This window comes from Podarcis vaucheri (genome assembly GCF_965113315.1).
Source record: "Podarcis vaucheri genome assembly, chromosome: 5".
Lineage (NCBI taxonomy): Eukaryota > Metazoa > Chordata > Lepidosauria > Squamata > Lacertidae > Podarcis > Podarcis vaucheri.
In genome coordinates, this window is record NC_138763.1 from 50,274,322 (window position 1) to 50,418,500 (window position 144,179).

Here is a 144,179-nt window from a genome sequence, read left to right on the forward strand (position 1 = left end):
ACTGTATACTTTTCGTGCTTGGATTTCAGGCAGGCAGAGTGGGCGATGCCCCGCTCCCTTACTTTTCGTGACACCCCGTTCCCGTTTTGAGGAGACCACAGGGAGAACTTATTTGGCCCAAAACTGGGAGACTGCAGGGCCACCACTGCACAATTCTCTTTGATTTAAACATGGACCTCCTTTGCTTCTCTCCCCTGCCCCCCAGTTAACAAAATGCATGCATGCACAAGGAAGCTTCCTATGTGTTTTGGTGTCAAATCCCCACTTTTGCCTGTAAAAAAAAAAAAGTTCTCCAGGACCTATGGCTATTCTATAGGGTGGCAATGAATTCCTGACGTTGATGACACGCTAAAATGGGTGTCGGCGGGAAGACGGAATCCTGACTTGGAATTCAATCCGCAAGGGAGCTTTATTTCCTTATTTGTTTTCCCCATTATCCGCCGCGATTAAAACCCATTAAGAGCCAGGCCGGCTGATCTCAGCCCCGTCCGCGCGCTCGGCCTCGCCCAGGGGTCTCTCGCGAGCGCGCAACCGGGCGAACGGCAGCGGCGACGTCCTCGCCCTTTTGTGCGGCAAACGGACAGCCATGCCTCTTGGTACGAGGGGGAGGAGAGGGCGGCATTTTTACCCTCAGCGCGGCTGCCTACCTAGCGAGGGCAGCGGGTGCTTTATTCTGTGTCACGTTTAATAAAACCAACTTCGTTTGTTAGACTTTGGAGTCCTAACGAAAGACTTTAGTTATATATGTACACGCCTCACGGCGTTTGCCCCGGTATCCCCTCCGCCATTAATGCCTTGAGTCGTGCTCGTCCGTTGCCCATAGCAACGAAAACTCCCCCCCCTCTCCACCTCACTCTCCCTGCCTCCGGTTAACATGGCGGCGTCCGGGCGCTGAAGCCGGCGCGCCGCTCCACCTGCCACTTTCTCTCTCTCTATGGTTACCGTGGAGGTCTGTGGGCGGGGAGTCCCGTGACGGGCCGCTCGGTGCGCGGTGACGGCGGCAGGCAGGCGGGCGGGTGAGGCGGACGGTGGAAGCGGCTGTGAGGAGGGGATGGCGGAGGAGCCTCCACGGTAAGGAAAGCCCGGGGGGCAAGAAGGCCTGAGGGCGGGGGGTGGCAGCTATGGGGCGGCGGCAGGGGCAGCTAGGGGGCTGCAGCTGGAATGTGGAGGGAGGGGAGGGAAGTGGGAAGGGCGGGCGTCTTGTAGGGGTAAGGGCAGCCGGGAGGGAGGGAGGGAGGGAGGGAGGGAGGCGGGCGGCTCGAGCGGGGTATCGGGAGCTTGGGAAGGGAGGCGGGAGCCTTCGCTGGAGGGCGGGGTGGGGGAGGCGGAGGAATGCGGGAGGTCGGCGGGGCTGCAACCGAGGCGGGGGTGGGGGGCTGTCGTTGGCAGCTGGGAAAGGGGAGGCGGCGGGAGGGAGGGCGAAGGGGACTCTGCGCAAAGGTGAGCGCGGAGGGGGAGGAAATGGGGCTCCGGATCGGGCAGGGGGCGCGTCTGTGGGGGGGGGGGCGCACACGAACCCGCCTTTTCAAGGGGGAAAATGGATGGGGAGGGGAAGGTTGGGCTGCAGGGGAAGGAAGGAGAGCAGCTGAAAAGGGGGAGGTTCCGAAGGCAAGGCGTGCGTGGAGAAAGGGGGCGATGGGTGCCAAGGGGGGAGAAGGAGGAGGAGGGGACGCAGTGGCAAGCGAAGGCCCCTCCTGCCTCCCTCCCAAGCAGGGGGTGTTGTTGTTGTTTGCACCTGTGCAATGGAAGCCCTTGTTTAGGGAGGCAGCCCCAGCCGGTGGTGGTGTTGGGGAAGGCTGCTGTGGCCCAGGGAGAAGGGCGAGGCTGCAAGGGGGACCCCTCCGGGTCGACCTCGGGCAGTGGGTGGAGTATGCAGGGGAAAGGGCTCGGGAGGTGGTTGGCGAAAGGGCGCGCGTGTGCCTGAGCCTGTGCGCGTGTGCGCCGCTGCTTTGCTGGCTGCTGCTGCTGCTGCAGCAAGGGTGTAGGTGGAGAAGCCTCTGATCCAAGGCTTGTCTAGGGCTGCTGCTTGTGCTGCTGACAGGAGGCAGGGGTTTGGGCCTAAGAGGCCACAAGGCAGAAGGAGAAACGGCGGCAGCAGCAGCAGAAGGTAGTCGCGAGAAGAAGCAGGAAGCCCTGAACGCACAAAGCACTGACGCTCTTTCCCAGCAGGTATAGCCAGTGTCCTCAGATGGGTGAGAGTTGGATTATTTGCTCTAAGATAAAATGTCTGGTGTCAAGAGAAAGTGTGTATATACTGTGGAGGAGTGATGTCAAATACAGAAGCAGAGATGGGCAGCTTGTCTTTCACCAAGCATGAAGATCAAGGGGAAAAGTTGTTTCAGGGATTTTGACTGTAATCAGCACCACTGTTGTATTTCCATTTTTAACACTGGATGTTGATTCTGAAAAGCCCTGCTTTCCTTTCTAAAGGACATGTATGTAATTCTTTTCCTATTTCATTGCGATTATATTTCAGTTTTCTGTATATGATTCTACTGTCTTTAATCATCTGGCTATCAAATTTAAAGGATTTGATTTTAGTGATTGCCATTTAATAAACACTAAAGTAGTTTGAAATCTGTTTCCATTTATTACGTTGAACAAATGTGTGTGTGTGTTTGCTAACTGTATAAATACAGTTTTATTTAATGCAGCATGAGATTTCAATGTTGGGTGTTTTGATTTTTTCAAGACTATTTTAAAATATTTTAAAATGCATTTTTTAAAAGACAAACTTTAATTCAGCATTTTCAGTGCAACATTTCAAAATGTAGCTTAAACTGGTATGTAAAATCATTCATTTTTAGTAACTGCATATGCGCATGAAGAAATATGTTTTCACAGGCAAATAGCAATTATGGCTGAGTTTTAATTGTATATCATAGCCTGCCTTTTGGAACTATAAAATTGCTCAAACATAAGTTAAAAGAGCATTTCCCACAATTGACGCAGATTCTTAGTCATTTTCAACAGAGGTTTTTTTTTTTAAAAAAAACACACGATTGTAGCCTTAAGTTTAAAATGGGATTAAAAAATAAGGGGAAATACAATCAGCAATCATATGGGGGTGCGTCCTATTGAACCCAGTGAAGTTACCGTACTTCTGAGTAGACTTGTGTAGGATTGCACTGTAAGGCATGCTTGGCATTCTTAGAAGTTACACAATATATGCAGTCATGCTTTAAGCATAAATACTTTCTTGATCTCTGGAGTTCTACCTAGTTCTTATCAATACATTTATTCTGTTTAGTGTCGTATTTTAGATAAGCTGATTTTTCAGACTCCATTACTGTTGACATGGGTTTAAATATTTAGATTGTCTCAGTGATTTATCCCAAGAGCTCTTAGCAAGTAAGATTTCCCAATAGATGGCAGCTGGATTCATTTTAGTTTGTGATAATCATCACATGTAAATTGGTTTGTTGAGCTTTGGAGTTTCTGTAGATGTAGCAAGTGAAATTAACAGGCCATGGTTATTTACATATGAGTTGGGGAAGCAGCAGGGTTTTTTTTTTTTGGGGGGGAAGCTACTTTGTACTTGGAGCTCCGCTTGCAATAGCTTTAAAATGTAGAAACATGGCTGGAATTACATGAAAGTCTGCAGGCTCCCATGCTCCCAGTAGTTTATAGATGTAGAAAGTGATTTCCTTATCTGTGCTATGGATTATGATAGAAGTAAGGTTTGTAAACAGTGCTGTCACTGTGTGTAGAGCTGCTGCTAGTTAGTTTTTCCAGTGTTTGCAGATGTCATAGAGGGCAGGGAGAGGCTTGCACATATATTATCTTGATAGTTACAGTATACTATCATGCTGGTTCTTGTTTTAATTGGGTGAGATGGTCAAATTTTCATTGCACAAGTGTATAATTTCTGCAACAGTTTCTGGGTATCCTGATTTATGGATGTGTTCATATTTTCTGTGTGCACTCCTTCAGTTTCATTTGATGATTCTTCTAGTGAGCTCATCCATGGCAGCAGTTTCATTTTGACATATTAATTTTGTGAGGGAATAAATTCAATATGTGCGGTGGTATTTATTTGTTTTATTAAAACAGTAATATCTTGTCCACCAAGGGTGGCTTACAGCATATATAGCATTACAGTTCCATAAAACAATATCAAGAAGAAACAGGATCAGCTGTCAAAAATTCATATACATTATCATGTTTCAGTTCTAAGAAATATGTCCAAGGACTGATATGGATAAACATTCTAGATTGGATCAAAATTAATAAAGGCTTTTGTAAAATAACTGTCATGAGAAGACAATTTTGCAAGAAGAATTTAAGAATTTAATTTTTGAATACTGTAAACACTGTAATGTGCTGTGTAAGCATTGGACACAGATTAAAGGTTCAGGGCAGCTCATATATTATTTGCTGGTTTTGCCCAAGCTGTTTGTGGTAAAGTTGATCAGATAATTCTTTTCGGATGAAAGGCAATGGCAAATAGAGGTTTTCATTTATCTTCACCTATAGCTTTCATGGCTCACTGGTGTTCATTTATGTATCTTTCCCCATCAAAACTTGTTCCCTGCTACTTTTATTTCCTTCTGTGTTGATTAATGTATGACAAGCCAAGCTTGTGCAAGTTTTTCCTCTGTCACGGCCATACAACGCCTTTGTGCAGTATGAATTTTGGTGCAACCCCATCCAGGATAGCCAACTGACTAATTTATTGGACACAGGAACCCCTCCCCCCCTACAGTGTCTCTATCTTGCCAGGGTTCAAGCTGATCTTGTTCTTCCTCAATTCATCCAGGCATTGGTCCAGGGACTGCACAGCATCTCCTGATTCAGATGTTATGGAGAAATAGGGTTGAGTGTCATCAGAATACTGATGGGACCTTGCCCCAGATCTCCTGGGGTCTCATCTAGATATTAAATAGCATTGGAAATAGTACCTTGTGGCAACCCATAACACAGCTGCCGGGGGCTACAAAGCACTCTGCTAATCCAGCTCTCTGGACTTGGCCCTGGAGGTAGGATTGGAATCACTGTAACACAGTGCCCCCAATTCCTGTTCCCCAGAGCAGGTCCAGGGGGATACCATGGTCAGTGTCATCAAAAGCCGAGGACAGATCACGAGGCAAGGTCAAACTTCCCTTGCTCTGCTCTTTGCAAAGGTTATCCATCAGGGAACCCATGGGCAGGCCTGAACCCAGATTGGAATGGTTCTAAATAACCTGTGTCATGCCCCACCACCATCCTCATCACCACCTTCTCCCCGAAAGGTGTGTTTTTCATTGGTAGTTCTAGTCTAAGAAATCTAGGAGTGCTGCACCACTGTTTTCTTTCAAGGCAGGATCCCTCATGCAGTGCAGTGTTTTTCATGCTCTGGACCCAACCAGTCAGACCACCTCTGCTAGATTTAATGAGCCAGGAGGGACAGGGGTCAAGGGGGCATGTGATTGGATATATTGCCGCCAGTACCTTGCCCACATCAGCTGATTGCATAAGCTGAAACTGATTGCACTCAATTCTGGGACTGGGTACTTCAACTATTTAAACAGAATAAGGGACCAGAGAGGAAAAAGGAGAATGAAAGTTTGTGTGTATGAAGAAGTAGATTGTTGCCGACCAGGAGCCCTCGAGATGTTTTTGGTGGGGCTAATAGTCCAGAACATAGGGAGGGCATCAAGTTAGCAAAGGCTGACATGGAGGAATAAATGACAAACCCTCTTCAGTGTGTCAGGACCCAAACACTTGTCTCTGTGTTAGAATTGCTGTGGCTGATAGCTATATTATTATTTCTGTTTTAAAATTCCATTTTGTTGATACGGTAAGTGTCTATGAGTTGATAACATTGTTTCATTTACCTGCACTGCCTAGAGCTCATTTTCCATTAGACACGCCTAAAGTACTCAATCTGGCTTCAAGCAGAAGTATTTTCCAGCATAACATTCTTTTCAGCGTAATATCATTGCTATGTGTTTTTCCAGTCATTATCTCATGAAGCAACTGTACTGATTTTAGGCAGTTCTGTGTTAATTGTGTAGACCTGATGTGAGGGACCGGATCTGGGGTGGGGGTGGGGGCACTTACCTGTCAGATCACTGTGAAAAGGGAGCGAATTTTATGTACATTTCTGATTCTTTCCTTTCTTCCTTTGGTCTCCCAAGATGGAACTCAAGATGGGCTGTAAAGGAAGTTGCCTTTACTTATGTTAGTTAACAGTCACATTATTTTTAAAGGCAGTGCCAAACATGATACAGTGGTACCTCAGGTTACATACGCTTCAGGTTACAGACTCTGCTAACCCAGAAATACTACCTCGGGTTAAGTACTTTGCTTCAGGACGAGAACAAAAACCGTGCTCCGGCGGCGCGGCAGCAGCAGGAGGCCCCATTAGCTAAAGTGGTGCTCCAGGTTAAGAACAGTTTCAGGTTAAGTATGGACCTCTGGAATGAATTAAGTACTTAACCTGAGGTACCACTGTAATTGCTTTTATCATTATCATGTTGCTGTTGTTTTTTATAATGTGCTTTCCCCCTCAGATTGGCATTATCTCTGAAGACAATGTGTCCATAGCCTTGTGAATATGTGTGTCCTTTCTGATGCTTGTGCAAATGACCAGTTGCCGTTTCCCAGCATACGTGTGTTCAGTGGGGTAGATGATATGCATGCAACTTGCACACTTTCATAAATGGAACTGGCTTCTATGTGGGAAGTTTGTGCAGTTTGAGGCAGCTAAGTCCATCTCCTTTCTAACCTCATGTGGATGTCAAGAGAGACCAAAAGAGAAGGGCGTGGCAGAAAGAGAAATGGGGGGTGCCCTGCCCACTTTTGGCTCTGGCCACACCCACCACTGTCCCTACCTCCACCAAACACCAGCATGCAACCCCTGACTACTTTGAGGGAATGCAGCCCTTGAGAGAAAAAGGATTTCCTACCCCTGCTATAAAGGAGCAATGCCTTTTACATGATGCAAGTAAATTTTGAAATACCTTCTGCATTTGTACTCTCATGACTTACGAAATATTGCTTGCTGCACGGCTGAGTTCATGCTTGCTGTCTAACTGTTGATGCTAAAATATACAGTATTATGTTTATGGAGATTTGCTCAGAGCTGGCAGTGTGCTTTATTAAAAGAGGATTGTGCAGGATGTTACTGATAATAGGCAAGGTTGCTGACAGTTAGGGAGTACAGTTTCTCTTCCATATATTCCTAATCTATGGACTAGAAAGGATGGTTGGTACCATCTGGAAGAATTAAATGAAATGACCTTTTTTGATAGTCCATGACCCTAATAACATTATTATCCACAGTGGCCATCAATGTGAGTAGCTTCCACCAACCCTGCCCTCCCTTAATTGTGTTTTCTAAAAAGACAATAATACACAATTTGTTTCATACTTTAAGAGAGCTCAAACTGACTGGAAAGATCAATAATTATTGAAATAATTGGTGGTGGTAGTGGTGGTGTGAGTTACTGAAAAGATACAGAATTCTGTAAATTATGCTTAGATCTCTCTCCCTCTCATTTGTCCTCATTTAGCATGCTGATACTGATCAGTGATCAATCATATCTCTATTGAGGTAACATTCTTTGTGTAAAACAATATTCTCCTCTTCCTCTAGCAGCACAGTTCCTTCCAAATCAACGTGTCTTTAAATTGAGTGGTTAATACCAACTAGGTACTATTTTCTTTCCTTTTTTGTGATAGCCTGTGCTCCTATTGTCCATGCTGGCAATCTGTAGCCTCCACTGAACCCTTCCCCCCTTAATTGTATATATAAAAAAGGGGATGAAAACATGTAGTACACAGATTTAAATGCAAGGTGACGAAACTAGGCAAACTGCGATTAGGCACAGCTCAAAGTGATTTCAAAATTATTTTGCGATCTAGAAGTGAATATTCGTCACTGGTTTCTGCAATTCAGTATTTCTAAGACTGTTTAGGGTTTAGTAAAAATCCTGATCATGTGAAAAAATTGGTGTGTTTATTCAGTTTCTTTCAGAAATTATGATGGTTGTAAAACACAGAATTTATTCATGCTGAACAAGCTTAGTTTGGGAGCAGTGGAAGAAACTCATGCTTTCATAAGCAAAGAATTTGTCACTGATGACATGTCATGAAGTTTCTTCTTTTGTTTACATGGCTATTTAAAGTTGGGCCAATCACTGAAATTGCTCCTCTTGAGAATGCAGCATTAATGTTAGTTGGACTTGTACCAGCTTGCTGTTTTAAACACAAGTCTGTTGTGCTATGCCCTTTGCAATGAATGCTTGCGGAGAAATTAAAAATAACTTTGAGACTGAAAGTACTAGAAGATACATTCAGGCGACTTAAAAACAAATTTATGCAATGAAAATCATCCTGATTTGGTGATGAGAGAGCGCTAAAGCCAATTTTAGAGAGCTTTCTCTCCAGATAACTTCTTTCATATTTAGACACAGGTTATCGGTGTTCTCTTTATTTCTGATGCAAGTCTTCACATGCTCGTGCAAAGGTAGACAGAAATGCACCACCCACAAGAATGAGGTATCAGGAGGCTCAGGATAACAGGAGTATAAAAACTTCAGGGAAATATCCCATGGTGGTTTCTCCTCTGCCCCTACCCCCCCCAATGTGGCCACACATTGCTGACTAACATAGTCTGGAAAAAACAGAAAACGGAGTGGGAGGATGATCGAATGGGGCAACTGGAAAAGGAAGCCTGAGGAAGAGGCACATAGAGATAAAAAGGGAAGAGAGAACTGTCTCATTATCTTGATATATTCTAGTTCACATGATGAATCTGTTTTAAGTGTCCCTAGGGACCGAAGTGAGAATCGCTGATAGGGATCCATGAATCTGAGCATGCTCAATGGGCACAGAATGCTACCTTGGTTGAGGGTAGGGGTGGGGTGGGGAGATGAAATGAGTGGCTGCAACCTTGGTCAGAAGTGTTCTGCATTGCAACATTTTGTTGCAGAGCCCTGCTGGTAGTAATATCAAAAGTGCTTTTAGGAATGGTTCATGCATTTAAACGAAAGCTTGAATTCTTGGTATATAGAATCTCCTTAGATAGTACACTCTTGGAGGATATATATTATGCAAGCATAATGATTCTGGAAAAAACTGGAGACCCCCGTTCATAAACTGAGTACTGTCTAAGGCATGTCATGTTGAAAATCTCTTCCCTCAAAGTTGTCTCAGTCATTATTGTTACATATTCTGTCTATGGGGTTTGTCTGGCAATATAGCTCCAGCATTTATCTTAAAATATTTATATGCTTTCTGTCATGTAAAACATGCAAGTGGTGTACAATACAGTCAAGCACATGTATACAATATACTAAAAACAGCAACACAACGCAAGCAGTAGTGAGTATTAAAATTATAGTGGCTGGCATTATGAACCATCAGATGCTGATGCAAAAAAGAACATTTTCAGCATGTGCCTATGGTTCAACAAAGTCAAGGCATACTTTATTTTAGGGGGAAGCTATTACATGGTAAGGCTGCCATCACAGAAGAGGTCCTCTTCTTGGCTTTTGCCAGCTGTTGCCAGATGAGGTTGGTTACACCAGGAGGGTCTCTGATGATGACCACAGTAGCTGGACTGGTCAGTATTGCAGAAGGCATTCACATGAATAGCCCAGCCTAAAGTTGTTTAGGCTTTGTAGGTTAATACCTGGTCTGGTAGCAAATCAGCAGCCAGTGCAGTTCTATCATTCTGCATTATCTACAGCTTCCAGACCATACATCAAGGTGTCTAGGAATAGCCATTGCTGATGTACTGGCCAAAGCTGTTTAAAGAAACTCCTTGCTCCAGCTGTTGGGGTTCCAATAGCAGTAAATGGCTCTAAGATGGGTGGCTAACTACTGATGCTCATTCTCCCTTCCAAGAGCAGTGCTAGAAACTGGGATAGAAAAGCTATTCACCACATGGTTGCTGCCTATGTAAATTGTGTGGCCAATGTGTGTGCCTATAGAGGAAAGTTTTTGCAAGCAATCATTGATTCAATTCCTCAATAGTTTAGAGTTTACTAAAGATTCCTTAGCATGATGGTTAAAATGACTCTTACATCCTGTATACAATTTACACCCTTGGTACATAGGTTAGTTTTAGGGTCTATCAAAGTTACCACTTTTATTGCTTTTTTTGTGTGTGCTATGAATGAAGCTCTTATGACCAAAAAGGCGATAAAAGTGATAACTTTGATATTGAATGCTTAAAGCTCCAGTGATGTAATGGTGGGCTGTGTGTGTTGGTGTTCGGGAGACTTGTGAAACTACATTGTAGCTTCTCCCAGTTATTAATAATTAAAGCAATACAAGAAGTTCACTTTACAAACTAGGTTGATGTGCCTTGACACAGTGGGTGGCAAGGAAGCAGAAGCCAAAATGTATGGCATTGCATAAATTGGAGGGCAGCTACGTGTCTACTGGAAGGTCTGCCACTACATGAACACTGGAAAAAGCGGTGAATCAAGTTTTGCAGGCTGCAAGATGAATTGGTATGAGGCAGCTGACAAGTCTAATGGTTCAAGTCCCTCAGTATATGACTCTTGCTGAAATAATAGATATCCACATGCCTCAAAACATTATTTTGGATGTCTGCTATTGTTTGTGTGAAAAATTCTCTTTAAGTACGTAGCAATCTGCTGCACCCAACACTTTCCTTACTCCTGCATATTGCAGCTCAGGTTATCCTGAAGGAACCAGTAAAAGTTTTTAGAACACATATTCTGGTGTTTTGGAGCCTGGTGAAATAAACAATATTCTCAGATATCATTTATGCTAAATAGTGGAGGTAAGGCTGTCTGGTTCTAGCATGAAGTCAGACCTGCACTCCTGCCTAATTCTCTGTGGCATTGCTGCTTGCTCCTCTGCTTAGAAGTCATTTTGGCATTAAGGTGTGTGTGTGTGTGTGTGTGTGTGTGTACCTACCTACCTACGTGTATTCATATGTGTCTATTTTGTGTGTGTATTAAATATAACACATCAGCTTCTGTATCCCTTCCTGTATCTTAATGTTGTACTGGAATGCAGTTGGGGATTGCCCTAGCTTTGTGTTGTATTTCCAATAATTCCTCCTAAAGGATAATAATAATAATAATAATAATAATAATAAAATTTATTATTTATACCCCGCCCATCTGGCTGAGTTTCCCCAACCACTCTGGGCAGCTCCCAATCGAGTGTTAAAAACAATACAGCATTAAATATTAAAAATTTCCCTAAACAGGGCTGCCTTCAGATGTCTTTTAAAGATAAGATAGCTGCTTATTTCCTTGACACCTGATGGGAGGGCGTTCCACAGGGCGGGCACCACTACCAAGAAGGCCCTTGGCGTGGGATCTCAGTGTCCCGGCAGAACGATGGGGGTGGACACGCTCCTTCAGATAATTGAGCAACATTTGTATATTAAGTGTCACTAATGTTATAGTTCATACTGCTGCCTCCTCCCATTCCGCACTTTCAAACATCCCTCTAATTTGTATGGGGTGGAGGGAAAAGGAAGTTTCAGAAATATGTTGCCCTTCCTTTAGAACCCTGAAGGCGCTTTCAGGAGGGGAGGTACTGTTGTCTCCCATGGGCTGCTTTCCAGTACTGGTATTGCCAGCCACTGTTGGGGTTAATTATGGCTGTGTGTGATATTATCCCCAGGTGTAACTCTTTGTTTTCTCTCATAGGAACGAATAGGATTTTTCCCCCCATTCCTATATGGAAAAGTACAGTTATACCTCGAGTTGAATGTGCTTTGGGTTGAGCGCGTTCGAGTTGTGCTCCGCGGCAACCCGGAAGTAACGGAGCGTGTTACTTCTGGGTTTCGCCGCTCGCGCATGCGCAGACGCTCAAAATGACGTCACACACATGCACGGAAGCAGCAAAACGTGACTTGCACACGCGCAGACGTGCCGTTGCGTCTTGCGTTTCGTTCGGGATGAGAACAGGGCTCTGGAACGTATCCCGTTCGCATCCTGAGGTACCACTGTAAAGGCATGCACACCATTGAGGAGGGGGCTAAACTTGCTCTTGGCAATTCTAGTGCTTGGAGCAAGAAGCTGATTTTGCCCCCTCTAGAGTGAGTTTGTTAGGAATTGGCACGATACTTTACCTCATATGTGAAATAATATACAGAAATATGGAAAGAATAGTTGTCAGTTTTATGTTTGCAGTTGCGATTGAGTTCTGCTTTGGGTGAGTGTACTTGATCAGAACAAATCTATTAGCATGAAGCCAAAAACAGAAACCGGAACCAAGAAGTTAAAAGCTCTTACTGCAAAGTAAGGGAAGCAAATTGTAATTGCAGCAGATGGTATTTTTCAACCCACGCTAGCAATACACTATTTCACTATCGGTTTTTCTTTTGCTTTATCACAATCGGTCTAAACAAGCGCTGTCTGCTTTTTCTCACATAAGTCTAAATTAAAGTTTATTCTTTAATTTAAAAAAAGTTAACAGTGAACACAATGTTTCAAGGTATATTTGGAGTACAGTAAACCTCAAATTCATAGCTTGGACAGTAAAAGTTTGTTTGAAGTGTAAATACTTGCAGATTCAAAGAGAAAAACCTTAACCGAGATATAATATTGCAGTTAAAAATTAATTCTGCAAATGATTTTACATTATTAACCTTATTGCCTGGGCTCTTTTGCCTGATCTATAAGTCATGCACAGCAGAATTTCTCCTTATTCCATGTGTGTGCACATGTGTGTTTTCACACGTGTGTTGGGAGATGTTTAAATGAGATGCTGGAAACTTTATGAAAACAATAGTCCAAAAAACACGAGTCAGCCAAATTTTCCATTTAAAAACATCAGGATCAGTTTCAGGTATTCTTATAATAAAATAATGTTATTACTTTCCCACATTTGTAATGATGTTTCATTTGGCCTCCAGTTGAGGCATGTTCCATCTTAGTTTTAGAACTGTTTGTTATCCTAATAAATCTGATTTACACTGTCCTTTTATGTGATAACATTATTTATTTAAAATGGCCAACATGTTTCCCAGAGGCCAAGATCCATCAAAGTCAGTTAGTCTAGATCAGGGGTCTGCAACCCACGGCTCCGGAGCCGCATGTGGCTCTTTTACACCTTTGCTGCGGCTCCGGGGCGGATACTAGCGAGAGGAGGAGGCGCATTGTGCGCCCCGACACTCCCCACTGTGGCAGGCGCTGTACTGGCTGTGACGTCGCATGGGGGCGGTGCGTGCGTTAGTCACGCACCATCCCGATGTCACCTTCCCGCCCGCCCACTACATTGTAAGGGGCATGTACGCTGGTCACTGCATTGAAAGGGGGCATGTACGTTGGTCACTGTTTTGAAGGGGAGTGAAGAACACACACACACACAAAGGTAACTTGTTAATTTAACGTTTATTTCTATGAGGAGGAGTAATTCTGAGGGGTCAAACAAAGAAATAATAAAAAAGTGACAAAAAAGTTATTTTTATAATGACGAGTTTTGCGGCTCCCAGATTTTTTTTCTTCGGAAATGGGTCCAAGTGGCTCTTTTTGTCTTAAAGGTTGCAGACCCCTGGTCTAGATGATCCTAACTCGACAATTCTATGATCTCAGTCTAGAATATGTTCTTCTCTAGCATGTAATTCCAGTCAAGGTGCTGGTGGAGGGGAGTTCTTAGTATGGAATAAACTATCAAGGGAATTCTGCTGTGGTTTTGTTGGAATGGAATTGCTCTGGTTGAATTGGAAGTTGTTCTTTTAACCAGCAAAAGCATTCCTATTAGCACAATGTTTATCTTCTAAAATTATAGTGGGAACAGAGGAGAGAGTGCAAAGGTCTCCATGGCGATAAGCATCTCTGTTCACTTGGTGACGTAGCTATGTCTGTGCTAAGCTAGTTGTTTTCTGAGTTCTTAATGGATAATTGAGCTTGGGAGACATGGGTGCGGGTGCTGTGGACTGCTTTTGCAAAATGTGGAATCAGGATTTTTGTGTGAGAGAGATGGGGTTGGGGGAATGTTAGAAAGAGAAACATGAATTGTGATAGGAACATAATATGCGAAGCAGAAAGAAGAAGGTGTGTGTGTTGTTGTTGTTGTTGTTGTTGTTGTTGTTGTTGTTGTTGTTGTTTTGCAAGAGTTTGGCTTTAGAAGTTGTGAATGCTGCAGTTCCCACCTGGCATGTACTTCAGTTGTGATGTTTTTGCACAAGGAGAAAGTTTGTGTTGCATAAGCACGGTGAGGGGAGTCAGAAATTCTCAGTTCTAAGTTCAAATATGTTAGGAAAGCCATTATATTTGAGTTAGCCCCCTGTCAGTGGTATGGGGATAATACTTTTGCAGGACTTAGAAGCCAGACATTATTTACAATCACTGCTAACACTTTCTTTCCCCCTACCCTCACACTGGGTCCTCATTTTAACTGGTTTTGGAGAAGGCCAGGAACAGCACAGGTCTTCCTCAGTGCTTCTAGCTTTCCTGGCATGTCTTATGCAAAGTGAGACACGAGAGCCTGCGTTTTCCCCAAGTTCTCTGCATGCATGCATGTGAGGGTAGGTGTGGGCTGTGCTGCCTCTTGCTCCCAGAATAAACTGAGAGGGTTGGATCCAGACTAAGTTGAAATGAACAGAACAATTATTACTATTGTTATGTATTACATTTCTATACCACCGTTCCTCTGAAGATCACATGGTGGTTCACAGCATAAAAACACAATAAATACATACCATAATAACAAACAAAAGCAATAACCCCCACCAACAATTTAAAAGACCATAGATTGTTAAACATGCCTCCTGTTGATTTCAATAGGAATTCAGTTCAAGTAATTTAGGATAGGCTGTATTCAATACAGCGTTAGGCATATTGCTCCATCAGCACACATGTTTCTCCTGCCGAAACATTTTCTCCTTCTCCCTCCTCTGCACCCCTAAACCTGTTCTGGGGTTTTACCCAACCCTCTGGAGCAGATTTGGGGTATGTGCAGGGGCAGGAAAGGGGGGAATCCCATTGTGGCAAGTTATAATTCTTGTGCTAGCACAACTATTCAGTAGAATACTGCTCACTGTCTCCAACCCAGTGCTTTCTGCTAGGCTTTGAGGGCTCTGTTTCTGCCTCTTGATGCTGTGGATGGTGCAATGTGATAGCCAGAGTTAAATGTAACATCACTACTGGTGATCATATTTGTGGTCCTCTCATACTGACCTGTCTTACAGGTCTGCTGTGGGCATTATTGAAAACTTGTCTTAAGGCATTTTTGAATACTGAAAACTGCTGTCTAAATGTTGAATTACATTAAGGCTAAAACTTTGTTTAAGAGATTCTGCCTGTTGTTACAGGGTTACTTTGCACTCCCTCTGGAAATTCTTATTGCTGAGTGGAAAAGTTCAATATATGCAGTTTTAACTTCCCTGGTTTTGGAGCATCTGATGTAATAATCATGCTAGCAATGTTTAGCATTGAGTTATAATATGCATTTTGTGCTGGTCATGGACCAAAATACATTTCTGATTAGATATGAGTCTTATCTCATATTTTCCCAGAAAATATGTTGAGATAACAGAAAAGCAGTATTTTGCCAGAGTGTTTTTTAATCCCACCATGAAGATTTATAAATTCCAGATATACATTTATGAAAGAGAGAGTGCAAAAAATTGAAAATACCTATTAATGACCAAATAGGTATATATGTGTGTTTAATACAAATGGCATTGATCTGTTTAACAATAAACTGCTTGTGGCTTTTTAATAGTCAATATGTGCTTCCCTTCCTTTCTAATTTGAAAATATGGAGATCTAAAGCACTTTTATTCATGACACACAAAAACAGATCGGTATTAAATCTTGGCTTAATTTGTTTTCTGTGGGGAATTTTGGTAATTCACATGTATAAAGCATTTATACACTCTTGCAGCTTAAATGTTCTGAAGACTATAGCATCTAACTAGCATATGGTGAGAGTCTGATTTCCAGCCCCCACCCCCCACAGTAGAAATGTCATTGAGTGCATGTGTTTAAAAACGTGATACATCATTTAAACAGACTTTGTAGAATCTGTTTGGAAAATACCTCCCCACTTCTCCCCTCTTGCAGGGATAAGATCTTCTGAAGCTGCTCAGTTTTTCATGAGATGATTTATTTATTTTTGTCACCTTTTGAGGCTGAAGGTGACACACCTCAGCTCAAATAGCAGATCAAAATAGAATATAAAAATACACTTGGAGATAAAACAGCAGCCCAAGCAAAAATAATAATAATGTCGGCTCTGTTCACAAAGAAGGTAGCAGCACCAAAGGCCAAATGAAGAGGATGCACCCCTTATTTTCATGTTCTGAGCTGCCTTGAGCATGGTTTGAGCTGTGGGAAGGCGGCACACAAATGTATCTGAAACAATTCCGTTACAATTTATATTGCACCTGAGAGGTCCTTTGACTTCAGAATGCTGTTACAGTGATTCTTTCTCCTTCAATATGTTACATTTCATTCTGAGCAACGGTGCTTGACATTAGCAAGTATCACTGTTATGAAACTGGCCACAGAAACACACACAGCATTTCTCTTCTCATATTCTACAGAGTTGGCAGCAGGGACAGTTGCTGTTAAGTCAGGGAGGCTGGAAGATCTGAGTTTGTGGGCAGCCTCCATATTATTACTATAAGAGAACTATTCATGGGGGTGCATGAATGATGTTACATCTCGTTTGGCCTAAGGAAGAACTATTTTCTACCTGTATGCTAGTATTTGCCTCTTCCTGTCTGGATCTGTGCTGTCTTGCATTGGAATACAGAGATGTTGAACACTTTTAACCTGTTAAAAGATATGTATTGTTGTCTTAGAAGTTTCCTTATGAACTGGTGATTAAGAGTTCCTGGTTGTTGTTTTTTTGCTGACCATGCCTTGTGGTGTAACACTGTGACCGTTTTTGTGGTCTTTGATGTGTCCTCTAGTAAAGTGATGTAATTAACTTTACGGAAGAGTCCCAGTACTCTTGTCAGTTGGAGAGCTTCCAAGATGGCGATGAAGGTAGTCACCAAGTAAGTTCGCTTACCCTTGTCAGTTGCAGCATAATTTATTTTTTTAAAAAAGTGATCCTGGGATTTTATATACCATCGTAGTTAGCAATTGGTGTAGCTGTTTATCATTGTTGCTGTGCATCAGCTTTAAAAGTTTGCTTTTGCTATAAATATATTTTCATATTTAAATTGTATGCACATTTTTCTGCGAGAGCAAACATTCGTATTTATAGCCTATTTTATCAGCAAAGTTGCCAAAGCGCAGACTCTGCCGTATGTAAGTCTATGCTTGCAAATTGCTGATAGCACCAGAAATGCAGCGCTCCTGGTATCACAGAAATTTCCAAAACATCTTTGTTGTTTTCTTCCTTGCCCACAGATTTTGGTTTGGGTAAGCCTCCCTTCCAATATACTTGGTAATTGGGTTAGAGAACATTGCTCCACTCTTAATCTACTATAGTGTGGTAGCTTGAGCATAATTAAAACAGGATTACAGTCCTTTTCATTCTTATGTTTACAGCTCTTCATCACAGATGTAGCCTGGGTTTGTTCACCATTTGTCTTTTCCTCACCCATGTTCACATCTCTTAACATTTCCTCCCTTTCCTTGCAAGAGCAAGTGATCTGCAGCATAGGCCCTTCTTCCATTGCAGAGCTGTTTCACTCTTCACATTGCAGTCCTGTTTGCCCAGGCTGTGCTACTGATTGTTGCAGTAAACACATACTGAGGAAGGAAGACATGTATATATGTGTACACACACACACACACACACACACACACACGGGAGTTGCAAGTTGCCATAGTTCCCCTGGCACCAATCCACTGCATGAGTCCTTTCACAGTGTGGGCTGTATTCAGTAGTTGTGCAAATGGAAAGCTGCTTATGCAATCAATTTTCTTTTCCTCTCCTCCTCCCCTAAGACCAACTTCAGAGGTTTGGGGAGCCCTCCTGAACAGTGGCAGCTGTTTCGTATGGGTTGAAATGTGAAGGGGAAACCACCCAGATCAGGATAAAATAGATATCGTGGCCATTGGAGCATTATCCCCACACCCAATGGTGCTTTCCCCCTATCATTGCAGTCTTGTGCAACACAGTTCCACTGTTAATGAGGGTCACTAAACCACAGAAGCTGCCTTCTGCTCATCAAACCACTGGATGGAAGGTTCCATGAGTGAGATTCAACATTGCAGCAGGACTTCCCTTGCTCTCTTCCTGCCTGCAACACCCACACCCTCCCAATTGGCTCTGGAGAGTCTGCTAACCCTCTGGAGCAGAGTTTGAGGGAACGTAGGGGGCTGCATGGTGGAAGAGAGACAGCGTAAATCTCTTAAACTGTTGGGATGCCGTGGTTGGATATCATCCTGTGTACTTAGTGCAGCAAACCCGGCTGTAGTAGCAAGTGAATTGCCTCTTTAGAAATGACATGGCGTTCTTGGGATTGGTGACAATTCTGATTATGGAACTCAGCTTTGGCCTTTCAAAAATGATTTCCACATAGCCACAAAAGGAAGGACGTTAGAAGTTTTGCACAGAAGATGCATTTGTGTAACATGGATGTGCTCCCAGTGTGCAAAATGGAAAATAAAATACAGTGGTGCCCCGCAAGACGAATGCCTCGCAAGACGGAAAACCCGCTAGACGAAAGGGTTTTCCGTTTTTTGATGTGCTTCGCAAGACGATTTTCCCTATGGGCTTGCTTTGCAAGACAAAAATGTCTTGCGAGTGTTCCGATTTCCCCCCGCTTTCCCCCCTTTTTCTAAGCCGCTAATAGCCTTTTAGCCACTAATCCGCTAAGCCTTTTATAGCCGCTAAGCCTTTAATAGCCGCTAATAGCGCTAATCCGCTAATCCGCTAATAGGGTTGCTTCGCAAGACGAAAAAACCGCTAGACGAAGAGACTCGCGGAACGGATTGATTCCGTCTTACGAGGCACCACTGTATTGTTGAACTGCGTATTGACTGTTGCATTCATGTAAGTAAAACCCCAACTACTGAAAATCAGTCAGTAATAAAATGCCACCTACTCTATTTGTAGCAGAGAAGATGGGAAGGCAGAGGAATAGTGGTTGTTAACCCAGTAAGTGTACTTAATTTCCTGGTAGACTTTTGTGATTCTGTGTCCTTGTGAAGCCATGGGGATGAAGAACAGCATTCTGTTTAATTCTATGCAGTCTGTGGTATTTAAACAGCTCTTCCCTAATAAGCCTTGAGTGTACCAAAATTGACAAAATATCATGAAACATTTTTTCTGTCTTTTGTGCTTAAGACATTACATTCACAATGCTGTTGTGACAGTAGCTTCAGGGGTGGTGGGTGAAACGCTCTCAACTACAAGAGCAGCCACGATGCATACTCACAAAAACTGTAATAACCTTGCACAGTTGATTGGTGATAAGTTTCTGGAGGCCATTGCTTTTTCTTTGCCGACCATTGGCTGTGCTGGGTGAGGGGGTGGGGTGGGAATTGGGAGTCGAGCAACATTTGGAGGGTCAGGTTGGTCTGCTCTGCCCCGTAGGAACAGGAAGCAAGTTAAAAGTAAAAAGTTATCATGAACAGATCCATATTTTTTCTAGAATTGAGTTTCTGCTTGTCCCCATGTTACAATTCCAGAGTCCATTAGTTACCCATGAAGCACCTCAAAATATTGACAGTTACCTGTAGAAATATACCCATCATACTTACTACTTTGTTTACATAAAAAGCAAGGGTAGCCATGCTGGTCCATAAGGAGAAAAAAACACTGCAAACCCCCCACAACTGGGCAATGAGTTTATTTGGTCCTAATGAAGTTATTGCCCTGTTAGGGATTTTGTAATTTTTGTGTTTTCCTTTCGTCCCATTCTCTCACCCTCCCAGCACCCTCATTCTCCAGTTCTGTTATTCTAAGAATATATTTTGTATTGTGATGGTACACATGTTCTCCTTATCAACATTCCAATAATGAAACATTTGGGAGTGGGTCCAAAAACTTGCTGAGATCCTGTGGAGTAATGCCAGTGGAAAATTCTTCTTGTGATCGTGTACAGGATAAGGGAGAAACTCCTTTGGATTGTGTCAGTTTTCTCTTAGTTTTGCTCACCATACTCTTTAGCACATATTTAACTTAAACTAGTGTAACTTAGTTTCCAAAGCCATTCAACATTTGCGTATACTCCCATTTATCAACAAACATGTCAGTAGTGCTAGCTAGCATTTTTGTAACGTGGGTGTTATCAGATGGAGCTAAGACCATCACTCAGAGCAATTTATGGCTTTCAAGATTTTACAGATTATGCAAAATTGCAATACACCACAAATTGCCATGACAACAGTGATAAAGAACTAAAAAATGTACGTGCTGAGGAACCACATGGGCTGGTGTACAAACTGTTTCCAATCACCAGAGGTGAGATAATGCAGAATAAAAGGATTGCTATCTGAACACTGCTTCACAGAGTATTTGCTAAAGTCTAAAGTGGACATACTGACAAAGTTTATTGTGAATGTCCTGATAAATCCTGACTGTTTTCACTTACAACTGCAGTTAAGCAGTCTCTGCTGTAATAAATTTGCTGCCACTGGCAGGTAAAATTACTTGTGTTCCGCATAACTTGGGACTTGTAAATTTGGAGGCAGAAACTGAAGTGTAACATCATCAACATCATCATCATCATCATCATCATCATCATCATCTTCAATTGAATTTATATACCGCCCTATACTCGGAGGTCCCAGGACGATTCACAGAACAAAATCAAAATATAAAAACACTAAATATATAATTAAAATAAATACAACAATCCAGTAACCCCTCTCCCCCCCCCAACCCCACATTTTAAAAGGGCATAGGATGTCAATCAAATCAACCAAAGGCCTGGTTAAAAAGGAACATTTTTGCCTGGTGCCTAAAAGTGAATAATGAAGGCGACAGGTGAAGTTCCCTGGGGAGAGCATTCCACAGACAGGGAGACGCTGCAGAGAAGGCCCGTTTCCGTGTTGCCACCCTCTGGACCTCTCGAGAAGGCATCTTTGTGTGTTAATATCCTGGGGACATAATGATATGGAGACGTTGTTTGGAAGGATACACATGGCCTGATTATGGCTTAGTAGAAAAGTAGGCAGGAAAACCCCCCAGAAATATCATTGGTTAGAATTGCCTATGTATCCTTTTAAAATGGAGCAAGATTTTAGTTTTATCCAGACTATTACTTTCTGTGTACCATCCCTCCAACATTTCTTGAAATATCAGGTGGGAGGAAGGAACAGACAGACAGGAGCAGTGAGTAGAAACAACAACAACAAAGTAGGACATGGTTTTTCTCGTGTTCTCTCCTTCCTTTCCCAGATATATAATTTATTTGTTTGGTTTTCTTTCTCTGCTGTCTGAAATGTTTGCTCCATATGTGTAATAGATATTTACATGTTTGGTTTGAAATTGAACGATGGAGATATATACACTTACATACATGTTGGCCATGTGGAATGTCTGTGAAGGTTATATATTTGCTCTTTTTCTGTATATAGTGAGAGGGTGGGGAGGGGTATTACTCAGAAGGGTGGTGGGAATGGGTGATTGCATATTCGGTAGGATAAGTGGATTGTAGAGGGTTCTTAATTCTAAGACCCTTAGGTATAATGTCCAGGTCCTTGCATTTAGTCAGAAAGAAGATGTCAGTCTGTACCTGTGCAAGTTTCTTGGTGAGGTTGATGGACTTCCATTTCATGCGGCTCAATGTGGTGCCTTCCATAGTTCTAGTTACAGGTAGGTAGCCGTGTTGGTCTGCCGTAGTCGAAACAAAATAAAAAAAAATCCTTCCAGTAGCACCTTAGAGACCAACTAAGTTTGTTATTGGTATGAGCTTTCGTGTGCATGCAGTGTATTTGAAGAAGTGTGCATGCACACGGAAGCTCATACCAATAACAAACTTAGATGGTCTCTAAGGTGCTACTGGAAGGATTTTTTTTATTTTGTTTCGACTACGGCAGACCAACACGGCTACCTACCTGTATCTAGAATTTTTACTAAGAGTATAAAAAATGGCTTCCATTATTTGTTCCTAGTGTTTGGTACTTGGGTGGAGATACACTGCCCCTTAGCATGCATGTAGCAGAGAGTTTTTAAGAGTATTTAAGGAAGCAAACCTGTTTCCTAAGCATCGTAGATAAGCATATTGGTGATAAGGCATAGCAGAAGAAAGTGGTGATAAATTCTGTTGTCAAAAGAATGAAATTTGGTGTTTATACTGAGAGGCACAAAGTGCTGTTTAACATTTCCCACATTCTTTTTCTTCCATAACATCAACAAATAGTATTCTTCAACATAGCCTTTATGTAATTTGATTTACAAATTTATAAGAACATTTGAAATAGGTGGTTAGGTAGCTTTTGCTTGGGGAATAAATATTTGTTTTTTTAATCTAACTTTAGTTGCATAACATCTTAGGCATCCCAAATATATCTGCAGTTGCCTTTTCAGATGTTTACATTTTTAAAGGTAGTACACCAAGCTGACTCTCAGAGCACTGTGGTATACTGTAACAGTAGGAAAGATCAGCTCAGAAAAAGGCAGGGGAACCTCCTTGGCATTCTAGTTGATAAATCAGCTTAAGAACTGTAGATATTCGGTATTTTTCTTTGCGTTTTACACCTTCGGGAAATATATTAAACCTTCTTTGCCTTTAGAATGTTTCCAAACCAATCCAATCCAAATCTTTATTATGGTCATAGATCAGCATAAGATAAAAGCACCTCCATAAATAAATGAAACCTGCTAGATAGGCAATAGGACAACTGCAGAAGTACACATACTCATACTCTCATTTACAGTAGACCAGTTTGAAAAAGTTGGTAATGGGGTATTATTTCATGTCTCTCATTTTTTTTGTAATTCTCAACATATTACCTACCCTTTCTACCTTTTTGTTTTGCAGAGCTTCTAATGAAGATCCTATGATTATCTGAGCTCTAATAACTGGATCCTCGGATATCAAAGCTGGGAGAAAGTACTTCTGAAACCAACATGTAGCAGATAGCTACTGTTCCGTCAGATTTGCTGCTTTTGGCCAAGGTGTTTGTCTTCTAGACTTCCCTGTGCTTTCAGCAGTGAAAGAATCATTCTAGGGATTCTTATTTCTTGGGTGGTGAATGAGTTTCGTTGACAGAAACTGAAATTGGATTTCACGTGGTTTTTTGTTAAACTGAGGAACCATGAGTAGTAATCTTGGGAAAGAAAAAGATTGTAAGGAGAAGGACCCAAAAGGGTCTTCAGCAAAGGAAAGGGAGAAAGAGGCCAAGACTTCTGGTGGATTTGGGAAAGAAAGCAAAGAGAGAGAGCTTAAGACCAAAGGGAAAGAAGCCAAAGATGGGAAGAAGGACTCCAGCAGTGCACAGCCGGGTGTGGCTTTTTCAGTGGACAATACAATAAAACGACCTAATCCAGCTCCAGGTGCTCGCAAGAAGTCCAGCAATGCCGAGGTGATCAAAGAGCTAAACAAATGTCGGGAAGAAAATTCAGTACGCTTGGACTTGGCCAAGAGGTCGATACACATACTCCCACCATCTGTCAAAGAGTTAACACAGTTGACGGAACTTTATTTATATGGAAACAAACTGCAGTCACTACCATCTGAGGTGGGCTGTCTTGTGAATCTGGTGACACTGGCCCTGAACGAGAACTCACTTACCAGCCTCCCTGACTCTCTTGATAACTTGAAGCAGCTTCGCATGGTTGATTTACGACACAACAAACTGAGAGAAATTCCCCCAGTGGTGTACAGGCTAAGGTCTCTCACCACACTTTATCTACGCTTTAATCGTATCACAGCTGTGGAAAAGGATATAAAAAACTTGTCGATACTCATCATGCTCAGCATACGGGAGAACAAAATCAAGCAACTACCTGAAGAAATTGGTAAGAGTGATTTTTAAAACCCTGTATTAAATCTTATTATGTAACAGTGGATTGAATTGCTATCCATGGGCAAGAGCCACCATTGCAGAAATGAACTCCTGCTCCCTAGGACCCCCATATCTGCTCTCTAGTGTCCGCTAATGCTCAATCTGCTGTGCAAGTAATGTCCATTCTGCTGGTGGATTGGCTTCACCAAATTAATGCATGCCATGTGGCCATTAGATTCCTAAAGCACTGAACCATACTTCATATATTTCTCTGGTTTTCAGCTACTGTCCCTCAAATTTTATTCCTTCATATTGGACTCCTTGAAACAGGCTTAGTTCTTGAGGAAAGAATACACCCATTTATTGGCTCCCAGATACACTGTTAGATATTAAGGATTGTGTATCTGTGCTGCCCAAGACACAAGTAGTAGTATTTTGGGGGGTAAAGTAGAGAAAGTTAGAAATACCTTCTTAAGAATTGGGGTACAAACAACACTTTAGGAGAAAGCAGTTTTGGTGCTATCTAATTACTGATCAGTAGGCCTGCAATTAATCTTTTCATAAATGTAACATTGAATCATGAATTCACATTTCTTTCAGGAGTGGAAACTTGCTTAAGTTGCAAAAATGGCACGGCTAGTATTTTAACTAAGAATCTGAGTAAATTTAATATTTTTAAAATAGGTCAAGAGATTCCATTATGAATTGCCTATAGAAATTCAATAACTTTCCAACTCCTTTCCTATAAGCCGTAATACTGAAAAGGCTATGATCATTTGACAGTACTATTAGGAGGGATGAGGTTTAGGGAATATGTTGGCTGGTCTCTTGAATTAAGACCATATGGAGATAGCATAAAGACCTGAAGAAGTATCATGCAGAGCAAAAATTTCCACATTTAAACTATGTACATCTTAAACAGTTCCTAAATAACTACGTAACTATATACAAATGTATGCACCAGGATATATGTGTGATCACCTACTTTGCTTTGTTGCTGTAATTATTCCACTTTTATTTACTTATCACTGGGGTTTTTTTTGTCTCTTGTTTCCCTCTAACCTCACTCCCCTCCATTTCCACTTGCTGATGTGTATATGTGCCTGCCACTTTCGGATTGCAGTTTATTTATTTGTTAGTCTTAAAGTGTTTCAAGATACTTCTATTTTATTTTGTTCAAGAAATTCAGCTTTCTTTCAGCTGGCTTCTTTCATTAAAATTCTTTTATTCATTCTATTATTATTTTTTTGGTAATAAGTAAACTGGTGGTTCTGATTTAAGACAATGTTACGACACTTAATTTTAATTTTAATCCACACGGGCAAGATGCATCCATGCACTCTATCCTGATACTTTGACCAAGCAAAGCAGCGTATGCAAACAGGATACACTCCTATGGGATTTCTATTATTGAAGTCACTCAAAAAAATGCCTGTTCATGCAGTGTACGCTTCTATACAGTTCTTGTACTTGGAAACAGTTGGAGAGGAATTATGAAGGCTGTTTATTGCTGTAGACTCTTCCTTAGGGCAAGTTACTCTCTAAAAACTCATAGAAACCTCGGGGGGTGGGGGCTCCATTTTTGTGGCTGAAGTGAACTTAATATATTCACTTGTTTAGTATAGTTTTGAAACAAGTATTAGTTTTGCCAACCTTTGCCCACTGCAGCTTCTTTAAGTAAATACAGTGTGATATTTTTTTGCTGCTGAAGGGCATAAGGTTCACATCTAGTGCAAAATTAACTAAAAATGGTTAGGCGTTAGGGGATGTTTGATGTGGCAGCAGCATAACTCAGCTTAGGTCAGGTTGAATTTGTATAAAGTGTGTGAACTGATCTGTGGACAATTTAAAGAACAGTAGAAACAAGCAACAACTTGATTCTCATAAATGGCTCCTGTTTACTTTAGCTGTTAATCTCTGCCTTTGCGCAGTGATATCAGACTAATCCTTACCACTTTTAATGGTAGCTGCTTATATTTGTCTTGCTTTTGGAACAAGACTTATTGCTGCTGCCCTTTTGACTTGTGTGGTACCTTTGAGGAAAGCAATTGGAAATACTGTTCTCTGCTGTGTCTGTTGGGAGAAGGACTACACAGTGCTTGTGTATTTTTGTATATCCACTGTGGCTCCAGAGAAACCACCAAAGGAGGTTTATTTTTCTCTTCTCTGAACTGTTTAGTCTGAGGTGTTGCACTGTATTAAATATGCAAAGTCCTGCCAACAGCTAATGCTAAGAATTATGCATTCCTGAAGAAAACATTGGGGATCCCCTATTGCCCAAGGTAGATCTAGCTTATTTTCCATATCTCTCTAGGAAATCCTACATTCCATTGAAGCAAGGGTGAAGAGTGGGATAAAATTCAAAATTATAGTGAGTCACAGAAGAAGCATGAGAAATATGAAGAAACAAATGGGAGTGTCTCTGACTGAATCCAGTGCATTCTTGTAATCTTAGGTTTATCTTATGCATTCTTTTATAGCTAGTTTGTTGTACATGTTCATTTCTAGAGGCATGTCATACAATTAGTTTTATTTTTACACAAAATAGCTTTATTATTCAATGCATGCATTCTCTAATAAAACTACTGACTGAAATGGTGACAGGTTTCTCTATTTTTCACAGATATGCACATGTAAGTAGCAAAGTAGGTGAAAGCAGATGCTTCTAAAATAATTCAGTTTGGGGTGGTTTGGGAAAATTGCAGTAAAGGCTGACCTACATATTTTGAGCATCCCTGTTGGACAGGTTTTTCAAGTAAAGGGTGGATGGTGTGTAATGGGAGTTGTTGGTTGCCATGCCCAAGAGATGTAAAGCTTATTTAATTTAATTAAAAGAAATTGTTTTCCGCTGTTCTATAAAGTGAGCGTAACCTGTGCTACCTTCTGAGTTTTTCACAAGACAGCAATAGAATTGTAGATATGAGATATGATTGATGGGCAGTGCTCGAGGTAAACCCAGAGCCAGTAAGACAGCTTGCTGTTGTATATGTTTAAACGAGAATGGATTTCTAAGAGCTTAGTGGACTCCTGATCAGAATTCATAAGATAATTGTTCTTACATGGGTAGCTGGCAGGAAAAGAAAAATGATGGCTCATTGTTTTTGGTATACAGTGGTACCTCGGGTTACATATGCTTCAGGTTACATATGCTTCAGGTTACAGACTCCGCTAACCAGAAATAGTACCTCTGGTTAAGAACTTTGCTTCACGATGAGAACAGAAATCGTGTGACGGCAGCGTGGCAGCAGCAGGAGGCCCCATTAGCTAAAGTGGTGCTTCAGGTTAAAAACAGTTTCAGGTTAAGAACAGACCTCCAGAACAAATTAAGTTCTTAACCCCAGGTACCACTGTACTGGCACTTTAAAAATCAATCAGGGAATAGAAATTCCAGTACAGTACTTACTATAAGCTTAGTAATATTTTTCAGTGTCAGAATTTTTAAAAAATACTTCAAGTTTTTAAATTCTTAGGTGTTATAACAATATAATTTAGGTTACCTTTTTATGTAGGTAGAGTCTGGAAGAGGATTAATAAACACTGTTGCTAGCAGACATACACTTATGTCATTGACTGCTCTGTACTGACTTAGTTTGACTCATCTGCTTGTTACTAAAATTTTATTTAATGCAATCAGTATGCTGGATAATGTGTTCAGGTCTCATAATACTCCTCAGTGGGCTAGCACAGCTTAAGAAAAATTGAGGGGAGAGAAGAGGTCAGAAGACAAATGCTAATTGAAGCAAAAATCTAGAATTGCTAATATTCCTAAGTTCATTTTCCTTATGTGCCCAGGGAAAGCTCTCTATCCATTCCCTCTGCTGCAGGATTTATCATGATGTAAAGGGTTTTAGAATTTTCAATCTGCTTACGGAGAGAGCTAGAGTGTGCAGCCGGTCAGGAGAGTTGCATATCATCCTTGCAGTCTCAAATATTTTCCACCAAGTTAATTGTGGCAGGAAGAATACATCTGTATATACATACATACATACATACATACATACATGGTTCACAAAAAGTGAAGGTAGCCATGATGGCTGTAAGAAAAATTATAAAATCTGCATCATGGCAACACCTTTACTAGGCCAACCAAAGTGTCTCAAATAATAATAATAATAATAATAATAATAATAATAATAATAATAATTTGTACCCCGCCCATCTGGCTGGGTTTCCCCAGCCACTCTGGGCGGCTTCCATAGAAACAAAAAATACACTAAAATATCACACATTAAAAACTTCCCTGAACAGGGCTGCCTTAAGATGTCTTCTGAATGTCAGGTAGTTGTTTATCGCTTTGACATCTGATGGGAGAGCGTTCCACAGGGCGGGCGCCACTACCAAGAAGGCCTTCTGCCTGGTTCCCTGTAGCTTTGCTTCTCGCAATGAGGGAACCGCCAGAAGTCCCTCGGCGCTGGACCTCAGCTTCCGGGCAGAACGATGGGGGTTGAGACGCTCCTTCAGGTATAGTGAGCCGAGGCCGTTTAGGGCTTAAAAGGTCAACACCAGCACTTTGAATTGTGCTTGGAAACGTACTGGGAGCCAATGTAGGTCTTTCAAGACCGGTGTTATGTGGTCTCGGCGGCTGCCCCCAGTCACCAGTCTAGCTGCTGCATTCTGGATTAGTTGTAGTTTCTGAGTCACCCTCAAAGGTAGCCCCACGTAGAGCGCATTGCAGTAGTCCAAGCGGGAGATAACTAGAGCATGCACCACTCTGGCGAGGCAGTCCGCGGGCAGGTAGGGTCTCAGCCTGCGTACCAGGTGGAGTTGGTAGACAGCTGCCCTGGATACAGAACTGACCTGCGCCTCCATGGACAGCTGTGAGTCCAAAATGACTCCCAGGCTGCGCACCTGGTGCTTCAGGGGCACAGTTACCCCATTCAGGACCAGGGAATCCTCCACACCTGCCCACCTCCTGTCCCCCAGAAACAGTACTTTTGTCTTGTCAGGATTCAACTTCAATCCATTAGTTGTTTTATCAGAAGTAATTAGGTTCATGGGACTTACTTCCAGGTAAGTAAGCAAAGAATTCCAGCCTTGAATTCCTGCCTTAAATTAGAATTAATCAGTTCTTGCCAGGTTTTTAATTTAGGGAAAACTGTCCTTAGAAATACCATGTCAGCAAGATAATTTTAGTGCTGTGAAAAGTACTAGGTATAAGAGCAGCCACATTGGTGCAAAACAGAAAGAAGAAATTTAAAATGCAGATTCTTCTATTGGGAAGAATACCAGCACTATACAATTACTATTCTTATTCGTACTTTACTACATTACATTGAGAAGAGAAATTGTGAAATTGTGTGGGTTGGGATTAGAGGTTGAAACTTGACAATGCCATGCATGCCTTAAAGGTGGCTTTTTGCGTCTGCACTGTTTAGTCCTGGGTAGAACAATGACTTATTCATACATGTATCTTTGTGCACTTTCAGGTGAGTTGTTTAACCTCATAACACTGGATGTAGCACACAATCAGCTTGAGCATCTTCCAAAGGAGATTGGAAATTGTACACAGATCACCAAACTTGACCTACAGCACAACGAGCTCCTGGACCTTCCAGATACCATAGGTATGTAAATATCTTTATTTTTTGGCTTCCCGTTTTGGGGAGCGTGACTAGTCCAGGGTAATCCAATGCAGGCATTTGGACTTATCCCTTGCCATTCTGTGCCCAAATCTCTAGCCACATTTGCTGAGAATCATTATTGAAGGCAGGGAAATATAGAAGCTAATTAGTCTAAAGATGACCAGCAGTAATTATCGTTGCTTAAATACATGCTTTTAATGTAACTTTTAAAAATTAAATTTGATTTGACAAGATTTGTGATTATCTCATTCAGTGACTGCTAAAATTTACTCACTTTGAACTTTATAAAGTTTATTTTTTTGTAAAAAATCTGGCTGTATTTCTGAAAAACCTTTTGCTACCACCTAAATGGAAATACTGTTTGTAAACTTCAACATGAATGGAATGAATATTCTTTCTAAACTGCTTTAATAACTCCATGTTACCACATGTCTGCCTGTGTAGTGAATTACAGTTATTTAGTTAATTTGTGCCATTTATTGATTTAGTACAAATTATTTCCTGTGAGTGGAAATTTATATTTCCCCAAAGGACATTTGCTCATTGCTCAAACTTGTATGTAGACAACACGAATAACAAATCCCAAAGCTTAATGGGTGTCATTACCCATGAACAGTATTTTGCCCTTATGGGAAAAAACCCATGTCCTAGAATCCTGATCCATCTCCTGGTTTTCCAGAGCCCTAGAAGGACTGTTTTTAACTGTTTTTCAAAGCTCCCTCAAGCACTAATTTTGATGAAGTCCAGCAAAGAGACTTGAGCCTAGCAACTCCAGATACCATATCCAGAAGCCTTGCATCAGCTCTAATTATATTGAGATCTTTGACATTGTTTTTTCTGCCAAGGCTTTGGACTGCTTAATCTGAGTTTTAAATAGGTTGGGGATAACCTGCAGGAGGCTGATGTCTTATTCAGCTGAATATACATGAACAATATATATATATATTTAAAGAGCTCAACCCAGGTTGTTACATACCTCCCCCACATCCATGGTTTTGCATCCCCTGCTCCATCTACTTTGTAGAGTAAGGGGTGGTTGACATGGTTTTGTCTCAAGAGCCACATTCACCCTTGACCAGCTCTTCAGAGGCTACATGCCAGTGGTGGGTGTGCCCACCCCACGCTCATCCATGTAGGCTCTTGCAAGCATGAACACACACCATGTATACACAAACATATACACACAGACACATGTGTGTTTGGACATGGTACAAGTACACAGCTCCCGTTCCCCCAACTCAGCTGATCCAAACAGATCAGTTGAGGAAGGGAGTGATCGACTTACTCCCTTGTGACTTTAAGGTTAGTCTAAGAACTTTTGCTTGGCATTAGCTTTTGCAGGCAAGATTCTGCCTGTCAGATTCAGATCGCAGCCCACACAAGGATTTTGAATAGTGAAATTGCTAATAGGTTTTGCCATTGCAGATGATTACCGTAACTTAGATATTGACACCATCATATGCGTGTTCAGGCATCATTCCAGGTACTATTGATGTCCCATCATTAAGGTTCAACACGCCTTCCCAGAGACTCCTGTAAAGATAATAAAGGGTGTGTGTGTGTGTGTGTGTGTGTGTGTGTGTGTGTGTGTGAGAGAGAGAGAGAGAGAGAGAGAGAAAACTGGCAACAGTTTTCCTTACAACATCCAGCACTTGGCTCCAGTGGATCATAGATGTGCATTGGATGCATGAAAATATAATTGTTAGCAGCATGAAACATTTGCCTGAAAGTCAGGGCATAAATCTTGAAATTAACAAACACAACAGAGTAGATGGGCTGGTGGTCCTAAAGTATGCCTGTCTGTCTTTAACTTCAGTCTTCAGCAGCATTATTGTTTCATTTCAATTAGAGATTAAATGTAATCATCTTCAAGCAGATTGTAGCAGTCACTCACCTCTTAGTTATATCAAGAACTACACACCAACCTCTGAACTCAACCGACTGTGCTTTTTCTCCCCCTTTGTACCTTTTGGGAATGGTTTGCTATAGATAAGTATAGGTTTTTAATTATTGAAACAGGTTTTTGTCTTTAGATTTAAATTTCTGTCCTCCCTCTTTTTCTTCTTCTTCATTGTTCTTCAGAGGCACAGTTCACCAGAAATTTCCATACATGGAAGGACACTCAGTTCCATTTAAGAGAGCTGCTATGTTCCTGCCCAGCTATCTGCAGGAAAAATATTTCACCACCTTTCCAGGCCTAACTTGCTGCAACCCTGGAGAGGCTGGTGAATGCTAAATAAATATAAATTCAGAGATGAAGCATCACATAGTTATCATTTATTAAAACAATTAACGAGGCACTAATATAGAAAAGGCACATGCAGATAACATAAAAATCAATTCAAATGCATAAATGCCACAAAACCAGTGAATGATTTAAAACCAAAAACACTAGCGATTTTCCTTCCTTGGTAGTGGCCTTCCAAAAGCTTTGTATATTGTAAGCCAAATCTTAGGGCCAAACTACAAGTGACACAAGTCATATATTTAAACAAGTGTGCTTAGCATGGCCTCTTTTTTATTTTGGAGAAAAAGCATCCTGATTTGCAGCATGTGCCTGGCTTAGATCCACACTGGTTTCTGCTGAATGTCACTCCTTATCTGGGTGCTGTCTCCCACCCCAGTTGTTGTTTGCAGCAAACAACACTTTGGGGTCAAATCAGCCAGAAGTGTGTTATTTTCAGGACAAAAATGTTGTGGCCCCCGAATTTGGACCCAGGTGCATGTTCCAGATTGGGTTGTTTTCTAGTCCAAAATAAAAGGAGCCTGGCTAAGTACCCTTGTTTAAATATGTGACCAATGTTGTTTATTGTTTGGCCCTTAATCTCAAATTAGCACTTCTTCATTTTTTAAAAGGCATTGTTTATTTTTAAATTCAAATTAGATCTGAACATGTGGCAGCTCTTGATATTCCCGAATTACTACTTTACATGCAGCCTGCTTTATTTTTGATTCCTGTGTACAGTCATACCTCGGGTTACAGCCGCTTCAGGTTGTGTTTTTTTCGGGTTACGGATTGCCGAAACCCGGAAGTACCAGAACGGGTTACTTCCAGGTTTTGGCAGTCGCGCATGCGCAGAAGCACTAAATTGTGCTTTGCACATGCACAGAAGCGCCAAATTGCAACCCGCGCAGACGTGGGTTGTGAACGCTGCGGGTTGCGAACGTGCATCCCGCACGGATCACGTTCGCTACCCGAGCATCAACTGTATTGGGGCAGCTCTCAGAGGTTGTTCTGAGGTTTGGGAGGAGATGTAACCTTCTGTGCTTCTTTTCACGTGACAGGTCTTGCCCAATGTATCATCATAGTGGAAATCAAGCTGACGGAAGCTGAGCTCTTACATAGAATTACTGTTTGTAAAGGGGCATATTTGGTGGTGGTTCCCTTTAGAGGATCCCTGTGTCTAAGGATGTGAACAAGTTGTTTGGAGAGCTTCAGTTTATTTGTTAGCTCATTATATTTTTATTTTTTAAATCTTAAGTATTTATGTTCTGCATTCCCAAGCAAATAACCTTTACAAAGTGACTAACGAACTAACCAAATAGTATAAATGCTTTTAAAAACTATCACAATTGCCACCCATATTTCCCTTAATATAATTTAATTTGCTGAATTAATATCCCACCCAAATTACCCCAGATCAGTTCCTCATCAATTTATTTTCCTTCAGTTAATTTCACTCCCAGATTCTGCTTAAAATCATTCCCTCCATAATTAATAACCTCAAATTACATCCTGATAAGCCCTACTTAGTTCCCCATACCCTACCCAGATAATCCCAAATTGATCTCTCCCCGAAGTCATTACCAACCCAGATACTGTTCTAAATTTGTTTCATTTAAATTAACCATCAATCCTTATCTTTACTGGAGAGGTGGTTGCCTATTGCTGCAAGTCCTTCTGCATTAAAAGAGACACTTGCCCAAGTCCTGCCTCTCTAGTTCTTGTAAATAACCTGTATGAAAGCAAACATTAGAAAACATTATTTTCCTGGTTTATTATATATATCTCCAACTAATCAAAAAGGTATGTAAATTAAAGGTTGTAGCCCATCTTTTAAAAAAGAGAAACGCTTCTAGGAAGAGTTTCCTATAATTAAATAGCTTGTACTGTGTGTAGACTTGCTCCTTGCAAAAAAGCATTACACTCTTCAGGATAGCCTGGTACCTTGCTAATGCTGGAGACTCCATCATCCCTATGGCACTTATTGTGGATGATTTAAGATGGTGGCTGCTTGATGAAGATGAGAGTCAAGTAGCTCTCATATGAACTTATCACTGCTGTTCACTAGGGTAAACAGAGAGTTAAGGACTTCAATGGTAGGTGGAGCCCAAGCCCTGCAATATGAAATCTGGCCCACTGTATTTGGATACATATGCTTTAACTTGAATAATTTTCAAAAGCTTTTCATAGGCCTTTTTCTGTAACCTTCACCATTTTGATCCATTGCTAGCAGGGATTCCTAAGAAGAGCTATCTTGGCAGTTTGCAAATATTAAAGAGGCTTGAGAAAACAATTGCTTACTCTTCCTACTGAGATCCACTGAGGTTACAGGAAAATAGATTTTGCTACAGACTTAATGTATCTGTTGTGCTCTATACCCTGGCCTCTTCTTGCATTCTGGGCTACTTAATATCCTCATAGGACTTCTCTAAATGCTTTGACTATCAGCATTATTTTTGAAAGGTCAAGTGTCACCCCCAAACTGCCTATTAAAATAGTCATTTAGCTGAATGGAGTTAAAGTTGTAGGTCCAACTTTTTAATCTTGCCATTGTGTGTTTGTTAGACCTCATTGACGGTGTAAGCAGTGATAATCTTCATCATTCTGGTCTTTATTAATTCAAAATTTAAGTTATGAATAGCTTACTTAGAAAAAGAAGGAGTGTTGAGCCGCTAATTCTGTGGGAAGCTTTGTGTAACAAGGAAAATGCAGATGTTAAAGTCCTGTACTTTGGAAACAAATCCAGGCAAGTTCAATACAAGCATCTTCTAAATGCCTATGAGCAAAAAATTGTTATGGGCAAAGGTTACAAGCATCACTGTAATTTGGTACCTCATCTATTTCTGTATTACTCATGCTGTGCTAGGTGGCTAAGCATCAATTTGTATGAAGCTTTTAGGTCCTTTTTGGGATAAGCAGCTCCTGTTTAGCTTGTTCTGACCCATGATGCCAGCTTCAAGATCCACTTGGTTTCCCCCCTAGATTATAAAATCCAGGACGATGCACTTGATCATGGGGCCATACCAAAAGCTCTGAGGGGAGCAGGGGTCTCCTAACAACTCTCAGCACTCTTAACAAACTACAGCTCCCAGAATTCTTTGGGAGAAGCTATGGCTGTTCAAAGTGGCATCATAGTGCTTTAAATGTATGGTGTGAATTTGGCCACCTTCAAAATATTATTGCAGCCTTCTTAATAAAAAGAGATATCACAGAAGTAAAACAGATTCTCCATGCCCCCTTTCTGTTCCTCGCAGCCATTGATTTACAGTGGTACCTCTGGTTAAGGACTTAATTCGTTCTGGAGGTCTGTTCTTAACCTGAAACTGTTCTTAACCTGAGGTACCACTTTAGCTAATGGGGCCTCCTACTGTCGCCGCCGCGCAATTTCTGTTCTCACCCTGAAGCAAAGTTCTTAACCCGACGTACTATTTCTGGATTAGCAGAGTCTGTAACCTGAAGCGTCTGTAACCCGAGGTACCACTGTAATGTTCTCTCTCTCTCTCTCTCTCTCTCTCTCTCTCTCACACACACACACACACACACACACACACACACACACTACAAAAACATAAATGCCATGTTGCTTTCTCATTGTTACTTAAGGCTTGTATTTAAATCAACCTGGTACCCATAAGCCAGCCTTTCTCAACCTGTGGGTCCCCAGATGTTGTTGAACTACAACTCTCATCACCCCTAGCTAGCAAGGCCAGAGCGTCTACATTCTTCCTTGTGTCTCTCTACTTTGTTTCCATTGTGGCTACAGAAAAAAGGAAATCTGTCTATTGGTCCTGTTTTTTCACCACCAGCCTGTTTGGCAGAAGGCAGTTGTTTTAACTCACCTGCTAAGAGGCTAGTATCCTACATTTCAGGGCTGGAATAGGGGAGAATTTCCTCCCCACTGCAGGCAGCATGTAAACCTAGGCTACTAGCCTCTTAGCAAGCTACTCAAAAAATGTGCAAGCTACTAACTTTTGTAGGGACGCGGGTGGCGCTGTGGGTTAAGCCACAGAGCCTAGGACTTGCTGATCAGAAGGCCGGCGGTTTGAATCCCCGCGACGGGGTGAGCTTCCGTTGCTTGATCCCAGCTCCTTCCAACCCAGCAGTTTGAAAGCATGTCAAAGAGCAAGTAGATAAATAGGTACTGCTCCGGTGGGAAGGTAAACGGCGTTTCCGTGTGCTGCTCTGGTTCACCAGAAGTGACTTAGTCATGCTGGCCACATGACCCGGAAGCTGTACGCCGGCTCCCTCGGCCAGTAAAGCGAGATGAGCGCAGCAACCCCTGAGTCGGTCACGACTGGACCTAATGGTCAGGGGTCCCTTTACCTTATTTACTAACTTTTGTGAGTTTATTTACAAGACTGTGATACTTGATAGATTAAAAAATGTCTGTGTTTGCGTAGCAGACAAAAATTGTCTGCATAGCAGAGTACAGAGCACATAAGATTAGTGTCATCTAGTTTTTCATTGGCAAAATAGGTAGCCACCCCTTGCTTATGTCTGTTTGCAAACTTCCCTAGAATCGTGATTAGTATGTTTTATGAGTGCGAAGCTTATGTTCCCAGGAAAAGGGAGGGATGTCATTCTGCTCAAAGGTGCTGCAGAGTGTGATGGTGGCTTGCAAATTTACACTTAAAGCTTCTGTGCCAATCATTCTTCTTATTGCTCTGAGAAATAGCTAAGGTTGGTAATAAAAATGGATATGTACAAAGGTGTCATAAAAAGCCAGTATTAAATTTTTTTGTAATCATGACTATAAATATATTTCCGCAGTAACAAAGTTTTTTATTCTTCACCAGTGAATTCTGTTTAAACTGCCAATCCTAAGAAATTTATCTCCCACACCTAATAAGAGCACCTTGTAGCAAAAAACATTTAACTGTAATTTTGCATCTCATGAAGTTTTATAGACTGACAAGTGTTGGGGCTTTCTGTTGACGAAATGGATAGCTTGCCCTGGCAATATTGATCTTATGCTCAGTGTTGCACCAAGAGAGATGTATCAATTTGCAATATAGTCTCATGGGTTAAGTTCAGAAAGCATTAGGAGATGGCAGCAGGTTTTTCATTAATTATCCGCTGGCACATGCAGCTCACATGCAAGGTTTTTATGTCCTTAATTGTATTGCTTTTGACATCTGCTAATTTCCCCTTCCTCTGTTCTTGCAAAAATGCTTACCCTTGTAATCTGAAATGTGTAAAGTGGTCTAAAGTACTAGAGTGATGAGTGGCCAGTAATGTTTAAAAAGAAACAAACAAAAAAAACTTAGATGTATGCTTTGAGAGAATTGCTGGGCAGCTAGAGATGAAAGCAAAGCTGAGTAGTGTAAATTGATTACACCAAAATGGGACATAGCTGAAAGTCTGAATCCTTCACCAGTGTTTGAACCTATACTTGGGAAATCCTTTGAAAATATGCTGCTGCTCAAAATATGCAGAGATATTATTGTGGAAAGAATGTGTTTGCTGAAAAATAAAAACTCTAGGAATTCGTTCTTTTCCAAGAAAATGCAGCCAGTGGGAGTCCCCTTCTCCCAGCTTCTAAAGCAAATCTCTCTTAACCCTCTTTTGCTTTTAGGAAACCTGTCCAGTCTGAAAAGCCTTGGGCTGAGGTATAACCGGCTCTCAGCAATACCCAGGTCTCTAGCACAGTGCAGTAAACTTGATGAACTGAATTTGGAGAACAACATGATTTCTGCTTTACCAGAGGTGAGGCACTCTACAGTTTTTGTATGATTGCAGCTTAATGTTGTTTAAATGTTGCTCTAAAGCCCTGGAACCGGCATTAGTTTTATTGAAGACAAATGCTCTGGAAATGGAAGGCTGCTGAAATTTGCCAAATTGGATGTAAACTATTAGCATTAGCACTAATTGAATGGGAATGAATGGATATTGCTTGAAGAAGTTGCTGCTGTGAGAAAGTTGCCTGGAAGCTTTTAAGAACAAAGCTGAATTGCCCCTCCCAAGCGCATTATGAAAGTTACTCAAGTGTAATTAAATATACAAAGGAGACTGACAGCTAAACAGATTGCTTTATCATAAGATAAGTTTGGCTCCCAATCCAAAAACTCTTTTAACAAATAAAAAATGCTTTATTCAGAAGTGCTAGTCTGTGTATAAATTGTAATTGTTGCTGAAAAGAGCCACTTGCATGTTAGTGTAGTGGGGTAATCCATTAAAGCAAGTCTCTTTGGCAGCAGAAGAAAGAAAACATTTGTAAAGAAAACTGCAGAATTGCAAAATATACCAAGCTCATGATGATGCAATGCCTAATAAACATTAGATCTTAAAAGACTAGTTTGGGAGAGGCAGCTGTCCAACAGTATTCATAAATAGTAAGTACTTTGTTTCTTTTCGAAGCAGTACTTTCATTATCCAGCCTCTTCTCTGATCCCTAAAAAAATAATAATCAGTGTGTTTGAAAATGGCTAAAAAATGTAATATCTATGTGGCTGAGTTTATATGACAGCCTTCAGCATCAAGCTTTTGCGGATTTCAATATTCTTTGAAAAGTCATAGAATCATAGAATCATAGAGTTGGAAGAGACCACAAGGGCCATCGAGTCCAACCCCCTGCCAAGCAGGAAACACCATCAGAGCACTCCTGACATATGGTTGTCAAGCCTCTGCTTAAAGACCTTCAAAGAAGGAGACTCCACCACACTCCTTGGCAGTGTTAAAAACTCCATTGCAATCTTTGGCATGAAGGACTCTCTTAAATATGATTAATATGAAATAACTTATGAGTTTAGGGCAACATGCAGGCTTTTGCTCACTCTCTGTGCTCTCCCCAAGTCTGCTCTGGAGATACCCCAGCACTCTGGAGCAGATTTTGGGAGGGTGGGCTTGGGGCTGCAGGAGAAAGAAGAAGAAGGGAAAGTCCTGTTGCACCAGTAAAAATATGTTCTGCTGGAGGGTGGTTACTGCTGGATATTTTGAGAGTTTACTGATGGAAATTCCTATAACTAGTACTTGAGAGCACCTTGCAGTATTGCTGTAAGTTTTAAAATGATTAATCTTGTGCAAGTTTACCAGTATTCCATCATTACAGGCACCATGATGCAATATTAATTGCATCAGAAAGAAGGTTTGGCATAAGAAACCAGAAGAAGAAACTTTCAGTGATATCCCATGGTGCTACTCTGTTGATGGAAGGCATCCCTTAGTGGAAGAGGGGAAGAGGGGAAGAGGCAATGTTCTGCATTCCCCCCCCCTTGCAGCCACCCATGCCTCCCCATTTTGTTTTGTTGGGTTTCCATCCTGCATAAAATTGGGCCCAGCGGGCTGAGCTTGTGTCAAATTTCCAAAAAATGGTCTCCCTTCCCCAACCTATTAATGGATATTTTCCATCAATCAATCTCTTTATTATGGCCAATAACCAGTAATTTCCTTTCATTGGTGGAACATTACTGTTCGATACTACTCTTTGTAATTTCCGAATTACAAAGTAGGAATATGACACCATTTTAGTAAATAAAGAAAACCAATCCAGTCTTCAGGTGCTTTTCTTTTTCATATATAACAGCTTGCCTGGTGAATGATATAATCTGTTTGAATCTGTTTTGTGTTTGTTTCAATCGTTACTTACAGTTATTTGTCAGAAGCTTAAACTTAAAAAAATATTGAGGGTGCATTTAAAAGCCCCAAACTTGTTAATCCTAAAGGTTATGTCAGTATACGTACGTACCTTATCTGAGCGCATAGTGTCTTGGAACTTGAGTTAATGGAACAAAAATTCACAGTTGCCTTGTTCTCCCTGCAACATCTGATGTCCCCCAAAAGTCTTCTTTGGGTGACGCAGGCAGGTTCCTGAATACTGTGGCCTGGAGGGTGTGTGTGGAGAGGATGGGAAACTATGTTTTCATGAACTTGCTTAAGCTAACTCCCCTTAAATCCAGCCCAATTTGGAGCAATTCCTGTGTACCTCAGCTGTTCCCCATCCCACATTGTTCAGGGTATCTTTGGGCACAAATGGCTGCAGGGCGTGAAGAGATAGGAAGCGTTCTTTCCGTGAAATTCCTTTTTAAGGATCCAAGCTGTTATCTTTAAAGTAAGGCTGTCACCCAGTTAAAGATAGTTTAGTCTATTGCTTCGGCATAAATTTACATTTAAATAAAGAAATAATTCCTAAGAAGCATGCATGCTTCTATTTCATGTATGGGCATGTTACAGTGGACACCATCTTAGAACTTCCAAGATGGTGCCTGCTGCCACAGTTGTGGTAAGTTCTTACATTAAAAGTATTAGCAGTTTGCTTAAATCTTACCAATTCAATTGGGGAAAGGGTTCTTTCTTAGTTAACTGAAAGTTTTTCATCTATTAATCTAACAGATTACTTGACTAAAAGTTGCAACCCCACTTTAAAGTACTCTAGTTTTAGACAGCAATGGATGCAGCACCAGCTATTTGGATGGAGAATTGATTGTGCCTATCAAATGAAACCATAGCACAGGTGTTATGGAAGCACTGGTTTCCACAAAAATGAGATAAGCCATGCTGTGTTATATAATGCCTGTTACGTGAGGATGCAACAATAAATGGTAAGGTGACTATAAGTTAAATCTCTGGCATAACCTCAGCCATGAATTACATGTCTCTCCCTTTCCATAGGCTGAGCTTGTTACAAAGTGCGAAAGTACTATAATTGGCTGAGCGATCTAGACATTACCTCACTACTTGGAATTAATTCTCAGCTTTTCATGTTGCCCAGAGTTTATTTTCAGCCATTACTTTGGGGAAATAATTTACCGGTGTAATGAGTGGGGGTTTTTTAATGACATGCTTATCTTTTTTAAACACATGTGAATCAGCAATTACAGCACTGTATGTACAAGTTTTGTGCAAGCAGATACTTCCCATCAGTTCTGGTGACAGTTCTGCATGCACACTCCCACTGTGCACATGAAACTGTTCCCTGGTACTGAAGTATACATGGAATCTCTTGTGAACATTTCCATGTGCTTTGGTTCAGACTACTGGTATTTGTTTTTTTGAAAGTGTGAAGTTAACATTTTGGCAAAAACAACAGAAACCCATATGTTGTCACACTAAGATGGAGATTAGGTGGCATGCAAGAGAAAAGAAAAACATATATTCAAGTATGTTGGTGTTCAGAGTTCATGCAAGTTTGTATTTAGACCTGTGTGCTTCTATTTCACTTCCCCAGGGTCTCTTATCCAGTCTTGTGAATCTGACTAGCCTCACTCTGGCAAGGAACTGTTTCCAGTCATATCCAGTGGGTGGCCCCTCACAGTTCTCTACCATCTACGCTCTCAATATGGAGCATAACCGCATCAATAAAATCCCTTTTGGAATTTTCTCCAGAGCAAAAGTGTTAAGTAAGCTGAACATGAAGGTGAGACATCGCTGACTATCAGGAACTGTTTTGCTTCCATGCTTGCCAATGTTGCCAAACATTAAGTGCAGTTAAGTAAAGAGGTGCAAGATAACCAGATATGCATGACAGTAGTGGATGAGTTGTCAGATATTAAGTATAAAACTGGAAAAAAGCCTTTGTGGATTTGGTGCTTCTTTTTTCATATATCTGACGAGAATAGCATAAAATGAATAGAGCACAAACTTCTTTTTTAATGCAGATTTGAATATCTGTTCTTTAGAAGCTGGCAGAAGCCTTCCTTTCCCCCTACTGCTTTTGTGGCTTTTGCAAAAGACAGAGAACTTCTGTTAAGCATAATCAGTGTTTAAAATTGACTGAGCCCAAGCGGGCAGCATGTTCATGTCTTTGCTCCTTTTTCTTGTGAAAAACAAATGCATGGGGAGGTAAACAGAGAAATGGGCCATTGCCGCATACTGGGTTGCACAGGTGGAGGTTGGGGCCATTGCCACATACTCCAAGGCTGCAAAGGTGGAGTTTGACTCACACAACACTTGCCCCTCATCTCCTCTCCCTCCCCCCTGGAATCTGTTCTAGACTGTCTTCCAATCCTCCAGGGTGAATTCTGAGAGTGTCTCGGGAGCTGGAGAGGAGGGACAAGTTCTTTAGTACAAACAAGGAGCCTGTTGCACAAGCAGAATGGCACCACTGGATACAAACAAGTATCCATAAATTACTTGTATTTAAAAATTTGTTTCAAATGTTGGCAGTCTGAAAAATGGAAGAGCTTGCTTCCATTGTTGCTGAAAGTTGTTGCTGAGGTGGTGAAATAGGTTGACTCAGATCATTGCATACTATAAATGTGGTTTTTGGTATTTGGAACAAGATGTTAAGGTGTTTCAAGCCTAGATCCATATAAGTAGACTGCTCACATTGTAGGCAACATTTTTGGTTATACTTGAATTGAATATTAAATTGCCAAAAGCAAATATTTTATTGTCAGTTTCTTTGAAGTCTAGCTGAACTCCGTTGCAACACATAATTTCTTTCATTTAATAATGGTCTAAAACAGGATCTAAGTATTGCCAACTTTATTAAATGCTGCTGCTTTTAATGCAGGTGGTGAGTCTTTTACTTGCAGAGAACTGGCTCTTATATATAGATAGGTTGTACTTCCAGTTAACACAAATACTAGCCACAACCTGCTTTTTTAAATAGTGTATCATCTGGGCAAGGACAATACATACTTCAAATAATATACTGTTCTGATTTGAAGTCAAATAATAAGCACAGTGTAGCAGTGCTTTAAACATTAATGAAAATGTAGACCTTGCATAAATATTGACTTCTTTTGTATGACTTCCTAGCTATAATGCTTTAAAGAAATCCTATTTTCTTTATAAGTTATTGGTCTCTTATTAGGGTTTCCCAATAGTGCTATGATTTCCTTAGTTGCAATATTATTCTAACTTGATATTTGAGAGAACAGCCTTGATGCATATGGAATCGGTGTGTTTATTTTTAAGTAAAAAACCCAAACTTGGTGACACGGATGTGTTCACATTCTGGAGAAAGGCAGTATATACCCTTCAAAAGATTTTTTATTTAAAATATTGGTAGGACATTGTTATGGAGGAGAGAGTAGCATCACATTTCTCTCTATGAAATGTCTATGTGGCCACCATATGAAGCAGTGAACAAGCACTTACTCTGTATTGATCCTTCTACCAGCCAGTGTTGGGGAATTGCGTCAGGTGTCAGCTGGGGTGTAATGGAAACTATCTGGAAGGAAATCCATAAGAGTAGCTGGAGTAAATTGCACACATCTTTTATCAGTGGGAGATTGGTTGTGTGTGACTGGGTTTTGCCAGCATGTGCTATTTGCAAAATCTCTCTGTCCAGCAATTGAGAAGGAAGGACTGTGCACCCTGTAGTCCCATCTTCCCTGGCCACCTTTAAAAACAAATTGCTTATTCAAATTCTAAATTATCTCCTTGTTTAGATGGGGATGATTTCATGCCGTGTTTTCACACCAGATATGTAGCAGCAACCATTAGGTAAATGGAGCAGTCATTCCACACCTGATTACCCCCTTAAACTATGGCTGCATATGTTCTGTAAATACACAGTGTGAAGCTGTTCCTTGGGCTGTACTGTAGCTGGTTTTCAGCCAAATGAAGGTTAAGGTGAATCCATACAATTAGTAGCACTTTGCATCTTGGACCCCCTTTCTTATAATTTTATATAGATGTGTACAGCTGCATTGATTTTGCACACAGGTCCTGTGATGTAATGAATTTGTCCTTGTCATGTTGACAGTTTAATATTTCTATCCTGCTTTTCTGTGAAAACAGTCAGTGGCTTATATTAAAAATAGTAAAATACAATTGGACAAGGTAAGTTAAAAGAGATCTGTAATGTAAAGATACCTGTTAAAAATATTAATGAACAGTTGTACAAAACTAAAAAGCTTTAAAACAGATGTGGCCAATGTGGTGCTTTTTCAGATGTTTTTGGACTGCAACTCCCATAATTCCTGGCTATTGGAAGACATATCTGGGGCTGATGTGTGTTACAGTCCACAATATTTGTAGGGTAACATGTTGACTACCCCCGCTTTAAAAGTTTTAAAGCAGCAGATCAGTGGTATTTTTTTATTAAAGTCAGAATCAAAGTGATTTTATTCCTCGTGTACCCAATTAATGTCCTTTTCAAGTAGTTGTCTTTTACTTTTTCAACCACATTCCTAAACCTTCTTCATATGAAATTACAGGACAATCAGCTGACGTCGCTTCCCTTGGACTTTGGGACATGGACCAGCATGGTAGAACTGAACTTAGCTACAAATCAACTCAACAAGATTCCTGAGGATGTGTCTGGACTTGTTTCCCTAGAGGTGAGTGGAATACACTGAGATCTTGTGAACTGCCCTGAGCTCTTGTGATGAAGGGTGGTATAGAAATCTAATTAACAACAACAACAACAACAACAATAACAATAATAGTGGAATAGAAAAGAGGTTTGTGCAGAACTCACAAAAAGCTACACAGAAATTTTGTAAACATTTCCTGGGAAAGGTTGCTTTTACTCTCAGTACTGTTTCTTTTTCCTAAATGGTTGCTAAAATTATTCAGTCTTTGCTCTAACTAATTTTAGAACTGAAGATTAAACTACTTTATATGTGTGTTGTTGGGTTGGGGTTTTTTGTTTTGTTTTGCAAAACCTGCTAAACTGTCCTAATTAAAATAAACATTGGCTGGAAAAAATGTGAAAGTATAGCTGTCTGAGAGAGAGCTGTTTCATGATTCTCATTTGCTGGAGTCAGTGTGGCAGAGGTAGGGGACCTTTTTCTGCTTGAGTGGCCATGTTCCCTTGTATGCAACCTTCTCAGAGCCACATGCTAGCAATGAGTGGACCAGAGACAAAAGTTTATTCTACAGTAGGCGACGTTTGATCCAATCTGCAAAACTCTGATATTTCTACACACTCCTTTCTATCCAGCTTAGAGGCGTTATCACAGTTGAAGGACACATTCCCACCAGGCAGAAGCACCCAGGGAGCATGCTAAGCAGAACTAGTGAGGAGTTTGGCATAGGCCAAGGGACACTTCCTCATCCCTGAAATATGGCATTTGTAGGTGAAATTAAGCCACCTCCAGCTTTTTAATTGAAAAACCCTTAGTTTACTGAATGTTTACTTCGCCAATAACTTGCTGGTTTATTAAAAGTTCAACATACGTCTTTCTTCAGGTTCTTGTCTTGTCGAACAACCTTCTAAGAAACCTTCCCCATGGCATTGGGAACCTGCGAAAGTTAAGAGAATTGGATCTAGAGGAAAACAAGCTGGAATCCTTGCCCAATGAAATAGCGTACCTTCGGGAACTTCAGGTACCTATCTGTACCACATAAAAACAGAACCTCTATCAATGGGTCTTTTTGCCTGATTTGGTATTAGGGACTGTCTCTTTGTACACACGTTTCACCAGTATGTGGCATTGCCATGTAAGGAGGGTGGATAATCTGGAAGTAACTGTAGAAGTCATTGTGTGGACATCTCCCGGTTTCTATGTATGGTAGATAACATTGCAGAGTGCTAAAACCTAAATTCTGGGTCATGACATGTTGCATGGGGTAACTGATGTGTTATGAGACCTTGAGGTCCTAGTAGATAGCTCGATCAAGACGTTGGCCTGGTGTGCAGCCATTGTGAACAAGACAAATTCCATGCTAGGCTTCTACTTCTCCACACAACACATAGTTAAACTATGGAACTCATTCCCACAGGAGGCAGTGATGACCACAAACGTGGATGGGGATAAGGCTATCAATGGCTACTAGCTACTATGGCTATGCTCTGTCTCCATGGTTGGAGACAGTAATGCTTCTGAATACCAGTTGCTGGAAACCACAGTGGGAACTGGTGGGGAGAGTGTCCTTCTGCTTGGGTCCTGTATGCAAGTTTCTTACAGGCATTTGGTTGGCCACTGTGAGGACAGGATGGTGGGACAAGGTGGGCCATTGGCCTGATCCAGCAGGCTTTTCTTACATCCCTATGGTTGCCGGGGAGGGGAAGGCTGTGATTCTAATGATTGGATAGTGTTACCCATCTTTGTTCTGGGTGATTGAAGATGACATTAATTTGATGCTTACATATGCATATTTCTTCCCAGAGGTTGATCTTAACAAATAATCAGTTGAGCACCCTTCCTAGAGGAATTGGCCACCTCATCAATCTGACACATCTTGGACTGGGAGAGAATTTTCTTACACAACTTCCTGAGGAAATTGGTATGATATTTGTTTTACCCATACATAGAATGATGTGGTTTTGTTTTAGCTACCAGTAAAATGCTGGAGATGTAGTCTACAGGTGTTGATTATCTGCAGTATTTGCTACATTCCAGTTGTGTCCTGCTCACAGGATTGTCCCAGGGATGCTACGCACTCTCTTAAAATGTGGGCAGAACTATATTTCTTGTAACATTTGGAAAGCACTAGGTAGATACTTTGCCAGCTTGGGGAGTCTCTTCTAGCATATCTCTCATCAGAAGACCTTTAGCATAATGAAGTCTCTTGAAGGTAGGAGTTAGGAGTTCAAGATTTTGTAGCTGGGAAGACAGTAAAGGAAGAAATAAGACAATTTTATTATCTACAATGGGCTTCAGTTGATGAGGGGAAGTCGCAATCTCTCAGTTTCATACTGCTTTTCGTTTGGCATGCAAACAATAGAAAATGGCAGTAGATGAGAAATGCATCTTCAATTTAAGGCATCTGTTTGGATCCTGTGGAAAAACGGGTTGCCGTACTGTGATAACTGACAGAAGAACAAACTATTTATGTGTTGAGAATATCTTAATGAGAGCTTCTTTCTGGGTGGTGTGTGGAGTTTTGTTGGCACCCTCACGCTCATGGGAAGGCTTTTGATCTAGCAGATGTGTCTCCGAATGAAAGAGGAAGGGAGGGAGTTTTCATTGAGTGATCCTCTCTCCAGCACCCTCCCTCCAGAAATCTGCTCCAATCAGTTGTCTAATCCTTCAGAACTTCATAGAAGGTGATATGGAGTACTGCCATGGGGAGAGGGAATTAACAACAGCAGGCTCCCGTCCTCTCCTTTAGCCGGAAAGCCCTTCCTTAAGTGCAAGGACACCAGATGGGTCTAAATTAGTTTCAGCCAAGGGTGTTTTTAAGTGCTAATTATTGGCAATTCTTGCTTTTGTAGGTACACTGGAGAATCTGGAAGAACTGTATCTAAATGACAACCCTCATCTGAACAGCCTTCCTTTTGAACTGGCCCTCTGCAGTAAATTGTCTATAATGAGCATTGAGAACTGCCCACTCAATACCCTTCCAGCTCAAATTGTTGCAGGTGGACCTTCCTTTATCATCCAGTTTCTCAAAATGCAGGGACCATATCGTTCCATGGTCTGATGGATATCTGCCCTAATGATGTACAAAATATAAATTGCATTGAGGGTATCATTGTGTACATAATATTATCTAGGCCACACGGTGCCAGGGTTTGATAAAAGTTGGATTGTTCCATACACTGTACAAAATGCAAAGAGCATTATTGGTATTGCGTATATGTGAATATATAATATAATATATAGGCTGTATATTATATTATATATAAAGCATAAATAATATAAAACAGGCAAATTCAAGACCATGTTTATGTGTTTCTGCTAATAGAGGAAGCATAGCCATTTAGATTTTTTTCCCTTTGTAAAGTGCTTGTCTAAGTTTTCTTTGCCGAATTTGATGGATGTCTGGGTAATTGGAGATACCAGTTCACTGAAAACAATGGCCAACTAATTGCTGAACAGTTTAAGGGACAAAACATTTTTAGATGGAGCCCTCTTCCTATGGGAAAAACAAGCAACTTGATTACACAAACTTTTTTTTATTATCATTCCCCTCTGTGCACATTCTCTGTGTCAAAAATCCTTTTAGGTGATTTGTCCTATAGTTGGGGAGATTCTTTAACTTATTTTAAGATTTGAAACAAATGGTGTTGTATTTGTTTACAGTCAGAGTAAATCACTGGATTATTTTTATTTTTTATTATTGTTGTTGGATTTGCTCTGTTATACTCATATCTAAAATTTATATGCTTCTGCCGTGGGCTTCTTATTGTCTGATTTTATATTAAAACAAAAGCGTAAGTAGGAAAAGATGCAGTTCAACAAAAGCTTGAATTTAGGCCTTTTTCAGTTTATCGTTTGTAAGCATATCTTATTTGATCCACTTATTTTACGGTTGGCCTCATCTGGCGCAAGCACCATATTCTGATACATAAATTGACAGATATATTTGAAAACCCGCAACATTCTGTTAAGGTCTAGTAGTGCATTGACGAGGAATGAATATATATTACACCAGGCAAGTGTAAGAGCTCCCCCGGTCTTTGTACAATTAATGAATGTGTCTTTTAAAGCACTGCAGTATATGTAAGATTTATGGTTGGTTGACAGTGTTACTCTGGCTTTATATCTTGCCTTGCCTTGTATATCTTTCCATTGTTACGGAGCATCTGCATCCTAGCACAATATTTTCATGCTGTGCTGTTTTGCTGCTGAACTAAATGCACTTTTCCCTGCAGAAGTGGGACGCTTGCTTCAAAGTAATCAGTTCAGTACCATGGTTTATTCTCTCAGCTTCATCCTATCAGTCTCAGTATTAAAGACCGGTCTGTTTTAAAAGGACACCTTTTCATTCGTACTTAAAACTTGCTCTGTAAAAAAGAACAGTAAAGTGGTTCACATGCAGTTTTACTGTCATTTTCGTGGCTGTATGAAGGGCTAATAACGCTGCAGTGAAACAGACACTTGCTACTAACACTTGCAGTGCCATTTCTAGTTTTTTGTGTGCACTCATCTTGCATTCTGGGCAGTTGTTTTCAATGTCAGTTCACTACATTGGGTTTGCTTCTGAGATTGTGGAATTTAGAGAGTGCTGTGTCTTTTGAACCAATTGTACGCACCACAGAAGCCAGAGGAATTTTGTTCATCTATTGAAGGTTTTGGAACTTTTATTTCTGGCACTAAGAGCCATTTAATCAGTACAAACCAGAGATTATCACATATGCCTGCCCCGTGTAAATAAGTAAGATGCACACTCCTGGCAGTATAATTAAGAATTACTTCTGAGTAAAGATGCTTAAGAGTGCTCTGCAAGTGTCAGAGGCTGTAGTGGGATTTGGATGTGCCTGAGTTCCTTTGGCTTGAGCCCATCATAACTTACTGCCTTGCTCTGTTTTCTTTGATATGAATTATAGCTTTTATTGATTGGTTTTCTCACTAGCGAGGGAGAATTTTTTTGAAAGAAAGGCAGGTAAGATACATAAAACCTTTAATGGGCTTAAGCTGGTAGCAAAAACTAGTCTAGATGTCACTGGATATACAAAGGAATATCTACTACAGTCTTCTGAAAAATAATAATCTAATGCTATTTCAGTTTAGATTTATAAAATTGTATAGTTTCAGCTGTGTGAAAGCCTATCCATCTGAGCATTAAGGTGTTAAAATACAAAGTGGTGGTTTAAAAGGTGAAAGTCCACTTTATGCTGAAGCTGTAAACTTGTCCCAGAACTCAGTCTCTGTCTTTATATGCTGCCCATATGCACTTTTAGGGGGAGATAATCTTTTCTATAATCAATTGTCTGTACCTGTTACTTTTAAAGCCAGAGTTTAGCCATGTATTGAAAATTATTCCAGGCAAAATGAGAATAGTATCTTTGGAAGATTTTTCAGAATTGATGTAGGATAGGATGCTTCTAGTAGGTTGGGTTCTTCTGCCACTTTGTGGAGTTGTGGGTAGATGAAGTTGAACTGCATTTATGGAACTGGTAGTTTTTTCTGTAAATATATTAATACAATTGTTCATCTTGCCAAGGATTATGTGACTGACTGTTTCTCTCTCTCTCTGAAAGATCACTTGCATGTTGGAAACTGGTTTTATTCATTCATTAAAACATTTAAAAAATGAACTTTTTTTTAAAAAAGGTGAATCAATTATACTTCAGCATCACATGTAAAGAGGAGTCAAAGTATAGTCTGTTAAGCACAGAATCTACAGGACTCCCAAATCCAAGTTTATGTTCCGAAATCAGCACAGGATGCAAAAGGAATAAATTTAGATGGAGGTAGCAATAAATTCTGGGCTAAAAAGAAATCAGAAAATATTTTCATAATGCAGCTGATTGTCTTCTGAATTTTAGAATTTGATTTCTTATGATAGAAAGTTATTGTGTCCCAGAATATATTTACTTTCCTTGGCAAAATGATGGATTCTAACCAATTAGGAAATGTCTACCTAAATCTAGCAAGGATGTATTAACTGGAATTTAAGAACTGAATCTGTGCCAATCAGAAATTTGGGGGAAATTCTAGGATTTGTGATACTGAAACATTATTAAGGTAGAAGATAAATATATCCAGACAGTCCTTTTTGGGATGTCTAGTAAGTGTGCCCCTTGCTCTTGTAACACTACACATTTAGTAGCTCTACTAAGTCAGTTCTACCTTTTTACGCGAAGCTTCAGAATTAGTGACAATCCTCTCAGGTCTCTCAAGCAGTTTTGATGGGTGTCAGTGCATATCCTCCCAAGTTCATCATGGAAACAACAGCAGATATATTTGGAGCATTCTTACTAGACTGTTCGCCATAGAATCACGTACATGGGTTTCCCAGTGCAAGAACAGATGCCATGTCCATCAAGGTCATCACCTTGGCTCCAATGCGGGTGCCACCATCAGTGCTGCTGCTCTTGTGTTGTTCTCTGGCAGCTGTATAGCAAAGGGATAAAACCTGTATGACTTTTATGTGATGCATATGGATGTCAGTGTAGCCCTTGCTGGGCTTCGTTGGAGTAACCCTGTGCCACTGTGTTAGAACAGAATTTTAATGGCAAGTAGGACGGGAACTGCCTCATGTGCTGCTTTAGCACACAAGGCAGTTCTCATGTGCTAAAGCTGCTTTAGCACAATGAGCACAAACCAACCTCTGCACTGCTGAAGGAACCCCTTAGATGGGCTGCAAAGTACACTTTGTACAGCTCTGCCACAGTTAGGGAAGTTACAAAAATCTAACCTCCACTTCTTAGGATTGAGTTGCAACACTGAATTGCAAAGGATGAATAATAATTGGCATTGACTCTTTGGGAAACCAGTGTATATATCTTAGTATAATATTCATGTTACATTAATGGCAGTAAATTAATTTGGCTGCATAATTTGGCTTTAAAGATCTTTACCCAACTTCCCTGGTGGGGGCTTTCTAATGTGTTTCCTGCTAAAATTTTGCAGTGTTTGCTTTTTGATGTTTCGGACTTTATTTACACAATTTATCTTGGCAAATATTTAAGCTTAGGAGGGATTCTAGCTCATTGAAATGTTTTTGTATAGTAGTACTAAGAAGAGAAAACTGTAGCTACTTATTGTCAAAATGGCAGGCAAAATTTAAAGTAGCATCTTTGACCTGGACAATTTTTGGAACGGGGGCATTGGGATGGTTTTGTATTCTTCACATATCAAAGGAATAATGCCTTCCTGATTATTCTAGAACCTGAATGCAGCAGAGCATTTGTATAGTCAATATTGCACTTCCATTGTATATTTAATCAGCATGTCAGAACTTGCTTTTAATTAGGTATACACTTGGCAGTAATTTGCACAACACACCAACTTTAAAAGGCACATGTAGGGCAATTACTAATGATAATATCTGCAAAAAAATCTGATGGCTTTTTTATTCTACAAAGATCTGAAGATTCTGTTTATTATTTCAATGTTTAGGTCTTAAGCAGGACAGTGCAGGATTCTGCCTGTTAAATACAAGACCACACTAATTTGTGATTGAAAATGAAAGCGTGTAAAACGGTCTACAAAAATTGTACTTTCTGAATTATTGTAATGTTGATTGTTATGTCTATAAAAGATTGCCTTGCTTTTTTATAAGTCATTCTGTATCAATGTATCATTATAAATAGTATATTTGTAAATGAGCTGCCACTGAGTCTTTTGGGCATTTTCTAGTGGTAAAGTTTAATTTAACTTTGTCTGTAAATCTGTGCAGTATCGCAGATGATTGACATTTTGGATTGCCATTCTCTCTGTCCTTTTTCAAAGAGTTCGTCCCACCCATCCCTCCAGTATAAAATAAGGTTTATTGTATATTGATATTTATTACCAAATTTGCATGATAGTAACTGGTCTAAAAGCAAGCAAATGCAGTTGTGTAAAAATGCAGACCTTTATAAAAGAAATCTTGGTTAAAAAACCCCTTTACTTCCTTTTTGATCAGTAAGCCTTGAAAGTATTTGGTATTCACTACATTTGGTAATCAAAAAAACAATAGTTGACAAGGAATTTTGGTGCATTTTATGTATCCTATATTGAAAAGATGGGAAATCACCTGAGGTCAATCATTTTTCTTGTAGTAGTTTCTCCACTTCTCATACACATTACATCATTTCTGGTAGTTTGGATCCAGTCCATATACTACTAGCTCATGCTTTGCTTCCTGAAATACCTATAACTATAAAACAATTCAAATAATCACAAAAGTCCAACCCTAACCCTGTATAACTGGGAATCAAGCAAACTGGATTCAGCAGGACTTCTGAATGCATGTGGGGAAGGATTCAACTGATGAGTCCCATCAACAGTAGCCCTGAGCAAGACCCTCTGCTTGTGCAGTGGAATTGCCCCCCCCCCCCAATTGCTCTTGTAGTTGACTGGCAGGTGGGGTCCAGGAGAACCCCCAGAGCATTACGTGTGGTAGGAGAGGGGGGAATTGTTCCACATGGCAAGCCAAGATGCTTGCCGGAATGTTCAGAAGGTCAAGTGAGAATGTTGCAGAACAAAGGGCTTCAACATGATTATCCATGCCAGGAACAGAATATGCAGTTAAGTTCTCCTTTTGTGTTTCCTCTATCAGAAACACAACCAAATGCCTTGCCACTTTCGAGAGTTTCTGTGCTGCTTTAAATATTGCCCAAATGGTTTTTTCTTCTTCCTATGACCACTTTTAAGATGAGAGCCCAGCTTATTTCTGATTTTTACACTTGCTGAGGTGTAAAGCCAGCCGACAGTGCCTGCTATTAATAGCATTGTCTTGTCTTTGCTGCCGTTTCCCTGTGCTGGTCTGACCTCTTTGGTGGCCTTTGGCAAATCTATTCTGTCAGTTTCTTCATTGGTGTATAATAAGGATAATGCAGGGTTGCTGTGAGGATTTATTAAAGCTTATCAAGGACTGGAAAGATGAGTGCTACATGCAAAGGAGTTATATAAATGGAAAATAATCCTATTATGGAATTATAATTCGGATTAAAACTATCAATGAATAATCACCCACAGCAGTGATTTATTTTTTATGATTAAATTAGTTACAAATTACATTATTCTGATCTGTCTTCTGCATTCATTTAATATGGGGAGCTGGAGAAAGTTGAGAAAAAGCAACATCAGGTTCTTGTTTCCAGAAGCCCAAGGCATTGTTAAGTATCATTACTTTTAGCGGCATGTTTCAAGGACTGCTTCTTTTCTTGTGCCTACAGCTGCTTGTTGCTCAGGCAAACTGATCATCTGATCAGTTATGTCTGTTTTGCAAACCTTAAGGTGAATTGAACACCTCTTCTGTGTGATAATCTGGCTATTATGATTAAATCTGGGTGATTTATAGGTGCACTTTTTATTTTGCATAATTCTCTGTTGAAGTCTGTTTGCATAGCTATTGGATGAGAAGGTAGAACTTAAGGTACAGATGTTCCTACCATACATTTCTAAAGATAGTCCCAGTTAGGGCCACTTTACAGTGATTCCCCCCCCCCGCCCCCACCCCCGAATATCAATTCCATGTAGTTACAGCATAGGTAAAGGTAAAGGTACCCCTGCCCGTACGGGCCAGTTGTGTCCGACTCTAGGGTTACGCGCTCATCTCGTTTAAGAGGCCGGGAGCCAGCGCTGTCCGAAGACACTTCCGGGTCACGTGGCCAGCGTGACGAAGCTGCTCTGGCGAGCCGGCACCAGCGCAGCACACGGAAACGCCGTTTACCTTCCCGCTATAAAGCGGTACCTATTTATCTACTAGCACTTAGGGGTGCTTTCAAACTGCTAGGTGGGCAGGAGCTGGGACCGAACGACGGGAGCTCACCCCACCGCGGGGATTCGAACCACCGACCATACGATCGGCAAGTCCTAGGCACTGAGGTTTTACCCACAGCACCTGTGATAAATGCACACGTGAATATCTTATCATGTGTGTTTCATGTGGAAGGTAAAGGTAAAGGGTCCCCTGACCATTAGGTCCAGTCATGGCCGACTCTGGGGTTGTGGCACTCATCTCACTTTATTGACAAGGGAGCCGGCGTACAGCTTCCGGGTCATGTGGCCAGCATGGCGAACCAGAGCAGCGCACGGAAACATCGTTTACCTTCCCGCCGGAGCGGTGCCTATTTATTTACTTGCACTTTGACATGCTTTCAAACTGCTAGGTGGGCAGGAGCTGGGACTGAGCAACGGTGAACTGCAATCACCCTGTTGCTGGGATTCGAACCGCCACCTTCTGATCGGCAAGCCCTAGGCTCAGTGGTTTAACCCACAGCGCCACCTGCGATTGCAGTTTCCTTGAATGCCACCCAGTGGGTTCTCATTGCATCCATCTCATGTCTATATCCTTCTGAGTTTTGTCATGTATGTTTTCAGGCCATATTCTAACCTCAAGGCTACAGTGTACTTCAACCACTCTCCCTAACAAGTGATCTCTGCACCACCAGCCCAGCACTATGTGGGCTGCTATCATTTCATTATCAGTCGCCATATTTCTGGTCGGCGAGCATCCCTGATAGGTGTGCGCATGAGCTTGGGGACCCACTGCAATATGGTAATGATTCAGCTGTAAATCGCTGAATGTATTTATAGCCAGAGCTTAAATTGCTTGCAATGTGGAGGCAAGTTTCTTGGGTATTTTTCTGGGTGAAATAGCACCTGAACTGAAAAGTGGCAGTAGCGGACAGATACCCCACAAAAGCAGAGATCCACTGACAAAGCAGTTTCTGCCACTATGTGATCAGGTAAGACAATGTAGTCAAGCACAGCTCTTCAAATTAAAACACAGGCAACCAAAGAAAGAGGTATGTTTTCTGTTTTCATAAGGCAACACCAAAAGCCCACATTGAGCAGATGTAGGTTCCTTGCAACTGTTTTATTCTGTAGCTGCCACCCTTACTAAACGTAGCAGCCATGCATTTATCTGGTATGTTCCCCTCTCATCAATTCACATTCCTGAATGTGTGATTAAAAAGCAAAAACAGACCTATTCCATGTTTCAATATATTAAGACAGAAAACCATTTTCAAACATCTTTGATAGTACAGTATTTGAAAATCCTAACGTAATGATTGGTAGAAAATTTTCAGAACTCTTCTTTTTTTTTAAAAATAAAGAGCTCTGGTCCGATCTTGTTTAAGCCCTAATTCACCATTGTATGTAACAGTCTCCCAATGTTTCAATATATATACCGTATTTTTTGCACCATAACACTCACTTTTTTCCTCCTAAAAAGTAAGGGGAAATGTCTGTGCGTGTTATGGAGGGAATGCCTATGGGTGGCATGCCTACGGATTTTCCTCCTCTAAAAACTATGTGTGTGTTATGGTCGGGTGCGTGTTATAGAGCAAAAAATACGGTATATAAAATCATCTGTTGGAGGGCCACACATAAAGTGAGGAACTTAAGGAGCTATTTATCCCTCTCTGGTCATATCTGCATTCAAAAATGCCCTCTCCAGCTTTGAAAAAGCAGCTTTGGGTTTGGGTCATTAAAATGGTTGGAGGGGAAAACATTCAGCAACATTTTCCTGCCACTCCTCCATGCAAATGTGCAGCCTCCTCTGACTGTTTTTCATTTCAATTTTAGGATTGCTGAATATATATCAGGGATACAATGTTCGGCTCTTAGCTCTTGTAAGATTATAAACTGTTACAATATATTATTTTAAAATATGCTGAAGGAGAACTTGTTGATGAAAGTAAGACACCACATTAGCAATTTGTAGAGGCGAATCCACCAAACAAGCTAGGAAACGTAGATTTAAAAAACAGGAAAAAGAATAGCCGTGACATCATGTGCCAGGGGAATGAGATGGAGCCCTCATAAATCCAAGAATCTGGCTAATGATTGTTGTGGTTTGCTCAGAGGCATTTTGTAATATGCGAGTTGTTTTGACAGGACATTTGAAAGCAATTCCATTCAAGTAATGGTGCGAGGGCTCCTTAATCTGTAAAGTGAGCAGATGGTTATTCCAGGCTGTGCCATTTAATTCTACTGCACGGCTCATGACTATTTTCATGCGGACTGGCTTTTAACAGATCTCTGTGATCCATCCAATCTGATAGATTTCAGTAAAAGAGACAGAAGCTGCCAAGCTTCACAAACTCAACCCTTCTGCTGTTAACAGGCCTTAAACTAACATTAGCAATGACTTTTTTTTAGCTTAATAAATGTGATTGGCCCTCACGGGCATTTGTGGGTAAGTGATAAAGTCTTTGAAAGGAAAATATGCACATTGAGATAGACTTTTTTTCTTTTTAAAAGGTGACGTCCACAAAACATTGAGTACATCTTGACATCATCATCATCATCATCATTTATTTATACCCCGCCCATCTGGCCGGGCTTCCCCAGCCACTCTGGGTGGCTTCCAAAAAAATATTAAAATACTGTAATACATCAAACATTAAAAGCTTCCCTAAACAGGGCTGCCTTCAGATGTCTTCTAAAAGTCTGGTAGTTGTTGTTCTCTTCGACATCTGGTGGGAGGGTGTTCCACGGGGCAGGTGCCACTACCGAGAAGGCTCTATGCCTGGTTCCCTGTAACTTGGCCTCTCGCAGTGAGGGAACTGCCAGAAGGCCCTCAGCACTGGATCTCAGTGTCCTGGCTGAACGATGAGGATGGAGACGCTCCTTCAGGTATACTGGACCGAGGCCGTTTAGGGCTTTTAAGGTCAGCACCAACACTTTGAATTGTGCTCGGAAACGTACTGGGAGCCAACATAGAAAGAAATGTCAGCAGGAGGGCTAAGGGCACACATGTAGAATGAGTTAAATGGGGCTTCTGGGTAAAGTCAGTATTGCAGCCTGAATGAAGTTTGTAGGTGCTGACCTCTTGATACTTCGAAGCCTTTTTAAACTCTCCTGGATTTTTTTGAACATTTGTTAAATGTTGCCTATTCCTCTACCATCAGGTAAGCCACAAGTAATACGTATTTTTTTCAACTGAAACTTTGTGGAAGTCTCCAATACAAATCTCCAGTATATCTCCAATATAACTGATGTTGTGAGTTTTCAGGTGGTTCTCTCTGGCTAAAGCTGTCTATTTAGAGCAGCCTTCCCCGACCTGCTGCCCTCCAGATGTTCTGAACAACTCCCATCATCCCTGACCACTGGGGCTGGTGGGAGTTGAGAGTCCAGTAACACCAGGTTGAGGAAGGATGATTAGGTGATTTCTCGTGGTCTCCACCCAGCCCAATGTGCTACTGTCTCTGTGATGTTCTGTGTTTCCGCCTTTCTAGCTTGATTTCAACACATTGCAAGAGGTTCATTGCAAGAACCCTAGCCCATTGGCTTCTGTAGCTTGGAGGCCTACACAGGCAGATATTTGCACATACTCAATTCTAGATACTGACTTTGAATCCTTTTGGAGCTGCTTGGGTTATTCCCTTTTCAGGTGGGGGTGGGAGTCCCTTCTGCCTCTTCTCTTTTCTCTTGCAACTCACTTCTCTGGGAAAGGCTAAGGTGCAACATGGCTCCTATGGTCTGCAGTGATATCAGTTCCACAGTCAGCAACAACCTACTTTAAAGTGGTGTAGTGATCTCCCCTTCTGTGCTTTCCCCCCAGCTCCCGTCCTATCAAGAAGCAAACTTAAACTTCAGCTTTTCCTGTGTGCCTGCCACCCACCTAGACAATGAAAAAGGAATCACACAATGGAAGGGATCCTGAGGGTAATCTCAGCCCTGCAATGCAGGGTCAACAGTAGGACTACTCCTGCTTTCTCCAGCAGTCTACCACATCCTCACAGTCCCACTTGCAGGGCTGGCCCTACCATTAGTCAGGGCGAGGCGACCACCTGAGGCATTAGATGTTGGGAGGGATGAGGGGGGACAGTGGCAGAAAACTCCATCCATCAGTACTGAGCTTCCCTGGTCATACCGCTCTTCAAGAACAAAGCTGCGTGCACCACACATCCTGCCTACGCCAACTTGCTGGTCTCAGTTGTGGAGGATGCTGCCGCATTGCTGGTGTTGAGTAGTAAGTTGCCAGACTGCTGGGCTTCTGTATTTGGAATGGGAGGTGCCATCTTGCCCTTTGCCTTAGGTAACAAACTTCTCCTGCTCAACTTGTACTCTTGCTGGGCACTCTAGGAATTGCTGTCCAAGTGAGTACCATACAGTGGTACCTCAGGTTACATACGCTTCAGGTTACAGACTCCGCTAACCCAGAAATAGTGCTTCAGGTTAAGAACTTTGCTTCAGGATAAGAACAGAAATCATGCTCTGGCGGTGCGGCGGCAGCGGGAGGCCCCATTAGCTAAAGTGGTGCTTCAGGTTAAGAACAGTTTCAGGTTAAGAACGGACCTCTGGAACGAATTAAGTACATAACCTGAGGTACCACTGTAGAAGCAAAACTTCTTAGGATTTTGTTTTCAAAAATCAAAATATCTGCCTCCCATGAGGGCTGCAGATGCATGAGACTGCCATGCGTGGCAACACCCGAGTTCTGCCCCTCCTTGCAATGTGTGGAGAAAGGTCAAATAGTTGTGTGCTTGTCCTCTTCCGCTTCAAGTTCTTTTGTTCACAGCTTTCTCTTTTTGTGTGTGTGCTTATCACTACCTATGAGAAGACCACCATGGAAAGGCGCCAGCAACCTGACTGACTCAAGAAGGATTTGGTGATTATAGTCTGTGCAGCTGGTGTTTCCAACACTGCTCCATTTACAACAATTGCCACATGAAGCTGAGAAAATGAGTGGTTCTGAGCAAAGCAGAGCTGGAGCTTCTGCTGCGTGTGAGAATAATGGAAAAAAACACAAAGCTATCCTGTCCAACCAGGTGGCTTACAAAACTTGCTGGGCAGAGTCAATATCCAGCTCATTTGCTGAGGATGAAATTAAGCGCATAATTTGCAAGGGTTGCCCAATCCTCGTTGCATGGATCATGACCAGTGAAGCAAAGTTTGCCAGTTGAAACTCACCTGGCTCATCCGAACTGGCAGGTAATTTGGATATTTCTGTTTTTATGTACTTTTCCTTTGAACTCCTGTGTGAGAGACAAGGTGGATTCCCTTTACCCTAAACATTCTTACTTGCTTCTGCTACTCCCTGTCTTCTTTGTTTCCAATGACACTTGGACAACATCTGTCAATTTCCACTCCAATACATCTGCAATCCTGTTCACCCCTCATGTTGAACTTGCTGAAAGCTGAGTTCAGGGAAAGTTCACCTATATGCAGTTAGAGAAACGGGTTTCAGCATTTCTTGTTTTGTATTTTCAGTCCTCTCATTAATGTGAGCTCATGGAAATGGCAAAGAAGGGAAATAATGTTCGATTCTTACCCAGAAATGTATATACTGCTTTTTTTGCAAAGCCTCAAAGCGAATTGAGTAATAGTAAAAATTTCAATACAGATTATTAAAATGACAATGCAACAGTGAGACAATAGCAACAGGGCAGCTGAAAAGTCCAGGGCAGACTAAGCAACTCTTCTACAGGCCTGGGAGAAAAAGATATGCTCCACTTTGCCTGCTGCAGGTCAACAATTATGCTACTGTCCCTTTTAAGGATGAGGAGATCCATTCAAAGTCTGTGTGCTGAATGCTGGAGAGACTTTTTGGTAGGTTGACTATGTAATGTGTTGGGGGTATAGATCACATTCACATCATGGCTCAAGAGAGGAGGAGTGGCATGTTTTGTCCCCTGAAATGATCACATTTCTCAAAGGCTAATTGCTGAACATCTTTTTTTTTTTTATAATAATATTTTATTGTTTTTTCCAGATAGAGATTATTCAACAAGTTATACAGAAAACTTATGCATTTACAGAAAGAAGAAGAAAAAAGAAAGAAAAAGAAAAGAAATTGGTTATTTCCAAGCTTGTTTCAGTCCATTATCGAACTTCCCCACGTCTCCCGTGCATTGCATTCTTAACAAATAAAATTTCAACAAATTATATCCTTGTTTCATACGTTTCTTTCTTTTACCTTAAATCTTACTTTTTGGTTTAAATTACTTATTGTCATATTACTTTAGTCAGCCAATATATTTATCTTTCCACCTTTTAAACATTTATTCCTTTCATTAATTCGTTATTTATTTTCATTGTCCTTCACTCTCATTGCTGGAGCTGATTTTTCCAAATCGTGCGAAATCTTATAATTCATATAATTTATAAAACTTTTGCAAATAGTCCTTAAATTTTTTCCACTCCTCCTCCGTTGCTTCTTCTCCCAAGTCTCGGATCCTGGCAGTCATCTCAGCCAATTCCATGTAGTCCATCAGCTGCGTTTGCCATTCTTCCAGTGTGGGCAAATCTTGAGTCTTCCAGTATTTTGCTATAAGAATCCTTGCTGCTGTAGTTGAATACATAAAAAACGTTCTATCCTTCTTTAACACCTTTTGGCCGACAATGCCCAAGAGGAAGGCCTCTGGTTTCTTAGGAAAGGTGTACTTAAACACCTTTTTTAGCTCATTATAGATCATTTCCCAGAAGGCCTTCACCCTAGGGCATGTCCACCACAGGTGAAAGAATGTCCCTTCGGCCTCTTTACACTTCCAACATCTATTGTCAGACAAATGGTATATCTTTGCTAATTTGACTGGGGTCATGTACCACCTGTATATCATTTTCATAATGTTTTCTTTCAGGGCATTACATGCCGTAAATTTCATACCGGTGATCCATAACCTTTCCCAGTCTTCAAACATGATGTTGTACCCAATATCTTGAGCCCACTTTATCATGGCCGATTTAACTGTCTCATCCTGAGTATTCCATTTAAGCAGCAAGTTATACATTCTAGACAATAACTTAGTCCTAGGTTCTAACAATTCTGTCTCTAGTTTCGATTTTTCCACCTGAAAACCTGTATTTTTTTTATCCGTCTTAAATACCTCTTGAATTTGGGCATAATGAAACCAATCTTGCACCTTGTCTTTTAATTTTTCAAAGCTCTGTAATCTCCAGTTGTCTCCAATTTTTTCTATTATTTCGCCATATGTCGGCCAGCCGGCCTCCATATTGAAGCTTTTCCGCGCCTTGGCCTCCACTGGTGAAAGCCACCTCGGGGTCTTACTTTCTAGCAGGTCCTTATATTTTATCCAGACTATAAAGATTGCTTTTCTGACAATATGGTTTTTGAACATTTTATGTGTTTTTACCTTGTCATACCACAAATAGGCGTGCCATCCTAAAGAATTATTAAACCCTTCCAGATCTAGGACATCAGTGTTCTTAAGTAAAAGCCAATCTTTATTGCTGAACATCTTAAGACAATTCCCTAACAATTCCAGACCCCAATTAGAATATAGTGTGTGTGTGCTGAACTTTGAACATGTTTCACACAGGTCATTCTGGCATCCATTGGTGATGATCTTCTCAGAACCAATTTGAAGATAGTCTTGGGCAGGCGTGCTCACACATAAAACAATATTTGAAGAAGTCTATATGCCCACATGCATGCCAGCTTTGTATTATTGGTCTGGAGGTCTCTTAGAAGAAAAGGGGGAATGACTTTCATTTGTGCAGGGTATGTCTCTTAATTCTCCCCAATCTCCCTTTAGGCCCTGCAGTTCACACCATATCCTCTGCTGTTCCAAACACTCTCCTCAACCCTTGAGGACAGCATTTTGAATGGTATGAGGATCCTTCATTGGCCAGTGGGAAATTGATGAAGATGGGGGTGTCCTGTGGAAATGGCAAATAATGTTTTGTGATTCTTTCTGGCTCCACCATTTGTGGCTGAGCAACCCTACAGAAGTACCCTTGGGTTTACATTGCAGAGCCCTTTAAAAAAGGTGCATTTGACAGAGTCAAGTTGTGCCTCAGCCAAATTGACAGAGGTTTCCAGGCTAGGAAGAAGTTGCTGTTTCAAAACACTGCTGCCTCTCTGTCTTCAGAAGGTTTCTTCCTATCGATTTGTGATGCAATAAACATCTGCAGGGACTCACTAATGCTGCAGCCAAGCCCAAAGCACTGAGTCAGCCTCCAAGGCTCTTTATGGGAGAAAGTGCCGTGAAGCCAAAAAGACGATTCCCTTTTGCATGAGTAAAAAACACTTTCTATGTTCTGCCTCTGGGATGGGCGAGAACTGCTGCATTGCATTTGCTGTTCTAAGGAATTATACAGGGCAGGTCACAGATTGTTCCACCCTAGCTGGAAATGAGCAATATTGTGGTGATGTAATGCTAATACACGAGGAGCTAATTCAACAGCCAAGATGGGCTACCTACACCGAGGCAAGACTGAAACCTTGACATTGTGCAAGATCTTGTCACATGAGAATGTAGAGGGGTGTTGTTGTTTTTAATATTCCCCCCTTTAAAAAAAAAGGGTTTCTAAGCCCTGTGCATTAAAAACTGTGAGCATGTCTTCAGCTTGCCATGTTGTCATCAAAGAACTAGGCTCTCTTCCAAAATACCCGCTTTCCAAAGAAATTAAAGTGATAAATATCCAAGTGCAGATGTAATTGGTAAGAACACACCCACCCTTTGTGGCCAAGCTTTTTCAGCTCCACCAGAGAGGGTGGCAGCCCTCCACCCTTCCATCTCCTGTGCCAAACTGTTCCAGGGTACGATTTGCCTTCAAGTGTCCCGGCACAGTTGGCTTGGAATCATTTGGATTGATTGGAACTGGGAAAGCTTTGCCTTGCTGCCTTGCCTAGCCATCTTAAGTTATGCAGCTCAGTGGCTAAGCAGACGTTTTGCATGCAACCCCCCACCTCCCCTCAGGTTCAATCCCTGAAGCTTTCAGTGTGATGGTTTGGGATTCGGACTCGGATGCTGAACCTGAGGGATCCCAGCCTGCACAGGATCCCCCGCCTCCAGAACCAGCTGAGCCGGGGCTGGGGCTGGAGCCTGAAGGGTCCTCACCTGTGCTGGATCCTCAGGTGCAGGCACCAGCTGAGTCTGCTCTGGCTCCTGAGGTGATGGAGGACTCATTGCCTGCAGGTGCTCCTCTCTCAGCCCCGTTAGGGGAAGCTGGGGTTGCCTCTGGGTCCGGTAACCCTCCAGCTTCTCCTGAGCTGCAGAGGCTCAGGGCAGAGGGAACTAAGTTCCCGCAAGAGGAGTGCTCTCCTCCAGGCCAGGAGAGGCGAGTCACCTGAGGATTGGGGCTGCCCTATACCTCGGGGCAGATAAAAGCCAGCCAGCCCCAGTCCCAGGTTTCGGGAGCAACACTGTTGGTAGCCTGTTCCTGCTTGCACCCTGTCCTGCTCTGCCAGAGTTCCTTACCTCACCCGACTCCCTGCCTATGGACAGCCTCCATATCGCACACTTGACCTTGGACTGGACCCAAACCTCGCCAAACGGTTAACCCTTGGGATCAGCACATTCAGGTAGGGCTGGGGTGAAAGCTGCTGCCTGAAACCCTGGAGATGTGTTGCCAGTCAGTGTGCAGACAACCTAGAGCTAGCTGGACAAATGGTCTGGCTCTGAGTAAGGCCAGCTTCCTGTGCTTTTCCCTTTTTCTGCTTTGTGGCTCTCTCAGCAGGCACCACACCTTTGACCAGCTGGCTCTTCTTCTAAAGCTTGAACTCATTCTCACGGGCTCCTTTGTACATGGCAGTTGTGGTCTCCACCTGCCCATACAGACTGCCAGTCATGTGCCCACAAGACGAAGCAATTATGCACATGTGAAGGATGCCTCCCCCCAAGTGAAGTCGGGATGTATAGTCAATACAAAGCGTATCAAAATAAGAGCTGCTTTTCTTACAGGGATGTGCCAGAGACTCTTGGGCAGACTTTAGTGTGAGCTGCCTGTGATCATGTCAGCCTGTGGGAGCTGTAAGGACATAACAAACTGATTGAAAACCAGTTGCACACATTTATGGAATAAATCCAAATGTGACTTTAGGTCATATGTCTTCTAAACATTTTCTTAAGGGTGTGAAGAAGCAGAAGAGAAGACAGTGACAGCCCAATAGGAGCCAGCTCCCAGAGGCCTTGGTCCCTTTGCCCCCCCCTAAAATATTTGAGGTAAAGGTAAAGGTAAAGGTACCCCTGCCCGAACGGGCCAGTCTTGACAGACTCTGGGGTTTGTGCGCCCATCTCACATCTATTGGCTGGGGGCCAGCGCTGTCCGAAGACACTTCCGGGTCACGTGGCCAGCGTGACAACGCTGCTCTGGCGAGCCAGAGCCGCACACGGAACGCCGTTTACCTTCCCGCTGGTAAGCGGTACCTATTTATCTACTTGCCCCCGGGGGTGCTTTCGAACTGCTAGGTGGGCAGGCGCTGGGACCTAGCAGCGGGAGCGCACCCCGCCGTGGGGATTCGAACCGCCGACCTTTCGATCGGCAAGCCCTAGGCGCTGAGGCTTTAGCCCACAGCGCCACCCGCGCCCCTTAAAAATATTTGAGGAGCCCCCCCCCCAAATGATGGGTATTGTCATTCAAATGGTGTGTGCATGCCACGTCTTGTGATTGATTATGCAGAGTGGGGCTTACCTGCCCCTCCCATTTTATTCAAGTTGGCACTCCTGTACTGCCCTGATGCCTCAGCCCCTCTATGCAGAGGTGTGGGACAAAAGGATCGCACCCAGTGGTTCAACTGGGTACCATTGTAAAAGAATTACAAGCGAAGTTTCTGTGTGATAGACAAAAGTAACTCTCTCCCCCCCCCCACCTCTCCCTGGCATGCTACTCGGTGATGAAATAATAACTGGGTGCAGACAAGCCACTTCTAACAAGCTGCTAGGTCACCTCTTCAGCTCATGAAATGGCTCCAGAGCTGTCTGCTTTCTGGAAAAGCTTGCAATTTTGCACAATTATCCCAAGAAACTACCCACCCACCCCTTTTGGTCTTGGCCGTCAATGTATGTATGTGGAAGTGTCTGGTTGTGGGCTCTCTAATTGCAAAGCTGAAGAGAGCACTGACACGAGAGAGAATTTCAAATCTGTCTACCTCGCTGTGATTTGCAAGGTTGGCAAAATACTGAACAAGGAGAACCGGTGTGGAAAGCTGCTTAGAATCCCCAGCGGGATGACTCATTTTCATGCTGTAAATGTACATCGGCACCCGAGCTGGAAGGCTGTGCACAAACAGCTGTTTCCAAGAATACACAGAGCACCTAGAAAGAACACACACTTGATACAGGAACACACCAGGCTTTCTAAAGGACATAGTTACATATGCAGTACCTTATGGCTAATAAGGTGATGCTTTTTAGTGCACCAGCCTCTGTCGTGAAAACAATGCAAATTGTCGGGTCTATGAGAGCTGAAAAAAGGAAACCTGTGGGAAAGCCACAGGCAGACTTTTTTCAACATAAAGTCCAGAAATATTTCTCTAGCTAGTTCCTCTCCCCTCCCCACCTTTATCCTTCCACAGCTGCTTTAATTGAAGGGACTAGACTGGTTTCCTTAACCGGCTCTGCTTGCTTTACTGATTTGGCTAATGGATCCTTTGTGCCCGCTCTGCTTTCCATGGGCTTGTCAGCATCAGGGAGTGTCTATTGTCTTTTCAAGGACAACAGCATGGCATTCTGATTGTCCACACATAACTGGCAAGAGGAAGGTGGGAGGATAGCTTTGCTGTGCAAGAAAGAGTAATGGTCTTCTCACATGTTACATGCAGCTAGAACGTTTGGGTATGTGTTCTCCTGTAGTGAGACACATATGTATACCCCCCCCCCCGAAAATTACCTTTTACTTAGTTGGTCTCTAATTTTTCTCTTTTATTTTTTTATATATTTCGACTGCGTTAGACCAACATGGCTACCCTAACTGAATCATCTACCTACCAGTTGCTTTGCTATGTAAATTTTTTTTTTAAGTCCCCAGTGTTACAGTAATAGTGACTATGAATCTGGGAAGGTCTTTAATTGTTTCCCAAGATGTCACAATATTTCTCTTCTAAGGAAAGCTGAAAGCTAATGAATATACATTAGTACCTTGGTTCTCAAATTTAATCTGTTCCAGGAGTCCATTCAACTCTTGAAATGGTTTGAAAACCAAGGCGCAGCTTCCGAATGGCTGCAGGAGCTTCCTGCAGCCAATCAGAAGCCACAGAAGCTGTGTTGGATGTTTGGCTTCCAAAAAACATTTGCAAACCAGAACACTCACTTCCGGGTTTGCGATGTTTGGGAGCTGATTTGTTTGACAACTAAGGCGTTTGACTACCAAGGTACAACAGTATAGGGCTGCTTTTAGGTTAGTGCCAGTGGGTCATTCAGATGGAACCTTCATTCATTCATTCATAAAATTTATACACCACTTGATTGTAAAAAAGAGAGAGAAAAGCCTCGAATCAGTTTACAAAAAGATAAAACCATAAAATCAGGAAACTTTTTGCATTAAAACATACAAAAGTTAAAATACTAAAATGGATTAAAGTTCATCCTAGCATTTCTAAGCATCTAGGAAGACTTGTCTAAACAAGAAATTTTTTAAGAAGTGCTAAAAAGAGTACAGTGAAGGCGCCTGCTTGATTTCAATAGGCGGGGAGTTCCAAAGGGCAGGTGCTGCCACACTAAAGGAATGAGTTCTTATGAATGCAGAACGGGTATTATGTGGCACTTGTAGTAGTGCCAATTCTGCCAATCGAAGTGGTCAAGTGGGCACGTGTGGGGTAAGGTGATCTCATAGGTAAACTGGTCCCAAGTTGTTAAGGGCTTTATATGCTAATAGCAATACATTGAATCTGTTCCAGCAGAGGATCAGCAACCAGTGCAGATATTTGAGCACAGGTGTTCTATGTTGACAAGACCTCACTCCTGTCAGCAATGATGCTGCAGCATTCTGCACTAACTGCAGCCTCTGGATCGAGTGCAAGGGAAGTCCCACATAAAGTGCATTGCAGTAATCCAGTCTTGAAGTAATGAATGCATGAACTACTGTGGCCAGACCTTCCTGGTCCAGGATTGGCCGTAACTATGGAACCAGCCGCAGTTGGTAAAAGGTAGCTCTAGGCACTGAGGCTACCTGAGCCTCCGGTGACACAGATGGATTGAGAAGCAAAGTGAAGATTGTCAGAATAATATCTATGCAGGAAGCAAGACTAAAACCTTTGTCCTCAGTGCCTACTAGCCATGTTCTGCCTCAATGAAGTATGGCTCTGGATACCAGTTCCTGAGAATCACAAGGAGGGAGAGTGTTGAGGACCTGGTTACAGGCTTTTTTTCATTGTCATGTGGGTTGCCCATTTTGAGAACAAATTGCTGGACTAGCCAGGTCTTTGGTATGATCCCGCCGGGCTTTTCTTCTATTTTGTTCTCTGCCTTTAAATATCTGTTGTCACCTCTCCTTTGCAATTGCATCCATTAAAGAGGAGTGTTTTGCAGTACAGGTTGTACAAACACCACCTGCTGGTGTGTAAATATTTTTCTTACCTACTGTCAGAATTATGATAGCTTCCAGGGTTTATTAGCATGCGCTGTGGATTTTATTTCATTAAATTAAGATCTGTCAGACAAGCCGAGACATATTATTTGTCATGCTCCCTTCTTCAAGGTCAGGTGTCGGACAGTTGCCCTCGTTCACCTCCACTCTCTGAGAACGATCATCTGCTTGGGCTGCACTTTTAGAAGCTAGGCAACGGTGAGGAAACTCTTCATGCTGCTGAATGAGGAACAGCCATCATATTTGGTGGAACACAGAGAGGGAACATCCAGTTAATTAATTCGTGGAAAAGACTGTCTTGTTAAATGAATGATTCTAAGCACTGACATAGAGCCGTATTGGATTAGCTTTCCCCCTTGCACAGCTGAAAAGAGAAGGGTTTAAACATGCACACAAATTATTGGGGGAGGAAATGGCAGCCAACCTTCCTTTTGAGGCAACGTTTGTCAAAATGCTCAATTAAAAAGGAAATACAATGCTGAAGATCATTGTTCATGATAATGGCTGGTCAGCTTTTTTTCGTAGCAACCATGAGCAGTTAGAGAGTGCAAGAATGGGGTGCCTGTGGCCTCTGAGATGCTCTTGGTTTCCAGCTTATCATCAGCCCCAGCCAGCATGGAAAGTGGCCTGGGATGATGGGAATTGTAGCCCAATCACACCTGGAGGGCCACCCTGGAGACAGTGCTTTGAGCATTCATAGAATTGTAGAGTTGGAAGGGACCACGCGGACCCTCTCTCTTTCGTAAGGGCAAATGCAAGACACTTGAACCATCCTAAAAACAAACAAACAAAACCACTCTTTCAATAAACTATTTTAAAAAAGCAACCTTACCAGAGAAACGTATTTGAGAACAGTTTGTAAAAGCCCATCCAAAAGCTCTGCTTTGCCCAAAGGCTTCTGTGAGGCTGAGCAGTTCACATCTCACATCATTTGTTAACTCTTTCGTTGCCCTTAGGCAAGCCACTGTCTCCGTCCCTACACTGCTATAGAATAATACTGACCTGCATTATAAGATTGTTGTGAGGATTATAGTGCGGAGCCCCTTGTTGTGGGTTTGAGCCCCACAGTGGGCAAGAGATTCCTGGATGTGTATAGTGTTTGTTGGCATGAGGGGTGGGGCTGTGCTCTTTTGATTCTTCCTTCCAAGGGTCTCATTCTCTGGCTGCCTCCCTCACCCCCCACCCCGCAAGCTGGATTCAATTCCGATTTCAGAGTCGCCTGGTGGGGCAGAGTTGGGGATTTATTTCTGGGATTGCATTCAACACTGTATCCTTGTTGACGTTTCTAGTATTGCAGGCAATAGGTGCTAATTTGAATAACTATCCTTTGTTAACTGCCCAACCCCATTATGCCCTTAGGAGGACAATTTCCCAATGTTTCACAGGGCGTTGCTCATAAAATGGCACAGCTGATTCTTACAATCCACTGCATTGTGTTGGTGGCTCAGGATTAAATGTGGTTAAGCGCGTTGGACTAGGACCTGCAAGCCAGGGTTCAATGACCTGCTCAGCCATGAACTTCACTGGGTGACCTGGGGCCAGTCACAATCTCTCAGGATCAACAGGGTCATTGTGAGGGTAAAATGAAGAGGACGAGAACCATGCACACCACCTTGAGCTCTTTGGGGGAAGGTGGGATATGGGTCAAGTGGATCTTTGAAGCACCAGGACAGGAGACTCTGCTGTCGCCTGGTGTTTTGGTTTCTCAGGCCCTTAATATTTCAGGAAGGATGTCTGGATCAAGTCATGAAGGTTTTAGGGCCAACCTTCACCAACTCAGCGCCTTTCAGATGTTGTCGGACTACAACTCCCATCAGCCCTGGTCAGCACTGCTGGTGAAGGCTGCTTAGGCTGAAGGTTATCTTCCTGTGGCAGCATTGCATAGCAGTGTGGTCGAGCAGGATTCATAAGATAATGGAGGTGGGAGGGCAGGCAGGTCTAGTAGTGCAATTGGGACACTGCCCTGCCAACTTCACTTTGCCCTCAGCCAGCTCCCACCCGCTTCCAGCTTCCCTCCTCCTTAGTCTCCATGTGGCCTTTGTAGAATTCGTCAGGGAAGAGGAGGCTAGAATTAGTTGGCTCTGCCTCCCATTGCCTCTGGCTCCATAATAATAAAAACTCTGGGCAGCTTCCAACACAATATTAAAATGCAGTAATGCATCAAACATTAAAAGCTTCCCTGAACAGGGCTGCCTTCAGATGTCGCCTAAAAGTCTGGTAGTTGTTCTTCTCTTTGACATCTAGTGGGAGGGCGTTCCACAGGGTGGGTGCCACTACAGAGAAGGCCCTCTGCATGGTTCCCTGTTACTTGGCTTCTCGCAGCGAGGGAACTGCCAGAAGGCCCTTGGCACTGGACCTCAGTCAGGTAGAACGATGGGGGTGGAGATGCTCCTTCAGCTATACTGGACCGAGGCCATTTAGGGCTTTAAAGGTCAGCACCAACACTTTGAATTGTGCTCGGAAACGTACTAGGAGCCAATGTAGGTCTTTCAAGACCGGTGTTATGTGGTCTTGGCGGCCACTCCCAGTCATCAGTCTAGCTGCCGCATTCTGGATTAGTTGTAGTTTCCGGCTCACCTTCAAAGGTAGCCCCACGTAAAGCGCATTGCAGTAGTCCAAGCGGGAGATAACCAGAACATGTACTACTTTGGTGAGACAGTTTGCGGGCAGATAGGGTCTCAGCCTGCGTACCAGATGGAGCTGGTAAACAGCTGCCCTGGACACAGAACTGACCTGCGCCTCCATGAACAGCTGTGAGTCCAAAATGACTCCCAGGCTGCGCACCTGGTCCTTCAGGGGCACAGTTACCCCATTCAGGACCAGGGAGTCCTCCACACCCATCCGCCTCGTGTTCCCCAAAAACAGCACTTCTGTCTTGTCAGAATTCAACCTCAATCTGTTAGTCACCATCCATCCTCCAACCGCCTCCAGGCACTCACACAGGACCTTCACCGCCTTCACTGGTTCTGATTTGAAAGAGAGGTAGAGCTGGGTATCATCTGCATATTGATGGACACCCAGCCCAAACCCCCTGATGATCTCTCCCAGCAGCTGCATGTAGATGTTGAAAAGCATCTAGTGTTGGGCTTCCTACCTCGCACCCACTGGGGGGGGTGGCACTGGTCCAGCGGGGCCATTATCCTCATGGTCCCAAGGCCACTAGGGAAAGTGAGGAAAGATGGCACCACCTCGTGTGCAGAAAATACAGGACTGGACAGAGGTTGCTTACCTGACAGGGTAGAGCTGCTGCTGTACTTATTATGATTATATTCATATTTATTTATATCCTGCCTTTTCCTCAGGACTCAAGGCAGCTTAAAAAAACCTAGAACAACACAGATAACATACAGAAAGCTAAAAAGATATACAAGATAATAGTTAAAAAGCAAATACATTATAAAAAATTAAAAAATAAATTTATTAAAATGCAGACAGTTAAAACAGCACTATTAAAAGCCCTAAAAGTGGCCCACTCAGTTCAGTGGGACCTACCGTTGAGTAAGCAAGCGTAGAGATGCAGCAGAGGAACACAGGGAAACGCCAGCTCTCTGGCTGCTTCTGGCTGAGCCCCATAGCTCAAAATGGATTTATAACATCAGGCTATAAATCCATTTTTGAAAAGTAGTCTTAACCGTCTCCCTGTGAATGGCTGTCATCAATTCCTTTGTGTGCCGTCATGAAGGGTTTCACAGCTCTTTTATCCATGGTGGTGGTTGATTAATTCCCACCTTTCTCCTTTCCTGCAAAAATATTTCTCTCTTGGTGCTGTTGTGGAGTCATTCGCTTGTCATCTCTCTCAAGCCATAAATCACATTGGGGCATAGGTGGCATCTAGTTTTATATATTAGACAGCCAGATCACCTTGCCTTTAATCCTGGTTCAGAATTCTTTATTGCCTCTTGAAATGCTGCACTATTTAAAAAAACAAAAAAAAAAAAACCAAGCCACTTTTGAATACACTTGTGAATTTCAGAATCAACGTACTTTGCTCTTGCAGCACCAAATTTGCTGATTGCTCACCGCCTGCTCTTCAAATCCCTGACACTTCTGATTGTCACTTCCCTACCATGAGCCTGTCAGTAACCATCAGTTGCAGATGGATGTAACAGACTTGCTACCTTCTGGCTGCAATGTAATTAGGAAAAAAAGAAAAAATCATCCCAGCGCTGCTAAACTTAACTGCAGTGACCTAATGCTACCAGTAGGTGTCGTTGCACCCTTGCACTCTTCGTTTTCTGTAGCTCAACTCTTTTTTAGTTTTTGCTCCAGTGTTGAGTTTTTCTTTCGTAATAGAATTTTTTGTTGTTGTTATAGAGGGGATTTTCCTTTATAGCACAACTCTTCTATATATTAACTATGAATTTCCTGTGCTGAGCAGTTGAACATAATGGAATTTACTTTTGTGTAGACATGTAAAGGTTTGCACTGTTAATTAGCTAGTTAATTTTGCTTACAAAATACCTGAGATTATGGATTAATGTTTACAGGAGACATGGTCAGCTGGTAACAGGGGCTTAGAAATGATGTTCTTTTGATGTTCTTAACAGAATAAGCCGCCATTATTTTGTTTAGGGCTTCTCATAATAACCCCATTCTCTTAGTACCTTGCGATATTTTAGCACTGACACCCAGGATTAATTAGAAACTTGGTCTTCCTATTACTACCCTGGGAAGATGGAGGCATTGTGGGTTGATGGTTCCTGCGCCTGTCCTGGATGGGGTCACACTCCTTTTGAAAGAAGAGTTTTGGAGTTTGGAAGTCTCCTGGCTAGGAATGCCATTTACTAGCTATGGCTAGACCATTCATGGACAGCCATGGTGATTCAGCCTCTGGTAACCTCAGGACTCAGTTATTGCAATGTGCTCTATGTGGGGCTATACATGGGCCTACTCTGGAGGCTCAAGTTGATGGAAACCTAGGGGGCTGATAGGAACAAACTATATCCAGCACACAATTCCAGTGCGGCCCATATTCTGCTGGGACAGGTTCTGGTTTCTTGTATTAATTGTCAAGACCCTTGACAACATGGCTCCAGGATATACCAGAGATCCCGATTCCTTATTTCCATACCCAATCATGGAGATCTTCAGGGGAGTCACTGTGAGTAGCCCCCTTATGACTTTGATGCATGCCAGTATTGTGGGGCCAATTTAATGGAACTCTCTTCCAGTCAAAGTTAGACAGGTCTCTTTCTGGTTGAATTTCTGTTGCTTCTTGAAGACCTCTTCTTTTTAATCTCAGCAGACATTTTAATTGGATTCTGATTTTATAGCTTTACCTCATTATTATTTCCTTTGTTCTGAGTTGCTATATACTGCAAAGAGGCCATTGCATTTAAGCAGCATATAAATGGTCAGAATAAATGAATAAAAATATCAAAGAATAGTTTTGTACAGATTGTTACTGGCCATGGCACTGGATGCAGAAGTGTCATATCTCCTCCCCGGAGGACATGTAGTTTACTTTATCTAGGTGGAGGCAGGAAAAGAGAGGGTGAGGGGCTGTCTCACAGTGATTTTACTTGGTCACCAATATAGAGATACTGAGAACTCTGGCTGAAGAGGAGGTCAACCTTCAAGGCCAACAGCAGAACCAGAGCTGAGATGGAGTTGACTGTATGTCCAACTTAAGAACACAGAAATATAGGAAGGGCTCTGGCGCATCAGGCCAAAGGCCAGGCCAGTCCAGCATCCTATTTTCACAGTGGATTCACATTCTGTTTCTCCACAAACTTGCCCAACCCACTTTTAAAGATATACAAGTTTGTGTCTATGGCTATGTCTTGTGGGAACTTGTTTTAACAGGTGATTTCTTCCCCAAACAATTCCCTGTGTCAGGAATTCTGATGTGAAACCTACACTAAAATGGACTGTTTTCTCCTGCTAACAGTGTTTGCAAGTGACACATTCCCAATGGAAACAGATGCTGAAGATATGTCTGTGGTCCCTTGCATCCAATGCAGCGCTACGTAACCGCCCTATCAGCGCAAGGATTTTTATTTGTACAGTAGAACTTCCTCCCACTGCAGCCTCCCCAAACCTGCTCTGTGGGGTGTGTGGTTTGGGGACAACGACCCCAGAACAGATTCAGGAGGCAAGTGATGGGAAGGAAGTCCCATTGCACAAGTGGAAATCCTTTCGCTGATGGGATGGTTACTGAGTGATGTGTTGGATAAATGCCAGTGACACTAACACTTTGCCTACATATTGGCCCTCACTCAAGGATTTGTCATGGGCCACTCAAAGGTCTTCCCAGCACACCCTTTAGGAATCTAAAAGGGCCTTAACTCTAAATGTGAGTTTTGATTTCAGTTCATTCTCTTCTGTCCAATATTTGAAAAAGAAAGCACGCCTGTCCTTCTTAAGAGTGGAAGTGGACAGGGGTATACAAATGGACATGTGTGGGGTATTGTGCCAAAGCGCCTTATCCCCATTTGTAACTGAGCTTAAATGTAGCAGCAAAACTCTGCCGCAGTCAGAGCAATCCTGGTTTGCTCAATCCAAACATACAAAGCTTGGATGCCGAAGGAACTCTCTTTGATGGCAAAGTTTGTACACAGCAGCTCCTCTAACTGGGATCTTTCAATGATTCACACGGCAACAGGACCCGAATGCCTTTTTATGACACTCAGAGGCATCGGGCTTGATTGATGTTAGACAAATATCTATAAAGAGAATAGCACAGACGTTTGAAATGGAACTTTCTTACCTCCCTATTTGAGGAACCACTTCTTCAGGAATGATAAAACATTTCATGATTAGGCACACAATCCTGGCCATCAAACATTTGGAGCCAAGGGCGTCATCGCCATAGCCCGGACCTTGCCTTGCTTCTGATTTTCTTCTTGGAGATCAGACAAACAAATGAAGAGTTCTGGCTGCCACCCCCTTCTTTCTCTCATCTATCTTTCACACAAACACAAACATACGACAGATGCTTTTGAAAATTCTCCTCCATCTTTCTCCTTGGATTTGGGTGTTTCAGGTGACTGAGTTGTGTTTCTGGTGCTTTAAGAATCCTACACAGGAAGCTGCTTTCTACAGAGTCCATCCATCTAGGTCAGTATTGTCTGCACTGACTGACAGCAGCTCATCGGGGTTTCAACCAGGGGTCTCACCCAGTGCCACCTAGAGATGCCCAGGATTGAATCCAGACTTTCTGCATGCAAGGCAGCTACTGCACCACTAGGCTATGGGTCACACTCCCTTTACAAATCATACACTGTTTGTTTCAGTTTCTGAGAAATAGATCTCTTCTTGTGCAATTTGGCATCTCTCTCCCCTATTCTACACCACTGATGGGCAGCTGTGTGGGCACTGGCGAAAAAGCAAACCGAGCATCCACTTACTCTGCTTGCATCACAATTCTTTTTCTGGCTTGTGGGCTGTCCTACTGATGTTCACCCAGAAGGTTGCACAATGGCAAAGCACAAAATAATCGGAACGAAATCATACATAATGTGTTTGAGTAGATTACTAACACAGAGAGGGGGTGTTTGGGGAGGAGATGGAAGTGCACGCATTGCATGCTCCTGTTCTGGAACAAATTTGGAAATCAGGAAGAGTGAAACAGAGGGCAGAGTGAACCCACGAAATAAAGGAACAGAACAGAAAATCCGCTTGTCCTTAACACATGCACAAATGCCTGTCAAAAGCCATATTTTGCCACAGCAAATATGACACATTTTCCACCTACCTTCCTAAGCTGCATGGGTGAGGCTGGGCATTTCTTCCAATAAAGTTCTGGTTTTGTGAATAACACACAAACACGGAAACTCTCTTTTTGTGATCCTGGTCCAGACAGGCTCCTGCACAACAGTGGCCAAGAAATCCCCTGCCCATCTGAATCCAGACCCTTCTGTAAATCCTGACCACAGTGATAAGCAGTTCAGAAAAGGTAAGGAGAAGCGCCTAAGCAAGTGACAAATGGTATGAGAGCAGATCCTGCCTGACAAAATGCACAAAGCACAATACTTGCATATTGAGGTGTTAAACTAGAGGGGGGGGGGGGCTGGCACAGTCCAGCGAAGAGGATCCGCATACTCATCCAAGTGCTGAATCTTCTCTCTGGGAGATAAAAACAGCATTTGGCACCACTGAGCTGTGGTCCTTCTCCAAGTAACACCACCATGTATGTTTAAACAACGCACTTAAAGATAGTTATGAGTACCCACTAAATGTTTAGCATTGCACCATTGGTTTTTATACAGTACTTGCAAACCACTTAGAAGTCTGTTTTGGCATTAAATGGTGTATTAATGAATTACTACTCCTTCTACTAGCATGGCTAATGATAGGAATTGTAATCCAACACATTGGGAGGGCTGCAGGCCCCCCATCTCTGCTCTAATACCTTCCTGGGTGTTGTCTGAAGGGCATCTCCTGCATCTTTATGCAGTGTGGTGTAGTGGTTAAGAGCAGTGAACTCGTAATCTGGGGAACCAGGTTTGATTCCCTGCTCCTCCACATGCAGCTGCTGGGTGACCTTGGGCTAGTCACACTTCTCTGAAGTCTCTCAGCCTCACTCACAAGTGTTTGTTATGGGGAAGGAAGGGAAAGGAGATTGTGAGCCGCTTTGAGACTCTTTAGGGTAGTGATAAAGCGGAATAGCAAATCCAAACTCTATCTTTAATCACTGTCTGAGAGGGAAGATCATGATCACCACAAGCACTACAGTGAGAAAAGTCTGCTCACGGCTCTTAAAGGCACTGGAATCCTCAGGTGTACAAAGGCTACAATCCAGAGTCAGATTAATCATGTTAATATCTCATTGAAATTAATATGATTTGGAACTGTGGGCTGATAAATCCCAAATGCTGGTTTAATAAAATATGGAATACAGTTTACGAACATAGGACGAAAGAAGGTATAAAGTTCAAGCAAATTTATAGAATGAGTTCATTTTGATATCTCAGAATGGTAACTTTCTGGCCAATATCCAGTTGTATTCTTCTTTTACTTTACTATATTTATCTATTCTTTGTATCACCTTTTTATGTTAATTTGCACTTTAAAAAAAATAATAAGTGGGTGATTCATGTAATATGAGTACAGAATGCCTGAGACCCAGGTAACCTGTAGTTTTGTGAGTGGATGGGATATAGGCGATGTGCCTGTGTGAGGATGAGAGAGGTGCAATGAAGATGTAAAGCAGAAGCCTATGCATGTCTACTCTGAAGTAAGTCACACATAAGGTAGGAATGATTGTACAAGCCCACTTACCTGGGAGGAAGCCCTGATGATACATTCCTTGAAACAAACCAGGACTTTCTGCACATACTTATTTCAAAGCATCAAGCTACGCAGCAGGTGGGTGTGTTTGTGTTCTGGGGAGTCTTGTAATGCAAACGGCTTGCTTGTAGGGACCGTCTGTGAACAGGGAAACACTGGTTTGTGTAGAGTTTTGGCACAGTTTACCGAACCTCAAGATTGGAAAGGGACTATGGACCTAAGCAGCATCTCACCCAGCATCCCTGCACATGCCAGAATAACTGAAGGCAGATGTCAGGGAACTGCCATCAGTGCCGGAGGGAGAGAGCAAAATCCAGAGGGATCCCAGAGAGCGTCCCGGGATTGGGAGAGGCAGCCCATCTTCTGGGGAAGAGAATCAGCGTAGCACCAGTGGAGAAGGGGGGCAGATGGGGGAAGCGGCGAGGCGGTCCCATGACTCCTTGCCGGGGACCAGCGGGGAGAGTAGAGGTCCTCCGCTGCCTACGCCCTCCTTGCGCAGAAGGCTTTCGCGCAGAGAGAGTAGGAGGAGACTAGGCGTCAAAGAGCTTCTTTGCTGGAAGAAGTTTAAGAAACGCCCACTGACGGATTCTGCCAGCAATTGAGACAGCCACGAGAGAGTGGCTGTCCGGACAGAAAAGGTTCACTCAGGCAACCCCTAGAACCATTACAGCAGACTATTCACTAACCCATGCGTACAATTTGCTGTGCCTACAAACTGACTTGCGTATATACCAGAGGCTTAAATGGGGTGCCCCAAGCTCAGTCTGCTGTGAAAAGTGAGATGGGATGTTGGGGTGGAGGCAACAGGAAGTGTGGGAGTGCAGTCCTATACATGTCTACACAGAGGAAAGTCGTGTAGAATTCAACAGGACACACTAAGGCTGCGATGGCTGCTTACTTGGGAATAGTCTCATCTCTACAGGTCATACTGGAGAATAAGTGGGCACTGAAGCTTTGGATCTGTACCACGTATTTAAAGCACATCCAATGAACATTTATAGCACAAGACTTTCCTCCAAGAATCCTTGGGAACAGCAGTTTCCACCTCACACAATTACTGTTCTCAGCATCCGTAACTATAGTTCCCAGGAACCTCTGGAGACAGTAATGCACTATAAATGTGCATTGGATATGCTTGAAATATATGGTGTGGGTGGGCCTTGATTATGAAGGGATTACTAGGTTTTTCTAGAGAAACAGGGATGTTCAGTGATGAACCAGGAAGGTAGGCTAGTTCTGAGAACACAGGGCCTGATGCAACCCAAGCTAAGCATGCTTTTAAAGGCGTGTGCATTTCAGTGGGAGAATTAACAGGGCTTTTCCTAGTGAAAAGCCACGAGTCAGTGCTAAATTTTCCCATTGAAATCAATGGGACTTTACAAAAATGCTTACGTTTTCCTGGATTGGGCCTTGAGTGTCTTTTGGGAATCCCCATGCATAATCTGGAGATGTATGTGTGCATGCGCGCATGCATGTGCATAATTTATTTTAGCACTGTCCTTTGTGTGTATGTCTGAGTGGAGAATGTGGACATTGTAAAGCAAGGAATAGCTATCATGGTGACCTCTAAATGTTGTTTACCCACAACTCCTATTGCCATCAGTCTCGGGCAACATGGCCAATGTTAGGAATGATGGGATTTGGACTCTGACAACATCTGTTAGGTGTCATGTTAGCTAGCTAGCCCTGATGTAAGCAGTGGGTGTAGGATCCATGGGCATAGCCGGGGGGGGGCAGGGGGGAGCTGCCCCCCTAAATCAAGTAAAAAAATAAAAATACTTAACTGTTACCGCAGTTATCGCAGATAACTCGGTTCTGCCCCCCCTCAACGTAAAGGCTGCCCCCTCCAAAATAAATCCCGGCTGAGCCCATGGTAGGATCTTGGTGTACAGAATAAAGAGGTGCCTATTTCTATGGGGAAATATTTAGACATTCCTTAGCCAAGGGATCTGGGCAGGTGCTGTGTGCATTTGCAAGGGGTGCAAGTGGCCTGTGCTGGTCTCTGCAGCTCTTATCTGTCTTTGTGCACAGAGGTGGTAGAAGTGACCCAAGGAGGGACTTGTGACTGTGCAATGGCTGTGCAAGGTGCATGCTGCTCTTGTGTAGGCGAGCAGTTGTGTGGAGGCCCCGGCCAGTTCCTCAAGAGCCAGTGCAGGCAACATACCACTTGTTGGTTTTGCCTAACTTTCCCTGGATGAGGGAGACGAACATATGAGAGAGAGAGACGGCGACATTGTACCCCGGTGAATGCTATGCACAGTGGAGAGAGGATATCCATAGCTGTCAGGTGCATGTGTGTGAGAGAGACAGAGAGAAAGATAGATGATAGATAGCTCTGTTTTGGGTGTGTGCGTGGCTCGAAAGTGTGCGAGAGAGCAAGAAATCTCTGTAGCCGTGCGGGTGGGGCGCTCGCTCGCTCGCGTCCAGCCAGCACCGTGGGAAGTTGCTGGGCTCCGCGGGAGCGCCCTCAGAAGGGCGCAGGTGGACGAGGGCGCGCGTCTTGCCCGTCGGAGTTTCCTGCTCTCCCTTCTCCGCCTGGGGAGCGAGCGAGGAGCGCGGCGCTCTTGCGAGGCAGAGGCGGAGAAGCGCGCAGGGGGCCGTCCCCACGTGGCGCTGACGCTGCTGCTCGGTACCACCGGACCGAGCCCGGGCTATAAAGCGAGCCGGGAGCGGGGAAGGCAGTGCTCGAGCGGGCGCCACTGGCTGCGGACGGCGCTGGCTCCGCCACCGACGAGAGTCTGCCGGGCGCGCCCCCTGCGCCGCCGCCTCCGCCCCGCAGCAAAGCCCGCCGAGAGTCCTCCTCCCTCTTCCCTCGCACCCCGCGACTGGCTTCAGCGAGCCGCGTGGCGTTTCTCGCTGCCGTCTGGGATCTGCTCCGCCGGCGACTGGGAGCAGAAGCCGCCCCTCGCGGGTGGGGAGGTCCTACCTGCCTCGCTGCCCTTTCAACTCTCCGGGACCCTCCCGGCGAAGGTAAGCGGGACTTTCGTCGTCTCCCAGCCCCGGCGGCTTCTGAATGGCTTCCTGAGGAGCCCCTCCCTTTCAGGCTGGACTTATTGGCGACTTTGCGGGAGAGGCGGAAGACAGGGTCGACTTCGTCCCTTCTATCCGCCCGGAGATGAGCTAGCGAGGGCTGGGAGGGCAGAGGCGAGCCGCGCGCTTCCCTGGCCGAAGGGAGACCCGGAGACGGCAGAATCGGAGCCGGTTCCCTCCCCAGTGGAGATCGCTGTTGCTGCTGCTCCTCCTCTCGTCGGTTATCGTCAGCGGGGACTGAAAGCTGAAGGCAGCGGTTGTTCCTGCTGACTGGATTAAGGCTGCTCTTTCTGACTTCTCCAGACCGGACTTGCTTGACCCGCCGGGCACCCAGAGCTCCCCTTCCTCGCAGGGTGTGCGTGTTAGGGTCACATCCTCCAACAGCCTACCGAGCTCGGGTTGATGTTTAACCTGGGGAGCCCGTTCACCGAGAGGGGGGGAATCTCTTCCCTGGCACACCTGCACCACCCGCTGCTGGAGGAAAGCAGCTACTCCCAGCACATGGATGGCAACGGGAGCCTGAATGGGAGCGACGGTGGGCAGAAAGGGGGCCTCCCTTACCCCATGTACACCACCTTGGCCCTCATCACCCTCGCCACGCTGCTCATGCTCGTCACCATCTTTGGCAATGTCTTGGTCATCATTGCCATCTTCACCAGCCGAGCGCTCAAGGCCCCTCAGAACCTCTTCCTGGTCTCCTTAGCCTCGGCCGATATCCTGGTGGCCACCCTGGTCATTCCCTTCTCTCTGGCCAACGAGGTGATGGGCCACTGGTATTTTGGCAAAGTGTGGTGCGAGATCTACCTGGCCTTGGACGTGCTCTTCTGCACCTCTTCCATCGTGCATCTCTGTGCCATCAGCCTCGACCGCTACTGGTCCATCACCCAAGCCATTGAGTACAACCTCAAGCGCACACCGCGCCGCATCAAGAGCATCATTTTCCTTGTCTGGATCATTTCTGCGGTCATCTCCTTCCCACCCCTCATCTCCATCATGAAACAGGGCGACCCTGACAGTCAGCAAGCGAAGCTGAATTCGGAGAGCAAGGAACCCAGTTGCAGCATCAACAAAGAGACGTGGTACATCATCTCTTCCTGCATCGGCTCCTTCTTTGCTCCCTGCCTTATCATGATCCTGGTCTACATGCGCATCTACCAGATTGCCAAGAGGAGGACTCGGGTGCCTCCTGGCAAGAGAGCGGAGGCCGCAGAGAGGAGGCAGAATGGTCTGGCAGATAAGGATGACATGCCCGCCATGACCAAGCTCAATGGGGAGAAGGCAGCCGTGGCAGGAGGAAGCCAGGAGAGGGAAGAAGTCAATGGTATAGACCTGGAGGACACCTCTTCATCAGAACACAATGAGAGCCACCAGGCCAGGAAGCAAGAGAGGCCGCAAAGGGGCAAGGGGAAGACCAAGCTAAGCCAGATTAAGCCTGGGGACACACTGCAAAACAGAGTGGAGGAGGAAAGAGATGCGAAAGCTTCCCGGTGGAGAGGCAGGCAGAACCGAGAGAAACGCTTCACTTTTGTGCTGGCGGTTGTGATTGGGGTTTTTGTGGTCTGCTGGTTCCCTTTCTTCTTCACCTACACATTGACTGCCATTTGTAAGAGCTGCCTCGTGCCCGATACACTCTTCAAGTTCTTCTTCTGGTTTGGTTATTGTAACAGTTCCCTCAACCCTGTCATCTACACCATCTTCAACCATGACTTCAGGAGATCCTTTAAAAAGATTCTCTGCAGGATAGACCGGAAAAGGATTGTGTGAGGGATGGACTCAAGTTTGTTTACAAGACTTGTTTGCGGAAGAGAGGCTCAGCTTTGGCTGGGCTTTGGAAGTGGGTGGTGTCTTATCCAGTGACTGGCCTTTGACTTCTCAGAGACTTCAGGAGACTTTGGCCTTGGCCCAGGTGGAGATGTTTCTGCCCAGTGATGGCTCTAGAGACCTGTTTGTAGGTATTGTTTCTATACACTTACAAGCTGAGCTTATGGCAAACTGAAATTAACTGATTGGAGTGTGTAAGCCAGGGAAGCAACAAAGATGAAAATATAAGTCATATATTTCAGAAGCACTTTCTTTCTATTTTTGCCCTTTGGACGATATGTCCCTGACGTCCTTGCAAAACTACAGTATTGCATCTTTGAGATCTGTACATCTTTAACTTTTGTAGGAGAAAACAGCTTTGAAACCACTTTAAATATTTCTTGAGAACTTGAAATATATGTGGGGTGGGGGGAAAAACAAACAAGGACACATCAGAATGAACCTTCAGAGCCATCTCATCCATTTTAAAAATGACAGTATTAAATGCTAAGATTTCCAATGTGGTTTTGGCTTTGTAAACTGATAGCATAAACTTGACCATGGCCAGTGTTTTATTATATACCCTATATGTATTTTTTTTAAAAAACCAATGTTTATGTTTTTTGTTAATGCAGTATTGTTAAAAAGCTTTATTTCCTCTTTTCCCATCAGCTGAAAGAAACAAGCATTAAAAGTTTCACAACTGAGAAGCATAGTACCTCTCAAAAGGATGAGCTCCTTTTAGATTTGTGATGCTGAAGAGCAACTGGGTTCTTAAAGGGTTAAGATAAGGTGCTCTTCCCTTGAAGTTACTCCACTGACTGTGTTCAATGCTAACTTATTTCCCCTACCTGTGACTGTAAATAGATAAAATGATAGATGCAGCCTTTTTGCTTTACTTTACAGTGTTACCTGATTTGTATTGATTACATTTTCATTTGTGCAAGGTGTCTGCACAAGAAAACCTTCTTTCATGCACAAGGACACTTCAGTGTGGGTATGGAATTTTTTAATTATTATTATTATTTTGGAGTAACCGTAAGCATGTCAGCTTTCATTTTTTTCTCTAATTTCAGGTTTGGTTTATAAACATTTTCTTTGATTTGTCCTAGAGAAAAAGCAAATTATTGGTGTTATTCTACACCATATGTAAAAAACATTCATAGCAGCACAGGGAGGAAAAGAGTCAATAATTGTGTTCCACACCCCCCACTGTCCCAGCTGATGGCAAATAACTTCCTTGTCCAATAAGACAAACATCCTGAATATGATTAAAAGGGTGTAGGATGGGAAAGCAATTGGGGACATCATTTAAACATTATAAAAAGAGTATTCATTTAAATAAAAACTGGTCATGTTAGTTTCTGGCTGGTGATGGTGGTTAAAAACAGACATATATTCACAATGCTAAGGTTACCTGAGTTCTTCCTTGAAGGCAAATTTCTTAGTTGAATTGGCCCTTTTTAATTAAAAAATGTCTCCATTCTACAGAACACAACTGATGCCCCTCCTTTCAGACCAGTCCTCTTCTGACTGTAGTAACAGGCAGCAAGTCTCAGCGCTGCCTCTTAGCTTTGAATGTGATAGCTCTATTCAGTGAAACAAAACAGCTGTCAGATGTGATGCTACAACCAGAGGAAGTGAAGCAGAGGTAGCCACTGAACACTGAAAGTGTTACTCCTGCCCAGCTTTGAAATGGTTTTCTCGCTGGAGAGCCTGCTACAGCTGACATTTCAAATGCAGAACTTCCTTCTAAAACAAAGCAATTTTCTAGGGAGAGGAGATGATGACCCTTCTGTAGAACTGCATACTGGTATATATAAAGTTGTGGTGTATTTCTAAAGTGCGCAGGTGCACACATGTGTTTACACAGCGGGACATGTCATTGGCTATGCCAGCACAGTGCCACAAAACGGCAGTCTTAACAATGGCGTTGCAAACCTGTTGCAAAGATGACTCATTTTAGCAACGCAGGGAGAAAATGCTTAGAAATGAACCAGGGGTTTTGGACTAGTATATGTATTTCCCTTCCTTTTTTTCTTTTAACGGTGTGATAATACTCCTTGCAGAAAGAAACCTTTGTGATTTCCCCCGCACGTTGCAGCTACTAAAATATGAAACGCCTGAATCTTAATTATTCCCTATTTGCTAGAGAAAGAAGAGGATTTGATACGGAGGAGTTTTATTTCCGTTTTAGGCAAACTGCCTGCATTGTGGCTCTGTCCAATGATGTCCTTTGCTAGTTGAATAAGGTACCTCATTTGGGACACATTATGGGGCCTCTTCTCTCAAGGTTTCATAGGAGTGCTCAGGGCAGACTGGCCACTTCTGAGCTGGGGTATTAGTCTCTGGCAGATTCTGGCTGGCAAGGAGTTCATTGGTCCTTCGAATGGAAAGCACAGTCTGGTGTCTGGTGTCCATCACTCGGAAGGTGGTGGACTCTCCTTCATTGAAAGTTTTTAAACAGAGTTTGGATGGCGTCAGGGATTCTTGAGTTTGGATGGCATCTGTCAGGGATTCTTTAGCTGTGATTCCTGCAATTGCAGGGGGCTGACCCTCAGGGAATCCTTCCCAACTCTATGGTTCTGTGCTTCTTTAGGATATCAGAGCAGGCACAACACCACAAGCCACAAATCCAGAAGAAGTTAGAAGTGGTTAAGGCTTATTTAGCTGGAACACCAAAGTTGTCTCCAGCCTGTGCACACATGCCTGGAAACTGATTTCTTATGAGTGCGGTATAGCTTTAGTTTATGTATGGAGCTCTCGTTCAAATGTGGAGCTTCCCTGCCCATCAAAGCTGCTCTGCTGTTATTCAGTGGGCGAAGGAATCATGCATACTCATTGGTTTGCACATACAGATGTTCTCCTACCATTGGCATTTACAGGGCCAGAGCCATGTCCAGATGTGTGATAAAGCACTCATGGGACTCTTCTTTCGGGCTGATAGTTTTTAAGGCAGAATAAATCACAGTTTTTCAGACAGCCAGTCTGAAGTAGCATAAGTAAGAAGTTAACTGACCGTTGCCAGAGGATTCCTTTTTAAAGAATTGCCTATTTTATAGGATTTCAATATTAAGTTAACGTATGCATTCATGAAACAAATGGATAATATTTTACATTGAGGATAATATTGATTTTTCTGGAATGTGTTTTTGAAACTTTAATTGCACCTGGTACAACCACCTCATCAATGCCATTTTTTTTTTTTGCTTTTTAAGAGAATGATACCTGTAAACAGATATGGCCATAATGTTTTTTTTTTATTTACAAAAAATAAGAATAAAAAGTTTACACATTAAAAAGCATGTTACATCTCAACTTGTCTGTATTTTCAGCCATTTCCAGGTTTTATGGACTTACATGGAAATGGGAAACTGACCTTTTAAAGCACCTGCTGAAGTCGCCTCTTGTAGTTTGCATAAGTCATTGTTATGCCTCATGTTAATGTGAACAATGGTCTGCTTCATTGTGCACCGACAGACTGACAAACAAGCCTTTGATATTATTTTGCTTTCTTCTTTGCTGGCACAGCAAACCCATTCATGTACCTCTTAAAGAACAAGGATTAGGGCTTACTGTGTGGGCAATTTATCCTTTGCCTGTTTAAGCTGGCCGTGTTTTCCACCTCCCTTCTCTCTGTCTCTCAAGTGAAATATTGTGTCCATGTAGTATTTACAAGCCGCTGACAGACTGTTGACTAACTAGGTTACAAGTGCAAGAAGAAGCTATTAAGAGTAGGAAGAAAAGTAGAAACTGAATTCTACCAGGCACCTGCTGGGGAAAGGCACATTCTCACAATGCTGGGAGACGGGGGCTCATGCTAGAGCAAGCCAGAAAAGATTGCACCTGCTCAGAAATAGATAACAAAGCCATGAATGGGGCAAAGGCAGCAATTTGGTTTTTATAGTTGATTCCTGGGGATTTCCCCTGCAATAGATATTACTGTGATTAATGGAACAGGAATTTTATTAATGTGGCAAAAGATTTGGGCTTCTGCCTTTGTCAGCTTCTCTGATTAAAAAAAAGATCAGAAGCTGAAACATTTGTTACATAAATAAAATCTCTGTATTGATTATCACAGTAACACACACACACACACACACACACACACACACACACACACACACACACACAGTATTTTAGTGATTAACCAAATTTCAAAAGGGACCCAGAGGAAGCATGTGTGAAGTGCTGTTTGATTATTCTATAGCTATAATGAATATATAGTTCATTATTGTGTTTCTGTGTGTAATATCTATTTCTATATCTATCTATAGCTCTCTCTCTCTCTGTCTCTCCCATGTCCAAATTGCATTGCACATTATTTATAGTACACAACTTCCTAATCCAAGAAGCTGGTTGACTCTGAACAGATAACCACAACCGGTGGTGATGAAGGGCCAATTCACTCATTATCCAATGCTAGTTCAACTCAGACACCCATTGAAGTTATTGAACATGACTAACTTACGTCCATTTGTTTCAATGGGGTCTACTTTGAGACTGATAAAATCTGGAGTCTGCTTCAAGACCATTAGGTCCAGAGTCTATATTAAGTGTGGTACCACAATGTATAGGTACAAAATACATAGTCCGTATCACTGCATATGGGTTCAAAAGGGAATTCTAAATATGTTAGATTCTGGCTAAGATTTTCCACTAACCAGATGAAAAAGGATGAAGGATGAGTTAGAAAGGTAACCTATTGTTTTTCCTGTTCATTCATCTCTTCATCTCTTGTTGATTATTTCTTTATTGCAGTGTCTTGGCAGAAGTATCCCCGTTATTGTTCCTCTGGGATTCCTCTCCACCCAACCGCTTGCCTCATGCTACATAATTTTTGTTGCTGTTCTTCAATATTTTTTGAGCTGAACTTGGTTTGGCTGTTTGAGTTTCAAGAATCAGTGAAAATATAGCACATAAGTGGATGAAGCATATACAGAAATTGTCTTTCCCTTGGTAACACAAACACAAAAATCAAAGTGTAAGTGGATGATAAGGAAATCCTGGTTGCTATTTGACTACACCTACAATAAACATGAATAGACTATCAGAGATAACAGATCTCAGGGATATCTCAAGTGACAAGTTAATCAAACATTTCTCCAAGACTTCCCTGATTTTTTCCACTCAGAATATGTTTGCTGTTTTCACTTCAGGCACTGTTGAGTGAGAGCTTGCACAAACAACTTGTTCCATGTGTCTTTTAACATGCCTCATACTTTCAGTGCCTGAATGAAGACTATCTGCAGAATGGAAGCTCTCAGAGACTTCATGGGACACTTCCCTTATTTGTAATGGTATATTCTGGAATCCAGCAACATGAGGACAAACTATAACTGCTCTTTGTAATTGGTGTAATGATTTAATTTGAAGCTTTCAAAGTGACTGCCAAAATGTAAAATTGTAAGCATATCGATACAAATCTACAACATGAAAAAGAGGCTCAAGCACCAAACCTCTATGAAACAGTGTGAAACAGCATGATGCAGGCACATACAAAACACTCAACTGAAAGTCTGTAACTCAACAATGAAGGCACCAGGAAAGCAATTCTAGGGAGTGCATTCCAGAAATAGGATGCCATCACTGAACAGCCCTTTCCCCTCAGTCACCACTCATCTGCTCTCTCATGATGGGAGGGCTGGTACATAATATAGCCTTAACTGGGCTGATTTTCTGCCTTTTGGCAGCTTAGAATGGCTCGTCCCCCACCGAGTGTGGAATCTGAACACTACTGCTAGACTTTGGTAGCATCAACTGGTTACAACTGTTGGTGCTGGTGAAAGTCTTCACATCTTGGGGCAGTGAGGGTTACGGTCCACATTTATTGCCACAGTGTGGTGTAGCCACACACTAATTATTCTTTTTCCAAATGGAAACACTAAATCAAATGCTAAGGAGAAGGCAGCATGGTGTGGTTAGGATGGTGGAGGCAATTTTTTTGCTAAAGAAGTAGGTTTTGAGTGCTTGGATACATACCGAGAGACAGAAACTGGAAGGCTTGAGAATGCAATGAAAAAAGAGGAAGACAAGTTGAGCATAGATAGATGAACTTGGATTTAGCAGAAGTAGCAAGTGAGGGATGGTGAGGAAACGGCAATACTCAAAGGTCAAGAGCTTTCAAAGTAATGATTACCAGCCTGAAGTTGATCTGAAGTGCAAGAGGAAGCCAGTCCAGGGAGCAGGGTCACTAAGAAGAGAATCCAATGAACTAGGCAGCATGGACTGGAGGGCTGCATCTGGTTCTCCAGTCCAGCTGTAGAGGGAGTTTGCATGTCTACCAAGTAATAATAATAATACATTTTTATTTATATCCTGCCCTCCCCAGCCAAAGCCGGGCTCAGGGCGGCTAACAACAATAAAATAATACAACATTCTAAAATCATTTCATTATAAAACTAATTCAAATCAAATTAATGGCAACTATTGGGCTAGAATTCTGTGAAGATTGCCAAAGTAAGAGACGATGCTGGATAAATCCTCTCATGGATAAGACCGAAATGTAGGAAACAAAAGCAGGAGACACCCATGCTTCCTGAGCCTCCTGTGAATCAATGTTCAGATTCAACCCACCCATGAGACCAGGTGAGGCAACTGCCTCAGGCGGCAAGATCCCCAGGGGCAGCAGATCCCAATGTTGATTTTTCTTCCCCCGGCTTTTCCTGATGTAGAGCTTCACTTACACCATCTTTCATGACGGGGAGGGAGGCACCATTCTGGGATCTGCCTCAAGTGGCAAAATGTCTTGGGCTGGCCCTGCCAAGCTCCTATCATTATCCTGTAGCAGAAGATGGCATTGTTCATATCACTGCAAATGCAAACTGTTGGCTTCAGTTCAGGTGCAATAAACAGATAGTCCATCATGCTTACAGAAGAAAAGTGGGTGTTCAGTAGCCCCCAAAATCTACTGGAGAAATAGGGCAATTGCCGCCAAAGTTGAGGGCAGAGTTTGAACTGGCTGGCAGTGAACTTCTGTGACAAGAATACATTTCTCAACCAAAATGCCTTAATAACTTTTGACATTGTCAGCCAAAATTGATATAATTTCCGATGGATATTGACAACTAACATTAAGCATTTTATGCTGTGTAGCTCCAGTCATTGTCACAGAATTGATTACTGGGCATGAAACTGATTACCGGGGGAACTGCATGATTAGTGGAAGTTTGGTCTACTTGGCATCCAATAGGAAAGCTTAATAAAACATTTTTGTTCTGCTTCTGGAGTACAATTAATATGAATTGATCCATGGAAACATGGGGTAGGGGTCTCTGATTTCTCTAAATTGTTCATTCCTTTAAAATGTCCACTAGAATTGAACCATATCAGACTTTCATGGGCTACAGTTCACTTCATCAGAAGCTATAATGAATTTGTTAATCTTTAATGTACCACAATAATCTTCTTTGTTGTTTTTCAGCAGGAAATTCTACTGCACTTGATTGTTCTTTGTATGTGCTAAAATAACCTTTTCCAGGAATTAAGATCAATTACTCAACTTGAAGCACTTCTAAAATTGCACAAGGACTCAGCATTTTCATTCCTACATTTAAATTAATTCATTAAGTAAATTGGATAGCATCCTTTGGGTTTCTTCCCTTTTAACTCCATTTTTATTTTGTATTGAAGTTTTCAATAATACATTGAAGTCATGCACATATTTTGCAAATAAACCTAGAACTGCCTTGGGCAGAATTATTTATCGCATATGCTCACAATACCATGGGGAATGTTTCTGTGGAGAGTGAAAACCAACAGTCATATAACCTCTACGTTAATCATTTAGAACAGCCAAAGAGCATGACTTTTATCAGAGGAGGAACAAACTGATTTCAAACCTTTGTTTTATTGTCAAGGACTGAACTGTAGCTAACATCTGGAGGTTGCTTGAATAGAACGTGCTGGTTGCAGTGAGACCTGTATGTATAACTGTGCTTCCAAAACTAAGCACGGAGTGGAATAATTTTCTTACAGCAATCTGGGCTACTAGAGAAACAGTTTCTTTGGGTGGTGGTACAAATGCTGATCTCTGTGTTTCTGAGAAAGCTTTGTAAATGTAGGAAGCATGGAGGAGTCAGTTGCTGAGGTGGGTCTAAGGGGAGAGTTGACAAATTCACAGGCAGTAGGCTTGTCAGTGGCACCTCCTCTGCATCCAAAAGCAGTGGGCTCTCAGTACCAGGTCCTGGGAATATACTGATACAGAAGTTGGGCACTAACCCCACTCTGCTGAGCGGTAGTAAGATTCCAGGGGCTCACCCAGGGTTTGCACTCCTTTGCAGAATTGAGGACATGGCAGAGACTGTTGTAGCTTTAAGAAATAGGATTTACTCACCTATTTACACCTTCAGTTTGCATGGAGGGAGTCTAGATCTTAAAGCATGGTTGTTTCAAGAGAGGCTGGTTCCCCACAACTGAGCAGCACTCGAGTGCAAGAAATCTCTGGCCTTCAGCCAGCCTGCCCGAGATGACTCTCTCTTTCCTCCGCTTCTTCTTCCCAGTACACCTTGCTCTAAAGACTCTCTTTTCCTGACACCTCAAGCACACACCCCATCACCACGGCAACCTCTGTCTGCCATATCCAAAAATTCCACTCAGATGGACCATCAACACCTTTTGTCATGTTAATGCCTCTATACCAGGTGAGGCCCTGGCCTGCAACCTGCCCTTCAAACAGGTTAATTTCTGGGATTTAGGGGTCCCCCCTCAATCTATAACAGTACGTTTAGGGTGGGCTTTTCATGTCCTGATTGTGGGCTCCCTGAAAGCACCTGTCTGAACTGCTTGACTATAGATTCTTGATCTGATCCAACAACAGGGCTGCTTTTACATTCTTGGAAAGCACACAGGGACCATTCTGATGTTTCTCCTCTGAAAGGTTGTACACACTGTTTTAGCTCTTCTTGTTCCTAGTTCTTCAATCTAGGGGTGTTCACTGGATTCAGATGATTCTGAATAGAGATGAGGTGGGGTACCTGGAAGGGTTTTTGGGCTACTGTAAGGTCAAGCAGGATCTATAGAAGGTGGGCACAAGCGAAAGCAGGACCCGTGTAGTACTTTGCGGCAATCCAGACATCAGAGCTCCACTGCAGGCAACTGTCTGTAGCAAACAAAAGTGTGTCTCTGAGCTTGATTTCAGGGGGTGACAGGAGGGGAAAGAGGGAGAAGCTTTGTAAAATTTAAACATACCTCTAGCTTAAAGAAGATGCCAGGATCAGGAGAGGGACCGAGGGAGGGCTTCTTTTGAGATTGACAGGTCTAGTTTGTGATCAGAGGGAATGCTGTTACCAGTGCTCTCTAGGCTCAGTGCTTTAGGAGAAGGGAACAGCTTTGCAAGAGTGAAATGAAGGTCTGAGTTTAGGGAAAGAAAGGGTGAAAAGAGAACTGTATTTTGACTGTCAGTTCAAGCTTGTAAGTGCAGTTGGGGGACAAATTTGATTCAGTTCATATGTAAAGGTGAACCTACCTAATAAGCGTTTCCAAAACAAAATGCAAACTGAAACACAGACATCATTTGAAATTTGCATGTATCTGAAGTTTGCAACGCAGTTCTCCAGCCGAGCAATGTGTACCAAAAGTGAAGTGAACAAGCAATGCATACAAAAAGGTAAAGTGTGCATATAAATGCTTATATTAGGGGAAAATATACTACAAAATACTTTATATCAGGGTCAATTGTTTGCAAAATGTGTATAATAGTCAAAGCTACCTGCAAAAATATGTTTATTAGGAGAAATTTGCACTAAAATAGTACCAAATTTCTATGACGATTTTTTTTAATTGCAAATTGTTGCAGAAATGTGAACAGAATTTAAGATTGGGAAAATGAAAAACCCAGAGAACTAAAATGGATGAATCTGCCCATTTCACCTTTAGTCCCTATTCTATATACTAATAGTGAATTAATTGAGTGTAGCTCCTTATGTAACCCAAACAGCACCATCTACATAAAAGATGGGGAAATCAGAAAGCTTGGGGAAACCCTGATTTTTGCAGAAGCACCATAAAAAATATCCAAGGGGGACCTAACTCGGAAAAAAAAAGGAAAACCCACCCCAAGGAGGATTGAAATTGCTCAAAGGGCATGGATTATTAGGGGGAAATGCTTGCCAAAATGTGTCTAAAAATAAAAACTAAAACTGCATATAAAAATATGTTTATTAGGAGACATTCAAACTAACATGCTGAAGAATTTTCAGAAGGATTTTCTATTAAATGCAAATTGCTGCAGAAATATGAAGAACAGAATTCAATACTGAAAAAATGAGGAACTGAGAGAACACAAGAGTGACAGATTTGCCCACCCCTACTTGTAAGTGTTGTTGTTTAGTCGTTTAGTCGTGTCCGACTCTTCGTGACCCCATGGACCAGAGCACGCCAGGCACTCCTGTCTTCCACTGCCTCCCGCAGTTTGGTCAGACTCATGTTTGTAGCTTCAAAGTTGTCTTTGTCCATGGAGTTTTCTTGGCAGGGATTCTGGAGTGGCTTGCCAGTTCATCCTCCAGGTGGATCACGTTTGGTCAAAACTCTCCACTATGACCTGTCCATCTTGGGTGGCCCTGCACGGCATAGCTTATAGCTTCTCTGAGTTATTCAAGCCCCTTCTCCACGGCAAGGCAGTGATCCATGAAGGGGTACTTGTAAGTACAGTGGTGCCTCGCAAGACGAAATCAATCCATTCCGCGAGTCTCTTCGTCTAGCGGTTTTTTCGTCTTGCGAAGCAACCCTATTAGCGGCTTAGCGGATTAGCACTATTAGCGGTTTATTTTTTTTTAATAAAATTTTTTATTGGTTTTTACAATTTTTTTAAAAAAACAAAACAAACATATAAAAAGACATACAAACACGTATAGTTTCATAACCTTTTTTCATAAATCTCGTTTCTCAGACTCCCCCATACCTCCCCTTTCTGCATCCCAATGTCCAAAATTTTTAAACAACTTCTAAATATTTCCGTCAAGCCTCTGTCCTCTTAATCTTTCCTTCAATCTAATCTTATATCACTGTAACCCTTTCTTTCTCAAAACCTCGACATTCTAACATTCATCAAGTTTATAGTAGTCCTTAAGGTAGATTTTAAATTTCTTCCATTCTTCTTCCGCCGTCTCTTTTCCCTGGTCACGGATTCTGCCAGTCATCTCGGCCAATGTCATATAGTCCATCACTTTCATCTGCCATTCTTCCAGGGTGGGTAGATCTTGTGTCTTCCAATACTTTGCAATAAGTATTCTTGCTGCTGTTGTTGCATACATAAAGAAAGTTCTGTCTTTCTTTGACACCAATTGGCCGACAATGCCCAAGAGAAAGGCCTCTGGTTTCTTAGGGAAAGTACATTTAAGTACCTTTTTCATTTCATTATATATCATTTCCCAGAAAGCCTTAATCTTCGGGCATGTCCACCAAAGATGGTAGAAAGTACCTTCAGTTTCTTTACATTTCCAACACTTATTATCAAGCAAATGGTAAATTTTTGCTAGCTTGACTGGGGTCATGTACCACCTGTAAATCATTTTCATAATATTTTCCTTTAGGGCATTACATGCCGTAAATTTAATACCGGTGTTCCACAACCATTCCCAGTCAGCAAACATAATGTTATGACCAATGTCCTGTGCCCACTTAATCATAGCTGATTTGACTGTTTCATCTTGTGTATTCCATTTCAGCAGCAAATTATACATTCTTGACAAATTCTTAGTATTGGGTTCTAACAGTTCAGTCTCTAGTTTTGATTTTTCCACCTGGAAGCCAATTTTCCTGTCTTGTTTATAAACCTCCATTATTTGATAATAATGGAGCCAATCTCGTACTTTAGGTTTCATTTTCTCATGACTCTGTAATTTCAATTTATCTCCGTCTTGTTCCAAAATTTCCCAATACTTTGGCCATCCGGCCTCCATATTGAGTTTCTTCAGTGCCTTAGCCTCCAAAGGTGACAACCATCTAGGGGTTTTATTTTCCAACAAATTTTTATATCTTATCCAAACATTAAACAACGCTTTTCTAACAATGTGATTTTTAAAGGCCGTATGCACTTTGATTTTGTCATACCATAAATATGCATGCCAACCAAATATATTATTGAAACCTTCTAAATCCAAGATATCTGTATTCTCGAGGAGCATCCACTCTTTCAGCCAGCAAAACGCTGCTGCTTCATAGTACAGTTTTAAGTCCGGCAGGGCAAATCCCCCTCTTTCTTTTGCGTCAGCGGTTTAGCGGTTTAGCAGCTATTAAAGGCTTAGCGGCTTAGAGGCTTAGCGGCTATTAGCGGCTTAGCGACTTAGAAAAAGGGGGGAAGCGAAAAAAATCGCAAGACTTTTTCATTTTGCGAAGCAAGCCCATAGGGAAATTCGTCTTGCGAAGCGCATCGAAAAACGGAAAACCCTTTCGTCTAGCGGGTTTTTCGTCTTGCGAGACATTCGTCTTGCGGGGCACCACTGTACAGTACTGTAATCACAGAGGGAACACAATTCCTCCCTCCCTCAACTTGAAAGGAACCTAAGACAAAGCCCCTGCATCTATTTGCCTGCAATCTGACAGATTTCTTAAACCTAAGAAGACGCCCGCTGGATCCGCCCAAAGGCCCATCTAGTCCAGTATTTTGTTCCTACAGCAGCCCGTCATATACCTGTAGGAAATCCTCAAGAAAGACTTGAGCACAAGAGAATTCACCCCTCTTGCGATTTCTATATTAGTTGCTTTTGCAGTAAAACTCTGCAGATATCCTTCTGAAATTTGGTAGGATTCATGCCTTCAGGAGTGGGGACTTAGCCTGCAAATTCTATCTAACTCTTGCCAAAATATTAAAAACAGATCATTCTTTTTTGAGAAAAGAAATAGCATTTTAGAGATATCCAGCACAAAAGCCCATAGACCTCTTGCCTGTAATTTGTCAGGCTTCATCGACCATAGTGCCTGCTAATTTAATCCACTTCTGTCAAAAGGGGGAAAATGTTAAGGAGATGGGGAAATGAAACAGTCTAATCTGAGTTAAACTGGCCAGATCATGACACACTTTGGAATGTTGTAGTTGTACAAAGCTGCAAATCAGGATCCTAACCAAGTCTTGCGATCAGTGCACATCCCTGCTTCACACCATACTGATTTTGCACCAGAGGTAATGTGTCCTCAAGTATGGTGTGTGTAATCTGGGTTGAGGGTGGCTGAACTGTGGCCCTCCAGCTTTTGCTCAACTCCCATAAGCCACAGCCTGCATGGTCAGGGATGATGGGAGTTGTAGTCCAGTAACATCTGGAGGGCTATAGCTTAGCTGGAGTCTGCTTGTTACAAGGGGTATAGTAGAGAGAGGGTATCTCAAGGGAGAAAGTAGTAATTTCCCTAAAACCATTCTTCTGCTCCCTTGCACTTTGCTGTAAAGTTGCAGTTTGATTAGCAATGTTACCAGATGAATGGTCACTGCTAATAGACTTAGTGGAAGGGCAGCAAATTAGAGAATCAATGGGGGATTTCAGTAGCTCCCAAGCAGAGTGTGACACACACATACAAGATTTTGTAATGGACTTTATTTGCTTAGAGGGAAGGTTCTGGGGAGTTTGGCGAACATAAAAGGCTTGCATTTACAAGGAGAAAAGGAACTACATTTTCAAGTCTGATATCTGAAGATGATATACCCCTCTAGTGCTCCCAGTGGCGTAGCGTGGGTTGTCAGCACCCGGGGCAAGGCAAGTAATTTGCGCCCCCTAACCCGTGGATTTGCGCCCCTAACCCTAACCCCCAGATGTTGCGCCCAGTGCGGCCGGCCCCCCTGCACCCCCACGCTACGCCACTGAGTGCTCCAGTGACTATGTAATCTAACAATCACATTAATCCCAGATCATCTCAGTGGGTTGAACCATCTGAGGTCCTCACTGATGCTTGAAGCCTGGCTACAATCGCACATTTTCATATCTGAGATGTTGGATCGGAAGCTACATAGGGATGTGTGAAGCAAGGTTTATAGGTGTTCAAGATAGATGACGACCGAACCATTCACTCAACAAAGTGGCTCATGGTTTTTGCTGAGGAACAGGTAGTGCAAAACATTTCACTGGATGAGCTTCTGGTATATTCCCCTTTGTATCTACAGAATTCTATTTTAATTTTAATTTTGGATGAAACCTAACTGGTTACTAAGCCAAGGTTTTGTGAACCACAATCAGTAGACAACTGTAAAAAAGATTTCTGTATGTTATTTCATTATCTATAGCACATCCCACACCCTCTAACTGCAGACTTTGGATGAGTGAGCAAGAGGCATAAAGGATATTATGAAACAAGAATGTGGTCTTAGGCTATAATAATCCATTTCCAACAAACCTTGTTATCTCTGATGCACTGAATCTGTGTTTCAGGCAAAGAGACCCAGATCTGATAACATTTGCTTTCCTCAGATTTTACTTCATTGAAAGTGTCAGCTGTCTGGTTTGAGAGGCTTTTTGTGGTTTGGGTGTGTGGGCTGTTCTCTTCCTCAGACAAGCAGTATATATCAATACACAATGCCTGCTTGGTAAAAGCAAATGGTTTGAGGTGTGGCACAGATAAACCTTAGCCACTCATTCATTGTGAGGTATCTCCTTGCATTAAAATCTCTTTCCCCACGTCCTAAATGGAAAATTAAAGAAAAGGAAGCTAGGACTTCATTATTTGGAAGGCGCAAGCCATGATGTAATAGGTCTCCTAGGAAAAGCAACTATGCACAAATAATTCAACACCCTAGAGTACTATATATGTATATTAGAAAAGTAAAAGGAAGCTTTGATCTCCCTGGGATGATGGACACTACTGACCATACATGGCAGTGAATGCTTGCATGAACCAGATCAACGTTATGCTAAATAGCAAAGGTTTTATAGCCACCAATATTATTGGGGCTCTTGTGTACCCAGAAAAGGAGCTGACAGAGCCCTTGCAACTTGGGATTTTATTGAGCTTAGTCATTTATTAGGGTTGACACCTGTAAACAAGCAAGAAAACACTCTCTCTCTCTCTCTCTCTCTCTCTCTCTCTCTCACACACACACACACACACACACACACACAATGTTACAGCAGTTTAACAGGGAAGCTACAATTTTCTGTATTGTGTTCATATGGCCTAAAAAGCTCATTGTGTTTTCTCCTCTGTGTTGCTCTGTTAAGACTGTCTGCAGCTTCCTGATGCATTCATTATTCAGCCCAGGCATGTATAATAGAAAGTGTGTTCTGTTTCCATCATAGGAACTATCAAGCTTTCTGGCAGACAGCTCAATTGCTTATAAAGGAGATAAGGATTCTCCCCTCTTTAATAAAATTATCCAGATCTCTTATAAATGTTGCAGTTCTGTCCCCAGTAGCCATGAGAGACCAGCATTGATTCATAGCCTAGAGCAGGCAAACAAATCAGTTGGACTCTCACATGAATAGGGATGTTCCATCCTTATCAACAGAGCCTTTCTGTTTACTTAAAAGATTGAAATTATTTACTTTCATGTGAATTATCAGCCAGGGAAGGGAACTACATTTACACGCTGAAGGAATGAAGTTGTCTCCTCACCCTTTGACAAAGAATAGGTAACAGGGCTTCCTAGCTCTTTTTATCTCTGTCCAGAACTTATAGCTACGTCTAGGGATGAGAGACATGTGTGTCCTCCATGTGTTTTCTCCTTTCACACTTGGTATCTTAACAAATAAAAACTGCCCATCTGTTTTCATTGCTGCTTAACTTTTATTTTTTCAACCGGACAACAAACCACAGAAAACCCTATAGAGATGGCATTCTACAAAACACTTGACTTGGGAATAGCCTCCACTCACTCAGAAAGACGAAATATATACCCTAGAAAACATGGGTTCAGAGTTGCAGCCAGACAACTTATCAAGGTAACCAATTAAATCAGGGCTTTTGGGTTAGTTTGCTTCTAGTTATGTAGCACAGATCACATGCAGCTCCTTTCTCTATAGATGTAATGCATGGCTGGGGAAGCTGTGGCCCTTCAGATGTTGGACTACAGCAGTCATCAGCCGCACCTAGCATGGGTTAATGGTCTGGGATGATAGGCTACATAGTCCAACAACTTCCAGAAGGCCAAAGGTTCCCCAACCATAACGTAATGAAATAGAATGTGTGGTTCTTTTCTGCAACCCTTGGCTTTTGGCTTCAGTATTGCCAAAGCGGAAAAGCAGCTTTGGGCAAGGCAAGAACCTGCTTCATCTTGGCTGGTGTAGCAAAGTGGAGGTGGGCCTGGGGAGAGTCCTGAAGGTCAGAAAGAGAGACCTTGGGGGCTTCATTTGTCCTCTGGGCCTGAGGTTTGCCACATTTGTTCTAAAGATTAATAAGAAGAGGACAAAACTCTGGGACATGTGAAATAAATAAACAGAATCACTGAAAGCAGTGATAGGAAGCTTGCAACCTTCCAGGTGTTGTTGGATTTCAACTCCCATCAGCCCCAGCCAACACAATAATTGGTCAGGGATGATGGGAGCTGTAGTCCAAGAATAGCTGGAAGCCCATGGATTCCTCATGGCTGACCCAAAAGGCTCAGAGAAAAAGTAGATGCAGAGAGGGGGAACTGGGAGTCCAAAGAGGGCGGGGAGAACAGCCATGTCTAGTATGATTAATGGCAGTAAAGGGCAGTTCAAGAGCCAGTGGCAGAGATAGACTCATTTATATCAGTGCAGTTTTTCTAACAGCATGTGTTGAAAACCTTTATAACCAGGATGAGAAAAACAGCAAGGATAAGGAAACTAAAGGAGCACCTCTGGTCAAAGTGTACAAAGTATACACATTTTATTTTTGTGTAGCAGAAGAATGTGTGAGGGTGGTGTTTCCTGAATCTAACAAAAGAGATGAGAGATGTTGCAGATGCCCATTTTGGTCTAAGGACATGGAATTGGCTCTTCAGAGTTTGGGTTGGGAGAGGGCCTGAAGTGCACCTAGTGATGCTCTCAAGCTGAGAGTCTCAGCTTCTCCTCAAGTGCAGAGAAGCCATAGAATAGCATGGTAATCAGGTTTGCCTGCTGGGGCATGTGACTTGTTGCTGCCTTCCTTCCTTTATTTGCTTTGGGATGGGATGGTTAGTGTGTAGCATTTCTGATGTTGTCTATGGTATGACATCAGACACTGCAATTACACATACCTTTCCTGATCTCAGTTGGCCACTTTAAGAATGCACGGCTGAGTCGGAACAATGGTTTCCATCACCTCAACCCATCTTTGTGTTGACATTCAGATCAGAGCTACAGATAAAGTGTTCCTGCCTTGGGAAATCATATTCAGTCTAGTGTAGTAGCCTCTGCACTCTCAGCTTGCCTTTGACACAGAAGGTCCTTTGGGATATGTAGTGTTTGCTGCTTTAAAATGCAAAAAGATCAAGGGAACACCTCATTATTATGGATATATTCATATTCAGTGCCAAAAAAATTCTTCTGCATTATTTTCGACCATTCTCTATGAATTAGTGGGAAAAGAAATTGCATTGAAATGAGAGAGAAAATTACAGTGAACTTTTCATGGGTGGGGTATAGTTTTGTGCTTACCTTCTTTTGAGGTGCCTGAAGGGCTTTCTGAATGTCCTTCTAACGGTCTGCAAATCATCTCTCTGAAGATTTGCATTTTGAGCCTTCCTGGGTGCTTGACGTACTCAGCTGGGGTTTTCTGTAAGTGTAGGAAGCCAGGGAAGCTGTCTACCATGCCCCTGACAGTTGTTGATTGTTAATTTTTTTTAAGCAAAGTCATTTTATTTTTAAAGAAATCAGAATATATTTTTTTTAAATGAAAGAACCTCACTTTACAATAAAGTGTATGCACTGATCTCAGGCACTTGATAGCCCATTTCAGTCAAACCCTAGTGGAAGCCATTGTGAGATAATCTCTCCCATAGGCCTTTTTCAGATTAGGAAGTGTGAGCAAATTTCTTATTTCAGAAACTAGAGGACAGAATTTGGCCACAGCACTGATTCAGAGCCCCTCTAGTGTGTATGTGTGTGTGTGTATTCTGCAACATGTAATTGATGCAATGAGAGCACATTAATGGTGGATTTCTATTGTCCACACATCATTCTGCTTTATTAGTTGTTCTGCAATGTTTCCCCAATGTTACTGCTTTCTTGCCTTATGTAGTGGCACTCCTGCACTATAGCACAACAAAAATGGAGTGAAAAATAAACCGGAACATTTGTGGTATAGAAAGTTACAGGACTTCAGCATCAAGTTGCACTGATTGGAAATGAAGCATTACACCCATCCTGAAATTTTTGAAGGACCAAACAGTACTGAAAGAGGGATTGTGTATTACCACCCCAATACCATCACTGGAACAAATCAAATGTGCAGTAAAAAGGACACTTGGAGGGGCACTCAGTTAAAGATATGTAAGGTATGCATTGCATGTCAAGATATTTGTTATTTCCAAAGCATCTCAAAGGTCTAAATGATGCACAGATTTAAAACACAAGGTGAGTCCTGTCTGCATGCTCACAATCTGATAAAACAAGGGAGGGGAGAGGAAAAGAATTAGACTCAGAGGAACACAAAATGTCCTACTGGATAGGATGCTCTCATGTCAAGTGAAAACCACCCCTGCTTCAAAACAAAAGTTTGTGAGAGGTCAAATACAATGACCCTTCTAAATGTAGACCTTACAAGTGGGAGCATGCCAAGAAAAAATTACAATGGCTCCTTCTCAAGCTGTGGTTATATACGGTATTACTGAAGCTCAGGAATGAAAATGTGGCTGGAATTCTTTACCAGGACCTTGTGAGCTGGGCTCCCTCAATGTTCACAGGGCCCCCTCCGTGCGATGTCAGTAAGTTGTGTGGCATCACATGCAACCCTCCACAGAAGGTGGTGCCTCTGGTATCAGAAGTGGCTGAGGACTTACAGGATCCTAAGTGCCATTCCTTGCACAATGAGCCCTTAACTATTCTAGCTCTGAGCTGACATAATTAATTGTCTGCTGTTCACTACAATGAGATAAACTGACAAAAGAAAAACCAAGGAAAAGCCCCACCCAGGCCATGGGAAGCTGGCAGGCCTTAGTGTTAGGCTTTTAGATATATTAATTTCTGTTGTACATTAACAGTGAAATGTTGTGGTTATGAAGAAAAACCACAGGAAGTTCTTCATAAAGCTATTTTCACACTATTTTTATGATAAAGAGGGGGGAAGCAGGTATTAGAGGCATTCTGATTCTCTGATGCATCTAGTATTCATGCCACTGGAATCCCTTATGCTTTCAGGCATAACTGGGAGCCAGAAGGCCACTGTGTTAAGCCTTTAGACTTCTTAATTTTGTGGCAACAAGCTTTAACAATAAGCTAAATTTGTAGTGAGCTTAGGTAGACATAGGAAATCAGATATAATGATCACAGGGACTTCTCTGGAGCTGTTTCAAGTATTAAACCACTCTGTCATGGACTCTGATGCAGGATGCTTGACGTAAGTGAGAAGCTTTTAGGAGCATTTTAACCATAACCATCAGGGGGCTGGAACAGAAAATGGGATATAGTAGTGCAGGTACAAAGTGTGAGAGAACATTTTGTGGTTACAAAGGAGATGCCAACCCATTTCAGGTGGCTTGGTGGTTCAGAAAAGACACGGAAAACTGGAACCAATGGCTTTGCTAGGTTTTAACATAAAATTAGTGATATTTGTCACAATAAGGAAAGCATGAAGGGTAAAAAGCACATGGATGGAGATCAGGGTTGGGGTCCAGGAACATCTGGAAGGCCACAGGGTTTCTCATCTCTACTCTCTATAATATACATTTTAGATCACCTCCCCCCTTTATAATAAGCAAGCTTACCACCTACTTCAGATTTTGAAAGTTGATCATTATTGGAGTGATTGTAGCAATTTAGAGACATTTCCTTACAAGAAACATTGGGATGGAAGTTGTGATATGATCTCCGGAGAATGGTGTGAGATGATGAAGCCTGACTGGCCGAAAGAGCTCTAAGAGAAAAACAGATGCTGTGACTGCCATTTAATAAAAAAGATTATGCTGCCTTTTGCCACCAGATACTGAACCCAGGCTTATTGCAATTATTATCAACCATAAAGGATGCACCTTGGCCTGGCTGTTGCAATCGATGCACACATTTCTTGTAAACCACTATTCCAAATACACAGTTGTCTGCTGAAAGCTGTTCCTCTTCCAAATTTGACTTGAGTTCTAGAAAACCATGGCTGGCACTTTCCATATTGGAAATTGTTGACACAGAAGGTTATTTTGCATTCATGCATGCCAATATAGTTATTTCTAAAAATACTATCTTGTATATAGTTCAGTTAAAATGAAAACCAAATGTGATCCTTCACAAATGCCATCTTGGCGTTGCCATGAAGTGGGATGGCTGTCTTGGGGCTGTAGAAAAGAGTGTTTCTTTAGGTTGAAAGACTCATCATCATAATTTATAGAAGCACTCAAAATATACTGGGCACTGTGCCTGAATTACATGCACAGGCCTGCCTGCCTGCTGGCTCACTCTCAAGATAGAAGCCAGGGATGGGGACTCCTGTGCCCACCAGACTCTGCTAGCATGGCCAGTGATCAGGGTTGATGGGAGATGGGAGTCCTACAGCATCCGGAGAGCCACACATTCCCCATTCCTAATATAAACAACATGCAAAACAGTGATATTCATTTGTACTTTATCAAACATTTTATGCCCCATGAGGAGGATCAGAAGGTGCTCTAGCAATGCTTAAAGAAAAGCTACAGATTACACTGCAGCTCTGTGTAAAAGAAGCCCTGGTGACCCCTTCTTTTTTTTTTATAGAGCCATTTGAAACTGAGAAAGGGGCATAGGGGAAGGGGCCTAGTGTAGCTGCCCCCTCCTTGCTGCAAACATTTCTGACCTCCCACCATAAGACTTCACCAGTGTGGATGGAGGCAAAAGGATATTTCAGACCCTCCAAGTGTTCCTATTTTACAGGGATAGTCCTGGATTTACAAAAGCCATCCCAGTTTCTGATTTGATCCCGGAATGTCCCACTTTTCCTTAGGGCATCCCTATTTTCATTGGAGAAATGTTGGAGGTTATGAATTATTTTACAAGGCCCCACATCAATGGTTCTCTTTGCCACACCCCAGACTTGGTTTGCCCCCAGATACTGGGAACGCATAAGGGAAACCTGAATTAGAAAAACAGTTGAGTTCACCTGGCACACTAAAACTTCAGGGCACTATAAAAACCAAAGGAATGCCAGCTCTATCATCTGATGCTGGTATGCCAACCAGATGTTGAACAGCCCATAGATTAGCTAGCAAGGCTCTCCCTCCCGGATTGTGGAGAAGAAGTCTATGTGTATGGTGCCATGGATGAAGTTTGGAAGAGCAAATCATGAGTATGCAGTTTCATATCATCTGTAGCATCCTCAAAAACTATCATTCGTCTCCACCCTAAGTTGTCCCTTGATTTGTCTGCCATTCTCTAAACTGCAAAGTATTTTTGGCAGCTTTGTGGAAGATAACTCAACCCAATCCAACCCAACCAGTAATGATAGGAATATTTTGCCAATGATTCACATTCACTGTGCTAGACTGTGATGAAATGGTAGCAGTACCAGCATCAGACGGTCAACACTGTTTTGATTTAAGAAAAAGGTGCTTCATGTGTAAATTCATATGAGATTCTTGATCAGCGCTGGATGAATGTGCTATCAAATTCATGTCAAAAAACGAAAGCCTGCTTGGATGATTTAGGTCATTGTTTTCCTCCAGCTACTCACTTTTCATGTAGAATGGCTTCAAATACATATAACTCATGCTGCTGTGGTTACAGATCCATTGGTGCAATGGCAGTTGCCCTATGAAGCCTTAGGTGTTGAATGCTTCCTGCTATGAGCAGGCCTGTATAGCCTCAAGCTTAATACAGTATCAGTTGTTTCACTCCTCTCTCTTTTATAGATGTTTCCAAAGTTTGATACCACTAACAGGGATGAAGAGAGTTAGGATGGATGAAATTCCTGCCAGAAAATTGTTCTCCAGCAAGTTTAGTGCAGGCACTGCTGATCTGATGATAATCTTTTTTTAAACCCCTCAGACAGAACATTTCTTTCTATGAGTCATCTGATTAACAGTAGTAGGTTAGTCTTTTAAAAAAGAAGACTTTGCTTATATTCGTTGCAAGCTCTCGTCTCCGTGACTAGATATCTGTCTCCCTGAGCAATTCTACCCATGTCAAGGAACGCGCATTAGAAATTCTACTGCTCCCCTTGCTATGTCTCCATCTTAATATAGCATATGTGGATATTTTATTGACATAAAAATATTACTTACCTGCCCTTCCTGGTACTCCAAGCAGCATACAATGTAATTGAAAAGACAATTACCTAAATACTCAATTAATCCCCCCAGCCCCATAATATATGCGTGCAATATTGATGTTACACATCACTACCTTAATATGAGCAAAATTTTCACTGATGCCACCAGAAATAAAAAATTATTAGTCATTCTGCCTTGCAGGCAAATGGTTAATCACCTTTTCAGTTCATTGCATCTCTGCTATCCATTGAATCCTCTAATGTGGCGTTTTCTGAAGGAAAATGGGATGTGGTGATGATCAGTACTTAGCCACACTTGTATCCTATAGCACCCGTTTGTGCAGGTGGATATTAGATTTTCTATCAAGCCGTTCCCACATCCCAGGATGGGTTCCCACATCTCTGCAGATCTCATCATGAATACGGGGATGCCGCAGGGGTGCGTGTCCCATTTTCTGTTCCAGCCCCCTGATGCGTGTTGAGCCCGCTTTTATATACACGCTATACATCTGACTGTGCCCCCAAATACCCCAGTAATAAGATCATTAAGTTTGCAGATGATACAACGGTGGTTGGTTTAATCACAGCTGGAGAGGGGGAGGTGGCCTATAGGAAGGAAGTTGAGCAGTTGGGGGAGTGGTGCAGGAAAAACAACTTACTCCTTAACTTAAAGAAAACAAAAGAGATTATTGTGGACTTTAGGAAATGTAAATTGAATATTCAGCCACTTATTATTGAGGGGAAGTGTGTGGAACAGGTCTCGGTGTTTCGATTTCTGGGAATGGAGTTGAGAGATGACCTAACCTGGGGAGAAAACAGCAAAGACCTGATGAAGAGAGCACAGCAGAGGTTATATTTTCTGAGAACCCTCCAGAAAAATAATCTCTCAAAGGACCTGCTGATGGCATTTTACCATTGTACTGTTGAGAGTGTACTAACTTATGGTCTGTGTGTGTGGTTTGGGAGCTGCACGGTCAGGGAAAAAACAATGTTGTCCAGGGTTGTAAAGACTGCAGAGCGAATAATTGGGTGCACTCTCCCTACCTTGGATCAAATCTATGCTTCCAGGTGCTATAAGAAAGCTGCACAGATAGTGCAGGATAGTGCGCACCCCAGAAATGATCTCTTTCAGCTTCTGCCTTCTGGAAGAAGGTACAGGGTTATAAAGACTAGGACTAGCTGCCTGAGAAACAGTTTCTATTCAAATGTGATTTTGGTTTTAAACGCAGTGTAAGGTAGTCTCTATGGGAGTATATTGTATTTAATTATGGGGTATCAGAGTTTTTAGGCGGCTAACCAGGCTGGGATAGCTGAGATAGCAGGCTTGTTGATTTCTGAATGTCTGATGTAGATTTTCAATTTTGTTGTTCTGTATGGGACAATGACAATAAAGATTATCATATTGTATTGTATCATATCGCAAACCAACAGCACAATGCAATTCTTAGACCTGTTTTTTCTAGTGCATAGCACATAGGTAGACTAGGGCTGTATTGCATGTGAATTAGAGTCGTAGATAGCTACAAATATGTGAGAACTGATACATGAGCCTATGCAGCAAGGATGGAGAACCTGTGGTCCTCCAGATGTTGATGGACTACAACTTTCATTGTTCCTGATCATTGGCCATGCTGACTGAGGCTGATGGGAACTGGAGTCCAACAACATTCGAAAGACATCTGACATGCAGGGAAGCAGCTACAATCAAACAGAAGCAGGAGGCGAAACACAAGGCATACATTTGGTTGCTAAAATAAAAGCGGGAGGGAAGACTTCGGGCTTGTGGGATCTACTTTGTGTTTTACTAAGATCCCGAGCAACCACAGCCAGGTGCAAAAGACACACACTTGGAATATAAGGACTTAGGGCCTCTAAGCAGCTGCTGAGCAGTGAAATTTGTTTTGAGCACCAGAATTGAGCTGAGTTCACAGTTCTGGCACACATAAATAAACCATTTATGGTTTCCCCAAGTTTTCTTCATTTCAGCAGTCTACCTTGTGTCCACTTCTGCTCTAAAATAGGTGGGTGACCAGATGTTGGACTCAAACTCCCAACAGTCTCAGCCTGCCTGGCCAATGGTTTAGGATGAGGACAGCTGCAGTCCAGCAGCATGTGGAGGGCCACACCTAAGTGAAATTCCAACACACTTGTGATTTTCAAGAAGAAGAGTAATCCCAGCCAGCAATTTCTGTTTCCTTTTACTTTCTTCTCGAACACCCCACTCCTATTGAAAGAAAAGGCAGGTTCTGCAAAATCTGCTCCCAAGTGCGAGCAAGAATACAGCATGCAGATTAGGTAAGTGAATACTAATGTGCCTCAAGATCAGAAGGCCTGGCTTGATTTGCATGCTGCACACACGATACATGCAAAGTAGCCACAGTATAGCAAAAACTGCCATGAAATCCATAGTTCTACACCTTTCACTTGGAGTCAGCAACATTCCAAATGTGTTCAGCATACTGGAGAATCCCAGCCCTTTGGCTAATTAAAGTCTATGGCCTTTTAAACTGTGTGTGTGTGGCACAATAACTTTGTGTTATTGTTTGTTATTACGGTATGTATTTTTGTGTTTTTTGTTTAACTGCCCTGTGATCATGGGATAAATGGTGGTATAGAAATTTAAGAAATAATAATAAAAACAACAACAGTAGCAATCAAGACATCCCCGCCCAAAGTATTGATGGATACGAAGACTCTTGCTCTTGTTAATGCCAAAGAACATTAGTCCCAAATCACATTTCTGGATAATCTGCATTTTCAATGTATTTCTTACTCTGGTAAAAGGAACACTGGCTCAGATTCCATGTTCTCTGGCTGCCAGCTCGAGGGCTGTTGCGCTAGCATAAGGGCGAAAGCAATGGTTGCACAATATGAAATTCAGTGCAACACTTGCACTAGCAGAAGCTTTTTCTGCAACAGGAAGCATTTGGGCTGTAGCATCTATTATGCATCCAGCCCTGAATTCCATGCTGGCTTCCTGTGCCGTCTCCTGCACAAGCTATTCTGCTTGCACAACTAGAACAGTGCTAAGGGATTTGTGTGCTACACAGAACTCCTCCCAATGTAAATATTTCGGTTCATGACTGAATTTTGTTTGTTCTTGTCACTCAATTTTTGCCATTACTTGGCATGGAAAGAGATGGCAGAAACAAACTGAAATAGCCAAGAAGGACCAGGAGGGGCCATTGTGTGGTGTTTGTGTTCCTTGTTGAATGTGATGCTGACCTTGTGTAAGAGAAGAAAAGCTCTAGGTCACTAATCCTAGAGACTTACATAAATTGCAGCCCCCCCCCTGCTTTGCTAATCGTAGGGTTGCACCAGGGGAATGTAATTCAGCCTTGTTGTCAGTCCTGAATGTTCAGTTTCACGAGGCACTGTTCTTGAAATCATAAGATTGCCTCCAAAGCATTCTTTTACTAGATTATCCATTAGCTGCACTGCATACTTCCACTTTTTTTAAAATAGAAATTGCCGTTTCCAACTTTTTCCAGTAATGAGAAAAGCTAGCAGGGTTTAATGGAAAGTCTTACATTTAGTTGGCTTGTAGAAGTCAGTTTAAATCCTTGCTCCGCTATACGATCTACAGGGGTAAAGAAATATCACAACAACAACAACAATGTGCAAGGTGGTAAAAGGGGAGAGACCCATGCCCCAATGTGCATGCAATCTAAAATTCAACACAAAGAAATAGAGGCAGAGTAAACAAGGATGAGAATATGCTTTAGTTCAGAGACAAACTACAAGAAAGAGGCAGATGAGGTGGAAGAGTTGGTTCTGGACTGTAGCACTCAGCACAGCAGATGGGGTCTTCCATAAAGTTCTTCCCTCCTCCATGATATCTTGTGTTTTCTGTGTACTGATTCCAAGAAGCTCATAGAGAGAATGGCACCTGTTTCCTTTCTACTAAGTAGCCTATTAGAATCAAATCACAGGGCACAGCTTCCCTCACCCCATTGATTTCATAGAAGCAAGTTGGAAGGGAATCTCATGATCATCTAGTCCAACACCATGCAGTGCAGGAATATGCAGCTGCCTCACACAGGGTCAAATCTGCAACCTTGTTGTTATCAGAATCACACTCTAATCAACTAAGCTATCCATCAAAGGTAAAGGTAAAGGTACCCCTGCCTGTACGGGCTAGTCGTGCCCGACTCTAGGGTTGTGCGCTCATCTCACTTAAGAGGCCGGGAGCCAGCGCTGTCCGCAGACACTTCCGGGTCACATAGCCAGCGTGACGAAGCTGCTCTGGCCAGCCAGCACCAGCGCAGAGCAGGGAAACGCCGTTTACCTTCCCGCTATAAAGCGGTACCTATTTATCTGCTTGCACTTAGGGGTGTTTTCGAACTGCTAGGTGGGCAGGAGCTGGGACCGAACGACGGGAGCTCACCCCGCTGCGGGGATTCGAACCGCCAAGTCCTAGGCACTGAGGTTTTACCCACAGCGCCACCCACGTCCCCAAGCTATCCATTAGATTTGATCTAATGTTAAAAGTGCCCCTTTGTGTCTGAGCAAGTCCCAAAGATGTGCTCTTGTCCTTGTACTGCCAGAAATTCATTGTTCTTTCATGATTCTTCCGCTCATCTTTTCTGTTCCAAGCTTTCTCTTTGCTCCGTTGGCGTTGTTGCCTCGAAACCAAAGTGCACAACCTCCAAACCTACACGCTGCGTGTTACAGGAAGGAGCTTTTGAACCAAGCACAATAAACCCTGGGACAAAGTTTCTGATTTTGTGAATTGCAGCTCTTTAGGTTGTGCTTTGACTGCTTAAAAATTTAGAAAAGAATGCTAGCTTGGGAAGCAAACAGCAGGTCATGAAGTCTCCCTCCCCTCTTTCCATGATTAGCCATGATTAATTCTCACACGCTAATCAGCTGTCTCACTCTGCGGTGTTATTAACGAGGGAGCTATTATAAGCAGAACTTTACGCAGCCTTTATTAAGCCTTATGAAAGGCACTCAGACTCAGACGCCAAATTAATAATGGCGACTTTTGGAGCTGGGAAACGTTTGAGAAATAGACTCCCTCTCCTCCTAGGAATAACAAGTTTTCAGGGATTTGAACCCAAATCCCTTTGAATCTCAGCAAGCCTTTTTAAGTAAGCGTGGGCCATTCTGAGTTGCTTCTGACCTGCCTTCCCTTACTCCAAAATTTACATTCCAGCTGGAAGGTGGAAGAAGCTCAGCTCCGAGCCAGCCATTGTGTGCAGAAGTTCTCCAGGTTCAAATTGTGGTGCTTGCCTGAGACGCTGCTAGGAGCTGCAGCCAGTCAGAGTAGGCCGCAGTGGAGCAGAGAGACAGTCAGTCTGACCTGGCATAAAGCCATTTACAAAATATTTACAATTAGCAGAACAAGAAAAGACCCCAGGTTCAGTTTTTGGCATGTTCAGATAGGGCTAGGGAAGGCTGCTCCCTGGGACCCTGGAGAGCTGCTGCCATTTAGAGAAGACAATACTGCACTACAGGATCAAATAGTCCAGGCTGGTCAACAGGGGCAGATTTTAGGCTTCTCAAGTGGTGTGCATGCACTGGGTGCTGAGCTGAGGGGATGCCATCTCAAATTCCAGTAAACAAAGCCATTCTGAGTTGCTTCTGCCGCACCTTCCCTTGCTCTTAGAGTCCTCCCACATCCTTCCCAAAGCCTAGTTAGCACTTTCTCAGCTTTGGGAAGAAGGTGGGAGGGCTGTAGGACCCTTCCAGAGCCCCACACCTTCTTCCTAGAGCCCCACACCTCCTTGCCCGCCTTTGGGAAGCAGCGAGAGGCTGGGTGTGTGTGTGGATTTTGGCCTTGCACCAGGAATCATAGTCCACCACTGCTGGTCAATTGTGGCAAGTGGGGCACTGCCCCACCAAGTTCGGTCTGCTTGCAGCCAGCCCCCAACCTGTCTACCTCCTTACTTACAACCAGTCTGGGAGGTGACACTGGCTGTCAGCCTCCTTGGTCTCAACGTTGCCTTGGAAGAACTCAACCAGGAGGAGAAAGAGGACAAAACCTGGTGAATCGGAACAAATGAAAATTCAGGTTTTCTATGGATTGCTGTGTGCTCTAATTCAGTGGCAAAGAGTGGGTTTTCATGGGGGTGTGTGTGGAACTGCTCAGACACAGAGTTTTAAAACACAGGCCTGTGTCTAGAAACAAGGCACAAAAGGACGTCTGGGTGAGCCGCATCTTTGAGTTCTTCTCTCTGCTGTGATTTCCCTGCTCCACTTTCCTTCCTAATTAATCAGACTCATAGGGGCAGAGCTGCAGGTTGGGCTCCTCACACCTTATCCCTAGACTCTGTAGTGGAGCTATGCAACTACAAATCAGAAAGGAAGATGAAAGTACTTCTAAATATGGGTGAGGTGTGTTTCTCTCACTGGCTCTTAGTCTGTTTCTGGGCTTAATTTAAAGCTCTTTGTGACCAGGTTACATTCACTGGCGGAGGAAGAGGGGGGCAGGGGGAGCACACCGCCCCCAGCAGCACGATCCTTGTGGGGTACCATTGCGGCTGCCATGCCCCCAGGATGTGTGCCACCCCCCTGCTCTTTGCCCCCCCCCCAGTGCTGGAGCATGAAGCTCTGCCACTGGTTACATTGAAGGTTGTCTCCTTCTGAACACACCTATGTGAGCTGTAATAGACACAGCTTGGCAGTCCTGCTCTGTGCACCATGGGCAAGTGAGATGAGTAGCTAGAAAAGAGAGGGCCTTCTCAGTGGTGGCACCACAGTTGTGGACCAGGCTTCCCAGAGAGACTTGCATGGCCTTTTCAGCATGAGGCATTCCCCCAAGTCCTGCTTGTTTTAAAACAAGCCCAGAATTTGCTGATTTCAAATAGACCTTACTCTTAAAGCAACTTATGAAACAACACAATGAAATCATCAATTTTTGAAAAGCAGGTAAGAACAACTATTTAAAATGTTCAACAAATGGTAAAAATGAACAATAAGCAAAAAACCAGATTAAAACACATGTCAGTGTTCTACAGATTTTCCTAAACAAAAATGTTTTTAGCAGGCATTGACAAGAGTTCAGTCAAGGCATCTTCCTGATGTCAATAGGCCGGAAGTTCCAAAGCATGGGTTCTGCCACACAAAAAGATCGATTTCTTACAAATGCAGAACAAGTAACATGCGATACTATTAACAGTGCCCCCTCTGCAGATGGAAACAGTCCAGTGCACATGTATGGGGTAATGCCTGATCTCTGCTCACCTGCCTTCATGCCATTACTGCTGCATCAAAATCAAGTTACAGATAGGTAGCCGTGTTGGTCTGCCATAGTCAAAATAAGAAAATTCCTTCCAGTAGCACCTTAAAGACCAACTAAGTTAGTTCTTGGTATGAGCTTTCGTGTGTATCTGAAGAAGTGTGCATGCACATGAAAGCTCATACCAAGAACTAACTTAGTTGGTCTTTAAGGTGCTACTGGAAGGAATTTTCTTATCAAAATCAAGGTAAGTCAGCAAAATATTGAAGTCACTGGATGGGTGATGGAAGGGGATTTGAAGGCCAGGTAGTGTCAGGAGTGTGTGCAGGACCCTGTGACTAGTAGGGCTTCGCAGGACTGGGGCCTTCCTAAGTTTGTTCTGGAGAGGCAAGGAGTGGCCGCACAGGTGAGGCCGCTTGGTAACTCATTGCACCTGGTGGTAAGAGCCGGGAAGGGATATAAGGTCAGCATTTCCCTTCGGCTCTTTGCTACAGCAATATGTTTCCTGCCTTGCTGCGTGTGGCTTCTTGCTTCCTGATCCTTGGACCTCGGCTTCTTCACTCCTTGCTCCTCAATCCTCTGACTCTTGACTTTGTGCCTCCTTGCTTCTCAACCCTCGGACCCTTGACTTTGGGACTCCTTGCTTCCTGACCCTCGGACCCTTGGCTTCTGTACTCTCGTTCCTGCTCCCACCCCATCATCTTGCCCCCGGTCCCGACGTCCTCAGCCAGGACTTCGATTGCCTGTAGACTGGACCGTGACAGGTAGGCGCAAGGGATGGAAGAGCCTAAGTTTGAGGGAGACATGGATTCTTCTGTGCTCTTGATAACATGATTGGAGGCACGGCAGGGTTTGAGTTGGCTCAGAACTGAATAGCTCTACTGTTGTTGTGAGTGCTTGTTATGAGAAAATAGTTGTCTTCGGAGCCTCACTGGGGGACTTCACCCCATCGCTGCTTGAAAGGTTAAAACCAGGGTCTTGAACTAACCAGATTGGAAGTGAGTGGGGTTGTTTTGACACTGGCAAGATGTGTTCCCTGCTGCTGCCTTATATGTTTGCACAGCTTTGGTTTGTTAAGCGTCTTAGCTGTCGTCCAGAATGAGTTTTCTAGGGGCTCTCCAAAATACTCTCAACAGTGCTCAGGAATAGGATGGCTGGAGTATATGTAGCAAAACATTATTAAAGTGTTCAAATGCTGATACCTCATTTACTGCCAGTAGGAAGAGATGCCTGCCAGCATTTTCTTCAAATGAACCTCAGGAACTTTGCAATGTTTCCAGTTGAATGAATAGCTGCTTATTGTTTTAAATTACTTTGTTCCACATCCCCCCATTTCTAAGCTTCCATCAGCCCCTTAAATCAGGATGGCCAGAAAACTTTCTGCTTTTGGACAGAAGCTGGGAATCTCTGGGTTCAAAAGGGGTTTTCTGAACTCTGCCACTCTCCCATTAGAGCTGTCGGTGCATTACAGCAAAAACGGGTGGAAGCATGTACAAGTGTCTGCATGAAATAGTGTACACCAGCTTGTTTGTACAGCTCAACTATTGTGTACCTGGGTCACAGACTATGCTTAATGAACATTACAGGTGAACTGCTGTTACACTGAGCACAGGTATAAGCTGCCTCTACATATGTAATGTGTGAAAGAGTACACACTTGTTGATTTGTACAGCTCAACTAATGTGTACGCAGGTACACAGATTGTACACTCATTGAATGCAAATATCACAGCCGGTCACAGTTTCACAACTTTGCCACCCACTCCCCTCCAGCTGGTCTGTATATAAGCAGAAAACATAAGGCTTGCATAGTGAAGTGGCCAGCAGTCTCTTGGAATAAACTTCAGATATTTTTAAAAATATATATCTAGTTAAAGCACTGTTTGTTTATTTAAAACCCAAACTTCATTTACTCCACTTCTCTCTTTCAGAAAGTTTGATCCAGTTTTGTTGATTTTTTTAAAAAAAATATTAAAACAACAACCCGAACAGAGTTGCATAACTGAACAAGAGTTTTGTTTCTATTTTTGTCACTTGTTAGAGCTTCTCATGTGGGAAAGAGTTTTGTTTTGTTTTTTGAGAAAATGACTCCTTCAAACCACAAAACGGGCTTCTTTATTTTATTGCTGTAACTGTGGCATGTGTAGGAAGCCGTGGAACAGAATAAATACTGCCGTTGATAGGTATAGTCACCACTTAGCAGTGAAAGGAGGCTCAAGCACTGTTAGGCTTTTCTTATTTGCTTTCTTATCTTCCGCATAAGCTTTGTGCCCCAGTTAGGGCTGGGAGTTCCCCCTGTTTGAAATCTGGAGAACTGCTGCTAGGCAGTGCTGGCCAGATCCAGAGCTCCTCCAGTCCTTGTAGCAGGGCTGCCTACATCATATAACACCAGGCAATTCTTTCACCCTCCCTTCGCAAGTGCAGTTTCTGCCTCCACCATCAGGGGCAGTATGCTTCTGAATCTCTGGGAACTGAGGAGCGTGCGCTAGCATTTGGGTCCTGCTTGTGGGCTTTCCGTAGGCACCTGGTCCTCTGCAGGTATTTGCCTCCTCCCTGATGGATTCTCTACTTGCCTGGCCTAGTCATGTTTCAGATTGTCCCCTTCCCCAAACAAAGGATTTTTTTTGTTTTTTTGTTAATAGATCCTGATCTGATGCAAACACTGATGAAAGGTCTGACTTATCGCCTGATATCTATTTCTCAATATTGAAGGTTTTATAAACAGCCTCTCTACTTAACTTAGTCATAGCCACACCTATGTTTTTTATTCTCCTTTTATTCATCTGTACATCCTGTTGACTTTTTACAGCTGCATTTTCTAAAAGAAAAACCATGTATTTAAATAAATAAACGCAACCATATAAACTCTCAAGTGATGTTTTCTAATTGATAACTGGTCACTTGCTTAAAAATAAAAATGTATTTTAATGGGGTGGGGTGTGAAGTAAAACTTGTGGGAATCAAGCAATTTGCAGGACTGTAGATTGCATGTGCATTTCAGCCCCTCTCAGCTGAAATGAGTACCAATAATTTTGTGGGTGGGCAGGGACAGGGGAGGGGAGAATTCTCCTCCTTTCATGCTCAGAATGGCTTTTGAGCATGATTTGCTTCAGGGTACCTATTATTCTCTTGTGAGAAACATATGGCAGGTGAACTGTCTGCAGCCTTCAAGGCACTTGTAGTTCTACAAACTCCTGTTGGAAATATGAGACTCCAAACTGTGTGGTTCCCCCTCCAAAGTCCCATAAAGTAGATGTGAACCCCTAGTTTTTCAAATCTTATGTCTTACACAGTTCTGTTACTCTGCAGATGTAATGACGCTTTTTTCACAGGCTGATAATAGGACCGTCAATAAGGCAGACAACCCTAGGGATGAATCCCTAGTTTTTCAAATCTTGTATTACACACACACACACACCACACACACACACGGTGTGATTCTTCTGCAGAGATGATGTCATTCGCCAGGATTTGGGAACCTATGGTCCTCTAGGATTTCAGGCAGGAGAATTTCCCAACCCTACTTGGAGATGAACCTGGGCATGGTTACATGTGCTGCACCACTGTGCTATGGTCCTTCTGCAAGTAACTCCTGTATGAGCAGGTACTATGAATATCCTCTAAATGAACCCTGCAGATCTTCTTTATTAAAATAGTAGGCAGCAATGAATGTGGGGGAATTAATATCTTTACAAATATTGGGAAGTAACTAAACCAAATAGAGAATTAAGAGGTGAAACATAAAACTGGTTGCTAAACAATTCTCTAATATAGGTGTGGTTAACCAGCTATTGGACTCAAACTCCCAGCAGCTCTAGCCACCATGGCCAATAGCTAGGGATGATGGGCGTTGTAGTCCAACAACAGCTGGATGGCCACAGGTTCCCCATTGATGCTGTGCTCAGTGGTTGATTGAGTGGTGGCGGCGATGTCACAAGCAGACCACAGATGACACCTTCCTGCTACTGATGGAATACAGATGGGCTATCTGTGTGATGAAGATCTACCATGTTGTGTCTCTGGTGTGATGGCGTTCCCTAGATGCTCTACCCTTCCAGTGGTGTAAGCATTAAAAACAAAAAGAGCACCTGCCAACCACATGATCTTTAAAGCACTTTCGCAGTTCTGACCTTGCAGCTTTAAAGATTTCAACCCTTTCCTCCCTGTGTTACTATGATTTTCCTGAATGCCTGACCTCCATATAGTTATGTACTGTATACCTCAGTAGATTGTACACTGCCAATCTCCCTTATGCACTTCTTTGCCTCCTTTACTTCCTAATCAACTTTTGAGGTGCACAAATATTCTTTTAATAGTGTGACCTGAGAAATGTTTTCAGTGGTCAGGCATTGAGGGAAGGAGCTGCTGAAAACTTTCATATGTACAACAGACTCTTCAGCTGCACAGGTGAGGAGTCCTTGATCTCTGAGGCGATTAATTTCAGTGGAGTAACTTGAGATAAAGTTCACAGAGGATGAAGTATGACGCTGTCGTTCGACTTCTATTTCTTTTCTTTTCTTTTTTACAGTTTGAGGCTCTGATTGTCCGTTTGCTCCTAAAGCACGACATAGGGGCTTAATGGAACATGGCAGGCCCTCCTTCCCCACATGCCATCTTTCTCACACATTGGTCATGCAGTAAAAGGGATGGTGTGAGAGGTGCCAGGTTTCAGTTTTGCTGGGAAAACACAATTCACTTCCTGGAAACTGAAGAGTGCTTGGGGCAGACAATAGAGGTGCCTGCCAGCTGTTTCTAGAATGTCCCATTGTTGGCTCCTTTGGAACACGATCTGGAGTGCAAACAGATGGCACAAGCCCATTTGATTAGAGAAAACAATCCAATTATTTGAAATTCATAATCAACAGAAATGTTTTGTATGCGGAAAACTAATGTTTATTAGTCAGGGACGCAAATTAGAATTGGTAATGGAGGAGAAGGGTTGCATCGCTGCTGTAGCATCCTTCACTTTGTTTTGGGAGGAAGGAACTTGCCCAGTTTAAAGGCTGAAATGGGCCAGCTCGGCTGTGCAATTAAGCAGTCATTGCACAGCTGTTGTGCCACTAATCACAAGCCACCCAGGAACATTTTTGCCATGTGGCTTGCACATAAAGGTGAAATTCATTCAGCTTAGCTCAGTGTTTCCTTAAATTGAAAAGAAAAGATTGCGACCTGATGAAATAACAGCTGTTTCCATACCTTTATAGTCTTAAAGTTGCATGCAATATTGTCTTGGATCATAATTTCAGCACTGAATTTTATAAATCTCCCCCCAGCCCCAATCCTTAAAGCTGGATCAGATTGTTATGGCTATAATTTGGCACTGATGTTCAGAGATGAGACAAATGATGTGCAATTATCATCATATAGTTCCTCAATTGATTCGTAGACAAGACCAAGCTACAGCTTCTGTCTTTTGGCCATTCACTGCCCTGCCACGTTTTGTGCGTAACTCTGGCATTGCAAGACTTTGGGTTTTTTTGGGGAACCCTCTTTTTGGCCAGTGTGGCTCCAGAGTAGCTTGAAAACACAGTGAACAAATGACCTTGCACAATTTTGCACTATACTTATCTTTGACAGAGACAAAGATTACTTCTAAAACCCTGTATTGATCCAGTATCTGAGCTGCCAGGTGTATTATTTGGTAAAGCAATTAAGCCTTAGTGATAAAATGTAAATGTCTAGTCATTGAAATGTCCTGTTACTGCAACTTTTTACCCTCAGATTGTCCCTCCCCAGCTGGCTTCCTCTAGGGTTCCTACACAAATTTTTATCACTATATAGGTGCAATATGTGGGGTGATATTCAACTAGCTTTTACTCAGAGTAGTCCACTGAAATTAATAAACATGATGAAATTAGGCCCATTTATTTCAAAGGGCTTACTCCAAGCAAAACTTGAATATCACCCATGAAATGGGAGTTGCAGTCCTTAAAGGCACCAGATTGGGAGATGCTGCTTTAGGCAGTCAATGCATAGTTGAAAAGTTGAAACATTTCAGGGTTCCGTAAGTAATTGGAAACCACGGGTTGTTTTGGAAGGGCCATGTCATTACAGAAAGATTGAACGGAACAGAATAATAATAGACTTCCTTTTTCCTGGGACTTTTAAAGTCAGAAATATTGTCAGTTGATTAATTAGCTGGGCTCGTGGTCTAAGACATCTTGTAGAGCTTGAGGAAACAATGACAGCAAGAAGTCATCAGGGACTGTCAATAATGTGTGACTTGCAGCAACAGAATTACAGCAAGTTCTGGTTACATAAATAAATGGAGGGAAAGGGATTGGCTGGCCAGTTTCAGCAGGGGCCTGGAAGTAATTTTTGATCATTGTGAAGCCATTCTCCATGTGTGTTAATATAAGTTAAAGCTATTACAAAGTTATTTAGATGCTTTCACTTCAGCCCTTGGAGGATTTTGTCCTGAAATTGGTATAAGCTGCACAAACCATAATGACAGAGGGGAGGTATATACATTTGCACACATTAGATGCAATTGCTCTGACATAGCGAAATTTTAGGAAAATGTTATTAAACTTATGAAAGCTACTTCAGGGTGTCAATACCACAGATCCTGTGGTAGTATTATTAAGTTATCTGAAACTTCATGTTGAAAGAATAATACCCTTGAGTTAATTTGCAGTCATTTAGCAGGTGCAATATTGTAGCGCAATATTGGAGAAAGAGAAAATGGCCCTCCAATTGATCATTAGATGAACAAGGTTTGGGACATGGTCGTTTTGGTAAATAAACCTTGGAACTTAGCTGGTGCTTCAGGCATGACAAATCCCCATGTTGATGTATTTAAGGCTGGAAGATTGAACTTTATGGACAGATTACCAGAATGGCACAAATCTGTTCCTTTTTGAAAAATCTAGAGGATTTCTCAACCACTACTTGCATCTTCTGAGTGTGATTTACGTAGGCATTGTATTTTCACATAATTACATTGTAGGAAAAGAGTAAGAGTAAAATATTATTGAGGGTTCCCTAAGAATTGAAATTATTCTTTTTATAATTATCTTTTCTTAAATGTATGCAGACACAACTGAACTGCATGTAATCATTCTCTTCCTCCACAACCATGAGGAGCAAACATTTTTCAAGGGAGATATTTAAATGTATTTGATATTTTCCCTTGACATGCCAGACAAAAATAAAAACCAGAAGCTTCTTAGCTTACCTCTACTTAGAGCACATTATCCTACATATTAATAGCAAACTCATTCTCCAACCACTGGTACTTACGTAAAAAAGTGACACCGTCCATGCCCAAAGAAGGCGCCAGCAAGCTCAAGGGAACCTGAAGGTTTGCAGAAGTGCAAAAACATGTTTAGAATGGAGGGGGGGAACCCTCAATGGAGTACCTCAACCCACCCCAGTCCAGGCCAGTGTGAATGCAGCATGCTCAGTAGTTGCATAATAACTGATGGTTAGTGGGGGAGAAGGAAAAATAAGGAGAGAGAGGAAATGGCATAGAATAGTCTGGAAACGGCATGAGTGGCTGGAACCCTTAACAGTAGTACTAGACAGTGCAACATTTTGTTGATAACCCTACTTATTCTCTCTATTTCTGATGTTCAGGCATGAGTACCAATCCTTATGTGGTCACAATGGTGCCACCCATGCACAGTTCTAGTGGAAACCCAACGTTTGCAGAAAAAAAAAAAAAACAGTCTGGGGATAGAATCCCAAATAGCTGAATGAGGATGATGTGTGCTCAGTGGCTGTTGGGGAAAAACCCAGAAAAACAGGTGGGAGAGGGAATGGAATGGAGGAGAGCATGGCTGACTCAACCAGGGAACAGACGCACTCCACACTGCAACATTTTCTTGTGAGTCTTGCTTGTTCTCTCTGTTTACAGTGTTCAGGAGTGAGCACCATTACCTACGAAGTCAAAGCAGCCCCATCCAAGCACAAGGGGGAGGTACCAGCAGCTGGATGAAATCCTAAGTTTTGCAGATGAGTTAGACAGGAAAGGGGAACCTGTAGCCCTCCAGATGTTGCTGAACTCCAACTCCCATCATCCCTGGCCATTTGCCATGTTGTCTGGGCCAATGGAACTCTGGGATATCTCAGTTGGTAGAGCATGAGACTCTTAATCTTAGGGTCATGGGTACAAGCCCCACGTTGGGCAAAAGATTCCTGCATTTCAGGGGTTTGGACTAGCTCAGGGGTCGGCAAACTAAGGCCTGGGGGCTGGATGCAGCTGCCCAGGCTCGTAAATCTGGCTCGCGGACCCTGCTGCCCGCTTGGTCAGTCCCTGCACGCTGCAGATGCCTCGCCACATCGGGACTGACTGTGACACTGGAACCGCTTCTGGGTGGGCGGCGATGCTGGCGTGGATTCGGATTGGCTGCAGGAAGTTCCTGCAGCCAATCTGAAGCCTCACTGCCCGCGGCTGAGGTAAACCTGGCTCGGCCATGGATGGAGAGGCCAATGGTGGGTCTGGGCTGCACCATGGGCATCGTGATGGGGCGTCACGGGGCTTCAGCCGGAGCTCAATATGTATGGAACATGCTCAATACTCCTGGAATTCTAAGTGACCATGTTGACAATGAAAACTGGGTTGAAAGATTAATGGAGTGGAGTATTGTAGAAGTGAGTGACCGAAACAATCAATACAACCCCTCTGCATGGCAGAGACCCACTTGTCTTTTTTATTCTTAAAACTCAATCACTTGCTTGCTTCCAGTTTCCTACTCTCTGGGATCTGGTATACTGCATTTCAAAAGGCTGCTCCATAGCTGACATCCTGGCTGTTGAAAAGGAAAGAACTATTTGGCAATATTAATAAGATTCTTGTGCAATTTGATGGAAATTATAGCCTTGCTGTCCCTTGAAGAATCATCTCTTGTCACTGCCTTTAAAGAGCAAAGGCACTGTGATATTTCTTCTTGACTGATTAATTGTTTCAGCTTCAAGTCGTGGATAAATCTGGTACACCATTAGTTTAATTAACATACAGAAGAGCCTAGCAATCAAATCTTGAACGGAACTAGATGAATGGACCATGAGCTTATTCTGCAGTCCAAACGGGGACACACACACACACACACACTCTTACACTTTCCTTCACAATTTGGATTCTGTATCATTCACTCATTGAAATAAAGTATTCTGTAGGAAGTCAGAGGCTGACACAGCATGGTAGAGCCCTGATTGGCTCTCCTGACTTTAAAGCAATGTGGGAGGCACCAATTAAGAGCAGAGGGCTTAACCTTGTTTTCCCACGGATCCCCCTGGTCTTAATCCCCCCCCCATGTTGCTATTAGCTTCATTTGGGGGCAAATACAGATTTTCTAATCCACTCTAACTTCTCTGGGGGGGGGGAAACAAAAATGTATGTTGGAGAAATGGTAGAGAAGGAAAGGGTTGAACATCTCCAAGAATTACTACTCCCATCAAAATGGCAGCAATCTTCGCCCCACTTTAAAGTGAAAAAGAATACTGCTGGGAGGCTGTTTCCACTCTTGACATTTACAGTGGAATTGCCACATTTTGTTCACTCACTTTTCATAGAGCATCTGCATGATCCTGTTCTCATTTTTTCTCTGTTCAACTTCTATTCCCCTGCAATTCAGAAAATTTGATGTTGCAAAATAGTTGCACCATTTCCCCAGGTGTAGGTGGCCCATCACACAGCTTTTCAGCAGGTTGTTTGGTCAGTTATGGCCTGTATATATTGTTCTATTCCTTCTCTATAGTCTCCTCTAGGGATAAACTCATCACTTTAATTCCTACTTTTACAAATTGCCTTTCTTCCCCCCCCACCCCCACCAAGTCTTTTTCTCTGAATCATGATCTGGAGTGCAGCAACAGTTGAAACAAGTGCTTAACCTGTTCTCCCTACACCAGGTGTAGCCAGTGTGGTGCTGTCCAGATGTGATGGATTCCCAACTCCCATCCCCATTCTGGCCAATTGTAGTCCAAAACACGTGGAGGACACCATCTTGACCACCTCTGTGCTACACCATTGTCTCCCCCACCTAACACTGAAGAAAGGGGACTGCCAATCTGGAAAGGGGACTGCCCATCTAGAATCAAAGTCTGGAAGCAGATTTTTCTATTCTACTTAGTTTAAAGCTCATCGGTGTTGCTAAGTAGTCCATGTCTTGAAGAATCCACAATCACAGATCTCCCATCATGTCGCACCTCTTTTTGCCCTCTGAGCTTTCAGTTTCCATTCCAGGGTAGGCTGCAGTTCAGTGGTTAGGTGAACATTTTCTAAAGTCTGTGCAGACTTGTTGGTAGGCTAGAGGGCTGAAATTTGGGATTTGATGGTGACACCTCTGCTACTATCTCTTTGTGTTGTACTATGTAAGTCCTCTTTGGGCTAGCTGGCATATTTTATGTCCTATGTGGAGCAGCTTTAAACAGCACCATGCAAGTAGCAGCTCACCAGATGAAGGAATCTACTTCTCCAAGAGGCAGTGGTGGCCACCCACTTGGATGGCTTTAAAAGAATAGACAAATTCCTGGAAGAGAGGGCTATCAGCGGCCTCTCACCCTGATGGCTCTGTTCTGTCTCCACTGTATGATCTTGAATATTGGTTTCTGAAGAATGCAAGAGGATGGAGTGCTGTTGCTCTCAGGTCCTGCTCACAGGTTTCCCAGAGGCATCTGGTTGGCCACTGAGAACAGGATGCTGGACTAGATAGGTCACTGACCTGATCCAGCAGCCTGTTCTTATCTGCTTGTAATAAGGATATACGGAGCCTGCTTGGAGCAGTTAATCTCACAGGGGAAAAAGTGTTCTGCTTTAGGGAGGTCTGCCTCAGATGATTTACTGAGTAAATTTACTTCTTTCCCTCTGCAGATATCCAGTTATTTATACTCCTTTCCTATCTTGCACCAAGAGATCAGGTTGGGCTACAATATATCCTTCTATTCTCTTCTCAATAACGGTAAAATAAATTAGCCAAGGTCATGAGATGCTGACTTTGCTGAGCCCATCCAGTGAGCTTCCTGGCAGGGCAGAGATCAGAACACCAACATCTTAGATACAACTCCTTCCCTTGCTTTGCACTTCACTTCAAACCATAGTTAAACTATTTTCAACTAATGCGTCAGCACACTTTGTGTTCACTTATAAACCCTAGTTAAATTGAACTACGCTTTACAAAGTGTGCTGATGCATGCATTGAAAATTGTGTCTGCTTCCCCATCTCCTGCTGAAGCACTACTGGGAGCTAAGCTATGTTTTGACTTAGCATTATGTCCAAATGCAGGACTCAGGGTTTGTTTCTTTCCAAGCAAGCCACAAGCTGTGATCAAGATTTGTTCTTGGCTTGCCAATTACATTTTGCTTGGGGGAAACAAACCATGAGTTTAGCTTCAAATGTAGTGCTAAGCCAAGCTATAGCTTAGGTCATGGCCGTGTGGCGGCAGCAGGAGCAGCGGAGAACCAAAGCCCCCATGATTTTAGTTTAAAGTGATGTTCAAATGAGGTCTTTCTCTACTGTGCTACACTGACATTTTGAATGAATCTAAAATGTTGGGCTGGATCTACATTGGCCTGATTATTAGATATAACATTCTAAAACGTCACAGGGCATATGTGTAAATTAAAAGTTTCTTATCTTGTTTCCTCTGTCAAGATGCTTTCTCCCTCCTGGTTGCTCTACTGCGCCCTCTGGTATCACACTTTAATAATGCTTTAAAGGTAAAGGTAAAGGGACCCCTGACCATTAGGTCCAGTCGTGGACAACTCTAGGGTTGCGGCACTCATCTCGCTTTATCGGCCAAGAAAGCCGGTGTACAGCTTCCGGGTCATGTGGCCAGCATGACTAAGCTGTTTCTGGCGAACCAGAGCAGTGCACGGAAACGCTGTTTACCTTCCCACCAGAGCGGTACCTATTTATCTACTTGCACTTGATGTGCTTTCGAACTGCTAGGTTGGCAGGAGCAGGGACCGAGCAATGGGAGCTCACCCCGTCGCAGGGATTTGTACCGCTGACCTTCTGATCAGCAAGCCCTAGGCTCTGTGGTTTAGACCGCAGCACTACCCACGTCCCTTTTAATAACACATTATGAATGCTAAAAGTAGGACGTAATGTGTCCATCTACATTATGAATACCATTCCTTAACCCTTCCTTAACGTTATAAGCCATGAGTGTAGATCTGCCCTTGGTCATAGTTTCACTCTTGTACATAACATAAATGTAGCTGCTATTTAGTTTTTTCCAGAGCACTTTAATAGAGAATGTGAACATAGATCCTACAAACTGTTGAAGTCCGGACCAATGTCCAAGAGAGCAGGTCAGCAGGAACACTTCTGCAGTACTTGCAGATCTAAAGGTAACTGAAACATTTACAGCACACTCCTATGCACGTTTACCTGGGAACAGTGATTTTTTTTTTTGCTTTTTGCTTTAGAAGAACAAGGTGCCAGTATTCACCATGAAGTTGCTACGCTAAGTGTCACACTTTTAACATTTGAAAGAAAAAGGTGCCAGTACTGCCTACCTTTGAGTACCTCCAGAAAAAGAATTGCCTGGGAGTAATCTATACTGGTCACAGCAGTATTTATTCTCAAGTACACACAGGCAGAGGACTGCACTGTAAGATTTAAAAATCCAAAGGCCCAGCTCCTGCAATGCACAATGAAGTCTTCTGGGCAACTCTGCTTATTTGCAATTCAAATAAAAGGGAACAGGTTTTTATTATTTTAATTCCACTGAGATACTTAGAGAAAATATTAAATGGGCTCTACAGTATAATTATATCTGCCTGCTTGCAATCAATTCCTTCTACCCTCTGTAGTTCACTGGCTTGCGTCTCTGCTCTCCTGTCTTAAAACCTGCTTGATAACAGAGTGACTCCCCTGGACACAGTGGAAATGACTTCTGATTTACCAAGGGAATCAACAACAGGAGCCTTAGGCTCAAAGCTTAAAATGACGTCTTATGAAAATGAAATCTCAACAGAGGTTTCCTCCTGTGCACAGCTGGCAGGAAGGGAAACCAATATTCTCAAATGTTGGGGTTAGTAATAATGAGAACATGAAGTCTTTTGTTTGCTGTTATGATATGTCAGGCTGTTTTATAGCACAGATGTAAATAGATACTGCAATCTACTACCTTAGTCTAGAGCAGTGGTTCTCAGATGTTTTTCTCTGGGTCACACTTTTGGAATAAAAATTTGCTCATGCTACACCAAATTTTTTTATTAAGAAACACATTGGAAAACAAAAAGAAACAACTTCTAGCAGTGCTTGATTTATAACATAGAACACTACTACTTTATGTTAGGTCTAATTTGAGACAAAAAACCCTCTCATCTCCTCATCAGCACAAAGAAGTCTTTCTCTTTTCTGGTCTTTCATATTTATCAGAGTTGAAAATCTGTGTTCACAACAGTGTGTTGTGGATAACTGTAGAAGACTAGCCAATGCTCTTGAAGCGGCATAGTCCTATGTTTCATTTTCAAGGTGCAATCAATTGAAATGCAGGCCATTTATTTCTCTTCATTCAATGCCAATCCTGCACAGCAGCAATTCGCGAAGGGGTCTCTAACCCAGTGGAAATGTTCTGTAGACAACAGTGGGAAATAATGATCAATCTTTTTCTACCAGTGCTACAAGATGTTCCTGAATGAGGAGGCCATACAATTCATTGCTCATCTTAAAACTTTTTATCAGTGGGAACATTTCCATGTTATGTTGCATCAGTCTTTCTGCACCAGAGCTGAAGCTCTTTTTCAAATGCAGAATTTGTCTGTAGCTGTGAGGATATTGTCTTCATGGCCTTACATACTGGCATTGAGCTCATTCAACCGGGTAAAGATAATGGCCAAATGTGCCCGGTCTGCCCACCAGCCATTGTCTTCCTCTTCTAACCCAGACTGCAGTGAAGGCAGCAAATAAGATGTACTTTGCTGCCTCCATTGCATCCTCATTGTGCTGTGTGGAAGAGCTTTTCAAGATAGTGTGGAAACTTGGGCGGAAAAGGGCATTGGGTTTGATCCTTAGTCAAAAACTTGGGGAACAATTCAAGGTACCCCATTAAATGGGTCCAAGGGTTGGGTTCTGTCTGAGAGCCCAGGCATGGACCAACGGGCCATAGAACATCCCTGAATGGCATCTTGGCATAATTTCCCCATTAGATCTGCATCTGTGTGTGTGTGTGTGTGTGTGTGTGTGTGCCTTTTACTAGGATTGACCGTGATGGTGATATCAACCAGCAATTGGGTTGGCTGATACAGGACACACCTATGGCAAATCTGGTTTACGTCTATTATCAATAAAGTTGTGGCCATTTTGATCCCAAGCTGGTGTCTTTCTTACTACATCTAAAATGTTAAGTTTCCCCTCTTGGTAATCATTGGCCCACTGTGCTGTAGCCCACAGTTCAAGGACTGCCTGTTATTCAGGATTGTCTCATTCTATTCTTTTTATAATTGAGCCACACGGCTGGTTTGGTTTTAAAAGGGCGGGGGGGGGGGAGGGAAACATTATCCACATCTTATGCAATTATTTAATTTGCATGAAACGGAGAGATAAATTATTTTTCCTTTATACAGATAATAACTAGGATTGTCTTTTATGCTTCACATCCCTTGGTAATTTAAAAAACTAGAACTCCTCCCTGCCCCCCCCCGTTCATTTTGTTGTTGTTCTTGAACACTAAAATAAAAGCAAATAAGCATCCTGGTGTGTGTTTAAGCAGTAATGCCAAACTGGCAAGTACAACATGGAAGTTATTATATCTCCAGGGATTCCTAGGTTTTAATATCCAGATTGAATGTTTAAGTTTTGGGGATATACAATCTCCAACTGAGTCATGGAAACAAAAGTTCCTAGAATATGACAACTTGCAAATAGCAACCTTGCATTCTCTCCTCCCTCCCCTCCCTCCCTTATCATATGATATTCAAATAGCTTCGGGAAAATGGTTAGCCACAACCATTTTTTATAGTTCGTTCAACTGCCCTAAGTAAGTGGATGCTCTGAGTAAGCTGGCCAAGAGGAAAACCTCACACAGTACCATAAGTACAGAAGGTGTGGGTTTCACTTAAAAATAAATAGGTATTTATTTAAAGCATTTTTATGTTGTGCGTGTGCACACACACTCCTCCCAGAGCAGCTTGCAATATCACTGACAAGATGGTCTCAGAGTCTGTCTTACAATCCAAAAGACATGACATAAAAGAAAAAGGAATTGGGGGAGAGGGAAAAAAAAAGCAAACTCATGCACTTAGTTTCCTAGCTGTATAATTTTTGCAATAACCAGCAGGAAGGGAAACCTTTCAAGGAGGGGTGAAGCCAGAAGTTGCTTGTTTACTTTTTGAATTTTGACAGAACTGATGGTAAGAAGCAGTCTTAGGATGCTGTGGTGGTGTTTAGTGTCTGGGATTCTCAGGCTGTATAGTATTTGCCTGCATTCCTACTTCCTGCTTGCTGGGAATTTGTAAAAAGCAATGAATACATTATTAACATACAAATGTATGTCATGTTATGGGGAAATTGCAAAATTTCACGAGGACCTGAAAAAAATCCACAGATGGATGGGAAAACGAGGGTGAGCTGCAGTTATGATTGGAAAAGTGAGAAACTGAAATAGACACACTATATCCCTATGTATAAGTGGCCACCTAGGTGGAAAGTAAGAAACAGACCAGGATACTGTAGAAAAGCAGAATGCCTCAGACAAAACCTGAATAAATATCAATGGAAGGCATTGGAGCTGGTATCTCCAGCACTAACCTCATTATACCCTTATTCAGTGTGGGAGGTTTGCACCTTTGATGGTTCCCCTTTGAAGCCCTTTGATTGACAGCCACCACACTGAATTATATAAGGTGGACATTCAACAGATTTGAATCCATAGATTATCGTTCACCTCTAGGAGGAGAAGCAATAAGATAGCAGGGGTTGTAAACGGCAAACATCCATGAGGTATCAACACACTGCAGTAGACTTTGATCTCCAGTCTATTATATCTTTGCCTTCCTGCTTCTCCACTGTGAACTTGGCAGGCGAGGTTTTCAGGATGTGAAATATTATCCCAACTTGGTTCCCACCTTTAAATGAGAGCGGGTTTGTCTCTCCAAAGATCTTTATCCAGATTTCTTTACCTACGTGAAATTCATTTCAGAAAGGTGAGGGCAAAACTGCAAGTTCCTTAAGGAATTTTCCTATTTTGAAAATAAACAGCTTTTGCTGTGTCTAAAAAAAAGAAGGAAGGAATTTACATGAAGTACAGCTTGAACTGACAGAGATTGAAGAGCACTTCAACAAGGGTAGCAAAGTTACAGCCGTTGAATAATACTTTATATGAGGATGCCTGCTGAGTTGTACAGCTATCTGCTCCGCCAGTGGTAAAGAAGATAATTATTTCAGGATGTTCTGGCAAGCCGTTGGGCAATTATTGTTTGCATTGCATCGCTGTGCTCTGCTGTGCAGTCTAGCCCAGCTAGTACAACAGACTGCACTGAAATCCTGTATGAGGACGCAACAAGTGACGTTAATAGTAACATATCAGGCTAAGAGCAGAAGAAAAGCTGCAAGGTACACAGGAAGCTCAGGCAATCTAAGCCATTTGGCCATTGCCTTGCCAGGGTGATCTGATGCTACTGTCTACTCTGTATTTACAATCTAATACCTGTGCTAAGTTTAAAAAAATACTGTCATATTAGTGAACTGTAGCATTAAAGGGCTCTTTTTGAGAAGAAGGGTGGGATAGACATTTAATAAATAAATACATTTAATAAATAAGTAAAGTAGGCAGTCAGGCAAAACTATTAACTTTTGGGGAAAATATATCAGTAATGCATGGTGTGCTTCTAGTTGTCTACTGAAAAATATATATCAAGCAAGGTGAGCAACTGAAGGCTAATAGGCTACATGAAGGCAAAAAATGTAAAGCAAGTGATTACGGAACCATGAGACAAATGAAAGTGTAAGGGTGCAGTCCTATATGCACTTTCACCTGGGAGCAGTAGCAATTGCCGAGCCAATGGCACTTAGCTGACCTGCCATTGCCTGCATTGCTGCTGCTTTCCAGGAGCTGGTGTGTCTCTGCGTGTGTCTGTGTGCACGCAGATAGGCCAGGGTGAGGTCAGCACAGTTCAAATGGGCAGCTGGTAATTATGGATTGGCTCTGCTGATGCATTTGCACTGTGCCAAGCTCAACATCGCCTTGCCCACCCTCCCATACTTCCTGCTAAGCAGCAGTGATGTGGTCAATGGGTGATCAGATAACTGCATCCGCCACAACCCACTAACTTGGGAGTACTAGTGAATTCAGTGAGGTTTGTTTTGGGGTAGATGTGCATTAGGATTGCAATGTGAGCCACTACCTTTCTTACTGCAACAATATAGGTCCTGAAGGCTTAAGCCTCATCTGCCATGGCATCTACATCCATTGCCAGGCTGGCAGAGAGCTGGATCAATCCCCTATGCTCATCATATGCTAAAAATAATAGCACACAGAGGAGAAAACAACACAGTTGCAGATGCGCTGATATCTGGAGCCATTCTGCATTATGGATGGTTTGGGGAGTAATAGCTTTGTCCTCCTGGGTAGAAATATTTGGATAGAAATATATATATTTTAAAAGCATCATACTTGCAATCTACCCAGATGGATCACAGTGGGCATGTCGAGGAAATGATGCCATGGCTTCAGCTGAAAGTGGAGAGTGTCACCTTGTGGTGAGATGCCTGGGTACTACAGATAGATGGAACTCACCCATTTCACCTAGGAGGAGATGTGGGTGAATTGAAGTCCCCCTTGCACGTTACTCTGGATGGGCAGAAAGAAGCTATCTGAACATCTGAAGTTTGATGGCCATCTGTCATGGATGCCTTAGTTGTGATTGCTGGACTAGATGACTCTTGGGGTCTCTTCCAACTCTACAGTTCTGTGAGTCTATGATCCAGCCTCAGTTTATATGCACCCAGGGCAACTGTGTCTGTGTTCTGTCCGCAAGCAAGCAGGCAGAGGGAACTGCCAATTTTACGTCAATGCAATTTGCCAAGCATTTTCAGCTGCCATTGACTGATGGAAAGAAACTAAAAGCATTCAATATTGCAGAGGCCAGTGCCTGACAGTGTCTTAAGAAACAAGTCTTCAAATTGTTATTTTTCTAATGGAGCTCAACTTAGAAAACTAATTGATCACCAAGCCCACAGTCCCTAGTTTGTTCAGACAGTGTATATACTTTCGTAATGGGGAAAACATCTCTGGAAAATGCAGCGGGTGGGGGATATTGTGTGAAAACTAGCTTGTGAAATATCCCAAAGGAGTTTTAAGCCCTGTTTTTGGTGATTGTCGACAGGAGTGAAGGAGGATTGATTTTGCCTTCCATCTTTCTCTGCAGGAAATTTATTTAGTGATTACTTATTTATTTAAAATCATTTGCATCCTACTCATCCTCCCGAAGGAGGTTTGAGTGGTGCACATTGAAAACAGTTCAATAATATCAACAAACAATAACAAAACTTGCAGCAGCCAAAATATCTAGGAAGGTTCAAAGGCCTGAATAAAAAGAAAAGTTTTTTTTTCTGCCCTGAGTAGAAGAGGAAAGCACTTCCAGAGGTGATGGGCTGACAAAGAAAATGTCCTTATGGGTTGTTGCAAATTCCTGAAGCAACAGAAAGATGGACCTCTGTGGACTATCTTGGTTCTTGGGCAGCGTTTATATGGAGGAAGTCAGTCCAGGTAAAGTGACTGGAAGCCATTTTAGAGTAAAACTAGCTCTCTGAATTGCACTCAGAAATGCATAGACAGCCTGTGCAGTTGTTCTTGATTGGTCTACCACCAAAGTGATCATATCACTTTCAGTTTCATGACAAAGCTAGAAACCAGATGAAATAGTTGCCCGACCTCTCTGAGTGGCTTCCAGCACATATAAAAATCTAACAAAACATTAAAATTTAAAAAGCTTCCCTATACAGGACTGCCTCCAGATGTCTTCTAAAGTTGGCTCTAATGACTTACTAAAAAAATAAGAAAGACAGCCATGAATCTGAGCCCCCTACTTGCTCTAGGCCTGGTACAAGAGTATCTCCTCTAATCCCCTCTGGGTGGCCCTGCCCCCTTTAACACCATGTAAGCTTTGAAACTGAACACTTGGATTTAGTTTCAGTTTGTTAGCCCTCATCCAATCCCTTACTGAAATCAAGCACTAGTCTAGGACATTTACAGCCTCCTTGGTATGGTTAGAAAGGGAGAGAGACTGCAGTACTCCAAAATTCTGGACAACCTCTCTCAGCAGTTTTATACAGATGTTAAAAGCATGGGGAGGGGCAGAATAGAAACCTGAGGAACCCAGAAGCCATGGATATGAACCAAAGTCCCCTAGAACCTTCACCTGGAAATGTCCTCTCATGGAGGACCAGAACTACCGTGAAGTAGTCCCGCCAAAGTTCAACCCTGAGAGATTATCCAGATGGATATTGTACTCAGTGGTATCAAACACTGCCAACAGATCTGGCAGAATCAAGAGGGATACACTCCCCCTGTGGAATTCTAAGTGAAGGTCTTCCACCAAGGTGATCATGACAATTTCAGTATCATGAGCAGATTGGAAACCGGACTGAAATGCATCTCGGGCAAGACAGACACAAATGCTCCCAAAATGAATTTTCAAGAGTTGCCAAGCCAATAATGCTTTAATAATGTTGACTCCACTGAGGGTTTAAAAAAACAAACAACACAAGTCAGAGGAGACAACACAGCTGTCCAAGGTGGAACAAATACAAACAATTTTACCTACAAAGTGTCTTGGAAATATACCACTGTGGGTTGTCCCTGGGGAATTGAGATCTAGTGTGGTGTAGAGGTTAGAGTGTTGTACTGGGACCTGCAAGATCAGGGTTCAAATCCCTATTCAGCCATGAAGTTCACTGGGTAACCTTGGATGAGTCACTACCCCTCAACAGGGTGGTTGTGAAGATCAAATGAGAAGGGGGAGAATCATGTAACTCTCGGGAGATTCTTGGAGAAAAAGTGGGATATGAAAGCAATCAATCAATCAATCAATCAATCAATCAATCAATCAATAATATTGCCTCCATGGAGACCTTCAAACACCTGAAACAGCTCACCTAATGCCTCTGCACAGATGCAATGGTGTTAAAGAAGAACAATCTATTTGTCAACTTCACCACAATGGAGTACCTGGGCACCTAGAGGAGCTCTAGCTCATGTTCAATGAGACTTATGGTGAGTTTCCTAACACAGTCATTCTACTCATTGTTATATTTTTGGTGTTTCTTTTGCAATGGTAGGACAAAGAGCACAGGGAAGCAGGGATGGTGAGGATGTAAAAAGATACAGTCACACACAAACATTTCAGCCCAGCAGCATGTGGATTAATGGATGGTTTGGCCTTAGCATGAATGAGCAAAGGGGCAAGATCCAGTTCCGCAATTCAAGCCAGAGGAAGTCAGGATTTCTCTTGCAGACAGTTTCACGCATATTGAGCCGCAGCATAACAAAATGACTGGAGCTGATTTAGGACTAACATTTCACTGAAAAGGCTTGCCAGCTGAACTGTACCAGGTAACTGAGCATATGTAATCTGCAAACAAGCATAACTAGCTGGACTTTGCTTTTTGCTGTATAAATATTACTAGATTGTCCGTGAGAAAGACTTGCCTAGCAAAAATAAACAGAGCTTCAGGTCTAATGGCATTTTAATGACGATAAATAAGAGCACATTTTTGTCTCAGTGGCATGAGAAAACGGAGAGCCGTTCTATCCCTGCTCGGAGATCATTCTTATCCCTCTGTGCCAGTTCTGCTTTGTCACCTCAGCTATTTCGTCCCCCAAGCTTTCATTTTAAGATTATTAGTTTACCTGTCTAAACAGGTAGAGACTGAATGCAGCCTTTAAGTACTGCATGTTCCTTTTGAGTGCCATTTTGAACAACATGGAACCAGAGGGGGGAACACAGAGTACCGTACTGCAAGGAAAATGTCAGGCTGTCAGAATACTGTGTGATGCATGAAGGTCTAAGAGGTGGAAAATTGAGATCATTGTTCAAACAATCTTCAAACAATCTATCTTTAATCTATTGTCTAAGACAGGTGACAAAATGGCTCCTTGATCCAGACACCTTTGATATGTGTTACAGTGGTACCTTGGGTTACAGACGCTTCAGGTTACAGACTCCGCTAACCCAGAAATAGTACCTCGGGTTAAGAACTTTGCTTCAGTAAAGATGGTAAACACCATCTTGCTACTCAAGCAGTAATTTCCAAGGTGCTTGACCTTACAATGCATGCTGGTATTATCTAAGGGCTATTTTTCCTTCTGGGTAGCCTTCCAAGGACCACATGCCAGTAGGGGTGGAGCCAGAGGCAAAAAGGGGTGGAGTAACAAATATATAAGCTTTACCCTTGTACAGTAGGTTAATTACTACACACAATCACACACCCCTCTCCATCTTCCAGCCAGGCAAGTAAGGGGAAACACACTCACATACACTCCAAAAATTTCTTCGATAAAAATAGGGATGTCCCAATGAAAAGTGGGTCATTCTGCGATCAAATCAGGAACTGGGGCGGCTTCTTTAAATCCAGGACTTGGAGGGTCTGCTCTCAGGGTGTGACATAGGGCAAGGGAAGGGTGTGGTCTGGGGACAATTCTGAGTACCAGATGGAGAGGCAAGTAGGGCTGCATTTGCTCCCTAGATTCAAGGTTCCTTAAAGGTAAAGGTAAAGGGACCCCTGACCATTAGGTCCAGTTGTGGCCAACTCTGGGGTTGCAGCGCTCATCTCGCTTTATTGGCTGAGGGAGCCGGCATACAGCTTCCGGGTCATGTGGCCAGCATGACTAAGCCGCTTCTGGCGAACCAGAGCAGCGCACGGAAATGCCGTTTACCTTCCCGCCGGAGAGGTACCTATTTATCTACTTGCACTTTGACGTGCTTTCGAACTGCTAGGTTGGCAGGAGCAGGGACTGAGCAACGGGAGCTCACTATGTCACAGGGATTCAAACTGCTGACCTTCTGATCGGCAAGTCCTAGGCTCTGTGGTTTAACCCACAGTGCCACCCGTGTCCCTTTACCAAGATTCCTCACCTGTGCCCTAATGAGATGAAACGAGAGGCCACAATTTAATTTTGATGAAATCCCTAGCATTCTCTGGAACCAGTATACCTTTTTTATGTGGCTAGGCTCACCAGGATCCAGATTAACAATATTCCCAAATTCTTATTTCAGTTTAATTTAAATGTAACAGTTTCCCTGCTCCTCAAGGAGGCGGCCAAAATTGCTTCGGGGTTGAGGTGCAATATGTGGCAGCTGTAAGGGTTCAAAGTCACTTTCCATGGGATTCGGCCTAGTAGACTGGAGACTCTGCATGGGAGGACCCATTTGCTCCCATTAGGCTTGGTGGGACATTTCTGAATATGAGTGACCCTTGGTGCTTAGAGAAGAGGCTATTTTAGGCGAGCTGGGCTGGGCAAAAGTCATCAGACTATTCCTGATTTTCTTGGCCAAGTGCACTGCAATGTGATCAACCAAAACAGATTGAAGGGACTCAGCTAGACTGGTAAAGAAAAAGCATTTTGTGTGTTGCATATGTGATATAACACTGTGACACCATATTCCATACCATATTTCCCTACCAGATTTCCCTGTATGAGTTTACAACACGTTTAACTGAATCACTTCTTTGATGCATCTAGATCCAGCCAAGGACTGAGAATAAAATGCCTGTCTCTTTAAATATCCAGTCACAGGTAGGTAGCCGTGTTGGTCTGCTGTAGTCAAAACAAAATATAAAAATTCCTTCAGATACACACTGAAGAAGTGTGCATGCACACAGAAGCTCATACCAATAGCAAACTTAGTTGGTCTCTACGGTGCTACTGGAAGGAATTTTTAAATTTTGTTTTAAATATTCAGTTTACCAGGTACAATGGTCCCTCTTTATATCACACAACAACCTACTTGTTTCAAGCATTCACCATGTACAGAGGTTGTCCATGGTTCTTGTCTATCAGGAGTAGAATGGAAATTTCTTCCAGATCTTCCTTTTTTGCTTCCACCTTCCTGAGCTGTTGAAAGGTACCACTGGCTCAACTCCCAGGTATTCCTACCTGCTGCACATGTCATGCAGTATATGTGGAAGTTTTGCCTTCTACTACCAGCCACTAGTACTATTTTTTAAAAATTAAAATTGGTGGAACCTTGCTTTCACAATCAATGGGGCTGGATTCTCAGAAATGCAGGAACTTTCACCAGCAGTTTCTTCACCCCTTTTTGTGGAAGACTGGAAGCATTAAAAAATCATTCACAAGAACAGTGTGTACTTCATTCTGCAACACTGATCAGTCAGAATCGCTTAGCAGCTTTCAGCCGGCTTTATCGCAACAATAATGTCGCCAACCAGACTTTGATATGACGAGAATAGGAAAGCTGACAGGTTTCCTGATTGATCCCTCCATCCCGGATGCAGATGCCATTCCAGTGACTTATCAGTTAAGCAAATAAATACAGCATTAGTTCAAGTACATTTAGCATTAAAATAAACACACTGTGAAAGGTGACCACCTGGTTGCTATATTTCATATTCACTGAAATAGATACCGTAAACTGTACAATTCACCGGCAAGCTAGCCAAGATATTGATGGCAAGTTACTATATCACCTGAAAATAATATTATTATTATTATTATTATTATTATTATTATTATTATTATTAATAATTTATTATTTGTACCCCACCCATCTGGCTGGGTTTCCCCAGCCACTCTGGGCGGCTTCCAACAAAGATGAAAAATACACTAAAATGTCACATATTTAAAACTTCCCTGAACAGGGCTGCCTTCAGATGTCTTCTGAATGTCAGGTAGTTGTTTATCGCTTTGACATCTGATTGGAGGGCGTTCCATAGGGCGGGCGCCACTACCGAGAAGGCCCTCTGCCTGGTTCCCTGTAATTTGGCCTCTCGCAGTGAGGGAACCGCCAGAAGGCCCTCGGAGCTGGACCTCAGTGTCTGGGCAGAACGATGGGGGAGGAGACACTCCTTCAGATATACTGGACCGAGGCCATTTAGGGCTTTAAAGGTCAGCACCAACACTTTGAATTGTGCTCAGAAACGTACTGGGAGCCAGTGTAGGTCTTTCAAGACCGGTGTTATATGGTCTCAGCGGCCACTCCCAGTCACCAGTCTAGCTGCCGCATTCTGGATTAATTGCAGTTTCTGGGTCACCTTCAAAGGTAGCCCCACGTAGAGCGCGTTGCAGTAGCCCAAGTGGGAGATAACTAGAATCATAGAATCATAGAATCATAGAATCATAGAGTTGGAAGAGACCACAAGGGCCATCGAGTCCAACCCCCTGCCAAGCAGGAAACACCATCAGAGCACTCCTGACATATGGTTGTCAAGCCTCTGCTTAAAGACCTCCAAAGTAGGAGACTCCACCACACTCCTTGGCAGCAAATTCCACTGTCGAACAGCTCTTACTGTCAGGAAGTTCTTCCTAATGTTTAGGTGGAATCTTCTTTCTTGTAGTTTGGATCCATTGCTCCGTGTCCGCTTCTCTGGAGCAGCAGAAAACAACCTTTCTCCCTCCTCTATGTGACATCCTTTTATATATTTGAACATGGCTATCATATCACCCCTTAACTAGAGCATGCACCACTCTGGCAAGACAGTCCGCGGGCAGGTAGGGTCTTAGCCTGCGTAACAGGTGGAGCTGGTAGACAGCTGCCCTGGATACAGATTTGACCTGTGCCTCCATGGACAGCTGTGAGTCCAAAATGACTCCCAGGCTGCGCACCTGGTCCTTCAGGGGCACAGTTACCCCATTCAGGACCAGGGAATCCTTCACACCTGCCCACCTCCTGTACCCCAAAAACATTACTTCTGTCTTGTCAGGATTCAACCTCAATCTGTTAGCCGCCATCCGTCCTCCAACCGCCTCCAGACACTCACACAGGACCTTCACCGCCTTCACTGGTTCTGATTTAAAAGAGAGGTAGAGCTGGGTATCATCCACATACTGATGAACACCCAGCTCAAACCTCCTGATGACCTCTCCCTGTGGCTGCATGTAAATGTTGAAAAGCATGGGGGAGAGGACAGAACCCTGAGGCACCCCACAAGTGAGAGCCCAGGGGTCTGAACACTCATCCCCCCCACCACTTTCTGAACCACGGCCCAGGAGGAAGGAGCGGAACCACTGTATGACAGTGCCCCCAGCTCCCAGCCCCTCAAGACGGTCCAGAAGGGTGTTATGGTCGATTGTATCAAATGCCGCTGAGAGATCCAGCAGAACTAGGAAACAGCTCTCACCTTTGTCCCTAGCCCGCCGGAGATCATCAACCAGTGCAACCGAGACAGTTTCAGTCCCATGATTAGGCCTGAATACCGACTGGAAGGGATCCAAATGGTCCGCTTCTTCCAGGTATGCCTGGAGTTGTGCAGCAACCACTCGCTCAATCACCTTGCCCAAGAATGGAAGATTTGAGACTGGGCGATAATTGGCCATCGTGGCTGCATCTAAAGATGGTTTTTTAAGAAGCGGTTTAATCACCGCCTCTTTCAGCGGGTCTGGGAAGGCTCCCTCACGGAGGTAAGCATTCACCACCCCACGAAGCCCATCGCCCAGTCCTTCCCAGCTAGCTTTCATAAGCCAGGATGGGCAAGGATCAAAGAGACAGGTGGTTGGCTTCACTCGTCTAAGCAGCCTGTCCACATCCTCAGAGGTAACAGATTGGAATTGATCCCACACAACTTGACTAGACAGGACTCTAGCACTCTCCCGCCCTGGCCCTGCTCCCACGGTGGAGTCTACTTCTTCTCGAATCTGAGCGATTTTATCTGCAAAAAACTTTGCAAAATCATTGCAGGAGATCATGTGGCCCGTACTGGGCCCCGATGTTTCAGGTGGTTCCGCTAAATTGTGAACCACCTGAAAAAGTCTCCTGCTGCTGTTTTCTGCAGATGCAATAGAGGCGGCGAAGAAAGTCTTCTTCGCCGTCGCTATCGCCACTTGGTAGGCTCGACGTTGAGCTCTAACCTGTGTCTGGTCAGATTCGGAATGAGTTATCCGCCACCGGCGGTCTAGCTGTCTCAATGATTGTTTCGTTGCCCTCAGATCCATGGAAAACCACGGGGCTGTCCGGGCTCCATGCAATCGGAGAGGGCGCTTCAGAGCCAAACAGTCAATAGCCCTGGTTAACTCCACATTCCAGCAGGCCACCAGGGAATCAGCTAAAAGGCCAACAAAATGGGATAAAGCATCCCGTACCACTCTTTGGAAACCATTTGGATCCATTAAGTGGCGGGGGCAGACCATACGAATCGGTCCCATCAAGTGTACACGCCATACCATATTTTTATTTTTTTTTAACCTCCATTTGTTTTCAGTATTGCAAACTCTCTCTGCTTGCGTCTATATATTTGCAAAGGCAGCTTTTTAGCTCCTGGGTACCCCTGAGGTTGGCTTTGTTGATTGACGTACAATGAGCAGGCTAGAGAGTGAATTCTTCAACGGTAAGCATTCTGCCAAACAACGGAGCATCGAACGTGCTCCTGTGCCTCCAGACACCTCTCAGATATAGCAGAGTTATGAGCAACAGAACACCTTCTCACTTAAGCAATCTGTGCTACCGTTTCTGACGCCCTTGTGAGAGGGGGGTGGGAAAGGGAATGCCGCAAGCAAGAGCAAGCTCTAGCCTCCCTGCGGCTTCTTTCTGCGCATATGTGTGCTTGTATGTGTGTGGGTGTTCACACATCTCTGTGAGAGGCAAGAGAGGGGCACCTGCCAACTCACCCTGAGAGAGACGGAGAACTTGGAAGAGGATTTCACAACATAATTCATCAGAGATACGATCTGTGTTTGTGCATTTTAAGGGCCTTTATTAATTCCCCATGTCTTATCTTGCTTGCGTCTCACAGGAAAAGATCCTTATATGGCACAGATGTTGACTTCCTTTGTCAGGAGAGGCTGGTGCTTTGCAAATTAGCTACTGAGTTAGCCTGAACTGGATAAATCATGCAGCAATATGTATCCTTTAAAAACCAAAAGCAAGCTCAGGAAGCTGTGAGTTTGAGCAGAGTAGCGATGGGGAAAATCTGACCATTTGGTTCCTTTCAGTTTCTCATTTTTCCAATCTTACTTTAAACTTCTCCACATTAGGTTACTTTTTTAAAAACAACAACAACAACAACAACAACAACAACAACAACAACAACAACAACAACAAAAACCCTCTTCTTGGAAGGACCCATTATTACCAACAAGGGAAGATTGACTGTTAAAACTAACAGACTTAGCAGAGATAGCAAAATTGGCTAGCTTAATTAGAGAAAAGTCATTGTTAACATCTCATAGACTTTTTGTGTGAAAAAGAAAAAAATGAAATTGGATTGGGGTTGAAGATGTTTATAGAAAGTGGCAATGTTTGGTTTTATATTAGATTGGATGAAGTGAATATTGTTTATATATAGTGAACAAATGAAGAACCAGAAGTTCTTTAAAAATAAAACTGAATAAAATAATCCTCTTGAAAAAAAAGGCATCTTAGTGTCATCTTTTCTTACTGTGTATATTTTTGTATGCAATTTTGCCTGATACACAGTTTTGCAAAACAGTTTCTTCTAGTGTAGGCATGAGAACCTCTGGCTCGCAGGAGGCCATTTCCCACAAGTTTCGGTGGTATGCAAAGATATTTCCTCAAACCAAGCCCATCTACGCTATACCTGAAGGTTGGACTGAACTTCCCATACATGAGCTGATGGACAGTGTATTCAATCCTGCTTGGCTGCTACCTTCCCCCATCCCTACCCCGACACAGGCCAACTTTGACAGGTAGGACAACCCACCTGCCAATCACATGATACCATTATATCAGGTGATTGGCAGGTGGGTGGTCTTGCCTACCTGCCAGAGTTGGCCCATGGCATGGTAGGAGATCTGGCCATGCAGGCCGAAAAGTTTCCTCACTGCTGCTCTAGTATAATGAATTTTTGTATGCAATGTTCACTAATACATTAATTTCTATCCACACTTCACCCTTTCATGTATGCATTTTTGTACAAATTTCTTGGCAGAAGGAAGGACTGCATAGCAAAATTAGGAGAAGTGTGAATTTTAAAGAATGGCTGGTTTTAATTTGTGTATTGATTTGAAAGGAGCAAATTATGAAGGTTTACTTTTAATTTGTGAATTGAATCAAATTTCTCCCTATCCCTAAATCAGAGGAGATCTCTTTGACGGTTTTTATCATCTTTCTCAGCTTATTTTTCCTTTTATGAATAGAAAAGTGCCGGGGGGGAGGGGGGGGGAGAAAGGCATGTTTTGAGCAGAAGCATGATAAGAGACAGCCCCTTTCCTCCACCATTTCCCACTTAAACTCACAGCTCTCTGAGGCTGTTTTTGGTACTAAAAAAATAAGAGGGGTAGTTTGGGTCCTGTTTGCTGAGGCTATTCCTACCTAGAATTAGACTTTATATGGTTGTATGCTATACTACCTTTCTTCCTGGATACTATTGAAAACTAGCTATTTAATGATACAGTATATGACTATTGCAAACATTGACATGATTTTTGATGCTCATATAGAATTTGAATCAGGGTCTGGTTCTCTGTCAAAGTAATTAAATAACCTGTTTTCAATGACATATTAATGCTCCATTAAAGGCTATTGCGTATGTCTGAATTATTTTTATTGCTGTTACTGTACAGAATTTGAAAACTAGGTTTTCTGTCACTGTTTGATTTGCTGTGCACTTTAGTGACGCATGTAAAGAAAAAGGACTGAAATACCTCTGTGGATCAGATCTGACCACTGCACACACCAAATTTCAGTCAATAGCACCACACGGGGAAGAATCTGTATAAAGGCTAAACACGCAGCATACATTGACTATTGATATGCCACTCTGAGAATAGCATAGGGATGTGCTATTTGAGAGGGGGGGGAAAACCCTAGCCTAAGCCCCCTTGAGATTCTGGAACAAGCTTTATTGTCCTTTGAATCTTGCGCTTCTCTCTAGAGTGAAGCCACAATGGCATAATTCCACAGCATGTGGGAAACATTAGCCTGTGAAGTCTCTCATTGTCAGCATAAAGGGTACAGAGCCATCTTTCACCCTCATCCCATGAGATGTGCTGGGATCTTGTACATCTGCTGTCATAAGAACTAAGACAACTAGAATCCAGAATCCTGTTCTCACAGTGGCCACAAGGAGAACCTGAGGACAACAGCTTTCTCTTCACTTTTTATTTCTAGCAACTGGGTATTCAGAGACATAACCACCTCTTACTGTGGAGGCAGAAAAGGGCCATCATGGTTAGTCTTATGAGGGAGGGTGGAAAAAAATCATCTCCCCATCTGCTTTCTCCACACCATGTCTAATTCTATACACCTCTATCATGCCTGATCCGCAGCGCATTTCTTAAGCACCGTCACCAGGCATTTCACATATCTTTACTTCCGAAATACAGTTGGTGGAGAGGCTAAGAAGAGCGGGTTTGGGGGGTCAAATTTAATTATGGTGACATTTATAGAGGAAACTTATTCAGTGGCCTGGAGAAAAGGAAATGCAGAAACATGGGCTGCGACTGCTTCCAAAAGCAGGTAATAAGATATAATAATAACATTACTGATAAGTGTATTTCAGCCCCAAGGCACTGTCTGGATTATGCCACATACTTATTGGAATTCTGGCAGCCATTAAATGCAGCGGGTTCTGATACAGGGTGCCAGAAGTGTTTAAAAGAAGAGTTGAAGCAGCCCTTAATGATACTTGAAGATAGGAAATTAGGAGAATAATATATATTCAGGATGGGGCTGCTCTGCTTAAGAAAGAACACGATACTGGTGCCTTTTTAAACTCTACAGATAGAAGAGGTCTGGCAGGTGAGCAAACGTCTGCTGCAGCAATGAAAAAAATAACACCTGGAGAATAAAGCTCCCAGTGGCTACTAGCTATGATAGTGATGTTCTGCCACAATTGTCAGAGGCAGTATGCTACCTTGAGGACTTCCCATAGGCATCTGGTTGGCCACTGTGAGAAAAGAATTATGGACTAGATAGGTCTTTGATCTGGTCCAGCAGGGCTCTTATGATCTGATGCCTGCCAAAATTTTGCTTCCTTTGCTCATAAAACTGAATCCAAGACTTGCTTGCTTATGACACCATTACTCAACATGATGACTCCTGGTGTTTCCTGTTGCAGCTCCTACAATCCTATATCATTGGTTAGGCTTGCTGGGGCTGATGAGTGTTGGGCATCCTAACAACGTCTAGAGGGAACTAGGTTGGAGAAAGTGGACTGGTATGTTTCACTATGTTCCTACGAGCTTACTCCTGTGTGAGTGTGCACAACACGGCAGGCTTTATCTGTTTGGTAACTCTATTCAAAGGCCACCCCTCTTGCACTTTACACCCTCTTAAGTGAGCTCATGACCTTATAGAACAGGCTTCCTCAACCTTGGTCCTCCAGATGTTTTTGGCCTACAACTCCCATGATCCCTAGCTAGCAGGACCAGTGGTCAGGGATGCTGGGAATTGTAGTCTCAAAACATCTGGAGGGCCGAGGTTGAGGAAGCCTGTTATAGAAGGACAAAGAGATGGCCTGATGGCACTTCCAAATTTGGCCTCTGCTGCACAGAAAAAGAAATAGAAGCACTAATGGGGTCAAAACATAAGGAGCAAGTCAATATATGCTTAGCAGTGCAGGATAAATGGAAGAGATATAATTAATTACGAGTCATTCTGACCAGCAACAAAAAGGCAACTCTTGTAAACAGCTGCTAGAGAAGAGCAGAATGGCATTATCAGCAGGAAACGTGCAAGAGAAGTGATTTTGGAAAACTCTAAAATAAATAAATAAATGGATTATTGAACCATTTAAACATATTATTAAAGGAAATGTTTGGTTCAAAAAAGAAAGAAAAAGTGTTTTCTTACTGATTACTAATCTCTGGACACTGCTGTTCCTCCTCAAATGTCTAAAAACCTATTAGCTGCTCCTTCACTGAGAAGACAAGCTGGATCTGGCCTCCATGAGTAAAGAGTGAGGCTCCCTCACGACTCACTGCCATCTTTCTTAATTGAAGTGAAGTGAATTGAAGGAGGAATGATTTAAACTTGAATTTAGTCTTGAAAGGAGGAAGGAGAAGTGCTTTGGAGAGCAGAAACGATGGCTAGCAGCACTCCAATTCCTCAAAACAACACACACACACACACACACACACACACACACACGAAGAGTATTAAAAAGGGGGAAATAGAAATAAGTATCTATTTTAAAACTATAGACACTCAGGGGAGATAATTATTTATCTATTTACCTAGCTATCTATTTAAAAACTATAGATGCTCCTGATGTTGGAAAACTAAAAGTTGAAAGGTAATGGCTGGGTGCACAAATGTTGTCCCCCTCCCCAAGATGGATCATGGTGTAACATGCTTGGGAAACTGAGGCTACGGTACATATGGCACGTTTGCCTCATGGTGATTGTTGACCACCCTGTTCAGTTTTAATTTTCTGAGCTGATGAGGAAGCAGAATTTCTAGCACAGTAAGACTACTATAAATCCAAAAGTAGCTATCAAGGAGTTAATGAAGACATTAAGTTGAAATGGTTCCACAGAGAAAACAGCATCCCATGAGCTCTACAGCTTGTGATATAGTTTGCCCATTGTTTTTAAGGGAATAGCTGAGTGATATGGATGATGTGGACTATTAAGGGTGCTTTGTAGTTACTTTAGCTCAGGCTTCCTCAACCTTGGCCCTCTAGATGTTTTGAGACAACAGTTCCCATCATCCCTGACCACTGGTCCTGCTAGCTAGGGATCATCTGGAGGGCTGAGGTTGAGGAAGCCTGGTTTAGCTGACATCTCTTTGGGATCACTCAAGGAGACATCTTTTCCTTATTTGCTAATTATGAATATTTAGGAAGTTGTTTTACAACAGGTTGGGCTATTTGTTCATCTATCTCCATATTGTCTACTCTGACTAGCAGTGGTGCCTAATTATTTCAGCTGGAGATGCCTAGAATTGAATTTGAGATCAGGTACACTTAACCATGCTTCCTTCCATGGGCATAGCCAAGGGGGGGGGCAGCTGCCCTCCAAGTCAATAAAAATCAATACAAATCTGAGGTTCTGCCCCTCAAAAAACCTCTCCTCCCAAAAAAAGCCTGCCCCACCAACAAAAATCCTGGCTACACCCATGGTTCCTCCCCATAGAGAAATATGTGTAGGGTCTGAACCTGGTATAGCCTGTTTTGCCATTGAAACATCAACTCTTCTGCACAACAATTATGTTATCCAACTGTGCCCTACACTATAGGCCTGTCTCCATGTTAGATGTTTGACGTCCTTTGTACAGTTGTGCACTTTCCCCTGTCAAGACCTGTGCTTAGAGTCCACGTGAACTGTGTGCCAGATATCAGTCTTACGTTTCCAGCATATTTCTGACATATAGATCAATAGTCTATTCATAATTTGCAGCTTTCCCTTGGTGTTCTGCTGACGTCATGAAATGAAATTGACTTTTCTTTTTCCGATAAATAATTTAGGCAGGAGCAAGTGGCTCATTTTTTTTTTTGGATGTGTGACATACAACCTCAAGTTTTACCTTTTCAACAAAAAAAATGTGGTTTATTTGAAGATGTAAGAGTCTATAAATTCTGTAAAGCTTATGATAGTTTATCACAGTGCTGGGCTGCTGTAGATCACTGTAGGAAGGTGTTCACATCAAGGATAAAAAAAGGTAAAGTTTATGTGGAGAGCTGATTAGACATAGCTTAGACGTGCTCTTCTTCTTCTGCTCTGTTTGCTTTGGAACATTATGTACTAATAACAGAGCTTACCAGTTTAAATCTCCACTAATGAACCCCATTCTAGATTTCACAGATTATTGGGTACGTGGGCTACAGTCCATAAATATTCCTTTAAAAACAACACCTCAGTTCAGGTACGGCTGAGGAAGGAAACTCTGTCACATGTATTCCTAACTGACTGGGGATGGGTTCTGCATGTGTGACTCCACAACCCAATCTATGAGTTGGAATACAGGAACACCGGAAACTGCTTTCTGCTGAGGGCTTGCCCATGCTTCAACTTGCCCCGCCACTTTCTCCTGCGAAAACCCACTGTTTAGAATAGAATCATAGAATCATAGAGTTGGAAGAGACCACAAGGGCCATCGAGTCCAACTCCCTGCCAAGCAGGAAACACCATCAGAGCACTCCTGACATATGGTTGTCAAGCCTCTGCTTAAAGACCTCCAAAGTAGGAGACTCCACCACACTCCTTGGCAGCAAATTCCACTGTCAAACAGCTCTTACTGTCAGGAAGTTCTTCCTAATGTTTAGGTGGAATCTTCTTTCTTGTAGTTTGGATCCATTGCTCCGTGTCCGCTTCTCCGGAGCAGCAGAAAACAACCTTTCTCCCTCCTCTATATGACATCCTTTTATATATTTGAACATGGCTATCATATCACCCCTTAACAACCTCTTCTCCAGGCTAAACATGCCCAGCTCCCTTAGCCATTCCTCATAAGGCATCGTTTCCAGGCCTTTGACCATTTTGGTTGCCCTCCTCTGGACACGTTCCAGTTTATCAGTGTCCTTCTTGAACTGTGGTGCCCAGAACTGGACACAGTACTCCAGGTGAGGTCTGACCAGAGCAGAATACAGCGGCACTATTACTTCCCTTGATCTAGATGCTATACTCCTATTGA

General features: G+C 42.8%; 2 protein-coding genes across 3 annotated transcripts; both read left to right on the top strand.

Moving 5' to 3' along the window:
* Nucleotides 1-949: 949 nt before the first annotated feature.
* SHOC2 (SHOC2 leucine rich repeat scaffold protein) lies at nt 950-51,426 on the top strand. Of its 2 annotated transcripts, none has more exons than XM_082225036.1 (9): nt 950-1,071; nt 22,820-23,799; nt 29,213-29,350; nt 37,168-37,298; nt 40,756-40,944; nt 43,697-43,819; nt 44,673-44,810; nt 45,593-45,710; nt 46,642-51,426. In XM_082225036.1, the coding sequence occupies exons 2-9, from the start codon at nt 23,097-23,099 to the stop codon at nt 46,848-46,850; spliced, it is 1,749 nt and encodes a 582-aa protein (XP_082081162.1). In that variant the 5' UTR covers nt 950-1,071; nt 22,820-23,096; the 3' UTR covers nt 46,851-51,426. The 2 variants fall into 2 exon arrangements, with proteins under 2 accessions (XP_082081162.1, XP_082081163.1); XM_082225037.1 differs by lacking the exon at nt 950-1,071 and adding an exon at nt 1,904-2,169.
* Nucleotides 51,427-79,056: 27,630 nt separating this feature from the next.
* ADRA2A (adrenoceptor alpha 2A) lies at nt 79,057-84,396 on the top strand. The gene has a single exon (XM_082223719.1). The coding sequence runs from the start codon at nt 79,694-79,696 to the stop codon at nt 81,053-81,055; it is 1,362 nt and encodes a 453-aa protein (XP_082079845.1). The 5' UTR covers nt 79,057-79,693; the 3' UTR covers nt 81,056-84,396.
* The last annotated feature ends 59,783 nt before the right edge of the window (nt 84,397-144,179 follow it).

Bases quoted from the DNA above. Each gene is read 5' to 3' on its own strand.
- ADRA2A (XM_082223719.1), top strand. From the start codon at position 79,694: ATGTTTAACCTGGGGAGCCCGTTCACCGAGAGGGGGGGAATCTCTTCC.
- SHOC2 (XM_082225036.1), top strand. From the start codon at position 23,097: ATGAGTAGTAATCTTGGGAAAGAAAAAGATTGTAAGGAGAAGGACCCA. The intron at 37,299-40,755 runs GTGAGGCACTCT...TCACTTCCCCAG, and splicing joins TGATTTCTGCTTTACCAGAG to GGTCTCTTATCCAGTCTTGT. The intron at 40,945-43,696 runs GTGAGACATCGC...ATGAAATTACAG, and splicing joins TAAGTAAGCTGAACATGAAG to GACAATCAGCTGACGTCGCT.